We start from the raw sequence: 144179 nt of genomic DNA, 5'->3' as shown, positions 1-144179 counted from the left end.
ATTTGCATCCTGCTTGCTTTAGTTCTTCTACAGATGGTTATAGAACTCGATTGGAGTCCACCTGTGCAAACTAAGCGGAGTGGAAATCGTTTAGAAAGGCGCACATGTATAGAAGGTCCCACAATTCACAGTGCATGTCAGGATAAAAGCCAAGCCATGAAGTCCATGGAACGCGCTGTACAGTAGACCTCCACAATCAAACTATAATGAGGCAAAAAAAAGGATAGGGATAGTGGCAAAGGGATAAAACCATAAAACCAGTGGCACCAGGATAAAAGCATTTGGAAAGCTTTGAATGTTCCCAGGAGCAAGATGGTGCCAATAAATGTGAAACAGAGGAAGTTTGGAACCACCAGGACTTTTTGTAGAGTTGACTGAGTAGCCTCAATGGTCACCTTAATAGAGCTTCAGAGGTCCTCTGCTGTGATAGGAGAACACGTTGGAAGGACGACCATCTTAACAGCACTCCATCAATCAGGCGTTTATGGTAGAGTGACAAGATCGAAGCCACCCTAAAGGAAAAGGCACATGACTCTGAGATCATCAGGATGAAGATAATCATGTCTGATGAAATAAAAATTGGACTCTGTCTCTGGTGAAAACCAAACATAGCTCATCATCTTCCTACTGCCATCTTTACAGTGAAGCATGGTGGTGACAGCATCATGTTGTGTGGGTAAGGAAACTGGTCTGATTTGAGGGAAAAATGAATGCACCCAAATACAGGGAAGTCCTTGAAGAAAATCTGCTCCAGAGTGCACACCATAACTTGACAAATGCATCGAAGACCCCACTGGAGTGACTTTGGGACCTTGAGTGGCCCAGCCAAAGCCCAGGATTAAAGAAAAAGTATGGAGAGAGCTGAAGATGGCAGTTGACACAGGCACTTTCTATCCAGTCTAATGGAGCTTGAAAGGATCCGGCAAGGAGACTGGGATAAACTGGTCAAAGTGCAAAGCTTGTAGAGACTGAGTTGAAGAAGCGTTGAAGCTGGATTTGCTGCCAAAGGGGCTTCTACAAAGTACTGAATGAAGGGTCTGAAAATTTCAGTTTTTTGATTTGCATTAAATTTGCAGACCTTTCTGAAAATATGTTTTCACCTTTCCATTATGGATTACTGAGTGTAGATTGGTGGTCAGAAATAATGAAAGTTATCCATTTAAAATCAAATCTACAACACAAAAACGTGTGCAGAAAATTCTATCTATCCATTATCCAACCCACTATATCCTAACTACAGGGTCACGGGGGGGGGGGGGTCTGCTGGAGCCAATCCCAGCGAACACAGGGCAGGGCGCCAGCCCACTGCAGGGCACACACGGGACAATTTCGGATCGCCAATGCACCTAACCTGCACGTCTTTGGACTGCGGGAGGAAACCAGAGTACCCGGAGGAAACCCACGCAGACATGGGGAGAACATGCAAACTCCACGCTTGGAGGACCCGGGAAGCGAACCCAGGTCTCCTAACTGCGAGGCAGCAGTGCTACCCACTGCGCCACCGTGCCATCTATCTATCTATCTATCTATCATCTATCTATCTATCTATCGTGGCCCGCGGCTGGGAACCAAGCCCAGCTGGGACGCCCAGGAGGAGCGGACCATGAGGGTGCGACCGCCCTGGTTGCTTTGGGGGCCACGGGTACAGAGCTTGGAAGCTCAGCCCTGTAGGGATCCGTGGTCACTGCCAGGGGGCGCCCCCATGCCTGAAGTTTCCTGGACCCCAGTACTGGGATACAGCCGGCACTTCCGCCACAGATTTGGTGTGTCGGTGGGAGATTGCCGGTGCACACCAGGAGCACATCTGGGTGCAGATAAAAGGGGCCGCCTCCCTTCACAAGGAGGCTGGAGTCGGGTGGAAGATGGACAAGGTCAGTGAAGAGAGAGAGAAGGAGGCGGTCCGAAGAAAGGCATAGTGTGGTTGTTCGGGAGTTTGGGGTTTGTGGAGCACTTATAGTGTAAATATTAGTTGTAAATAAACGTGTGGTGGTGAATTTAAACATGTCTGCCTGTCTGTGTCCGGGGCTCGTTCCACACTATCTATCAATCTATCTATCTATTACATAGGCTCTTTCATTCCTGTCAGTCTTATTCTGCAATTAGTGTAGTGGCAGCCTTGAGGTTTAAAGTTCAAATCCATGGCCTCTAAGCCATATTGGAAGCTCCATTCCCATGGAGTAGACTGCAGGTGTCACTTTCTTGTGACAGAGCAGCAGATTCCCATAAGCACTCTCAAGTTTGCCCACACCAATGCCCACTGCCAGTTGTTCTCCAGTTTGAATTTCACTCAAGCAGCTGCTGGTGAATCACTGCCCAAATGAGCCTATAAAAAGAGGTGAGCCAATTTGCTGGAGGAAGCGGTCAGCCTTACCCAGCATATCACAGGTGGAGTGCGGCTGATTGGCTGCCTGCTCAGCAAAAACTCCCCGATGGATGCCTTATGGGAAAGTGGATTTTTAGAAAGAGCGGAAGTGACCACCTGCTCACACGAGATAACAAGAACTGGACTGAGTCAAAAGAAAGAGCCAATGACCTGCGTGTCAGCTGGGAAAGGCTAGAGGGAGTGGAGGGAGCCCAGGGAAACATACAAGTTTAATCTGGATAGCTGGCAGGGTGGACTTTGGAGTCATGGAGCTGTAAAAAAGAAAGCCTGTGGTTGGGGTTCTCAACAGCATTGTTCATTAAGCCATTCAGCTGTGTCCTTCTGAACAGCCCCAGGTGTATCTTCCCTCCAGTCTCGGAATCTTCCACTATTAGTCAGAAGTTCTCAAAATGCCAGGCTGACTAGTAATAAATGAAATATGTGGCACACATAGGCAGGCATGGAGCATTTTCAAATATCCCCCTCCTACGCTGTCTCATTATAGAAGATCAATGCTCCAAAATAAAGCGGAGTTTTTCCCAAATAGGGTGCTCTTTTCTGTTGTTTCTTCTCCATTGTTTCTAACGCCAGATATAAACCTTGATGAAACTTGGGGCTGTCACTTTATCACACTTTCCCTCCAGTTATCACCCATCCAGCCTGGTACCTTGAGATGACATACAACCATCATGAATGCTCTCTTGTCCTTTGCTGCTGATGTCCTCCTGCCTGTTGGAGGTTCCTTATGGGATGTCATCTTCACTGCATGGGTAGTGACTCTTGGCCCCGCCTGCTGCCCCTCCCACCATATGCTTTCTGCTGCTTAACTCCGCCTCTTATGCATCTTTCTTAATTACCTAGCTTTTTAGACATTGATCAACTGTTAACAGCACAGAATAATTGGTCACATTAGTACTCGGACATCCCAAGAATCACTTTATGTTTCCGGGGGTTCCAGTCCGCCAAGATCTCGGTCTTTCACCACCGCCCTAATCACATCGTGTCCGGCCCCTATTCCTCTTGCAGGTGGTGGGCCCAACATTGGGAGATCAATACCCATTTTCCTGAGGGAGGTCACTGAGGTAGTTAAGCAACTCTGCCATGGCAAGGACCCCAGGGGTGAGTGAGATCTTTACAATACAATACAATACAATACAATACAGTTTACAGCCCAAAATCACACAGGAAGTGCCGCAATGGGCTTTAACAGGCCCTGCCTCTTAACAGCCCCCCAGCCTGGACTCTCTAAGAAGACAGGGAAAAACTCCCAAAAAAAAAAACCTTGTAGGAAAAAATGGAAGAAACCTTGGGAAAGGCAGTTCAAAGAGAGACCCCTTTCCAGGTAGGTTGGGCGTACAGTGGGTGTCAAAAGAAGGGGGTCAATACAATACAAAACACAGAACAGAACAAATCCTCCATACAGTATAAAATAAAGTTTTTTTAGAAGTAAAAAAAAATAAAAATTTTAGAAGTACGGAGCAGAATTTAACAGTAGATGATATCATATAATAAAATTTGGATATTTTTAGAGTACTGGAGACCTCATCCATCAAGCTGCCTCCCCTATTTGGCCATTCCATGGGTGAAACAGTGCTGGGCCAGCCAATCCGATGAAAGGACCCCTCTTTCCCACGATTCCTGTGATCCTCCATCAGGGATGACTTTACCTTAGGCGGGCAAAACAACTTGGCAGGTGGGCCATGGCACCAAGTGCCACATTTGAGTACCGAGAAGAGAAACAGAAAAGGTGAGGGTTAGTATCCAATTCTAACTATCATGTTTTAGTGGTAATGACTAACAATAGAGATGCAGTCTGTACAGTTAATCAGCAGCTCTAGTCAGGATATGCTAAACTGAAGTGGTGAGTCTTCAGCCGGGATTTAAAAGCTGAGACCGAAGGGGCATCCCTTATAGTAGCAGGCAGATCATTCCACAGTTTAGGGGCATTGTAACTAAAAGCTCGACCTCCCATTGTTATTTTATTAATCCTTGGAACCATAAGCAGACCGGCATCTTGAGATCTTAATGTGCGCTCTGGTTTGTAAGTCATGATAAGTTCAGACAAGTAAGCCGGACCTCGGCCATTTAATGCTTTATATGTTAAAAGGAGGATTTTGAAATCTGCCCTAAACTTAACTGGGAGCCAGTGTAAGGATTTAAGAACTGGAGTTATGTGTTCGTATTTTCTTGTTCTTGTAATAATTCTTGCAGCCACATTTTGGATTAACTGGAGGCTGTATAGAGAACAGTTTGAACAACCAGTGAAAACCGCATTGCAGTAGTCAGTCCTACTAGAGATAAATGCATGAATTAATTTCTCAGAATCCTGTTTATTTAGAAAGTGCCTTAATTTCCTAACATTTTTTAGATGGAAGAAACATGTTTTGGACAACTTTGCAATATGCGCTTTAAATGACATGCTAGAGTCAAAGATAACTCCTAGATTGCGGGCTGATTCAGTAAAATTAATTGAGATTCCAACTGAGTTAAATGATGACAAAATATTGTCATGATCAGCATCATTCCCTCCAACAATTAACATCTGTTTTATCTGTATTTAAAGACAAGTAGTTCTCATTCATCCACTCCTTTAATTCACTAACACAACTAATTAAAGACAACATCGGAGAAACTTCATTTGATTTAAATGAAAGGTATAACTGGGTGTCATCTGCATACGAGTGAAAATTAACATTATGTTTCCTAATGATAGATCCCAGTGGAAGCATGTAAAGTGAAAACAGTAAAGGTCCCAGTACTGAGCCCTGCTGGACACCATATTGAACTTCTGTGTATAATGATGGAGTACTGTCAGCACATTTCTGTACATATTGGAATCGATTTGATAAGTAAGAACTAAACCAAGCGAGCACGGTGCCTGTGAGCCCAACATCATTTTCTAGCCTGTGTAGTAAAATAGAATGGTCAATGGTGTCAAATGCTGCACTTAAGTCCAACAACATAATTACAGTGGAGTTTCCTTCATCAGAGGATATCAGAATGTTGTTTACAACCAGCGTTAGTGCCATTTGTGTACTATGACCAATGCGAAAACCAGACTGGAATTTCTCAAATAAATTGTAATACGTAAGGTGTGACTGAAGCTGACTGGCGACTACTTTTTCTAGTATGTTAGAGAGAAACGGTAGATTTGAAATAAGCCTATAATTATTTAGTATGTGTGGGTCTAGGTCTGACTTTTTAAGTAATGGTTTAATGACTGACACTTTTAGTGCATCAGGTACTGTGCCATGCAATAATGAACTACTGATAATGTTTAGAAGAACATCCATTGCACTTTTTACTAGTTTTGTTGGCACTGGATCTTGGGAACAAGTAGTGGGCTTCATTTTAGAAATTAAAGTTAAGACTTCCTGCTCAGTTACAGGATTAAAATTACTAAAGTGCTGAGTGCAATGTGAGACAGGGTCTGCTAAGCTAGTTTTTGGTTTGTACTGTGATGCAGAGATCTGGGATCTTATATTTTTAATTTTCTCATTGAAGAAGTTCATAAAGTCTGTACTGCTAATATCTGTTGGTATTTTGCACTGTTGATCTGAATTTCCATTTGTTAATTTAGCCACTGTTCTAAACAGTACCCAAGGATTTTTATTATTGCTATCTATTAATGTAGAATAGTATTCTGAGCGAGCTTTAAAGAGGGCTTTTTTATACAGTATTTATTAACACTCTCTGTCCATGCAATTTGAAAGACATGTAGCTTTGTTGTTCTCCATCTGCGCTCCAGCTTTCGACACTCTAATTTAAGAGCTCAAGTGTTTTCATTAAACCAGGGAGAGTTTCTATGTGCTTTGATCACTTTTGTTTTAAGGGGAGCCACTGCGTCCAGAGCATCTCTCAAAGTCACATTATAATGTGATGTTAGCTGATTTAAATTGTTTTCCACGTTTACATTTGATGTTAACTGATCTAAATGGTTTTCCACAATTACACTCGACTCACTCAAAGTATCTATAAATTTTGAAGCAGAATTACAATGTAGATGTCGCACTGTCTTTGTTTTAATCTGGGAGTGTGTTGGCAAGGGCAGGACTAAATCAAATGCAATTAAGTAGTGATCGGAAATAACTTCATTTAATTGAGTAATATTTAAATTTTGAATTTCAACTTTGTAAGTTATAATTAAATCTAATGTGTGGTTATGATTATGAGTTGGACCTTTGACAATCTGACAAAATCCTACTGAATTTAACAAATAAGTAAAACATTTGCTAAAAGTGTCAGTTTCCACATCAATGTGTACATTAAAATCCCCCATCAGTACTACATGATCATAATTTATAGCCAAATCAGATAGAAGGTTGCTAAATTCAGTCATGAACAATGAATATGGCCCTGGTGGTCTGTAGACTACCACTATAATTGTGTTGGAATCTGTTGTAATATTTAAAATGAATGCCTCAAAGGATGTAAAGTTGCCTAAATTTTTAGAAGTGATTTGCATTTTGTTACCATGAATTATTCCAAGGCCTCCTCCGTGACCAAGATCTGCCCAGAAATGCTGAAGTCACAGGACATTGCTGATCTGTCATGACTGACATGCCTTTTCAATGGTCTGCTCCTCATTTTTAAATAGAGGGACTGGAGGGTGTGCTCTGTCTATTGGAGACCACTGGGAAAGCTTATGTCAGGGTAATGGAGACTCCGCCCAGTGGATCCCCAGATCCAGGAGGACCAATGTGGATTCTGTGCAGGCCATGGAATGGTGGATCAGCTCTTTATCCTCTATAGGGGAGGTCAGGACTACGCCCAATCGGTCTACATCCGTCCTGTGGACTTAGAGACAGACCATGACCTTGAGAGATTCTGTGGAGGGAGATTGTGGGTTTCTGCAGCCCCTAATAAGGGCTATTTAGTCCTTGCAATATCGCAGTGAATGTTGTGTCCACATACTCGGAAAAGCATCAGCGTTCCCAGTGAGTGTCCTCAGGACCCTTCTATGCTTTGTCTCCTTTCCTGCTTGTCCTCTTCATGGACATAATATCAGGATGCAGCCAGTTGTCCAGTTTGGTGGCTTTAGAATTGCACCACTGCTTTTGACAGACGACGTAGTCCCATTGGCTTCACCGGGCTGTGAACTCCAGCACACACGAAGATGGTTTGTACAGTGTTTAGTCGCTTGGATGACAATCAGCATCTCCAAATCTGAGGCCATGGTCCTCAGCAGGAGAAAGGTGAGAGGTGACTTACTACCTGAAGTGGAGGATTTTAAGTACCTCAGGATCTTGTTCAGGAGAGAGGAGAAAAGGGATTGGAGCAGCAAGTGCAGTTATGTGGTCACAATACTGATCTGTAGTGGTGAAGAAGGAGCCGAGCCAGAAGACAAAGCTCTCCATTTATCTCTACTCTCATCTGTGGTCATGAGCTTTGGTTAGGACTCCAAATAATTTTGTTTTTTTCTCATCAGAGCAGAGAATTTATGACTGACCAGGCACTGCTCATCACCTGCCTAATACTAACCCTGTGGTGATGCTTGATGGTGGCAGCATTATTCTATGGAGGTGCACCTCAGCCGCAGGGACATGGAGACAGGTCAGAACTGAAAGAATTAAGTGCCGCCAAACACAAAGAGGTCCTTGAAGAAAACCTGCTCCAGAGGGCACAACACCTCAGACTGAGGTGACGGTTCACCTTTCAGCATGACAATGACCCAAAGCAGACAGCCAAGACAACAGCGGACTGATTTCAAGGACAAATCTGTGAGTGCCCAGCCAAAGACTGGAATTAAACCCCAGAAAGACCCGAAGATGGAAGCTCACAGATGCTGCCCAGTCAATCTAACGGAGCTCGAGAGGACCTACCAGGAAGAATAAGATAAGCTGGCCAAGTCCAGGTGTGCCGTACTTGTAGAGATTTCCCTAAAGAGATTCAAAATTGGAATTGAGGGTGTGGACACAAACAGGCTCAGGACACAAGTTAAAAAGCAACACGTCTTTATTCGTGGGAAACTCTTCACAGTATGCGTTTCCCACCGTCACAACCACAAGTACATGCACTACAGCACAATTACATCTCTTTTCCCCTTTGTTTCTTGGGTCACTGCCTCCTACCGACTCCAGCTTGTCTTTGTGAGGCAGGCAGCTCATTTTATGTTCTGCTGTTCCGCCCACATGGTCTGTAAGCACTTCCGTGTGAGGCGGAAACCCCGTGCCATAGGGCTCCTCAATCCTTGCAGCACCCCCTGGAGGCACCCGTGGCACCCAGCAGGGCCGAGGTAAAGAACTCCAAGTACCATGATGCCCTGTGGGAATCCGGGGCACCACTGCAACCCAGGGGAGCTGCCATCTAATGTTCTGGGGGAGGCAGTGCCCTAAAGAAGCTGCCTTCCCCCATCCTTTCCTCTTCATGGGCATCCCGCCTGGGTTGGGCTGTCGGCCGTCCCTTACAAAGTACCGAATTAAGGGTCTGAATACGCATATGGAGGAGGGATTTCAGTTTTTGATTTTTTTTCTGAAAATGTATTCACTTTGTCATTATGGCTTATTAAGTGGGAATTGGTGGGCAAAAACGTCAAATGCATCAATTCTACAAAACAATAAAGCCTCCAGAGAGGATGTAGCCCTGTTACAAGGGAAGGGGGTCTGAAGACTTTCCGAGTCTATCTGATGAATCTCTTTTAAGGCAGAGGCACTGAACTGCCCTCATAATGCCCAGTTTGGTTACGGCACCTGACGTCGTAAGTGATAATGCCACACTGATAAGCACAGAATAACCAGATAACAATGCAGTCCCTATTCTGGAGTGTTACCGAAGTAACAAGTTGTGCCCGCCATTCCCTAGTAACGGGATTTGTTACATAAAACAGCTTTTCCTGAGATTTAAAATTGGCAGTGTCTCAGCACTCTGGATGCCAGTGAAATTTTCCAGGGTTCATCTACTGCCATGCAGCCTTAATCTGAGCTAAAAGAATGCTTTGTGTAAGATTTCATCTTGAAAACGGCTCTAATCGTGCCCATGCGATATAAAGCCTCACTCGACTAGAACTTCCTAATCTGTAATTCTGAACAGCTACTACAAATAGCGCATATAATTAAAAGAAAGTGCTGTTTAGGCGTCGGCTACTGGAGGAGATGGAGTTTCCACAAGAGCCTCGATATGCTGAAAACAAAAACAAGGGGGATCAGTTCCACTTTGTATTGTGTTTAAGTATTTCAGGCTTGCAGCCAACCTGTTTTTATTTGATACTGTACCTTCAGTTGTTCACAACACCTCAGGGCAGAGTCCTGGTGCAGCTCTTTACAGCTGACATGCAGGCAGATTTAAATAGCTTCCTCAGGGTCACACGTGGGGACAGTGCTGGGGACGTACAGGACTGTGCAAGAGACTTAGGGCACGTTGGAGAGGTTACAAAAAAATATGAGTCTTGGATGTGTGTGGTTGTGCAAGATATGACAACCGGACCGAAGAAATGTTGGGGCGCCAACCGGGTCACCAACTTTAATAACAATTTGTTGAAACACAAAAAAATGGTGCAATAACGGAACTTAACAACAAGGAATCTTTGTCAGATCTGGTGTGGTTTGGAGCTCCTTCTCTCACAAGTGGTGGTCCAGAATGAGGCCGACCTCCTGTGTGTGTGTCTCACTTTTATACTCCTTTGACCAGAAGGTCAGAGTCAACTGCCCTCACTGGGTGTCTTCTCCTGACTACTGCAAGAGAAAGAGATGATATCGTTAACGACAGCGCCCCCTCTCCTCTCGGGGTGGGATTGCTTACCTAAGTTGAGTCAAGGGGGTGACCCATAGACATAGAATACATGACAATGGTTATATGATGTCTTCTGGTTGAGAGGGTCCAGTCAAAAGAGCGTGCCGTACTTTAGAGTTCTAAGATGTGAAATAATACAGTAAGATATCTGAACGTCCTTAAAAAGAGAAGCTCACATAGTAATCAAGCCTTTTAACTCCAATCTAAGCACGTAAGATCTTTGTCAGCATACAGCCCAGTGCTTGATTAAGCTGCTGATGATCAATGACACCATGTTTAGGCTGAACCAAAAACTAAAATAGAAGTGGCCATGTGGAGGGATAACCTGATGAAAATAGTGAGTTTGCTGTAGACATTGCGGTTTAACCTACAAATCTTACACCACAGTGAGATACAAGGTGCTCATCTTTCAACATCAAGGTCTCTCCCAAGCAGACAGGTGTTTCAAGATGTGCCTTCCAAGCTCTTCTACAGAAGCACAAACAAACCAACAGGGTGTAATTGCAGACTGCAGTACCTGTGAGGTCAGTCATGTAATGCCCCAACATCACGAAATGCCCTCAACGTCCGTCACCAAATGCCCATTACATTAGACTGTGGTTAACGTTAGGGCCCCGTTACACTATGGTTAAGATTAGGGACTCAAAGGGCGTCTTTGTGACTGACATTATTGTGGGTATTACCTGACGTATGGCATAGATATTGCAGGCTGCGGTTAGTCCCTTCTCAAACAAACAGGCAAGGTTGAGATGGGAATAAAGACAAATGACTCACAGGGGCTGGGGTGTAAAAAGATAGCAGCTGGTGCTCTGGACTGATGAGTCCAAATTTGAACACTTTGGATCTACGAAAAAGGCAGTTTCTCCACAAAAAGACAGGAGAGTGGTACATGGATGAATGTCATCAGGCGACAGAGAAGCCTGCTGCAGATTTGATGCTGCATTTCCACAAACGGAGTTGGTGATTTGATCAGAAGTGATAGCCCCTTCACTGCTGAGAAGTACAGGCAGATTCTTATCCATTGTGCTGTACCACCTGACAATAGTGAGCCTTTAAACTTGCAATGTACTGTACATTCTTAGAACTGGAGCATGGGCCTAACAAACCTGTCACTTTATAATAGCATTTATTTATGATAGGTACTATCTGAAGGTTCTGTGCATGCCAAGTAATCACCTACTTTAGTTATTTTGAATCCAGACACATTAGGCGACCTATTGTTGAAATTCCAGTGTTTCAGGCACTAAGCCACTTCGCCGGCCATATATCTCTGTGAAAGGCAGTGAAATTCTTACCTTCTGTCTGCTCTGCATAGGGTGCTTAGCAGCTATAAACCAGTTACCATGGCACGGTCACAAAGTGCCAACTGTGCCAGTTACCAGAGCCTCACTTGCTTGCTCTGCCAGGCCACTTCAGCACAGAGGGATCAGTTTTTTTTTTTTTTTTTAAAGTGGGGCAGTGGGGTGCGCCCATCACTTTGGGGATGCCAGGCATTTAAGACGAGCCAGAGCAGCTCTTCAGGAAATGCGGGGCACAACATTCCTGTGGTGAGGAGAGATTTTGGGCTGACTTTGCCTGAGAGAGGCAGGCCAGTGACCACTCCTGTGTTTGTTCCTGTAAAAATGCAAAAAGCACACAGATTATGGAGATGATTAAAATGATTTCTTTCAACCCCTGACCTCAGAGTTTCATTTATTATTTTCATTTACAAAGCCATAAACATAAACCAGTCATAAACTTCACTATAGAATGAAGAAACGTCCCAAAACAGACCAAAAGACCCACAAGAGGGAGGGGTCACCATAAACCTTCAACTCATATAAAAACGACAAAACCAAGAATCTGTATATATAAAGGATTTAATCCCTAAAAGTGATACTAGCAAAATTCTCAAAATAGCAGAAAATAGAAAAAATCACAATCCAGAATCACAATCCAGAAGCTGTAATCCTTAAACAAAAGAAAAGAACAATATAAAGGCAACACAAACAGTAATGCTCACAAATACTCCAGACACAAGCCCAGTGATCTCCTGATCTGCGCTTACTCAGCTCTGGCCTTAAATAGCCAAGGGGCGGGCTCAGAAGTGGTGATGTCAGAGTGACCCCGCCTCCTAGGACTCCACCCACAAAAGAACAAAGATTGGAAGTGGAGTTTAAAGGGGAATACTGTATTCCATTATGCACATAACAAAAAAAAAGCATAAAAATATGAAAATCATAATTTAAAAATGGCAATGAAACATGAAATTCATATAAATACAGACCCTTAGATAACGTGCAGCACGGCTCTGTTAACATTAAATGACTTCATTGGCCTAATAATTGCATGAAACTACAGATATTGTTGATAAGATACAGCAGCCTTCCTCAATAAATGCCGTGTCATTCTGCTTTACAAGTTTTATAGAGCTCTTTCCATATTTCTATAGCGGGTAACCTCTCAGGGAGCCGTGCTGTATGGACCACACAACACGTCAATGGAGGTGCAGGTGAAGCAGCTCCGTCACATTCACAGTGGGATCGAGTGGTGGTGGATGATCCCTTTGGTTAGATAAATGTCGCCATCCCAAGATGTGCTGCACATTTCCCCATTTCTTCGATAGAAGTAATGAGATGTTAAGCGGCTCAGTCACGAACAGAGTGAGATGTGGAGTGGTGCCCTTTAGAGAAGGTCCTTCAATCCTCCCATACAGTAACAGCACCAGCTGTCTACAGTAGTGGTTGTAGCAGCAGGTGCCACAATTACGATCGGTTCTTTCAATGTAGTGTCTTCCCTTAGTGGGCCATACAGGCACAGCTGAAGTGACCAAACAATCACTGGCATTGCTACTGAGTTCATATGACACCTACCCATAATGACCACTATCTCGAGGTCACAACTCACTCAGGGTCACACAGAGAAATCCTTGCTGGGGTTTGTTATCCTTCATTTGAATGTTGCACCTGCGCTTCCTGAACTCCACCTTCAACTACTTTACAGTCACAGCGCAGTTATTTCCATATTTTTACAAGAAGAGTTGTGGCAGGTGAGGTGACACTCTTAGGGTCACAGAAATTCAGAGCTGGGGACTCAGATGGCAGCCTTTTAAATTAGAGCCTAACTAACACCTTCTCCACTAGTGGGCCACACTTCCTACTCAGAATGTAAATATAGACTTGAATGATGAAGCCAGAAGTTTACTTTCCTCACTTTTCCCTCTGTGTGCTGCTATTTTTCCTCCGCTCGTCTCTTTGTTTGGCATATTCATATTCCTCGGGGTCTAACGGTGGGCACCTTAAGTTCTGGTAATCGGCTCCATTAGGCACGCGGTGTGGGCATCAGGTGTGTAGGATGAGGGGTCTGACGGACATTAGGGGCCTCTGGTGATTATCAGTCTTAGTGGGAGACGGAGGCGTGCACTCTGCTTTTGGAGAATAATTGAGTGTGCATGTCAGAAAATCAACAAATTATGAAGGATTCTGCTGTGCCCAAGTCAGGGTTTCTCACCTGGCTTATGTTTTAAAGTGCTTCTTTGTTCATGCTTCATTATTGTTCATTGTTTTTCATTATTTTTTTTGTATAATATTGTTCTGTTTGTTAATGATTTGTCTATTTATGTTGTAACCACAAGGGGGTGCCACCGAACCCAAACCACAGACTCCACGTTACCCAACACAATTCCAGTTGAAATTAAAAGGTTGTTTTTGCCACCAACACTTTTCTAATTAAACGCCAGCCAAACGCACAAATACATGCAGATTCTCTTCCTCCTTCCATCCTCCTGAGGAGTGTCGCCCGCTGACTCCCAAGTCCTTGAGATAAGGCTGCAGGCTTCTTCTAAACTGGACCCAAAACTGCTTCTGCTATCCCGGGATTGGTCATCTGGAACACTTCCTGGTCAGACGGAAACCGGGGTAGTTCTCCCCAGGCAGCGGCACCCAAAGACTCTGACAGGGATATACTTCTGGACTTCAAGTCCCATGCCACCCAGTGGGTGTCTTAGCTGGGGTCAGCCTAGAAGAACACTGCCACCTGCCGTGTGGAGGAATGAACTGCTCCCAGCACTCACGTTCACCCAGTCCATTCATCATCCTCCTCTTCGTGCCAAGAGAAAGAATGTAAGGCGTTCTGGCCAGGTCAAGGCTAAGCTTCCACCGTTCTTCCATTATGGCCTCCCATGTAAGAAATTCATCCTCCATCTCAGTCGGGTGTCTGTCCTTCTCCTCTGGCAATTGCAATGTATTATCTGTTCATTTTATTCTATTTAATGTAGTAAGGCAAGTCTTCTTGCGTATTTTTTACTCCTGTGAACTGTTTGGTTGTATATAAAGCTCTTTGAGCAGAGGAAAGGTGCTATATAAATAAAATGTATTGTTACATTAAGAATGTATTATTGCAGGAAATGTAGTCTTGATGCTCATTTATAAAATACATAACAATATTAACTAAAGTTACAACAAAAAAAGCATAAAAATAGTAATTCAGAAACAGCAATAAAAAGGAAAATATACTTAAGCGGTATACTTTTTCCATGTGCCATGTGTTTCGTGGGTGGATCCCCAAGAGGTGGGCCCACCTGCCCATCATCGTCAAGGGACTGCCCACTGTGCTACAAAGGGTGAGGAAAGCTCACAGAACCAAGGCAGTTCATAGAATGTGCTGACATTGATGAGTTTCATTTTCATGAACAACAATAGAAATAGGAAATAAATAATAATAATAATAATAAATGGGGAAAAATCTTTGGCTGTGATGCCACAATAGTGACTGCATGTAATGAGGGCATGGGAGTGTTATGTAAGGGTCTGTGTTTATGTGTCTTTTATGACGTATCCCTTAAACTGCTCCTCCATTCCTTGTGCTTTGTGGGTGGAGCCACACAGGAGGAGGGGCCACTTTAACATCACCACCTCTGAGCCCGCCCTCTGGCTATTTAGGGCCAGAGCTTAGTGACCTCAGATCTGCAGATCATTGCACTTGTGTTTGGAGTATTTGTGAGTATTACTGTTTGTGTTGCTTTTACTGGTGTTTGTGATTTTCTTTCTTTCGTTTAAGGATTACATTTTATGGACTGTGATTTCGACTTGTTTGCTTAGGATTGCTTTTACACAGCTTTTCCCCCTATTTTCTGCTGTTTTAGGTAACACCTGTTATTTTTTTAAATAATTTCTTCATTTATGAATACTCTTTGCTTGCCCTTTTGTGTACAAGCCAGGGTTTATGGTCACTCCTCCTCTTGTGGGGCTTTTGCTATATTTATGGGATGTTTCTTTTTATTTTTCAACTATTAAGCCAGTTTTTCTCCACTTTGGGACTAGTCCGTTTGAACCCTGGAGTCAAGCAGGCCTGTAGAGAGGCTCTTCTGGGCTGGCTTGTGAAGGTCCTGGCCTGCTTTATGGTTATTTTTGGAGACTTCACCCCCTTTTTGCCATGTGAGACTCCAGTTTACATCTGGTGCTAACTTTTTTTTGAAGCCCTAGTGTTCTGCCCCACATCTTGTTAGTTGAGACTGTTATTTGTTGAACTGTGCTCCCCCTTCATCTTGTCATTTATTAACACACCAGTCAGTCAAGTCCCACACTCACAGTGGTGCTATAAAAGTCTATGAAACTCATGTAAAGCATGTAGGTCCCATAATAAGCATTTGAATACAATACACCCCATGTGTCTCACATAGGCATCCCTTTATCTCTTGTTTCGGTCACGTCCAAAACGTATCTTTAGGGTATATAAAACCCCTGGGTCTGGTTAGTTGTGGTGCGCAGCAATTTGAACCTATATCTACATGCTTCTCTTTGTCTTGATCCAACTGTGGAAATTACTCGCCTTGTAAGTGTCTTTTAAAGCTTTATTGTTTAATAGCTGACGCCCGCCATACCATATGGCGGTGTAAGAATAGGAACGGAAAACAGTGAGAAAGGAATTCAGAAATCAAGAAGAAATAAATACTTCTTGAAAGATGCAGTTGTGAATAGGTGTTTTGGTGGAGAGGACAGATGAGTCGAAAGATCTAACCCTAGAAAAAGCCACGTACAACTGACGCTTCTGAAATTCAATTACGTACATATAATCAATAACAACCCCAAAAAGATGTTGTTGTAGAATGTCTCTAAGTAATTCCTGCAGCTTAATCCAAAAGACTCGTACTACAATATCAGGCCTGTGATCTGGTCTTTGGGTATCCGACAGTGCATGTAGAATTTCCAGCCAAGCAGGATTACATGTAAAAGTGATAAATAAATCAGGCTTTCTGAATTTACGTACTATGGCCATGGCATCCTGATAGTTTTGTTGCATGTATCTTGGACTTCCTGGAAATGTGGACGGTAATATGATAATTTTGCCTACACGTACGTTGTTATTTTCAGCGTTTGCTTGCAGTGCGTCTGATAGTTCCACGCGCAGATCTTATTGATGTAATCTGAGATAGTTGAGACGTGCGCCCTCTGTTTTAACATACGCATCTATGACGTACTGTTGGAATAGTTTGCCACTGGAGTGCAAAATACTAAATGAATTCCTCATTGCTAATCTGTACACATAAAATTGGCATTGAGTAAGCCTTATTCGCTTGCCGGTTCTTTTATCGGGAACATGTTATAAATCTTTGTGATAGCCAATGTCTCCGTAAGGGAATAAAAGTGTGTAAACCATAGGATCGCAATTCATATTGAACGTGGAAATCTGTTTACAGGAGTTACCTATGGGATAGATGCAAAGGTCCCTTTCAGCAGGCGGTTCGCCATCTTCTCCGCCGAAAATTGCTGCAACATCGGTGTGACATGTCGGGGCATTGTAGCGTCGTAAATCCTGCTTAAGGGTTTTCCTGGAAAACCATTCGTACAGTTGCTGTTGGATTGGACTGAGCGATTTCATGCATGTGTTTGTATGATTTAGTGAAGGGGTTGATAGTTCTGAGCATGGAATCTAGCTGAAGAAGTAAATTTTCACTGCATGCAGAGTTTGCTTTATTTTGTAAGCGTACTTCAGTAGCTTGCACTGTGTCAAAAACATATAACTGTCCATATCCTGGAGAGGTAGAAGTGTTAGCGTATAGTGGAGAGAGTTGGTGATAAAGTTGCCTGTGTATTTTAAAACAGTGTGGTCCGTGGCCAGGAGGTTGAGTTATCTGTGCACCCATGGAAGCAAACGCTAGAGAAGAGTTGTATTCTCAAACGTGTTCACGATAATTTTTAGCTTCTGATGTTTGCTGTGTAAGAAGCTGTTGTAAAGACACAGGTGGCTCCCGCAAAGGTGGTAAAGCTACTTTACCATTGTGGCAGCACCTCGAGTACTTGTTGAATGTATTACGCAGGCAGCACGGGGAAGGGTTTGGAAGAGGATGAATAGGAATTGAGAAATGCCGTGTCGGCTGCATGTGGGCGGGACTGGTTTTGAAGTGGAAGCAGGACGAACCAGAAGAGAAATATATATGAGATGTATACTGTCTGCTATGTATTGCTTTGTAAATCATTCTTTATTGTCTTTGATTGTACACCTGTATATACCTGTATGTTTCTTTTGTATATATTTCAGTTTACAACGAGGTACGTCCAGTAAAAGCCTTCAAGAAAGCTCTCTCACCCCTTGTCGTTTTTTTATGTGGATGTGCCAAGTTGTTTAAGCTCTCTGCGGCCGCGTTACACGGACAGCGCGGAGTGAGGCAGAAAACCTAGAAAAAATTGAAAGTGTTGAGCTCAAACCACAGAATCTTGACAACAAACGCTATCTCTTATATATATTTCTCTTCTGGTTCATCCTGCTTCCACTTCAAAACCAGTCCTGCCCACACGCAGCCGACACGGCATTTCTCGATTCCTATTCGTCCTCTTCCAAACCCTTCCCCGTGCTGCCTGTGGCTCCTGTGTCTTTACAACAGCTTCTTAAACAGCAAACATCAGAAGCTAAAAATTATCGTGAACACGTTCGAGAATACAACTCTTCTCTAGCGTTTGCTTCCATGGGTGCACAGATAACTCAACCTCCTGGCCACGGATCATACTGTTTTAAAATACACGGGAAAATTTATCACCAAATCTCTCCACTACACGCTAACACTTCTACCTCTCCAGGATATGGACAGTTGTATGTTTTTGACACAGCACAAGCTACTGAAGTATGCTTACAAAATAAAGCAAACTCTGCATGCAACGAAAATGTACTTCTCCAGCTAGATTCCATGCTCAGAACCATCAACCCCTTCACTAAATCATACAGACACATGCATGAAATCGCTCAGTCCAATCCAACAGCATCTGTACGAATGGTTTTCAAGGAAAACTCTGGGCAGGATTTACAACGATACAATGCCCTGACATGTCACACCGATGTTGCAGCAATTTTCGTCGGAGAAGATGGCGAACCGCCTGCCGAAAGGGACATTTGCATCTATCCTATAGGCAACTCCTGTAAACAGATTTCCATGCTCAATATGAATTGCGATCCTGTGGTTTACACACTTTTATTCCCTTACGGAGACATTGGCTGGCACAAAGATTTACAACATGTTCCCGATAAAAGAACCGGCAAGCGAATAAGGCTTACTCAATGCCAATTTTACGTGTACAGATTAGCAATGAGGAATACACTTAGTATTTTGCACTCCAGCGGCAAACTATTCCAACAGTACGTCGTAGATGCGTATGTTAAAACAGGGGGCGCACGTCTCAACTATCTCAGATTACATCAACAAGATCTGTGCGTGGAACAATACAAAGGACTATCAGACGCACTGCAAGCAAACGCTGAAAATAACAACATACGTGTAGGCAAAATGATCATATTACCGTCCACATTTCCAGGAAGTCCAAGATACATGCAACAAAACCATCAGGATGCCATGGCCATAGTACATAAATTCAGAAAGCCTGATTTATTTATTACTTTCACATGTAATCCTGCTTGGCCGGAAATTCTACATGCACTGTCAGATACCCAAAGACCAGATCACAGGCCTGATACCAGTCTTCAGCCATGGTCAGTTGTACGTGGCTTTTTCTAGAATTAGATCTTTCGACTCATTATCTGTGTTCTCCACCAAAACACCTATGCACAACTGCGTCTTTCAAGAAGTATTTATTTCTTCTTGATTTCTGAATTCCTTTCTCACCGTTTTCCATTCCTATTCTTATACCGCCGTATGCTACGGCGAGCGTCGGCTAGTATGTGTTATTACTAATCGAAGGGTGGGATTGGTGGGTTTTTCCATTTTGGGTTTCACATGACAAATGTGAGATCGATCTAAGAGTGCTGGAGATCCACACATGTCAGATCTAAGAGCAATGGGGGAGTCCTACTTAGATATCAGAGTGGGGAGGTCAAGATCACCCTAAGCCCCCCACCACGACGCCAAAGACTACACCTTTGACAATTAACAAAAAAACCATCCCCCACAAAAACTGTGCCTCCTTATGATTTGTGTGTACTTTTATAATTTACCGAATTTTCGACCCCTGTGCTCTGTTTTCCGACTATTTTTTAGATGTGTGTTTTTGGACGTTGTTTGTCTCACTTTGTTGTTTCCTTCGGACTCTTGTACTCCTCAAAGTTTATTTTTATGCCACAGAGGACTTTTGAAAACTGAATCTTTTCATTTTTAAAGATTATATGTTTGCCCTTTTTGTGACTAGCTAGGGTTTAAGGGTTTTCTCTCTCTAGTGATCATTCTGTGTCATTTTCAGGACTTATTGTTCATGGCAGTAATAATCAGGGCACTAATATAATAGAGCACTAATAAAAGCTGAGGAATCGCTTTGAGTGTTGTTTCCACCTCCCTGCAGCTTTATACCCTCAGATGGCATAACCCGGTTGTGTATTTTGGATGCTGGGATTTGCTGTACAAGCAGCAGGTCTTGCAGTGTATTGAAGTTTTGACTTCTCTCTGGTATTTTGACCCCTTTTGTTTGCCCCCAGTTTAGTTTGGCCCTGCAATCTTCTGTGTTTGGCCACCTGCCACTCCCAAGACGTCTTTAGCGCGAGGCTCCTTTTCTTCTTTAATTCAGTATGACTTCAGTTTGTGCTTCTGGAGAGTCAGCGTGTGTTCTCCTGCCTTCACCCCTGCCAGCCCCTTTGACTGTGATTATTGCATCTCCCATTTGGTGCCATCTCACCACCTCTCGGCCTCCTTCAGTCTTGCGGAGATGGTAACGCTGTCCATTGTGCACCCCATCACAGAAACACAGACAGTGTTATGATATGGGGACAGCTTAGCTATTAGTTAAACAAACGGGCTTGATGGACTAAATGGTCTCCTCTCATTTGTCGAATTTCCTATGTTCTTATATATTTATGGAGGCATAAAAGTCAGATTTACACCTTGTCACTCATGCACGTCTGAGGATCCCCCTCCAGACTCTTCCCGGATGTGTGATACCATCCCTGGCCGAGAGGGGGCACTGCTGCTAACTGTCTTGTCATTTTCTTCCTCCACAGTGCCAAGAAACCACCCAGTGAGGGCAACTGACTCCGCCCCCTTCCAGTTCCTAGGTTATAAAAGGGCAACCGCCTGGAAGGAGGCATCTCTTCTGCAAGAGTCAAGCAGAGCCAAGTACAGTAGCTCCATGAACTTGCTGAAGCGAATTAAAGTGCCTAATTAATGGCTGCCACACACTTTATGTGGCCAATATTTTGTTTCTCTTTCTTACACCATTGTGCATTTTGTTTTTTGTTGATACTGATGGTAAACGGGGTCATCTGGATTGGTTTCCCAAAAATGCATGTGTTGCAAGACTGTGATTACCTCGGATGACCATAACCCACATTACAAGAATCCTCATACTGAGCCGCTGCTTGCTGAAATGTGAGTGGAGAACGTCTGCCTCGTCTGTGTTGTCACTGTGGGTGAGAAGTTTTTATTCGATAATATTATGGAGAGCCAGCTTTGCTCAGTGTAGTTATTTGACTGCATGCAGGTTGCCACTTTTTCAATACCATTTATTTTCACCAGCACTCACACTCACAGGGGAATGGACCACCAATGTTGTCTGATCTGCAGAGCGCAGCTGTCAGTAAACCATTTGCATACCCGCTGCCTGTTCAGAATTCATTGTGAATAATTAATTAGCAAACTTTTTTTCTTTCTGTCAGCAAGAAGGTTTTGCTGATGTACGTTGTGGTAGAATATCACGCTTCACAATAGGAGTGGACGTTTTCAACAGTTTGAACTGGCAGCCTAAAGGAGGTGGCCGTGAGCCCACCTGGAAAGTCTCCTCAGCGTGCTAACCTTGGTGACATCAACAGAGCATTTAATGGATAGTTTTAAAATATATTCATTTACACACTGTCACACAGGCGTGCCTGGGGTGGGGGTGGGGGATTCCCTGACAAGATGGACTGAGGTAAGAACTGCCACTCCAGGGCGAGAGGGGGGCGCTCTTGATAATGAGTTTCTTTCATTTTTCCAAAACCCGTAGAAGACACCCAGTGAGGACATGTGCAACAGGCTGTGATGTCCTGAACAAGTCTCACCCCTTCTGGCCATCTCACCATAAAAAGCGCATATTCCCACAGATCAGGAGCCTGGCACAGTGCAGCAAAGAAAGCAAGAAAAGACGAAGAACCGATACCCAGCGGACATGCTTTCAGCATCTTTCATGATGCCTTATGCATGTTCGTTTATGTTATTTTGGGTTTATTTGTGCTTTACATTTCAATTAAATGAGGTTACTTGGGTGGTCCCCCAACATTTTTCTTTGGACTTTTTTGAGCTTCCATAGGGGTAAAATCAGCGATTCTGAAAGACGCCGTTTTATTGGACAGAGACCCCTATTTGCTCACAAGAGTTGTTATTTTGATAGCCTGAGACCCTGATTTATGTTCTAATTTTGTGCCGATGGGCACCTGTTTTGTTATTTCTGGTCACAGATTAAAAGGAACGGCCTGGCTGGCACCCCAACACAATTATGAGGGTTCCTGTACTCTATCTATCTATCTATCTATCTATCTATCTATCTATCTATCTATCTATCTATCTATCTATCTATCTATCTATCTATCTATCAGTCCCTTTCATATTATCTATCTATCTATCTGAATGGATTAAGGAGGTTAAGAAATGGTTGGATGTCCGTCGTGATAATAATTTGATTTGGTAGAAGGACAGACAGATAGACAAGCCAGGAGTGCATTTGTCTAAGTCATATTAAACACACACACCGTGCTCAGAGAAGATGGCAGTCACCCTGCTCACCTGTGACATCTTCCCGTGCCAAGGCCAAGCCTGTCTGCTGAATGGATGCTTCTGCACGGCGCCTCTTGGTTTCGACTGAAATAATGAAGCTCCTTCTCATGCAAATCCGTTTAAAGTGTGCCTTGCTTCTCTAAACTGTTTCCGTACCGTGAAAGGTCTCAATAACACATTTGCACTTCCATTTTACAAACTCAGCTCACAAAGACCTTTTCCAAATGGCGCCACTTTGCATTCTGTGCCACATTTCAAGGTCTGGTATAACAAGCCCAGTGCACGCTACTCACAGCTCTTCCAGTTTTACTGTTAGCCATCCATTCAATCACTCACACCTGATCAGAATGGGTAAACGCTCTGGAAGTCATATGCAAATGCCTCCTCATTGTCAGCGGGCGCCGCTCAGGCTGCCATGCCATACGTTTCGTTTTGCACCGGGTGGGGGAAAACATGGCTGAGTTGATGATGCCGGTTATCTCTTTCATATTAAAACGTGACTTACCAGTTAGTGAGGGCACTCCATCAGTTAAATTGGCATGTGCAGTCATTCCGCTTGGCCCACAGCTCTGTTGTGGGGAGCGTGATATGGGTCCTTGGGGGGGTGTCAAAGTGTGCACCTGCATGTGGGGTCACGCTCAGCTTCTACAGACACCGTATATTACATTGATAAGCTGAGTACAAAGGTCTTCCACAAATGATGCACTAGCATCCCAAAGTTGATAGATAGTGGCTGGCCAGGTGTGGGACGAACAGACCGCGACAGCTGAAGAATAGTTGGGACACCAACTTGGTTGTCCATTTTCATTTCTTTTTTCTTCTTTTTTGTTTTTCTTTTAACTGAAAGTTTAATGTCCTCTGGCAATAAAATCAAGTGGCTTCAATAACAAGACTCTATATAGTTGATTCTTTAACAGTCTCTCGGAGAGCTCTGTTTCAGTCAGATCTTGAGACCTTGCCCCAGATGTGTGAGCTTCTTATCTCGGGAGGACTGGAAGGGGAGGAGCTAATTGCTCTCACTGCGAACAAGGAGAAAACACAGCAACAGCGCCCCCTGTGACCATCAGCGAGTGAACCAGCAAGGAGATCCTCCGACATGCATGCGTGACAATATAAATTTATATATATATATATATATATATATATATATATATATATATATAATATATAAAACATCTGCAATCCAGTTTCAATGAGTGGGGGATGAGGGTGGCAATGTGCCATAATGAGAGGAAACAAGCAAGACGCACAAAGAAAGATGGAAGTAAGGGTTAGCAAATCTGGTGAACAGAGGTTCATAAATGAATGATGCAATGTATGTATATTTTATTAATCAATATTTTATTTCATCTATTGATTTACTAAATGTGGTACACATCTAAGACAAGTTGAAATCTAAATAATCAACATAGACCTCAGCATTAACATTTGCAGTTCACTATGCAATATATATTTTTCTTTTATTTGCCATTTGGTATGGGATTCATAAAAAAAGTGTTAATGTTTGTGATGTGCCATCTGTTGGAAGGACACATGAAATGCATCTTATTACTACAAATGTTTGTGATGCGCCATCTGTTGGAATGACAAATGCAATGTGTATGTCTCTGTCATATGCCATTTGTTATGGGATTCGTAAAAGCAGTGTTAATGCTTGTGATGCACCATCTGTTGGAATGTTGAATGCAATGTGTATGTCTCTGTCATATGCTATTTGGCATGGGATTTGTAAGAGAAGTGTTAATGGTTGTGATGTGCCATCTGTTGGAGTGACAAATGAAATGCATCTTATAGCTACAAATATTTGTGATGCACCAACTGTTGGAATGACACACAAAATGCATCTTATAGCTACAAATGTTTGTGATGCACCTTCTGTTGGAATGACAAATGAAATGCATTTTACTACTAATCATGTTTGTAATGCGCCATCTGTTGGAATAACACATGAAATGCATCTTATTACTACAAATGTTTGTGATGCACCATCTGTTGGAATGACAAGTGAAATGCATCTGATTACTACAGGTGTTTATGATGCACCAGAGACACACATACACAGATACATTACACAGACACTGATCCTTTTATTAAGGTGGATACCCAGGCAAGGATGGGTGCCTCCAGTAGCATCTAATTTCTCAAGAGTAAAAAAGAATATGTGAATTGGCTCAGTGTTCTGTGTATACATTTCAAGCTCAAGTCCATTGTCACCTGGTTGCCGGTTTGAGCAGCCTACACCACATCAGGTCTCTCCAACACCATTACCGGCAGGTGTCACTTGCCAAACAAGAGAAGAGCCCACATCACAAGATGGCATTGTAACAGCAGGCAAGAGAGACACTCTAGCAGCCATCACTAGGGGGCGCATTTCTCTATAGGTATGTCATAAATTTGGCAAGGGCATCGTCTCAGGTTTCTGCCCAGACGGAGGGGCCTCTAGATGCACATCTCTGTATTTCATTTGTGGGGAGAACAGTAGTTCTAGATGACCAGAGGACTTGGGGGCAAACATTTTAAAGGTAACTCAGATGATGTCAGGAGTCCTCAGGAAATGAGGCCACCAGTCTGAGATGTGAGGTCCGCCGTGTTCTTCTGGGGCTCTGCACATGACCAGCATTTACCCCAGACTGGGTCTTTATTGTCCAACATTGCGGAAGAGCAGAATCCTCCATTTTATATTCTGGGGTGGACGGGAGACACATGGGAGGAAGGGGGGTCGGTTGGTAGTGGGGCCCATGGGGGCTTATTTGAAATAAATGACACACTGCAGAGACATCAGCGCCAGAGGTGCTGCCTGGTTTTTAGACATCCTAGGAATAAGCGATGAGCCCAGTACTCCACATTAATAATAATACAGTACACGGAGCCAACTTGTATTAGTGTATGCAGTCAGATGGTGCAGCTGTGATTTATGAGCCTAAATAAATACAATCTGTAAATGTCGTAAAATTAATTTGCCTTCTTCATTACTTAAAAAAATTGTGAAAGATTTTTTTTTTCTATTTGCAGTACATCAGTTGAAAATATCAAACTATCACAGGGTCCTCATGCCCTCTGCTTCATGAGACTTTCGACACGAGGGAAAAGAGATTTTAACACTCTTCACAATGGCGCCCCCTGCTGGATCAATACACGACTAATATCTAAAATGCACTCTAGTGGATGGTGCACTGCAAACATTAACACTGAGTACGTCCAATGAAGAGTAACTGTTGGACGAGCAGAAGTTAACTTACCCCCCCTTAATAAAAGGATGACTGTGTGTATCTGTGTGCCTGTCTGGTTGCAATGTCTCTGTTTTCTGCCATTTGGTATGGGATTCATAAAAGCAGTGCTAATGTTTGTGATGCGCCATCTGTTGGAATGAAAAAATAATGCATTACAAAACACAAAAATATGTGCACTGCACATGTTAATGGCAAGTTCGTGCAACAGGAGTAACTGCCAGATGGGCAGAAATCAGCTTATCCACCTTAATGGAAGGACAAGTGCCTGTGTATATTTTCTGAATCGCCTCGTATGACATGAATGTTAATCGGTCATTGTGAACTAGGTAGGGGACATTGGATTAGATTCGAATCCGACGTACAATGATTTGCCTGACTGCCTTGTAATTGTGACTCTTAAAAGATGGTCAGTTTGCGGGTGGGCTCTGTGATGGACTGGCATTCCGTCCACAGTGGGTTCTCACCTTCGGCTCCGTTTGTGACACTGGGTTGAATACGTGGTGGGTTAGAAACGGGATGGATGAATTCAACAAAGTGACTGCACCAGAAAGCGGTTCTGCATGGACCTTAAAACACAATCCTGCCATTCTTTCGCTCTACAATGTTTGGTATAAATATTTCTTCTTTTTTTCAATGCTTGTTATTGTTATAAATGTTTTTTTTTTAAATCGCATGACGATCTACACCTGTGTTTTTTTTTTTTTAATATTGTATCTGCCGTGTTTTTAAGTAACAAAAATAACATGATCCTTAAAATTTCAGCAGACTCTCTATTAATATTTCAATATCCAGGCTGCTATGCACAGATAAGACACTTCAGCTAGCAGTCGGCTTTGGAGCTTGACGGCCTTGGCCGCGGCTCCAAGGCTCAGGAATGACAGTGGCAGCATACCAACACTCGAGAAGGAGGCTGAAGGGAAGTGTTCCATTATTCAGTGTTGGAGGACATCGTGGCTGGCCTGACGAGGGGCCGCGCTCCTCAGTGTTCTACTTACGTGTGGGGTGAGGCAGAGGATCTGCTGCCCTAGCAGCTTTTTCACAAAGTAGAAAATGTGGAGGACCGGAGATTACAATGAAATGAGGTCCTCAGGGAGCCACTCTATATGAAAAGGAACACATTGTAAAGCTGACATCCAGTCCTAACTACTGTGGATATCTAACAAAAACGAGCTGCCGGCCAGTTCTGCTCACCGGGCCCCGTCCACCTTGATAAAAGGACAAGTGTCTACGTTTGTGTGTGTGTGTGTGTCTGTCTGTCCGCTTGCTCTGTTATCTGCCATTTGAATTGGGATTCGTAAAAGCAGTGCTAATGATGCGCCATCTGTGGGAATGAAAAATGTAATTCATTATACTACTACATGCATTACAAAATACTTTCAAGTAGATGGTGCTCTGCAAATGTTAATGGTGACTATGTCCAAGAGAACAACTGTCCGATGGGCAGAAATTGGATTATCCACCATAATAAAAGGCAAATGTCTGTGTCTGTCCTGTTGCTAAGTCTCTGCTATCTGCCATTTGAAATGGGATTTTTAAAAACAGTGGTAATGTGTGTGATGCACCGTCTGTTGGAACGAAAAATGTAATGCATTTTACTACTACATGCATTACAAAATACCTTCAAATAGATGGTGCACTGCAAATGTTAACGGTCCAACAGAAAGTAACTGTCAGATGGGCAGAAACCTTAATAAACAGGCAAGTGTTTGTGTGTTGTGCGTGTGTCTGTCCAATTGCTATGTCCCTGTTATCTGCCATTTGACATGGGATTTGTAAAAGCATTGCTAATGTTTGCTGATATCCAAGTATACATTTTTTTGTTGTTCTTGTGATTTCTTAACACCTTCCTTGGACCACTTTTGGTTGGTACTCAACACTTCAAACCAGGAGGACCCCTCAAGACCTGCACTTTTGCAGATGCTCTGTTCCAGTCATCCCAGTTGGGCCCTCGTCAGAGTTGCCCAGATCCTTGCGCTTGCCCACTGTTTCCTGCTTCCTCCACATCACCTTCAAGAAGTGACGGTTCACTTGCCGCCTAACGATCAATGTTATTCACGTCACCTGGCTGTGGTTTGAATGGAGCATCTGTACAGTACTGTCAGAGTCGAATCCTGGGGGGCCCGCAGTCACCACCGGTGGTTGTCCCAGCCACTTTCTTAATTACAAACCGGTTACTGCATGCTGACAGTGGGCACAGCCTTCATTTGTCTTAATTTGAAATGACTCCAGAGCCCCCCCAAATTGTCCCCCCCCCCCACTAATGAGTGAGGGTGTGAGTCTGACGTCCCAGTCTAGTGATCTCGAAGCCACAAGGTAGGCACCCCCCCTGAGCTCTGACTGCGGTGCTGGTGTGAATTTTTATAAGCCACTACCTTCCAGGGAAGGCAAGATGGACATTCAGAAGGAAACAATATGGAGAAAGGAGTAAGTTAAGTGGGCTTGGATGCCTGTGGATGGGTGGCTTTCCCTAGGGTGGTGCCCTCTGGTGAGCCTTGTGTGGCACCATGGTGGAATCACAAACTCTCATCTTGGGATCTCTGGTGGAATCCACAATCCTCACACCGTGGGACAGAACCGATTTGAAGATGGGTGGAGAGACGGATGGTGGGTTAATAAAAAGCCTGATGGTCCGTCTCATCAGTTGTCATGAAACTCGTCAAGTCTGGGCCCTCGGTCAGATTTCCTTTTTCTTTTTTATTATTAATCAGTGTGTCATGTCTGCATGTCTCTTCGCTTATCTGACATCCGTAAGAGAGCAGATCAATAGCTCCTGTCGACATTGACGAGACAAAGCAAAATCAAACCAAACAAGGCCTCCCTGACATTTCGGCATGTGTGAAGGGTTTTTCCGCTCCTTTGCAGTCGTCTCCCTGAGAACTTGCAGGGTCCGTGGAAGCGGAGGAGCGGTGCTTAGCAGTGGTCCTTGAACACCCTGCGTCCAGGCCGTTAAGACACCGCTGAGGTTCAAGTACCCCGGGGAGCATGACGGCTCTGAGATGCTATCGGAGTTTCCGGCTCTTCCTGGTGAGGCTCGTGCTAGTGATCCACTAAATATTCTGTGTCCTTCAGAATATTAACCTTGACCATTGTCGAGTGCCCAATGAGTCTAGCAGGAGAAACCAGAGTATCGTGTCTTGTCAGCAAAACAGGTGGGCAGGCCATGGTGGGCGTCCTTCATGACGAAGCAGAACTGAATGGAATCAAACTACAGCACTGGAGGAGATTGCAGGCGCTGCCAACTAAGATGGGATGGACCACTCTGTAGTGCCACCATGGACAGCCTGTCATTTATCACAACCTTCATGGCCCCCTGCCCATGGTGAAGATCCACCCATCTAGGTGACCCTCTTGAACTAAAGCTTTCCGATTCCATTCTTAGCTACATAAACACAGTTTTATATACTGTAGTTCCATTTTGTTGGGGGACAACTTCACGACCCCGAGTCGAGGGTTGGTGCTGTCATTTAACTTCTTTCTTTCCAGAAGATCGTCAACAGGAAGACCACTGATGTCACTTCCGGCTCTGAACACCACAAATCCGCCTCTTCCTGCCAGAACTCCTCGAACAGGATGTCACCTCCAGTCACAACTTGGATTCCCGTCAGCAAAGATGTCACTTGACAGCCCGGCTGTTTATTTTTCCAAAGTGGCAAATTCAATGGAGTTCACCACATGGCGCCCCTCCCTTTAATCCTGTCTGCCTCTTTTGGTTGTTCTTAAATGGATTCCATGCAGTTCGCAATGAAATGTAACTTACGGGTGCTCTGGTGGCAAAGCTCTGACATGACAGAGAGTAGACAGAAGAGCATGTGGGGACAGAAATTTACACAAGCTGTCAAGTCAGTGCAGAAGGAAGGGTACCACTAGGGGGCAGTATGATATGTGCTCAGGGTGACCAAGAACGGCAGGAAGAGGGCACCCAGGAAGGTGAGAGAAAGAAGATCTGAGCTGTCGAGAATGTGCTGTCCAACTGCACTCACCATACAGCTGCTTCACCATGTGATTATTAAATCAGCCAATCATGTGGCAGCAGTGCAGTGTGTAAATGCCTGCAGATTCAGGTCAGGAGCTTCAGTGCAAGTTCACTTCAAACACCAGAATGGGGGGAAATGTGATCTCAGTGATTTTGACGCGACTGTGGCCTGATTGTTGGTGCCAGTCGGGATGGTTTAAGGATTTCTGGAACTGCTGATCTCTAGTGAGACCACATCTAGAGTCCTGTGAACAGTTCTGGTCACCGCACTACAAGACAGACAGAGAAGCACTGAGCGTTGTTGCTGATGGTGTGCATCCCATCATGGCCACTCTTCTGATGGTAACTTCCAGCAATGATAACGCACCATTTTACAAAGCGAAATGGTTTCAAGAACATGAAAATGAGGTCAAAGTGTTCCTCAGGGGCGTTTCCAGTCACCAGACCCGAGTTGAACAGAACACCTTTGGGATGTGGTGAGAATGGGGGGGGTTCCCAGCATGACTGTGATGCAATGGATCAGAATCTCAAAGGAAGGTTTGCATTGAATCCATGCCATGAAGAATTGAGGCCGTTTATGAGAGTAAAAGGAGGTCCTACCATGCATTAACATGGTGGTCCTAAGAATTCGCGCAGTGTGGATGTGTGAAAACCTGAAGCTAGAGTCTAAAAGTGTTGTGGTGCCAACTGGGGTCGCCTCCAATTAAAACAACTCAAATGTAGTCCTTGAGGGCACAACACAGAAACAAAATAAGCAGCCCTACAGACTTGGCTCTTGAGAGCAGGTGTGCCGTAGGAAACTCCATCCTTTCATCGGGTCTGGGTCCAAATGAGACACTGACGTCAATAGGCTGAAAGGGGCGGGGTTATTTTCCTTTAAAGGGCGTGTCCTCAATGCTGCACATGAGGCTATTAGCAACAACGCCCTCTCTCGCCCCAGTGGGGTATTGCATGCCTGTGATGAGGGTGTTTCTCTGAAGCACATGTGTGACAGCAGTGACTTTACATCACAAATGTGCTGCTGTTATCACTGTAATCCATTTATCTACTGCAAGGCTGAAGTGAACAGGAGGCTAACTTAGGCCTCTAGGGGGCGCCACTCCACCCTCAGTGCACAGTTGCCCTGACTGAACTAGTGAGTAATGGGAGGGATTGTTTGTCTGCTCAGCAACGGACTGGTGCCCCCTACAGGGCACGGCCCACTGTAACCGCTCTCTCCGAACCAACACTGGAAAAACAGGCTTAAAAAGAGGAAGACTGCGTGGAGCTTTGAAAGACGTGTCATGGAAGCCTTCTGAACCTGCCTTTTAAGATGATGCTCTTTAGTTTGTTTTTGAATCTCATGAAAGAATCCAATTTATGATGAAAAGAAGAAGGTGAGGGTGACGCCGATTCAGATGCTCCCCTGCAGGAGATCCTGCCGTTGTAATCGTTGTTAATTACCAACTTTAAAAGCAATTTGGAAACAATTATTGTGGCCCATTGTAGTCTCGGGTGCCTTCTGAAGATATGAATCACAGAAATTGCATGTTTTAAACTGGTAAAGTCATCTATGACAAAGAAAGTTGGGGGGCAGGTAAAGAATCCCAGAATCCCACCCAGCTGGGACTACAGGTGAGGGACACAAGGCTGGCATTGCGTAGTGCGCCTCTCCACACACTCCACACTCCTGACTGGTGCTACAAGGGCCTGCGGTCTGCTCAGGTACCAATTAGGCTTTATTTTACTTTCAGCCTTTTAAAGTTGACCACCGTGACAAGGCATGGGATGACTGCTATGACATGCAACCTGAACTTTGTTGGTGACACTCCGTAGAGGTACTGGCCCATGTGGACTTGAAATCTTCACACAGTTCCTGGCGATTTTCTCATGCCGTGAACCTCACATTCCAACTCACCCCAAAAGCGCTCAAGTGGTTTGAGATCTGGCGACTGTGAAGACCCCTGGAGTAAACTGATGTGACAGTCACGTTTGTGGGACCAGCCTGAGAAGATGTGTGTTTTGTGACACTGAAAAAACAACAAGTAGGGGTCATAGGGATGGAATCGGTTAGCAACGGCATTGTGACAAAGCTCTCTTGGTATTCCACAATTACCCCACCCAAAAATGATATTTTTCTATCCGTTACGTACCCTATGGAGTTTGTACTGATGACTGTGAAGAAAATTTTAACCTAATGTTTTCATAAAAAGCGGAGATAGCAAAGTATGGAATAACCGTCTATGGCGGCCAATGCTGCACAACTGCAAACAATGATGTTCAAAAGTCTATGAGAAGTTTTCATGTTATACTTATGTTGCTTAATCCACATGTCAAGGTGTCACGTCGCATGTTCACAATGTCCCAAACACAAGCAGTTTTACCAAAATATCACTAAATGAAAACGGTCTCATAAAACAAAAATGGCACACACTCAGACGTGCTCGGGCATTTGAACTGAAAAACTGTCTTCCCGCCTTGTTCATTGGTCAGCCCAGTAACAGCTCATTCATTGGCTAATACCGCACATCACGTGATGCCAACAGTGCACTAACAGACGAGTACGATTGACTAGTGAAAGTTAAAGAAAAAGTGAATCCTTATGTGGAAGACGATACGCCTTACACTTTTGTATATCTGCGGGGCTTCAACAAAGAGATGGTCAATTCACTCTGCAGTTTCACAGCCTGCTGATAAATAATCCACCTTAATAAAAGGATAAGTGCCATCCAGTAGCTATGTCTCTGTCATTCCAACAGATGGTGCATCACAAACATTAGCAGTGCTTTTACAAATCCCATCCGGAATGGCATATAACAGACACATCTGACATTCCAACAGATGGTGCATTGCAAATATTAACATTACTTTTAAGAATCCACACCAAATGAGATATAACAGATACATACCTGTACACATTGCATTTGTCAGTCCAAACAATGGCACATTGCACACATTAACACTGCCTTTATGCATCTCATACCAAATGGGATATAACAGAGACATAACGCATTGCATTTGTGATTCCAACAGATGGCGCATCACAAACATTAACAGTGCTTTTATGAATCCCATAGTAAATGGTATATAACAGGGATACATGCATTGCATTTGTCATTCCAACAGAGGGCACAATGTAAATATTAACATTGCTTTTACAACTCTCATACCAAATGGCATAGAACAGATAAATATGCATTGCAACATTCTAACAGGTGGTGTATCACAAACATTAGCACTGCTTTTACACATCCCATACCAAATGGCATATAACAGAGACATACGTATTGCATAGTGCACTGCAAACATTAAGTCTGAGATGTACGTTGATTATTTAGGTTTCAAACCATCTTAGATGGGTAGCACAGTTAGTCCCAAATATATGGATACAAATATAATATTATATAAAAATAATAATGACGGGAAGTGGGTCTGCAATTCAAATACTCATTTGCTTTTATGTGTGTTCCACTTACGAGAGTGTCTTCATTTAGTAAAAATACATGTGTTTGGGACATTTTGAGAAGTGGATTATGCCAATATGAATAATGTGAAATTTTCGAGGCTCAGTCAAAATAAGCGATATCACTATCTATCACAAGAAGGGATACCGCAACTAACGGTTTCTTCTCTTCCATCCACAGCTCTGTGATGGCAACCCCTGAGTGCCCACGATAAACAGAGATGGCCCACCCCTTTTACTCAGAGTCCTGAAGGAGTTGTCGCATTTTGGACCCGAGCCTGGTGCAGGCTACCTGACCCACAGAGAAACAGAAAGAAGGAAAGAAAGAATCCAGGGATTTAGCAATCATTGGGTGAGTGTAGCCAGTTTTCAGTTGTGCCCTTGCCCACAATCTTTCTTTCATTTTTTAAGTTACAATTAAATGGGGTTGCCTGGTTGATGACACAGCTATTTTCCATGGACTCCTCCAGTTTTTCTGATGCTTCCACACTATACTTCGCGATATATAAAGCACTAAACATAAGACATACTGATGAGGTGGGTATGAAAATGGCATGGTTTCATTATTTTGTTGGCAATTTGTGTTAACCTGAATGGTACAATATTGAAACAACAACAAAACTCTGTAAAATAAATATTACTAATATTACTGTTGCAATGCTACTACTACTGCAATCCCATACTTCATGAGACATTGAGTCTCATAAATTATAACCAGCTTGCTACCTCATGTGAACCCTCTCAAAACTGATGAAAGATTCCTCACACAATATTAATATCTAAGTATTAAATAAGGATCTTTATTAGGTATTAAAGATAATAATCAGGTAGGCCTATCAGTTTGTAAAGACAGAGCTGTGTTTTTGCAGTACATGAGATGGAGGATATCAAAGTCTAGCTCCAACGTAGTCTCTAATTAAAAACGAAACGCATAAACTACAAAATGATCACAGATCAACGGAAACAAAACCGTGTTGTATGCCGGGATTTGTATTTTTCCTTCACAACGAACGCGATTAGTCTACATGAAAAAAGGTAATTTCCCTTCTTTATTATTCCGAAAACTGAGAGTAACAGACCGCGGTGTCAATGTGATCTCAACTCATAAAAGAAACCCCGAGCAAAAACGACTACGTATCGACGGACACTAAATCCTGATGCATGTCGGTATTTGTAGTTTTTTCATCTCCACTGAAAGGCGCCTCCACTCACGTATAAACTACATCTCCCAGACGGCTGTTGGAGTAACACCTTGCTGTCGGGGTTCACGTCCTGGTAAGTTGCTGTCACATTGGTCGTGTTAACCTATTGAGTGTGGATACTGGGATTGAGGAAAGTGCAATAAGTTTTGGAAATTGTCGATTTATTTTCGTAAATGTTTCGCTTTTAATGATGCATTTATTAATCCCTTTCGGTGACATACAGAGTGCAGTTTGTTTCTGCCATGTGCTTTTCAGGTGTTGAAAGATGACGGCTTTCTTTGTTTAAATCGCCTTGCGTGACGTCGGCTGTGTCACTCGATTTATTTATTTACACGTGGGAGGGCTTCTTTGTAATTGAACTTGACGAGTTTGTATATCAGTTGGGGGCTGTCATGTGAGACGTCCGTGTGTGTGTGTTTCTAAAGCTTAGCTTGTGTTTTTAAAGTCCTTTGGACCATTTAAACCTTGCGATATCTGCCATTTCTGAATTTGTTTTACTTTTAAGGTTTTATTCAGGGAAAATGTGGCTTAATGTACCTAATTTGAAATACGGGCTTGCGTCAAGGTTATTAGTATAAGTAAATCTGATAACTACGTTGTGTTCAGTCCTCGCGTATCACTCTGGGGGTGTGAAACATGTTTGTGGGCATCATTGGGGTAAATCATATCAAGAATATGAACGAAAAGTAGTAACGACAGTAAAAAGTAAGCTGATTTGCTAGTAGGATTCCCGCATGTATAAAAATTAAAATACTTGCTGATAAGTAGAAGTAAATAAATTAAGAACCCTAAGTGGTACAAATAAAGTTCTACCTATTGTATAGTGCTGATCATATCTGTCTATCTATTCTAGAGTGCCTTTCACATCTGTGTATCCGTGTGTAATGCAGTGCATTTCATATCATTATTATAACACTTTAATATCATGTAGCTCTTAAAAAATGTGACCTCTCTCTATATCGGGTGTCAAACTCCAGGCCTGGAGGGCTGCAGTGGCTGCAGGTTTTCATTCTAACCGTCTTCTTCTTTAGTGACCAATTTTCACTGCTAATTAACTGCTTTTCCCTTAATTTTAATAGCCCTGTTTTTAAGGATTCAGTCCTCTGAATTGATTTGTTTCTCCATGAAATGGCAGCCAAATAGAAATGAGATGTGAAATGAGCCAACAGATGAGCACTGGGATTTCAAACTCCAACCAATCCATTAATGAGAAGCTGATTCTTGCTGTTAATTAAGCCCATTATTTAATTCCGTGGCCTGTTGCTGCTCTCATTCTGCCACAGCAGACATTTCCAAAACTGTTGATTTTCTGTTCATCAAAATGTTTTGGTGACCTGAGAGATCAACCTTACAGAGACCTTCACTTTTCTTTATTTTCAGATATTGTGTGATGGGCACAGGTGAGCTGGTCATGTGGCAGCTCATTTTGATTCTCGTTATTGTTTGGCTGCTAATTATAATAAGAGACAACTAAGGGGCCTGAGTCAAGTTAATTAAAACTAAAGCAAAAGAAGTTAATTAGCAACAAACACTGGTCAATAATGAAGAAGATGGTCAGAATGAAAACCTGCAGCCACTGCGGCCCCCCAGGCTTGGAGTTCGACAACTATGCTCTAGATTATAGTGCCACCTTTTTTACATGAGACAATTCTACTGCTATTTATCTGTGCTATAATTCATTTTATATCTAACTTTCTGTGTAGTCTGTCTTTATTCTCACAAAGTATAAATCTGTCTTTTGGTTGTATAGTTCCTTTCACATCTGTCAATCTGTCATGCAGGTCATTTTATGTCTGTCGTTCGTTCAGTTATAATACTGCATTTTATCTTTCTATTCATATTACAATGCCTTACAGTCATGGCCGAAATTATCGGCACCCCTGGAATTTTCCCAGAAAATGATTGCAATTACAAATGTTTTGGTATCCACATGTTTATTTCCTTTATGTGCATTGGAACAACACAAAAAAACAGAAATAAGCCAAATCTGACATCATGTCACACAGAGCTCCAAAAATGGGACGGACAAAATTATTGGCACCCTTTCAAAACTGTGGGTAAATTGTTTTATTTCAAGCATATGATGCTGGTTTGAACTCACCTGTGGCAAGAAACGGGTGCTGGCAATACAGCAATCACACCTGAAGCCAGTTAAAACGGAGAAAAGTTGACTCAAGCTTTCTGTTGTGTGTCTGAATGTGCCACACTAAGCATGGAGAACAGAAAGAAGAGCAGAGAATTGTCTGAGGACTTGAGAACAAAAATTGTGGAAAAATATCAACAATCTCAAGGCTACAAGTCCATCTCCAGAGATCTTCATGTTCCTTTGTCCACTGTGCGCAACATAATCAAGAAGTTCACAACACATGGCACTGTAGCTAATCTCCCTGGACGTGGACGGAAGAGAAAAATTGATAAAAGACTGCAACGAAGGATAGTCCGAATGGTGGATCAACAACCCCAATCAACTTCAAAACATATTCAAGCTGTTCTGCATACTCAGGGTGCAACAGTGTCAGCTCAAACTATCCGTCGACATCTGAACAAAATGAAACGCTATGGCAGGAGAGCCAGGAGGACCCCACCGCTGACACAGAAACATAAAAAAGCCAGACTGGAGGTTGGCCAAAATGTACTTGAGGAAGCCAAAATCCTTCTGGGTGAACATCTTGTGGACAGATGAGACCAAGGTAGAGCTTTTTGGTAAAGCTCATCATTCTACTGTTTACAGAAAATGGAATGAGGCCTACGAAGAAAAGAACACAGTAACCTACAGTCAAACATGGTGGAGGTTGTAAGATGTTTTGGGGATGTTTTGCTGCCTCTGGCACTGGATGCCTTGACTGTGTGCAAGGCATCATGAAATCTGAAGACTACCAAAAGATATTGGGGCGCAATGTAGGGCCCAGTGTCAGAAAGCTGGGTCTGCGTCGGAGGTCACGGGTGTTCCAGCAGGACAATGACCCCAAACATACCTCTAAAAGCACCCAGAAATGGTTGAAGACAAAGCGCTGGAGAGTTCTGAAGTGGCCAGCAATGAGTCCGGATCTAAATCCGACTGAACACTTATGGAGAGATCTCAAAATTGCTGTTGGGAGAAGGCGCCCTTCAAATCTGAGAAACCTTAAGCAGTTTGCAGAAGAAGAGTGGTCGGAAATTCAAGTTGAGAGGCGTAACAAGCTTGTTGATGGTTGTAGGAAGCGCTGGATTTCAGTTATTTTTTCCAAAGGGCGTGCAACCAAATATTAAGTTGAGGGTGCCAATAATTTTGTCCAGCCCAGTTTTTGAGTTTTGTGTGAAATGATGTCAGATTTGGCTTTTTCTCTGTTTTTTTGTGTTGTTGCAATGCACATAAAGGAAATAAACATGTGGATACCAAAACATTTGGAATTACAACAATTTTCTGGAGGAAATGGTGCATTTTCAAGGAAAATTCCAGGGGTGCCGATAATTTCGGCCATGACTGTACATATGTTAGGTATACAAATAGACATGAAAGGCACTACATATTTGTCTGTCTACAATGCAGTACCTTATCTAGTTGTTATATAGTGCCTTTCATTTTCTGTCTATCTATTGTAAAAGACAAAAGAAGGAAGAAAAGTAGTTGCAGAATCCACCCCGTATATTGGACACACTGCCAGGCAAACAAAACAACAGCACCAGAGAACTGTCTGGCTCAGCGTCCAAACAGAGACAAACAAAGAAGATGGGAAGGTGCTAGGCTTTTATAGGCAGGGGGCAGGAAGAGGCGGGTCCATAGATGCTCAAGGCGGAAGTGAGGTCAACAGAAGGCGTGGCCAGGAGGGGGTGCAGGAACTTGGAGGAGTTTTAGGCAGGTTTCTGTTCAGGTGATCTGCAGAAGAGGTAGAAGACAAGTTAGTGCACTTCGTTTTCCACCCTTGATAAAGCTCCTAGCCTGCCTCCCAAGTGCACATTTGTGACACTATCTATCTATCTATCTATCTATCTATCTATCTATCTATCTATCTATCTATCTATCTATCTATCTATCTATCTATCTATCATAGATATTATTCATATATTTTTTCTAATGCACTCCTGTAAATCTTTGCTATCCGTGGATTTGTTTAGCTGCTATTCTAAAGTGTAACCCGTTTTGTGATGCCAGTTTGTCCATAAAGAACAAAACAAAACAAAACAAAAAAAAGTTTGTCTTCTTCTAGTGAAAACGGTTTATTTGGACTTTGGAACTGTATTGTTATAGCATAAGAGTTCACATTCCAATACTGAATGGATAAATATGTGTGCAGATCATTTGTCATGCAGAAAATCATGATGGCATTCACGGGGCTTGAATACTTTTGCACGCCACTGTAAATAAATCAATGCCTCCAATAACAACAGTGTTTGCTTGTGACGTGCCATCTGTTGGAGTGACAAATGCAGTGCATTTATTTCTACATGTGTTACAAGAAGCAGTCCTATGGGTGGTGCGCCGATTTTGATTACTTGGACTTCAGCCTGTCTTAGACGGGCAGCACAGCTGGTGACACATATAATTCTTATTATTTATTTATTGTCACATTTGACGATGCGTTGGTTTATTTGCCTATTCATTTCAGTTTGTCTGAAAGATAACGCATGCACCGATGAAGCAGACATCCAGATGGACCGCGCAGACGCCTGAATGAGTGCGCTTTGAGGCTTCTGCAGGGTCTGCCGAGTAGTGACAGACATCTTCCTGGTTAGCACCCCCTGCCATTTTACAAATGGGCACCCGACACGATGGCGGATTGGTCGCAGCTGTCCGATGCTGTTGGCTTGGGACCCGCGCACTTTTGTGGAAGTGTCTACAAGTCATTCTGACAGAAAAGTCGGATAATTTGGCAGGAACCCACATAAGGTCATAATTAGATTCTCACAGCTAAAAACTGGCAAACGTTTGCATTTGGTAGAGCGCAGCCTCCTCCTCCTCGTCGCACAGATTTATGTTCAGAAGAAGCTCACAGCGGTAGGCGCCCTGACCTGATGGGCACACATGCTGACTTGGAGGCACACACAGGACTCACTTTTGCTTAATGCAGCATCATTTTCTTGTTCATTTGGATCGTGTACACTTTGATCCTAATTTTAATTTTTATTTTGTATTTCAGCAGCTCCACATCCCCGGCCCACAGCCCCCCATGTGGAGTTTGCGCATTCTCCCTGTGCCTGAGAGTCCGTGTTTCATTTAAGGAATATCCCACCAAATGATGATTATTTTTTTATATGTTACTTACCCTGCATTGTTTGTGGTCGTGTCTGAGAAAATTTTTAATCTCATGTTTTAATGGAGAATGAGGAGGAGAAAGTGCAAGATACCGTAGGCGTCAATGGGGACCACCGCTGTATAAACTGCAAACAACTTCAAAATGTCCTCGAATAGACTCTCAGTTTACTCGTGTGTGTCGGATATCCACCCCACACCCCAAACACGTGCATTTCAAATAAAATGTTTAAAGGGTGAGTTTGCTGTTTTCCAGGTTGAGGGTATTTCATATCTCATATGGCCCTCGTGCAGGTTAAGCGTTTTCTGTACATTTTTAAAAATATCCTCCCTGCACTGGTGCTTTACAATGTCAGCTAATGGGGCCCTTTAATTCACAGGCCAGGAACAGTTGGGGTGTCAACCCGGACACCCCTTTTAACACCACACAATTTCACAAAATAAACTTTAAAGAAACAGGCACTCGATGGCGCAGAAGTAGCAGCCAGGCTTGATAGAATGCAGGGGTCTGTCAGCGGGAGCACCGTCCTGTAGCAGACTGAGACACCTCAACCTGGGTACGCCTGCCATTATATGGTTGGTACTGGAAGGGGGTGTGGCTTCTCAGAGCCAAGGGGGTGTGGTTACTCAACCTCATGGGGTGTCTTGTCAGAGCTGCAGAGGAAAGAGATAAGACTGTTAGCCACAGCGCCCCCTGTCGTCCCAGAGTCTTATTGTTAGCCACAGTGCCCCCTGTCATCCTGGAGTGGTATTAGCCATAGCGCCCCCTCTCGTCCTGGAGTGGCATCGTTAGCCACAGCACCCCCTGTCATTCTGGAGTGACATCGTTAGCCACAGCACCCCCTGTCATTCTGGAGTGGTGTCGTTAGCCAGAGTGCCCCCTGTCATCCTGGAGTGGTGTCGTTAGTCACGAAAAGGGCAAACAAATAATCTTTATAAATAAAAAGATTTCATTTTTCAAAAATCCTCTGTGGCATAGCATTAAGCTCTGAGAAGCACAAGGGGCCGAAGGAAACAACAATGTAAGGCAAACAACATCCCAAAACAGAAATCCAAAGAATATTTGGAAAGCAGAGCACAGGGGTCGAAAATTCAGACTCTTTATTCGTCCATCCATCCATCCATCCTCTTCCGCGTATCCAAGATCGGGTCGCAGGGTCAGCAGCTTGAGCAGAGATGCCCAGACTTCCCTCTCCCTGGCCACTTCTACTAACTCTTTCGGGGGAATTCCGAGGCGTTCCCAGGCCAGCCGAGAGAGACATAGTCCCTCCAGCGTCCACTTCATCAAATTCACGGAACTCCTTCGCTCTGATCGACCCTCGCAGAAGTGACGCCTCCTTCCAGGCGGTTGCCATTTTATAGCCCAGGGACTGGAAGGGGGTGGAGTCAGTTGCCCTCACTGGGCAGTTGGAGTGGAGGAAGAAAATGACAAGGCGGTTAGCAGCAGCGCCCCCTCTCGGCCCGGGGTGGTCTGACATACCTAGGATGGGCTTGGAGGGGGATGCGTGACAGGGCTTTGGAGCTCCAAGTTCACAGCTGTCGCAGAGCACAACTCATAATGCTTTGAGATCAGTCATGGCGGCTCATCGTCAAGCAAACCGGAATGTTAAGAGGTTTGCTACGTATTTCACTTTTACTAATCTATTATTCCAGAGTTCTCTTCAACGATTCAAGTATGAATTTTTAAATAAATGTGCAATGTGTACTTTCAAAAAAATAAAGTATTCAATGTTGACGGGGATAATGGATAGCAATCAGCCGCTCAGCGGGCTTCCAGTGATAAACTCACTTGGCTTTATGTTGCACCGGAGGATTTTACCTGCCTGTTAAAAACAGGAACTATAGAATTTGTCTGTATATATTTGAGCGGTAAAATCACATGTTCCATAATGTGTGCCTGCACTCAGTGGATTTGTTTTATGGCGGCAAACCCTCAGAGTACCGGGGTGTCTTCATGAATAGCCTGCCGCAGTGAAGCACACAACAGGGGGCTCAGGATTTGTGTTGCTTTAGTGCCGTAGTTAAGTCGGTGGAGTTTACACGGATGGAATATAACGGGAGCGCAGAGCGTTTGGAAAGTGTGCGTCGTCCCGCTGCGTCTGTGTTGTTTGCCTGCTGAGGAGGGCCGCGCACTTAGCCGTGACCACGTCAGTTCCATGAATTCAGAAGCTGCTCACCAGCGTCTGTCACTTGGAGGAGATAAGAAAAAAAGATGCAAATAGCTGCACCTCGCGAGATACGCTCACGGAAAATAAAACGCTTTACAAAAATAAGCATTGGAATAATTGGTGGCCCAACTGCTTTTCATTCTGGTCTCCTGCCGATTTAAATTCTTTGAATGCACTGTCCGAGACCATCCTTAATGTTATTTTCTCTTCCGCAGGATGTTTGAGACATCATGCAGACAGACAGTAAGATGGGACCCTTGCAAATTTGTGAAAAAGACGATTTTTTGAAAACCGATGAGAAAACTTTAAACTGACTTGAGGGTTTGTTATGAAATATTTTTCTGGAGTGGCAGACATAGTGAAAAGGGAATGGTGGGGGGGGGGGGGGGGGGGGGGGGGGGGGGGTGCCGTTCTCAAAAAAAAAGAAAAAACAAAGAACCCCAGTGTAGGCCAGGATCTTCATGAGTCTCTCCAGGAAGAAGCTCACAACCAGCCAGCCAGTCCCCTACTACTATCTGCAGGCTCTGTCTGGCCTGTGCAGGCCCAAACACAGGCAACTGGCCATAAGTGCAAAGTGCAGCGAAAAACCCACAAATAAGGCAGAGGGTCTCCTGTCTCAGCCCAGGGCGCCTCTCTGCCTGGGGTTTAACAATCTCATTAATGTCGATTTTGTACTTTTTTTACGTATCACTGATTAGTGGTTTCTAAGTGTCAGGGTATCTTTGTGTTTTGTTCCCTGTCCTTTGTGGGTGAAACACCTCCCCCCCCCCCCCCCCACCTGCACATCACTGCCAGTAACTGCCCTCAGTCCCTTGCAGTTCATTGTGATTGCGCTTGTAGTGGTGGTGGTGTTGAGCTATCCAGTGTTTGTTGCTCTTTTTGATTTTTGTGAATTGCTGTATTTTTTGTGAAGTCTCGCTCTGCCTTTTGTGTTTTGGGACGGTGTTTGTCTTTGGAGTTGCCTAATCTGAAGGTGTCGCCCTCTGTGCTGTTCACGTTCTGCTCCCCGGAGCTTATTTGTATGCCGCGGATCATTTTTTGTATTAGTAATTCTTTTTATACACAAAGATTCTGTGTTTGCCCTTTTCGTAATTAGTGGGAGTTTTGACAGTATTTCCCCCTCTAGTGGGTGTTTTTGGGATTTGTGGGGCTTTCATGCTTGGAAATTCTCTAGTTCATAACAGAGTGTAATCACATTAACCACAAACTCCTGGTTTGTGTTGAAATTGAAAGTACGTCCCAGACTACGCTAACTAATCCTAAAGTGCTCCATTTGTGGATTTAAATAAAAATATAACAATGGGGTGCAGGTCTCCATACCAAACGCTCAATTACGTTTGATCGTGTTTCATTTTTATTCACAAAAGTGTTTTCCCAGAGGTAGTTGTCCACCTTAATAAAAGGATTAGTGTCTGTGTGTCTATCTGTGTGTCCGTGCTGTGTCTCTGTCATTCCAACAGATGGCACATCACAACATTAACACTGCTTTTGCGAATCCATAACAAATGGCATATGACAGAGACATACACATTGCATTTGTCATTCCAACAGATGGCGCATCACAAACATTAACACTTCTTTTATGAATCCCATACCAAATGGCAAATAAAAGAAAAATATGCATTGCATAGTTCACTGCAAATGTTAATGCTGAGGTCTATGTTGATTATTTAGATTTCAACTTGTCTTAGATGTGTACCACATTTAGTAAATCAATAAATGAAATAAAATATTTATTAATCCCTTGGGATTAATAAAGTATATATCTATCTATCTATATATATATTGTCATGCACTGGAGGATCTCCTTGCTGGTTCACTCGCTCGCTGTTTTCTCCTTCTCTCCCTGCAGTTCACAGTGAGAGCAGTTAGCTCCGCCCCTTCCAGATCTCCCAAGATAAGAAGCTCAAACGTCTTTTTACTAATTCCATACTTAAGATCATATAACAGAGATGTATGCATTGCATTTTACATTCCAGCAAATGGTGCCTAACAAACAATGACAGTGCTTTTACAATTCCCATACCAAAGGGCATATCACTGAGATACATACATTACATTTGTTATTCTAACAGATGGTGCATTACAAACATTAAAACGAATTGCAATACCAAATGGCATATGGTGTATCACAAATATTTTAGTAATAAAATGCATTGCATTTGTCATGACGCATCATACACATTAATAATGCTTTTATGAATCCCATACCAAGTGGCGTATAACAGAAACAAATACATTGCATTTGTCATTGCACCAGATGGCACATCACATGCATTTTTATTAATAAAATGCATTACATTAGTCATTTCAACAGATGGTGCATCAGAAACATTAACCCTAGTTTTACAAGTAACATACCAAAGGGTAGATAGATAGATAGATAGATAGATAGATAGATAGATAGATAGATAGATAGATAGATAGATAGATACTTTATTAATCCCAAGGGGAAATTCACATATAACAGAGACACAAGCATTGCATTTGTCATTCCGACAAATGGTACAGCCTAAACATTTTAGTAAAAAAAGTATTGCATTTTTCATTCCAAGAGATGCCGCATCACACACATTAACACTGCTTTTATGAATCCCATACCAAATGGTATATAACAGAAACAAATACATTGTGTTTGTCATTCCAACAGATGGTGCATCACTACCATTAACAGTTTTTACTAATCCCATGCCAAATGGTGTATAACGGAGACATATGCTTTTCATGGTGTGCTATAAACGTTAATGCTGAGGTCAGCATTAATCCCTTAGATTTTAACCCGTCTTAGACGGGTAGCACAGCTAGTTTAGCAATATGTTAGTAAAACTGCCTGCATTTGGGACGTTGTGAGCATACAACTGGATGATACGACATGTGGATTATGCAATACAAATAACGTGAGATTTTTTTCATGTATTTTTTGATATTGTTTGCTGATGTCCAATGGTGGTCTCCATAGACCCCTATTCTATCAGTAACGGTTATCTCCATTCTCCATGGAAACACAAGGTTACATTTTTGTCTTTGCCTATTAAAGTCAGAAACTGGCTGGGTTGAATCTGCAGAAGTGACCTTGATCACTACTGCCCTAAAGAGCCCTCTGAAGTGCCCCTGGTGGCTCATGGTCTCCCTGAAATCCTGGACCTCAACTCTTCTTTTTAAGGCCCCATTGACTGAAGTGTACAAGGCCCAATGTGAAGCTGGTCCTCGGAGAAAAGGCCCATAAAGAGAACTGGCTAAAATTGCACAAGTGTCAGGCACATTGACTCTCTTTGATAACAGCCTGTAACAAATGACCAAGCTTTGGCCCAGCAATGTGCACCCCCTACATCCCGGATGCTTTGTTCCCTGGCATATTGTCTGTGAAAAGGCCGCATGGCACCGGAGAGAGAGGAATTCTTGGAGTGGCTTGTGTCGGCTGGTAAGGTAACTGTCTTCTCTGATTTATTGAAGGTACGCTCCGCACGTAACTGGGGTCTGTCATCAGCTGAGATGATTTCCAGCTTCTTCATCATGGCCCTCTGGCATATCAGCACCAATAATTTCGGCTCCCTGTCTGGTAACCTGTTAGGGCTTTTTTAGATTTTGATTTGTTAGGCCGCTAAACCAAGGAATTGAAGTGAAAGCAATTAGACGTTGATAAAAGGTCAGCCGGAAAACTCTGTCTACTTTGACTGTACTGGGGGGGGGGCTTCTGTATCACTACTGACAGTCCCCCAGTGTCCTTCCAATGCATTGTCAGTTTAGCTACAATAAGATGTCCAGACAGACATCCACCATCAGTGTTGTGTTCACCTGTGCATTTTGTAGTCTGGGCACCTGCAATTCCAGGCATTTTATAGGTGGGCAGCACCGTCACCTGCAGCACCAACTGTGACTTCGCCAAGAGCCAGACCTCACTTAGATAAACCGTAACCCTGGGGTCTGAGACAGGTGGACGCAGTTTTGCTTCCCCTTACACCTGATGAGCCCCAATTAGGGTGAAACGTGTCGTGTGCTCTTTGTATTATTTGACAGGTTCTGTATCACACATCTATGATCTGCTTCTCACAAGGGAGAGGACACGGCAGATGTGTGCCAACTGGCTGACCAGCCACAAGTGTTTAGCTAATAGGTAACCACTCAATTAATCAGATTGCGATTCACACCTGTGAATATACAGTATACACACCTAGGAGTCTACAGATGAAACACAATAACAACCAACAGAAAATCTTAAATTACAAAAGCGTCGTGGAGATGTTGCTCTCCTTTAGAAAAGTGCGCCTAACTTATGAATTGTGATCTTTCACTCTGTGTGCTTCTTTATCGAGTTCTGAAGCTCCTATTGGTTGCGCTGTGCCACTCAATCCTTCACAGCTGGTCACCGCGCGGGCTCTCCTCGCCCTCTGTGTGTGCCGCCTGGGTGTGCGTTTCTGCTCTGTTCTTTCTGACTGGATTTAGCTGGATGTGATCCTCCACAAAGATCTTTCAGTTACAGTTACACCGATACTACAATACATTAGCTGGCTCTGTTCTAACAGTCTTAACAGTTCTTGCAATCAAAGTGGTTGTAATTACAGTTCTGGTATAAGCGATTCCTTGTTCCTTTCCTGGCTGGGGGTCTTGGAGGCATCTCTTAGTGTCGGACAGTTAGCTCTTGGGCTGAATTTGCTGGGCCAGCCAGTCCTGGACACATTGGCAGTCTGTCAAGATTTACTTGTCGGAAGTGATTGATTTCAAATCATTTGCCAATCTTTTCAAATCCGTTGCCAGGCCCCCAGATATCCACCACCTTCTTTCTGAGAGCTGATCCGGTCATGACGCCACCGCACACGTCAATAGCAGAGAGGACACCAGACCCTCGATATCTGCCGTTGAAATAAGGCAGTCGGGTCCATCTGCATATTCTCTGTGGAGGTTGTGATCATTGGCATCTCATCAAGGAGATCTACGATTCTAGTCTGATGGATGTGAAGTGGTGATGAAAGCCGGGGTGCATTTCCTTTTTCTGCATGACAGGTCCACAGTTTTTCTCATTTAGATTACAAACGTGAATGCGCCATGTCAGTTTGACGTGTCCTCACCTTTATCTATTGGCACAAAGATCTAATGTTTGCCTGTTCAGATAACAACAACGACAGCATTTATTTCTAGAGCACTGGCAGAGTGGTGGCTCTGAGGCTAGGGATTTGCACTGGTAATCGGAAGGTTGCCGGTTCGAATCCCGTAAAATGCCTCTACTTCGTTGGGCCATTGAGCAAGGCCCTTAACCTGCAATTGCTCCGTCCTGGGTATGACGTTAAACTGCATCCAGCCCTGCAGGGAAAAACCTGCACTCCAGTCACCATAACAAAACCTCACACTGTACCACTCCATCTGAACTGGTGTGGCGCTGAGGTGTCACCCGTTGCCTGGCTGCACTCGGGTCCTGCATTGGTTTGTCATGTGGTGGGTGCGGTGACACGCTGTATCAGCGCCTGCTCCTAACCTCCTCCTCCTTTTCATACAAATGATGGAGCTCATCTTGGAGTGCTTTACAAGATGAAGAAAGAGAAAAGAAAAATATAAAAATAAAATTAGGCAATACTAAGTAACAAAGAATAAAGTAAGGTCCATTGGCCAGGGGGGCAGAAAAAAAACAACAAAAAAAAAGAAAAAAACTTCAGAGGGCTGGAGAAAAAAAAATCTGCAGGGGTGCTGAGGCAAAAAGACCACCCAGACCCCCCCTCCCCCCCTAAAATTAATGATCTCAATCAGTCCTCATGGTTTTTAGGCTTTAGATGGAACAATTTGATGATGCTGGTCATGTGGACCTCTGGCCTCCTATGCATCAATGGAGGGACTGCACGGTGCCCTGATCAGGGGGTGGGGGCGCAGATCGTCACCACAGAAAACTGAAAAAAGTACAACAGAGAAAGTCGGGGTTAGTACGGATTGTGGAGCCATGACAAAAAAAAGATAATTCAATGTATATGTAGAGTATCAGGGTCACACTAAAATGTAGTTCTGAGAAAGCCATGTTACATCCATCCATTATCCAACCCACTATATCCTAACTACAGGGCAATCGCAGCCCACACAGGGCACAAGGCAGGAAGCAAACCCCGGGCAGGGCGCCAGCCCACCGCAGGGTGCACACACACACCAAGCACACACCGGGGATTGCCAACGCACCTAACCTGCATGTCTTTGGACTGTGGGAAGAAACCCACGCAGACACGGGGAGAACATGCAAACTCCCGGGGCTCCTAACTGCGAGGTAGCAGCGCTACCACTGCGCCACCGTGCCACCCCCATGTTACAGTAGCGGGTCTTTAGCAGTTTTTTAAAGTGCTCCACCATATTAGCCTGGTGAATTTCTTTCGGTAAACTCGTATTCCTGATTTGAGGTGCATCACAGCAGAAGGCCGCCCGCCTCACCACGTCTTTTAAGTTTTGCTCTTGGAATTCTAAGCAGGCACTCATTTGAAGGATCTAAGGCTACGATTTGGAGTGGTAAGGTGAGAGGCTTTCTGGAATATAGGACGGGATCAGATTATTGAAGGCTTTGTAAACTATAAGCAGTATTTTAAAGTCAACAGTTTCCATGGGGGTGCACTTACTTTTTCACATGACTGTGTAGACTGCTATGACCACTCAAGAGCTGAGTGATGTTGGACTTGCTGGCCTCTTTTTTCTTTTTGTTTTTGTCCAGCTGTGCTCAACGCCGTCCTTCCGAAAACGCACGCATATCACAAGCAATTAAGGCATAAAAATATCTTGGCAAAAAGCACACTGCATGTGAAATGCGGGAGAAGAAGGATGGGTGTCGGAAATTTCTTCACGAAAGCTGTTATGCCATGAATTAAAGTCAAGACTCGTTCCTCCGCCATCTGCTTCTTGAAGTTTTCAGGGTGATTGCCTATTGAGATTTTGGTAACGCATCAAATTAGCTAAGCAGATTTAATTCCACCCGTACAGCTGAAACAATTTATTTTCCCTCATGTTTCAGTTACACCTGGCAATCTGATGGGGCCTCCTAGAAGGAGCTCACAAATATCCAAATTTCCAGACTCTAATTTGAGACTTCAAATCTATTTTCCCAAGGCAGTGACAGTTATTATCTTCACAGATGCTGCCATTTTTTTTTATTCTGATAAGGAGCACACTGTGCCTGACAGCCAGAAGGTGTCGCCCTCTAGTGGCTGCCGGCTTTGCCTTTACAGTTAAATGCTATGCATTGTGGACCACCAAGGTCCAAACTGCCCCTGGAAGCAACATCAGAACCAAAAGTGTGGACTGGGAGCTTCCTGAAGTGGGTGTCCATGGCTGAGGAGCTGCACACAAGCCTGAGATCAACATGTGTAATGCCAGGCCTCAGCTGGAGTGGCGTGAAGCACTCTGGAGCAGTGGGCACGTGGAGTGGTGAGTGATGAGTCACACTTGACTATCTGGAAGGCTGTGCCTACCAGCCAGCCTTCATATCAGAAGGTGTCGCCCTCTAGTGGCTGCCGGCTTGGCCTTTACAGTTAAATGCTATGCGTTGTGGACCACCAAGGGGGCGTACCGGCTACCTTACCTGACACAGACAGGCAGACACAAGTTCAAGTCCAGCACAAGTCCAGCACACACGGTTATTCCCGTGGGGAAGTCCTTTCCCTTTGCTCCCCACTACACAAGTAGCACAGCACAGCACGCACGTTCGTTCGTTCTCTGCTGCCTCCATTCCTCCCGACTCCAATGGAGTGAGGTGGCGGCTCCTCTTATTCAACTCCTGGGATTGCACCAGGCGGCTTATTAGAATTAACTGGAATTACTCCCAGCTGTGGTGGAAGTACATTATAGGGCTCCGCAGCTCCCTCTGGAGGCCCTAACGGAATCCAACAGGACTGTACCAAACTCCAAGTCCCAGCATGCCCTTCAGAAATCTGTGGTGCCACAGCCGCCCAGGAGGGCTGCCCTCTAGCTTCCCGGGGAAGGTATTGCCTTGCTGATGCTCTATCACCTGGTCCTTCCATACAGTTGGCGTCCCGGCCAGGTAATGGCACTTACCGACCGTCACAGTGTTTAATTCCTGCCTGGTGTGACCCCCAACTGAACTGGCCCATCTGCTTGTGCTGCACATTTTGAAATCCCAACACGATCCTAATGTGCTGCGTGGGGTGGAGGTCAGTAGGAAATGTGTCTCGTGAATTTCCTTACCAGTGCCTTGTTGTGCTCCTCTGTGGCCCTGTCCCTGCTTGAAGTTCTTTTAGAAAGTCAAAAGGTGTGGTGTATGATGGTGTATGTGGAATTCAATTCAAATGATTCATCTGAGGCACCTGTTTACAAAAAAGCTGAAACACACTGCCATGCAGACTCCAGGGACAAACAGAATGGGTCACAATGAAGAGCGCAGTGGTCTGTAAGTGGATTTTTCGTTACAGTCGTTTTTACGAAGGGTCAGAAACCAAAGTGTTCGGTGATGCGGAGTGAATGTACTTACAGTTCCACCAAACACCGGGGAGCAGTCGACACAAACCACCCGGACTTCATTTCCCAACATCCTTTGCAGTCTAGGGCTGGGGCGGTCCTTTAACTGTGATGGATGGGTGGTGGCACCGCCTCTTGGAGGATTCACTCACATGATCACAAGATCCTATCCTCACATAAAGAAAGCAAATAAACCAAAAAAAAGAAGTAAAACTGATATAAAATAAATGACTGCACAAGTACAGTATAACAAACGATGAACGATAATAAAAAGACAAAAGAAAGCCCTTTAAACAGGAGAGGAGTGTAACAAAGTGCAGCTCGACAGCAAGCGAGTACAGGATTAGAATGCAGGGTGGCGAATCCTTGAGGCAGCAACACTACCCGCTGTGCCACCATGCCACCCGTGATTGAGAAGCATTCTGTGGCATCTGCTTATGCCCATTGGGCCTGAAGTCACAAAACATTTTTTATTATTTCACAGAATTTTATCAATATTTACAGAATAGTGTGAGTTGTTGGATGGGCTTGGCATGCTCTGGTTTCGTAATGTAACTCACAGATATTTTTTACATCTTTGGCGTCGCGTCGAATTATAAGGGGTTGGGCACGGCGGCACATTGGCTATGGCTGTCATCTCACAGTCAGGGTTTGAATTCTGACCCGGTTGCTGTGTGTGTACAGTTTAATGTGCTTTGCTTTATGTCTTTGAAACGGACTTTCTTCCAAAACTGCAGCAGTGCGGGTGGAGTGGGTGAGAGATTCGGAGGAAAGCTGGCCTTTACTTCCAGTACCGAAGATCCTGACATGCCAGTGCCATACCATTGCTTTTTCAGTACTGGTACAGCACACATCCCTCATACCAGCCTCTGCGTGTCACACACACGCTGCATCCCCACAGTGCTTGGACTTCACTGAAGGCTGTGTGAAGTTGTATTGCGCTCAGCTCGGACTCCTTTGCATTGTTCGGTGTGAGAAAATGAGCCCATGGAGAGGCGGGCGAGTTTGGCTTATTTCTTTATGAAAAGGCGGATTCTTGCACATCTCTCTTATGCACCGCGTGGCCACCGTGAACAGAGGCAGTCAATCCAGCTTCCCTTTCGCCCCATGCAAGGTTAACCCCATTGTGGCCCATTGCTTAAATTGAAAGGAAAAAAAAAATGTGCCGTGCCGTTAACGGAGGCAGGTGGAAATGAATTTAATTAAAATGTTTTTGAATTAGACCTAATGCATTTCTTGTGTGTATGGAGCCCTCAGGCATGATACACAGTGAGCGCAGGAACAGGAGAATAGTCTCTTCCTTCAGCGGGGAAAAATTCAATTTGAAATGAAGGTGATAATAAATGAAAAAAAATCCTCTCCCTATGTATCAAAGTAGCTGTCTGCCATTCACTGGCTTTCCAGATACTTTCTGGCTCCCCTGCATTGAATTTAAAATCTCAGCACGAAGACATCCGTCCATTTTCTAAACCCTTGTTTCCCTTTAAAGGCCCATGAGGGCAGCATTGGCCATCTCAGGCTGGACGCCGGTCAGCTCAGACAAAGACAAACCGCTACTGGGACAAGTTGAGAGTCCCAGGTCAGCCTTTAAGGGGTGTTGATTGGTGTCGGAATACGTCTGTTATGCCACTTCAGAGCCCCAAACAGTTCCAAAAATGCCCACTAGAGGGGGAAACGCCTTTAAAAGCTCTGGCTCATAACACATTGGGCCACCTGGAATGTTTATAAATATTAAGATTTATTAATAGACAGAAAATAATTTGAAGCTCAGTGGAGCACAAAAGGCAAAAAGGAAATGTTAGAAAAGACCAAGGAAATCTGAGGAGAACAGACAGCCATCATGAAGTTCAAGGTGAAGTAAAATAGAGAGCACAGGAAAATCACAAAAGTACAGAAAATCACAGCAGTGACTCAAGCGGACTCACCACACCACGAGCGCATTCAGATGAACCTGCATGGAACTCTGGGTTAGCTCCGCCTTTATGGGGCTGAGGGCAGGCCCTTCTGGTGATGGGCAGGTGGCCCCAGCTCTTGGTGAACCACCCCTAAATAACACAAGGACATAAACACTTTGACAAATGAGAGGAGACCAATCATCCGAATCGAGCCTGTTTGTTTAGCTAATAGCTAAGCTGTCTGGAAAAAACAAACAAACATTATGGCCTGTAGGGGGCACCACTGAGCTACAAACCCCAGACACAATTGCACAGGGAATGTTTTTGATGTAACAAAAGTACCTCTCCAACCACCCAGGACAAACAAATCCTGTCCCTTTTCTTTTCATTGTCCTTTTCTCTTTACTCCTCCAGTGCTGTTCTGCTCCTCTCCTGACTCAGACTTTCAGATGCAGGTGAGGCGGCTTTTTTTATGGAGGACCTGGGAGCACTTCTGATGCCACTGCACTGTATAGTGGATGCACTTCCAGCCCCCCCAAAGTAGGTACAGTGTCTCCTTACAGCATCCAAGTGTCCCAGTCAGGAATACATGTCCCAAAATGTCAAGCTGGTGTACCGCTGGGAGTTCTACCACAGCAATGCTGCTATCCTGTGTTAAGGTGGGATACACGGCCCTCTGTTGTTATGGCCTCCCAGCTGGGAAAGGTACCAGCAACCAACTTGGCCAATATGCCTGTTCAACCACGTCCTTCCACGATAATGGTTTCCCAGCTGGGCAAGGAACCATCCATTCTGGAACATAACACAGGCACTGATATATAGACAAAGATACAATGTATCTATTTATTTAAAGAACTTCTGTAAAATGACAAATTTACCCCAGGGGACAAATAAAGATCGATCTATCTATCTATCTATCTATCTATCTATCTATCTATCTATCTATCTATCTATCTATCTATCTATCTATCTATCTATCTATCTATCTATCTATCTATCTATCTATCTGAATGGATTAAGGAGGTTAAGAAATGGTTGGATGGCCATCGTGATAATAATTTGATTTGGTAGAAGGACAGACAGATAGACAAGCTAGGAGTGTATTTGTCATATTAAACGCACACACCGTGCTTTGAGAAGATGGCAGTCACCCTGCTCACCTGTGACATCTTCCCGTGCCAAGGCCAAGCCTGTATGCTAAATGGATGCTTCTGCACGGCGCCTCTTGGTTTCGACTGAAATAATGAAGCTCCTTGTCATGCAAATCCGTTTAAAGTGTGCCTTGCTTCTCTAAACTGTTTCCATATCTCTCTTATCCTGCCGACTACACTAAAATCTATCTATGTATTTTATATCTCTGCCTGTCTGTCTGTCTGTCTATAACAATCCAAAATGAACAAAAATCTATAACAAGGGTTTAAACATCACTTAGAGGAGGAATCCCAAGTGAAATATCAGAATGTGAAGTAAACCTGCAGGTACAGACAAGAACCTGAAAGTCCTCCTAGGATCAGCTTGTACAGATCAATAAGCTGTTTGGGTTCCCATCTTGCTCAGACTTCACGATACTCCACTTTACGGTGCCTGCAGACCCCTAGCCGATATCCAAATGTGCAGCAACAGCGAACAACAGAATCTGTCGATGTGTGCCTTTGTTTGGTGATGTCGATGGTCGAGCTGATCGAGCTTTGTTTGTTCCACTCGTTCTTCCCTTGTTAGACCTTTCTACCCCTTCATAAACTTTTCATTGAGACTTCCGTACCGAACCGACATCCTTTGGTGAACCTCAGCAGATTTCACTCCCTCTGCGCAAGGAAATCTCACTACGGCATATCGTTCTCCAGTGCCATGAACCCGTCCGTGTTCGTTTGATCTTGGCTTCAACTAGACTAACGGCAGAGCGCTGCTCTGTGTGTGTTTCAACTACCCATAAGCCATCGCAAACGCCTTGTATTGCGTCAGCTTCTATCCGTTGCAGTTACCTTGTCATTTTCAACTTGCCTTTAGGTTTTCACTTCCCGTCATACAGATCTGTTCCCATCATGTTCTAGAAACATCTCCAGGAGAATTAAAGCAAACGGGATGCACCTGAGCACAATCTGGAGTGGTGCAGCAAAGGATCTGAGTACTCCTGTGAGGGGGAGATTTCCCAGTAGAGTCCAGCTGCAGACCACCAGAGCTCTGCTCCGTTGAGGAGACTGTTGCTTTGCGTTACACCTCAGTGACACTACGTGATACGCCTGCTTCCATTATGGTTAAGATTATGGTAGTGGAAGGAGTTATCTGACTCACGTCAAGCAAATCAAATGACAAAAATGTCTTATTGGCTGCCTAATCATGGAGCTGTGAAGGTCTGCAGCTGGACCCTTCTCAAGATTTCCTGATTTTTAAGAAACTTGCAAACCTTACATATCAGTAAAAATGAAATTCTACAATGTGGCAACAATTTACCTTGGAAGCCATAGAATTAAATCCCAAGTTTTACGATCTGCTAGACTTGGCTTCCAATTACCAAACTGGTTGGAATGAAAACCTGCAGGTGCTGTGGACCACCAGGACCGGAGTCAAGTGCCCCCTGCTCTGCATTGTTTTACAGTGTTGCCAAATCTTCGACTGAGTGATTTCCTGCGGTATCACCAACGTGTGCTGCATGGACCTTTCCTTACGGAATGTTTACAATGATGTTGTTCTTTTTAAACTTGAATTCTTCGGTACTTGTGTTTCTGTCTTTACGACTTGGCAGGTGAGGTGATTTGCTCAAGGCCACCTCGTGAATCCGCGCCAGTAATTGAGTCAGTGGCCTTGTGCTTTTCGGTCCTAAGTCGCGCCAGCTTGGCCACATGTGTGCACTCTTGTAATGTCCTAAAAGTGAATGGCGGGGCCTTTTATGCTGCTATGCATTTTGAATTCATGACTTAAAAAGTGAATTGGCCATCAGAACGCGAGAATCTTGGCCCATGTGGTGCCTCCAGTCCTTGTTATTGTGTGACAGAGCAATCCGAATGACTGACGGATTCGAAGATGCAGGATTTATTAGCTTGTTGTGTAAAAGACCGGGCTGCAGAACTGAAATACTATTGTGGCCTTCATTAACTTTGACTCGGTCGGTCCAGGGAAGCCGAGCGCAGAGAATTAGGATGTAAATCTGCTTTAGCGGAAACAGCTTTTGATGGCTGGAATTGAAAGGCGGCAGTACGTTTCAAGAATGCTTGTGTGTCGTGTGCAGCCAAATCTAGGACGTTGCCATCCTGCGACCCTCCGTTATTGTAGCGCCTGTCTGTCCAGGTGGTTCGGTGAGATTTTCAGGGCCTGTGATTCCAAGGGGCTCAGGTAGGACTCCAATATGTTGTTCTTTATTTTAATATCCCCTCCCCATTTCGAGGAATTGCCCCCAGGGGACAACTCTTCCCCGAACTCTTTACCTGCTGCTTAGTCTCGTGGGGAGCCAGACGTGATTCTGAAACAATGAAAACATGTGTGGGAGACAAAAGGGAGTTGAGAATAGCGGCGAAATCCTGTGGGGCTTCTCCCTGAAACTCCAGCCCCCAGTTCCTCCAGTCTGTGCATTTTAACCTCCTTAGCGTGTGACCCGAGCTGTAAAAACAGCTAAAAGCTTTAGTCCTGTCCTGAGCGTTACTCGGGCAATTGGATAGACGCGTCTCACGTAAGCATTAGACCCCAGGATCACTTGGCCTGTAAAAGTGCCAACAGCGTTAGTGCCGAGTGTTGCTCATGAAACGTTGTAGGCGTGTCTTGTGTAAGCGATAGGCCCGAGTGTTACCTGGGCAAGGGTGTGAACTCTGATTCTTAGCGTAATGAGAGAAGTCGCAAAATCAACCAGAATGTTCAGGCAAATTATAGAAAAAAAAGATTTAAATCCGTTAAGTCGTTCTCTCATTTACTTTCTAAGCAGATGTAAGATACGCCCTGAGGCTGGCGTGTGAGTGTGGAGGGCCCTGCCTCTCCCGCCCCTCGGCCCGCAGCATCTCTCTCGGATTTGTGCAAATAAATCGGTAACACAAGCAAACTCTGATTGTTGGTGCAATGGGAGAAGTCGCAAACTCAACTGGAATGTTCACGCAAATTATAGAAAAAAACCCGATCTAAATCCGTTAAGTAGTTCTCTCGTGAAAAGCAGACAGACAGACAGACGTTGGATTTTATAGATTGTGGCGAGTGGCTGGGGGCGGTACCCAGCCGGGATGCCCGGAAGGACCAGAAGAGGGACTACGTTAAACGTTAACATTACACAAAGTTATTGTCTGTCTGTTATACCTGCATTGTTATCACTCTTTAATTTAATATTGGTCTTTATCAGTATGCTGCTGCTGGAGTATGGGAATTGGGATTAATAAAGTATCTATCTATCTATCTATCTATCTATCTATCTATCTATCTATCTATCTATCTATCTATCTATCTATCTATCTATCTATCTATCTATCTATCTATCTATCTATCTATCTATCTATCTATGCCTCCTCCGAACCATGAGAGGCCAGCCACCCTGGTTGGTATGGGGACCATGGGAACAGAGCAGGGAAGCTCAACCCGATAGGGGCCCACCGCCAGGGGGCGCCCAAATGCCTGAAGAACCCTGACCCTCAGCACTTCCGCCACACCCGGAAGTGCTGGGGGTAAGAAGACCAGGGACACCCGGAGTGCTTCCAGGTGCCCAGCTGGCACTTCCGCCACACCAGGGAGTGCCGGCAGGAGGTCGTTGGGAGGCACCTGGAGCATGTCCATGTAGATATAAAAGGGGCCGCCTCCCTCCATTTGATAGCTGGAGTCGGGTGGAAGAGGATGAAGCCTGGAGGAGAGGAGAGGAGGCGGTCAGAAGGAGAGGCATTGAGGAAAGAGTCCTGAACTAAAGGGTGATTGGTGCGGGGCACTGGGTTGTGTACGGTTTACCTTGTTGTAAATCAGCGTTTCTCAACCTTTAAGTATTTGCGACCCGAGTTTTCATAACAGTTTTAATCGCGCCCCCCTAACGTTTTTTTGAAACCCTAATAAAATTTATTCGTATATTTTTTGCTGCTGATACACCGCTTCTAGTTTAAAATTTTCCTACAAATAGTGAAATTACGCCACATATGGCAACATTCGCACCCCCTTTTTTTGGGGACGCGCCCCACAGTTTGAGAACTGCTGTTGTAAATAATATTGTAAATAAACGTGTGTGGTGATTTAAACAATGTCTGCCTGTCTGTGTCCGGGCTGTTCCCCCACAAGATATATATACTAGCTCTCCCCCATGACTCCGGCCACGTAGTAGTGACACAGGACAAACTTTAAAAATCAATAAACAAACAGGTATCTAGCTAGCTAAGTGGAGGCGAGGTGCGCTCCAACATGTGGCGACAGGTCGAGTGACTCAGAAGGAGGCTGGCGTGTGAGTGTGGACTGCCCCGCCCGGCTCCCCACTCCTGACGTCACGCTTCCCCCCACCCTCGGCCTGCAGATTCTCTCTCAGATTAGCGTGAGTATATCGCTCCTGCAAGTGAACTCTGATTCTTAGCGTGATGAGAGAAGTTGCAAAATCAACCGGAATGTTCAAGCAAATTATAGAAAAAAAAACCTGATCTAAATCGGTTAAGTAGTTCTCTCATAAAAAGTGGACTGACAGACGAGACGCTGGATTTTATAGATATAGAGATGTCATTTTTCAAGCCAAAAAAATGCAACACTTTTTACGTGTTTTTCTCGAGAAAAAATGTTAACGCTAAGGAGGTCAAACTCCATGCTGCCGTTTCAGAATCAAATCCAATAAAATGTGCGGCAAGCTGCGGTGCCAAAGTGCTCTACCAAGTTCTTTTTGTTGTTTTTTTTTTTTTAAGGAGAGCCTGAACTCCCGCAGTTTTAAAGCTGGATGGGACCAAACCTGACACTTAACATCAAATTGTTTATTTCAGGGAGAGAGCAGAAGATTCGACGGCGAGAGGAAATCGAAAGCTAACGCTGCTGTCATCCATCCGGGAGCTCAGTAGCACAAGGTACGTGAAGCTTAAGTGTGACAGTGGAGACAGACGGAGACCACCACAGCTAGTGGGCTCCACGTGTGTTTGCCTCCGTCTGCTCCAATATTTTTCTGCCATATTAGTTTTTTTGACGTAACAACAGCAAATCGAGTTGAGATGAGTATTGTGGTCTGTGGGTGTCTTACGTGTTAAAACGCCACGGCTCTTTTGTCACAGCGCATTTGCATTTCCAATAACACAGTAAAGTTATTTGTTTAGACGTGCAGTCAGAAGGTGGGTGTCGTCAGGCAAATTTGTTGATTCCGGTGTGTAGAGCCCTGAAATCGTCCTCTCCCGTGGTTCTTCGTTATCCGCTCTCTTCTGACGGGGTGTGACACTCCGTTCACTTCATATTTTCATGAACATGGCTGCTTGTTCTTTCAAGCTCACCCTCGACTCCTGTTCTGTCGTCGTAGCGCTGAACAAGCAGCGAATGCACACGGCACCTGTGACACAACTTAATCGTCAGTGGTTACCACTCGTCCATCGATGCCATCGAATTCCATTGTTTCATCTGATGCTACCCTCGCATCAGGTTATGTTTCCTTTTAACACGTACTGAGTGCTTTCTGCACACTTGGAGGGTTTTTTTAGGGAACTTTTCAACTGTTTATCATAAATGGAAGCAAGCTGTCTGTTGGACTGGGTTAACGGGAGTCTATCCAGCAGAGGGCGCCAGCTCCCTGGTTGGAATAAGTTCTTTTGTAATTGGGGCGTGTTACATAACCTGAAACTATTGTGGAACGAGCCCCGGACACAGACAGGCAGACATGTTAATTTGCACCACCACACGTTTATTTACACTACTATTTACAAAGTATTGTGCCACACAAACCCCACTCTCCCCCAAAGTCCAGGCCAACCACACTTTGCCTTCTTCGGACCGCCTCCTTCTCTCTTTCTCTGACCTCGTCCTGCTTCCACCTGACTCCAGCCTCGAATGAAGGGAGGCGGCCCCTTTTATTCATACCCGGATGTGCTCCAGGTGTGCACCGGCAATCTTCCACCCGACACGCCCCAGTGTGTCAAAAGTGCTGGCTGTCTCCCCAGAAGCACTCCGGGTGTTCCCTCTCTTCTTCACCCCAACACTTCCTGGTGTGGCGGAAGTGCTGGGGTCCAGGGTACATCAGGCACGGCCACGGGCTCCTACAGGGTTGAGCTTCTAAGCCCTGTACCCATGGCCCTCAATACAACCAGGGTGGTCGCCCCCTCGTGGTCTGGAGGAGGCATGAGCCCTCCTCCTGTCTCCCCGGGCATCCCGGCCAGACAGGAACCCCAGCCAGGTGCCACACTGTATAGATGTAATATAAAAAGGCGATACTCCTCCCTTAGTGATACAACGGTAAGAAATCACATAGGAGAAATAACTTAGCTTTCTTTAATGACGTTTTACGCAGCATAACAGACGAGGAAGCCATGACAAGACTATTACTGAAGTGGGAACTCGATGTATGCAGTCTGCCATTTTCGTCGCTGTGCTGGAAGGATTTTCAGGATCGGATGACGTTATCTCCCATCCGTCAGTTGGCTTCAAAGGTGTACCGGGCAATGTGCCAAGACTTTATACTCTTTCTCCATGTGCAGACCCCCACTTAGGTGAATCATGCCATTCCAAACAAGGAAAAGAAGATCCAATGTCATGCTGACTCTGACACACAGAAATAGTGCATGTTGCCCAATTGCAGTTGTTCTTAACTTGTCTTGTCCTAAAATGCTTGCCTAGTAGTTGTAAATGATGAGTCCCTGTGTGTTAAACCTGGCTTTGTGTTAGCTGTACATGTGAGAAGAAAAGAAAAGCAGATTTCAAATATTTGCACAGAGCACAGTGACATATTAAACTTATATTCTGATTACAGGGAGCACCTCTGGTCTTTCTCGTTCAGAATCCCCGCCCCTACTCTGAGAGCCGCCCTCACGAGGCACTGGATTGGCTTAGAAATGTGAGCCGTCTAATTGTTCCCACCCACTTTTAAGAAACTTCACTCATAGTTGTCTCCAGATGTGTTCTATTATACGTCATCTGAATGCCCGGTCCAGCGTTGGCTCTCGACGCTCCTGGTGCTGTTACCTGTTCCTGCAGCCATGGCTCTAAGGCCTAAGCCATCCCTGCATGGGCTGCAGTGGCGATGTGCCTACCCAGGCATTGGCAAAAAAAGGAAAAAAAAAAACTTTTTTTAAGTGCCTGCATTTTCAAATAAAGGAGAAGAGGAAAGGAAAGTACGGCTTCTGCTTTCCTTGTTCTGCAGATGAGAAGAGAAGATGGCGCTCCCGCTAGTGTTTTATCTCTTGGAATGTTATGACATGTCATGACATCCCCAGACTTATTTCAGTTTGCTTGATATAAATTATTTAAACACCCCTTGTACTTCTGGGTCAGTCGGAAGTGACTGAGTGCAGAGAGCGGTAACTCCCTGTAGTGCCCTCTGGTGGCATCCATGAACCCCAGCAGGGTTGTCTTATGGCACTACAAATCCCATGATGCCTTGCAGTTATGGGAATGGGTTCCTGAAGCCCAGGGATGCTGCCATCTAGTGGTTTGGGGAAGTATATCGTTTGGAGACTGGGCCTCCTTCCATTGTTGTTATATTGGCCTCCCGGCCAGTTCAGGGAGTGGTGCCAATCCCAGGCGGGACGCCTGGCTGTATGTGTGTTCCTTCACAAAGGTTAATGTTTTGAAGATTGTGTTTATCATTTCTAAGGATTTTTTGATCACCTCTTGTCTTAACCTCACATGAACGAGAGGGCAAGTCGATACTTTTTGCATTTATTCAAAGCATTTTGTTTCTATTTATAATCCTGCTTCTCTTGCTAAGCACACAAGGCAGACGGCAGGAATGATATTCCTTGTATTATATTTGCATTCGCTAATGTGACTTAAGCTCACTTTTATTGGCACTTGGCTTCATTTCCTCTACTGCACAGGCAGCGGGAACACTGAAGTGACACTTCTGACATCCCGGGAGGTGCAGCTACCTGGTACATCTTGACTGTAAACTCACTGTCTCCGTGAAGGGAAAGAAACGGCGTAAACTGACGGACCCCGCCGACTCGTGAGGGTCACATTTGTTCTGTTTTAGGCGCAACCAAATCTGAGAAGAGGTAAAGGAAGCGTCTCTGTCGGCCACGTTGCGCTCGTTTCTGCGGATGCCTGTTGGGTTTCAGCACATGGCGTATTCTCTCAACCGGACGAGAACTGAAGAGGAGCTGACTGGGAGCTCAGCTGTCGTGAAGCTTTGCGCTCACATTTATTTATTTATTTTCAGCAGCACCTCGCTTTTGTGAACTGTTGTTTCTGGGCAATTTAAAGTGTGCACATATAGGAGGGGAGCGAGGCACAGAGAGGCTGATGTTTTATTGGCAGACAACGGGGTCCTTTAACTCGATAATGTCGGCTTTTATTCAAGTGACTATTGCTATTTATCAAACGGGGTTTCCTCTGCCATCTGTTTTATTCCTTCCTATGATTTCCTTTAATGGATTTACTCCTCTTATTTTTTTTAAACAACTGCAACTGGGTTGTTTTTTTTTTTTTTGCCCCCTTGGTGATTACGCCGCTCCCTAAGTAATTCATGGCTGCTCATGACAAGAGGACTGAAGTTATTAGGATATTTGAACGCCACTCTGTACTTTATTCATCTTTTCTTTTTGTCACTTTTTTGGATTTTAGTAAGGCATGTTACACAGCGCCTTCCGAAAGTACTCGGACCCCTTCACCTATGGATTTGTACCTGTCTTTGGATTACTGTATTTATTTACTAGCTGTACCCCATGGCTGTGAAACAGGACAAACTTTAAAAATCAATAGACATTGGCACTGTATCTGATCGTGTTCAGCTCTGGCGGGAGAGCGTTCCCCACGTGGGAGAAAAGCACACAGCCGTGATATCTCTGCCTTTGAGCAGCTACCCTCTAAAACACACGTGGCTCTGATCTCTCTTTCAAAAACGTCAAACGTTACTCCTTAACAATCTGTAGATGATGATGTCTATTGAACAAACGGGTATCTCTAGCTAAGCGGAGGCGAGGTGCGCTCCAACATGTGGCGACAGGTAGAGCGACTCGAATGGAGGCTGGCGAGTGAATAAGGAAGGCCCCGCCCCCCTGCTCTCGGCCCATAGCCCCTCTGTTGGATTAGCATAAATACATCGGTAACACAAGTGAAATGAGAGAAGTTGCAAAATCAGCCGGAAAGTTTGAGCAAATTATAGAAAATAACCCGATCTAAGTCCGTTAAGTGATTCTCTCGTGAAAAGCGGACAGACATATAGACAGAATGTGCTTTGACCACAAAATTTTTAAAACCGTTTCTTAGTGAGCACCGATAGGCCAAGGGTAACCTACATTCTAAGTGTCAAGTCCCAAGTCCCCATGGTTCGGGAGATTTCGTGATGAGTGAGTCAGTGGGATTTGGCTTTTATATATAGAGATTTATTTGCATGTTAACAGTTTTTATTGGATTACTCATTCATTCATTCATTCATTCACCCTAGCTCTTATCTCAGACCGGGTTGAAGCAGTGAGACCCATAGTGCCTTTCCATAGCCACACTTGCCAACACCCAAGGCATTCATAGGCCATCTGGAAGATATGCTCCCCTCAGTGGGCCCAGGGTCTTCCCTGGTGGTCTCCTCCCAGCTGGTCACATCTAAGAGATATGCATATCAAATGCTTGAACCACCTCAATTGGCTCCTCTCCATGTGGAGGGTCAGCGGCCCCACTCCGAGCCCTTCCTGGATGTCTGCACTTCTCACCTCTTCTCTAAAGGAGGATCCAGCCATGCTGCGGTGAAAGCTCATTTCGGCTGCCTGTACCCATAAACTCGTCCTTTCGCTCGTTACCCAAAACCCATGTCTGTAGATGAGTGTGGCGACATAGGTGGACTGGTAAATCGTGAGCTTCACCTTCTGGCGGAGCTCCTTCTTCACCACTCACTATATTGTGGCTTTAGTTATTAATCAATGAAGCACAGCACTTTTGTTTGGCACACTTGGTCTGAAATTAAAGCACTAAGCACCCTTGCTGTCTTTTGTGTCCTCATTGATGTCCATCTTGGTTTACGACTATCACTGTCACAGGTTGAAGGAGGTCATGCCAGCTGCGGGCAACCTGGGCATCACAGTGCTGTCTCACAGCATCTTAGGGTCTCGTTCACAAGCAGATTTGTCTCTTTTTCCAGTGCACTCCATGATGTTTGGGACAAGGACGCATTTCTTCTTGATGTCCCCCTCTGTTCCACAGTTTGAAATGACAAATCAAACAATTCAGACATTGTGCTTAAAGTGCACCCACTGCAGACTTTCATTTAAGGGGATTTGCAGACATTTTGGTCACACAACATCTTTTCTGCATGGTCCCCCCAATTTTAGGGCACTATATGTTTGGGACACTTGGCCTCACAGGAGTCTGTGATCACTCAGGTGGGTTTCATGGCTTCACAAGAGACCTCGGCCTGCTTCTACCCTTTGGAGTCTGTAGGTGCCATTCTTTGACATGATGACAAGAGCTGTGCCAGTGAAGTCAAAGAAGCCATTAGGAGGATGAAACTCGAGAATCAAACCATAAGAGACTTCAGTGAGACCTTAGGATGACTGAAATCAAAGTCCTGGAATATCATGAAGAAGAAAGAACACACTGGTGGGCTCAGTAATCACAAAGGGACTGGCAGGCCAAGGAAGACCTCCACTGCTGACGACAGAAGAATCCTCACTGTGGTCAAGAAAAAGCCCCCCACACCCATGTGACAGTCTTCAGGGGGCCGATGTGTGTGTGTCAGAGACGACTACCAGCAGAGGACTTCATGAGCAGAAACACAGAGAAGGTCACACTGCAAGATGAACACTACTAAAACAGGACGGGCAGATTACAGTTTGTGAAAAGGGACATCAGAGAGCCTTCAGAATTCTGGGTAAAGGTCTTTTGGAGAGACGAGACAAAGATGGACCTCATCAGAGTGACGGTGAGAGCAAAGTGAGGAGACAACAAGGAACTGGTAAAGCAGACCACCTCAGCTGTTAAACATGGCGGTGCTGGGGGTGTCATGGTTTGGGCGTGTACGGCTGGCACAGGTTCTGGCACACTTCTGTTCATTAGTGACATAACTGCTGATGGCACAGTGAATTCTGAGGGGTGCAGAAGCCTCTGATCTGCTTGAGTTGCAGTCAACGCCTCCAAACTCACTGGACGGCACTTCATCCTACCACAAGACAAACACACTGCTGAGGACACACAGCAAAGCTAAGAGATGGAAAATTCTGGAATGGCCAAGCCAGTCACCTGATTTCAATCCAATGGAGCAGGCCTTCCATATGCTGAAAAGAAAACTTAAGGGGACAAGCCCCCCGAAACAAGCAGGAGCTGAAGATGGTGGCATTGGAAGCTGATGTCTGTGATTCTGAGACTTGAGGCAGTCATTGGACATGAGGGATACGTGACAAAGTCCTAAATGTGACAACGACTTTAATAGACCTACCATTGCTGAGTCCCAATGGTGCAACCCCTGAAATGGGGGGACGGTGCAGAAACAAATGTCTGCAAATCCCCTTCAATGAAAGTCTGCAGTGTGCACATTAATCATGAGGTCTGAATTGTTCGGTTTGTCATTTTAAACTGTGGAGCAGAGCAGGGAATCGAGGAAAAGTGGGTCTTTGTCCCAAACATCACGAAGGGCACCGTATTGGTCATTAACTTTTCAGAGTTCAGAATGTGACACAGCAGCGCGTCTGTGAAGTGGCCGGATTTCTTCAGTGTCACCAAGTCTTCATGATAAACAACACCTCCGGGACGAATATTGCTATGCAAGGAGGCCCTCAAAAAAAAAAAAACGCTTTGCACCTCGAAAAAGAGCTAAGTGATGGAGTAGCAGCTTGTTTGTGCCAGGACGTCTTTAGAATGGCTGACTGTACGCCTGTGAAGCCGAGTTGAAGAGGAGCATGCGAGCGTTATACATACGTGCCAAGAAATCAACACAAATTGGCACGGTAAACCTATGAAAAACGAGGGAAAAAAAAAAAGCCAAGTAGCAGCACGCCAATTAGCTTGTGGCATGTGGATTGCCAGTTAACAAAAAAAAAAAAAATCCAAATACTTCTGAAAGAACATTTCTCTTTGAAAGCAAGTGTGGTGCCAAAGAAACAAAGAGGAAAGGTAACTATCACAATTTGTCTGTGCGGAGACGTCCCGTGGGCGGCAGCGAGGGGTTTATGCTGCTGCTTCTGAAGGCCAGTTTGGTTTCTGTCTGTGTGGCTTTTGCAGGTTCGTCCCGTGTCTGTGTGGTGTTAGCCCTCGCATCCCCAAAAATGTGTGTATTTGATCAATCAGTGCCTCCAAATTGACTCTGAATGCTGGTGTGCGGTGGAGTGTGGCCTTCGATGGACCGGTGAGAGCTGCTGTGTAGAAAAAGGAACATGGAGGACTAGACGGCCATATCTGCTGCTGTCTAAGGGCCCTGGCACATTAGGTGATCTTTCTCCAGCAGTCATAGACTTCATCCTTTCCACTTTACAACAACAACATTTATTTCTACAACACATTTTCATACAAGTGGTGCAGCTCAAAGTGCTTTACAAGATAAAGAAAGAAAAATTTATATAAAACAAAAATAAGATTAGGCAATACTAATTAACAAAGAGTAAAGTAAGGTCTGATGGCCAGGAGGACAGAAAAAACAAAAACAAAAAAAAAATCTGCAGGGGTTCCGAGGCCATGAGACCACCCAGCCCCCCAATATAAATGATCTCAATCAGTCTTCAGGGTTTTCAGGCTTCACGTGGAAGAATTTGACGATGATGATGGTCATGTGGACCTCTGGCCTTCAATCCATCAACAGAAGGACAGCACGGTGCCCTGATCAGGTGGTGGGCACGCAGATCACCAGCACAGAAAACTGGAAAAGATCAGCAGAGAAAGTGGGGATTAGTATGGATTGTGGAGCCATGAATAAATGACAGGTTAATGCATATACAGAATATCAGGGTTACATTAAAATGAAGCTATGAGAGAGCCGTGTTAAATTAATGAGTTTTTAGCAGTTTTGTAAAGTGCTCCACCTTATTAGCCTGGCAAATGTCTATTGGTCAGCCATTCCAGATTTGAGGTGCATAACAGCAGAAGGCCGCCCGCCTCAGCACTTCTTTTAAGTTTAGCTCTTGGAATTCTAAGCAGACCCTCATTTGAAGATCTAAGATTACGATTTGGAGTCGAAGGTGAGAGGCGTTCTGAAATATAGGATGGAGCAGATTATTGAAGGCTTTGTAAACCATTAGCAGGAAATTAAAGTCAATTCTAAACAGCACTGGTAACCAATGTAGCGATGCTAAGACTGGCGTGATGTGCTCAGACGTTTATCGTTGCTCCATATTCTTTCCGTCTTTGGCTTCAGCTGTCAGCGGTGAGCCACCAACCGAGTTGGGGAACATTTAATATTTCCTACTTTACATACTCGCTGTTTCCTACAGTACATTCTTTGATGTTATAGATGTAGGTAGCCATCAGATTCTTCTGAAACTCTTGTTTGTTCACTCTGTGATATCTTTCAAGTTCTCAGTTTGTCCAAAAAGTATAGAAAAAATACGGGCTGACCGCGTGGGGTCTGCGTCTGCGATGACAGCAGCATATCTTCAATGCAAAAATTCATTTAAGATTAACAGTAACAAGCCAGAATCCATATCTTGACATTATCATTAATAATAATTAAATAAATGGTTTAATAAGGAGACAGAAATAAAAAGAAAGTTGTCCCAAAAAAGAAGACAGAGAGAGTGTGAGAGAGAGGGAAAAAGAGAGAGACTGCAACAGAGAGAGACAGAAAGAGCTAGAGAGAGTGAGAGACAGAGAAAGAGTGAGAGAGAGTGAGAGTGAGAGAAAGAGAGTGATAGAGTGAGCGCTCCTGTATAAGGCTGCCATTTGTGCGGCGCCCAGTACATCAACATTCTAGCGTCAATGGCTGGCGAGTAATTGTGTGACAGTCACAACTCTTATGCGTTTATATAAATATGAATATTGATAATCTTAGAGCTGAAGTCTGGGGTTTGTCTGGGTCCCCCAAGGACACTCAGAGACTTGTCTCGAAGCCACTCCAGCGTTGTTTTGGCAAACTGAGCCATCGCCCCGGTCTGAGGTGACGTGCACTCTGGAGCAGCAGGTTTTCTGTTAAATGGCAGTCCACTCGTCTCGTCATTTTTCAGGAGGCTGAACATCAGTGGGTCATCAACGACCTCTTTAGACAGCAGCTGCTGTTTCCAACATGAAGGATAATTATCGGCAATTTGAATGTTCTTATCTGCACACGGTTGTTTTAATTTGTTGAGCATTCAGAGAGTGTTTGGCATGATAAGGCTGGGAGGACTGGGAGCAGAATCAGGAGAGCTGTGTTTTGGATGCAATGCAGCCAGTTAAAAAACATGAGGCACAGCCCAGCAATCTGCACAGAGTCTTAAGTTCCTAAACAGACGGACCCCAGCGCGCAGCTCATGTCGTTTTGGTAGTTTATAACAGATGACAGCTCAGACATCCGGACTTACTATCTCAGGCAATCCATTTATTACAGACGCACCTGAACTTGTGTGGAATTAAATAACCCTTCGTTTCTCTTGTCATGGCATCTGTAGCCTGAGGTGTATTTACGAGGCCATGCGTTATCTTGTGATTATCAGCATTTTTGGTCATAAAATTCAAGGGTGGGAAACCTGTCTTGTGCCAGAAACCTTGTCCATTTAAACCGTGCACTGATTAAAAAACGAAAAAAAGAAAAAAAAGCAAACCTCCATGCTCCGATGTGATTTCACGCACCCGGTGGCCACATATTAGCCACGGCAAATAAAAATTCTTAATCGGATATCTGATCAGAATCAGGGTGTCCATTGGAGTCCACGGCGACTCCCAGATCCTTCTCAGATGCGTACTTTCGATTTTTAGACCTTCCATTGCGTGTTCCGACACTCACATTTCTATTTCCTATGTGTAATTCTTTACGTTTATGGACAATAAATTTCATCATCCACAAATCTGCCCAAGCCTGTGTGCTGTCCAAGCCCCTCTGTGATGACTCAAAGGATTCTCAATGATCTGCCAGTCCACCTAACTTGGTATTATCTGCAAACTTGACCAGCTTGTTATTCATCTTCCTATCTAAATCATTTATATATATTTATTAAAAAACTAGTCATTTAGCCCGTTACAATAACGGGCGCTAGAACAGTAGTGCATAAACATTAGTAGGAACAAACAGTCTATATTAAATGGCAAGGGACTTTGACCTCATTCTTTTTGTTGGTCGTATTTTTCTTTCTTTCAGCCTTTCTTTTGTTGATGTTTACTTGCTGAGCTGACCGTTCTTCATGGGCAGCCGGCGTGTATTGTGTGTCTTTAATTTTCTGTGACAGTAATACTGTCTTGTATATCCGCTGGCTTGTATGTCCGTAATATACCTTTAATTTTCTCTGGCGGTAATACAGGCGTGCGCATCGGTAATATGCCTTTAATCTCCTCTGACAGTAATACTGGCTTGTATGTGGCTGTAATATGCGTCACTGTATTGCGTACTTTTAATTTCCTCTCGCAGTAATACCGGTTTGTATTTCCGAAAAAAACCTCTAACTTTCTCTGACAGTAATATTGCGCATCGCACCGTGCCCCACGCATGTGCACTTCACCAGAAGACACACACACATGGACACCTGGACGCACACAGGGATTTTATTAAAGAGGATAGCAACAGGCCCATCACTGCTCCCTGCTGGACTCCACTCTGAACATCACCCAGTTCTTATCGGGTTCCTCGCACCGTCAGCCTCTGCTTCCTGTGTCTGAGCCAATTCTGCACCCACCTACCCACCGCTCCCTGAACTGCCACTTCTTTTAGTCTGATGCCCAACTTCTCATGTGGCATCTTATCAAATGCTTTCTCAAAGTCAAGGTCAATAATATCAGATGCACCCCTCTGGTTGTGTCCTTTTATTCCGTCCCAGTAGAATTCCAGCATGTTAGTAAAACAGTAAAACACAACCTCCCTTTCTGAACCCATGTTGACTGTCCAGTAATTCTTGCCACGTGTTGCTCAATCTTCTCCTTAATAATTCCTTCCATTAATTTACCTGTAATGCAGATCAAGCTTACTGGCCTATACCGTATGTAGCCTCGCAGATAAGTCCTCCCGCGGATATGTCAGGACTTGATTTTACCGTATAATTTCTGGTATTTTATAATGTCGGTCATATAAGTCAAATGCGGAAAACTCCCGCTATTGGTCCAAGAGATTACGATATGCTAACGCCCACCTCAGAGAGTCACCACGGAGCACACAGCCTTTTTTTCTGTGTGGGCGCAGCAATGCGCTGTATCAGCGGGTGCTCCTAACCTCTCTCTCTCTCTATTGTGCCTACGTGACCACACGGTGATACCCAAACTATTCCGAAGTGACGTTTGCACCGTTTTGTGTTTTTGTATCTCACACCCTCATACACCTTTACTGTAAGAGCATCCCTTATCTACGATGGAGCATTCGATCAGAAGAAAATATGAAGCTGGTTTTAAATTAAATGTTGTTGAATTGGCTAAAGAAATTGGTAACTGCGCTGCTGCAACAAAATTCGATGTGTCTGAGAAACTGGAGTGAGATTGGAGGAGGTAAAAAGATGTAAAAATAAATTTAAGTGTCGCATTTTTGAACGGGCGTATAAGTCAGGGTGTGATTTTATGATCGATTTTTCATGTTTCAAGACCCGACTTATACGTGAGTATATACAGTAGCTGCTTGGATCTGCCCTTTCTATATAACACTATAATATTTGTCGTTCAGAATTTCCTCGGGGCAAAGTGACTTCCTAAAAGTATGCGTCAAGAATTTATATCTGTACAGTGAACCCTTGTTTATCACGGTTAATCCGTCCCAGACTTTACTGCGATAAATGAATTTTCGCGAAGTAGGATTCTTTATTTATAAATCGAATATTTTCACAGTTTGAGTATAGAAAACCTGTTTACGACCTTCTAAATACGTTTTTTTAACATTATTAGAGCCCTCTAGACATGAAATAACACCCTTTAGTCACCATTACACTCGTATTACCCAATATATTAGACAAAATAAGAGAAAATAAGACATATTAGACGTTACAAATATCATATTATTATTATTATACCGTACATTTAATTACACACACACAGTTCTTACACACAACCACTAACCTATGAAGGCACGAGCTCAGTAGGAGAGTCTTCAGGTGGTGCAGTATCTTCAGCAGGCGCGTCGTTGTCTTCTTCCACTGAAGGAGTACTAGGAGTAGGCAGTGGGTGTCTGGTTGCGCGGCTGAAGAACATCTTGTTAGGCAGTTGCTGGCGCTGTCTTTTCATATGCGTGAGGAGGCTTTTGTAGGGTATTGCCATCTTTGATCATATCCAAGAGTTTCACCTTCTCCTGGATGGTAAGCATCTTCCTCCGGCGCTTAGTTTCATTGTCAGAAGGCTTAGAAAAAGCAGCACGTTTAGGAGCCATTGTGGGGCTTAGATAAAAGATCTCAGAAAGCGCATGCGTAGTGACGAGAAAAAATCACGATAGAGTGAAGCCGCGAAAGTGATATAGTGAGGGATCACTGTACTTGCTAACCTCCTTAAGCACTCTGTGATTAATAATATCTTGTCCTGGTGATTTTTTGTGATTTTAGCCTGTTTAATCTGAGCAGCTCTTCACCCTCTACAATTTCCAAATCCCTCAGTTCCTCCTTAGCAGTCCCTTTTTCCACTGGCAGGTTATCCACTTCCTCACATATTGTATGAAGACCTCAGAAAAATGCAAGTTTAGAGCTATTTTACTGTCTGAATTTTTTATTTCCACTTTTCTATTCTCCCCCTTCACATGTCTTTGCTTAACACATAAACTTCCAATAGCCATGGGCAGAGGTGTCTACTAAGGTACATTTCCAGAGGCCGATGAACATTATTCCCTCTCCTGGTTAAAATAGTAATCCGTCTCAATATCTCAGAAATTGCTACAGTTATGTTATGCTAAGCTCAGCAATGCAATTTTGAGAGCAGTGGGGTAACATGTTAAAAGTAACGTCCGTTATGTACGTTTTTTTTTTGTATATTGCTTCAGTTGCTTTTTGACATCGGTGTTTGGGGTGACGGATAACTGTGCTCTCTAGAATAACGGAAGTAATAGTTCTCTAATTTTGTGTTTTGTCTAAAGGTCTGCAGTTCATTGTGTAACATAAGCAAACACAGAGGATGGTGAGAAGGGGGCCATTACTTTTTCACAGCACCAGAATGTATTGTATAGCACACTCGGCTCCCAAGAGGAATTGTACTTAATTAGAGCTGTTCTAACATTTTTACTGTAACGCTTCTCACACACGCCTCCCCTCTGCTACTCGGCTCCGTCCTCAGACATCCCGGATCACACTTGGGCTGTCTTACCTCCTGTGCTCCTTCTGCTGTGTGTCACTTGCTCTTTGGAGTGTTCTCTTATCGTCTGTCCCTTATTTAAATCTTCATATCCGAGCTGGTGACCTCACACTTTTCCATTTCATTCAGAAGCTGACATTTTCTTTGTACCGTATGACTAGTGATTAATTTTCTTCTTGCTTCGGCCGCCTCTCTTATTATATACCTGTGCTTGTCTGTTGGCCCTTCTTTTCACTCTGTGGTTTATTCTTTCCTGTGTGATATTCACTGCTTCGTCCCTTTGAATTTTAATAGCTTTTTCTTTATACTTGTGATTAAAGGATAAACAAATATGACTGATGTTGCTTAAGTTTATTTTCTGGTATTTTATTTCATTTCCTGCAATTCTGAAGAATATATTTTTTGTGACTGTAACCTGCTACTCACAATGGACAGAGTTAACTCTGGTTGTTTATTTTTCATACAGGGTCAATGGCGATTCACTAAAACCTTCTACTTAGGTTGTGTTAACTTGAATTTGACTAAATGCTGCCAGCTTCACAGGCTGTGTTCTGAGATTAATAACACCCACAATATCAGCTGAGCTTCAGATGTTGTGCTGGCATCATGGCCTTGTCTATCTATCTATCTATCTATGAAACACTATATATATTTATCTTTATATATATATATGTGTGTGTGTGTGTGCATATGTGTATATATATCTCACACGTGCGATTAGGAGGCAGCTAAAGGGCTTGAGTAATTGTAATACTACATCAGACCAGGGTGTGGCGGAGTGTGCTGTCTGTCTCTCTCAGTTCCTTGCAGACCATTCCCGGGAAATCCTTGTCAGGTCTCAGCGCCTCTGATGACATCACTTCCGGTCCCAAAGACATCACTTCTGGTTCTGGCATAGATGACATCATTTCCTCCACCAGCACTTAAAACCACCGTCTTACCTCCACATATTCAGTTCTGTTTTGGACTCAGTTGTGTAAACTACTTAACCATTTTCAACCTTTTGCAGCCAGGATCATAATATATGGGTGGCAGCCCCATACCTTTTTTGACAGTCTGGAGTCTTTTTGTGACTATATATATATATATATATATATTATATACAGTACTGTGCAAAAGTTTTAGGCAGGTGTGAAAAAATGCTGTAAACAAAGAAAGCTTTCAGAAATATAAATAATGATTGTTTATTGTTATCAATTTACAAAATGCAAAGTGAGCGAACAAAAGACAAATCTAAATCAAATCAATATTTGGTGTTCCTACCCTTTGCCTTCAAACCAGCATCAATTCTTACAGGTCCACTTGCACAAAGTCAGGGATTTTGTAGGATTCTAGTCAGGTGTCTGATCAACCAATTCTACCAAACAGGTGCTAATGATCATCAATGTCACACGTAGGTTGAAACACAGTCATTAACTGAAACAGAAACAGCTGTGTAGGAGGCTTCAGACTGGGTGAGGAACAGCCAGACTCTGCTACCAAGGTGAGGTTGTGGAAGACAGTTTCATGTCATGGGAAGACTGAGCACAGCAACAAGACACAAGGTAGTTCTACTGCATCAGCAAGGTCTCTCCCAGACAAAGATTTCAAAGCTGACTGGGGTTTCAAGATGTGCTGTTAAAGCTCTTTTGAAGAAGCACAAAGAAGAACGGGCAACGTTGAGGATCGTAGACGCAGTGGTCGGCCAAGGAAACTTAGTGCAGCAGATGAAAGACACATCAAGCTTATTACCCTTCAAAACTGGAAGATGTCCAGCAGTGCCATCAGCTCAGAACTGGCAGAAACCAGTGGGACCCAGGTACACCCATCTACTGTCCAGAGAAGTCTGGCCAGAAGTGGTCTTCATGGAAGAGTTGCAGCCAAAAAGCCATACCTCCAACATGGAAACAAGGCCAAGCGACTCAAGTATGCACGAAAACATAGGAACTGGTATGCAGAAAAATGACAGCAGGTGCTCTGGACTGATGAGTCAAAATTTGAAATATTTGGCTGTAGCAGAAGGCAGTTTGTTCGTCGAAGGGCTGGAGAGCGGTACAATAATGAGTGTCTGCAGGCAACAGTGAAGCATGGTAGAGGTTCCTTGAACGTTTGGGGCTGCATCTCTGCAAATGGAGTTGGAGATTTGGTCAGGATTAATGGTGTTCTCAAGGCTGAGAAATACAGTCAGATACTTATCCATCATGCAATACCATCAGGGAGGTGTATGATTGGCCCCAAATTTATTCTACAGCAGGACGACGACCCCAAACATACAGCCAAAGTTATTAAGAACTATCTTCAGCGTAAAGAAGAACAAGAAGTCCTGGTATGAAGTGATGGTATGGCCCCCACAGAGCCCTGATCTCAACATCATCGAGTGTGTCTGGGATTACATGAAGAGACAGAAGGATGTGAGGAAGCCTACATCCACAGAAAATCTATGGTTAGTTCTCCAAGATGTTTGGAACAACCTACCAGCCGAGTTCCTTCAAAAAATGTGTGCAAGTGTACCTAGAAGAACAGAAGAAATGACGTACTTCTGGGATGAAAAAGAAGAGTTTTGATCTGACCCAGAAGTGCTAGGAAGTCACATGGACTGAGGGTTCAGAAGCACTTCCGGGTCAAGGACTATAAAGGACTCTGGGAAATCCCAGACAGGGTGCTGAGTCGGGAGGAAGGGTGGCAACGCGTCTGGGAGTGGAGGATTGATTATTGATTGTGTATTGTGGAGTGGAGGGTGCTTGGTGCACATTATTATTATAAAATAAATAATAATTGGACTTTTATCTGGTGTCTGACATGGTGTCTGAGGGTTCAAGGGGACGACAGCGCCCCCTATCTGTCACAATATATTCTAAGAAGGGAGAAAAAACAGAAAAAGATTTGAGGATCCACCCTGTACATTATGACACAGGCAATCCGTTTCAATAGCACGAGAGTAATCATAAAGGACTGAGTTCAAACGTGACTAAATGGGAAGGAGAGGTGGTGGGGTCTTTATAGGTGGTGGGCAGGAAGAGGCGGGTCCTTAGGGGAAGTGATGTCAGTAGGAGGGCATGGCCTGGATGCTGAAGCAGGATGAGCTCTAGCTGGATTTCCTTTCTGATGGTCTGTGGAAGAGGGAGAAAAGACATGAATCCGCATCTTACCCTTAATTAAGCCCTTAGACTGCCTCCCATGCACGAGTGTGTTATTATATATGTATATATTTGTGCGTGTATGGGTATACATACTTATATATTTATAATATTTATATGTATGGCAATATGTAGATATATAGATTTATATATCCTCACAGGTGGTACAGTGGTAGTGTTGCTGCTTTGCAGTAAGGAGACTGTGGAAGATTGTGGGTTCGCTTCCTGGTTCCTCCCTGTGTGGATAGCACTTTGAGTACTGAGAAAAGCGCTATATGAATGTAATGAATTATTATTATTTATTATTATTATTATTATATAGATATATAGTGACCACAAGGGGTGCCACTGAGCCCCAAACCTCAGGCACGATGCTACCCAACACAATTCCAGCTTCAAATTAAATATTTTTCAATTTTCATTATCATTTTTATGCACAAATGCCAGGCACAGCACTCTAAAACAAGTACATTTCTTCCTCCTTCCACCTCCAGCTGAGCGTTGCCTGCTACCTGCCAACTCTGACTCAACTGGAGAAGGCTGGATGGCTTCCTCTTATGTTGGATCCAGAAGGACTTCTGGTGCCATAGTACTGAATGGCGGAAGCACTTCCAGGATATGTGGATGCCGGATGTAACAGGTGGTCCCTTTCTCTGCAGCACCTTCCAGACCCCGACAGGGCTTTCCTTCAGGACTTTGATGCCTATGAATCCCTGTGGGCGTCCGCACTGGGTCTGCGCCAGAGGAGCACCACCATTCAGTGTACAAACAACCTCCCTCAATCCCTTCACCATAACTGGGATAATAATCAGATCTCATCCCAGCCAGGTTTTGCCTCCTTCCATGTTGTCCTTCCGTCATGGCCTCTCAGCTGGGAAAAGATCTACTTGCCATCCCAGTCGTGCTGCCAGTCCATCCAGTTTGGCACTTACCATATATAAAATGCCAAAGGTTGTGTCTGTCTGTCACATGATTACCTGTGTACCACTGGGAATAGAAACTCAATCTTAGTCTTAATCAAAAGTGTACAACGTGATTTGTCCTTGAAAAGCAAATAATTTGAATAACAGCAGCTTCTACAAAGTTATAGGGGTTCACATTTTCTTACTGGGGAAACTTTGAGATGTTGACATGGCAGAAAGAGGGAGAACAACAGTGACATCTGCTAAGTGTGAGGCGCGTTGTTGAGGCTGCTCATATGAAACAAAAGAACAGCAGCGCCATCTGCTGAGCGTCAAGTACAGGATACAGAATACATGCGCGACAAAGACGGACAAATGTCAACACACAGTAAACTGTGCTACTGTCCCCACAACAAAGTGGTCCTTAGAATTGCAAAATATCGGGCCGCACACTATAATGGTGTGAAAAAGAGCTCCAGAGCATCAAGCCAAACTGCATACTGCCACATAAACTTTTTGAACACAACTAGAAGATGCGTGTGGGAAAATGGGAAGGGTTTGAGAGCAAAAGGAAACCGAAGTCAAAATGAGAGATGAGTTCTGAGGTCGAGAGAACAAGCAAGAGGTCAAAACCAAAAGTAAGATGCGAGAAGTTCTGCACACGGCTTTTGTGAGAGCTCCGAGATCGGATAAGGAGATGACTTCCCACTCGTCATTTTACCCTGTCGTGACCAAGCCCCTAGAAACTCTGGAAGCGGTCCTAATGGGATTACAAAATGGCAGCGATTGAGGACCTGAAATGGCATCCAAGATTTTGTGAAACAAAAACAACATCTGGATCATTGCAGAGCTTAAGAAATAATAAAATGAACAGAATAACCCCGATACTACATAATTAGCATAAAACCCAATCACGACACAAACGCAGGACTGAGCAGCTGGTAACACCATAGCAGACATACTTCATGTGCAAGATGGACCACGACAGAGGACTGGCTGCTAACAAACGAGGAGATCGTTAGATCCTTGCGACTTACGCTTATATGCGCACATTTCATTGCCCGCTGTGTGCCAGGGTGACCTTTGTCACCGATTCTGTGCAGAATTTTCGTTCAGAATTTCTAGGTGCAACCAAGGAGTGGAGGGTGTCCAGTTTGGTGACCGCAGGATGGCATCCTTGCTTTTTATCGATGATACTGTCCTGTTGGCTTTAACAAGCTGTGACCTCAAGACGCGCACTTGGGCCAGTGTGGAGCAGGAAGCGGCCGGGATCAGGATCAGCACCTCCATGTCCGAGGTCATGGTCCTCAGCTAGCCGGAGAAGGGAGGCATGACCCCTCCAGGTTGAGTGGAGGAATGAAGTATCATGGGGTTCTTGTTCACAAGTGAGACAAGAAGTGGATAGGAGCCACGTCCATAGTCATGTGGACATTGTACCGGTTGTTCCTGATGAAGAGAGAGCTTAGCCAAAAGGCAAAGCTCTCAAATTACCGGTTGTAGGTGCTCTTTATCCGGCCGGGAAGCCTCCTTAAAGTAAGGACGTGTGGTGGGTGCGCATGCAACCCAATCTGACCTGACCTGAGTAACTTTCTAGGATTGGCTCTTACACCCATCAGTCTACGTTCCTGTCCTCACCTATGGTCATGAGCTTTAGATTGTGACCACAAGGATTCAAATTCAGATACAAGTGACAGACGTGACATTACAGCATAGGGTGTCTTAGCCTTAGAGATAAAGGTGAAGAGGGCAGATGTCCAAGGGGTGCTCAAAGTGGAGCTGCTCATCCTCCACTCTGAAAGGAGTCCACTGATGTGGCTGGGACATCTCATTGAAATGCCACCTTGGACACCTCTCTCTGGACCAAAAAAAGGAGGAGACCTCTGGACACACTGGAGGGATTAAATCTTTCAGCTGGCCTGGAAACGCCTTGGTATCCCCCTTGAGGAGTTGGACGAGGTGGTGGGAGGAAAAAGGGATGTCTGGGTGTCTTTGCTTTGACTCTTGCCTTCACAATCTGGACTCATCTTAGCATCAGCACGTGGATGGATGGACTTTTCTTCACATTAACGCCTGGTATGGGGTGGTAGTAGAGGTAACATGGAGCTGATGAAGTTCAAACGGGACACCTTTCATTTTAATAATTGCAAGCCGAGGTGTCATTCCTGTAGAAGTAGCACTTCCTTTGGCTCCAGTTTGCTTTTGCATTCCAGCTCAACGCAAACCCCTGGCACGTTTACACTCCTGGCAGGTGTTCATGAAACCCTTTTTTTTTTTTGTTCTGGTCAAATAAAAGCCTTTGCTTTAGCATTAGACAGAAGGGGCTTTGCTGCATGGCGTCACTAGAAGCGATGTCTCCAAGTGACACAAAGAGGGACAATTACGAGTGACAGCAGCAAGCTCATTCATCTGTTTCTCGCCGTGCACATCCTCTCCACATTTAATCGTGAAGTTTCTCCTCAGGTTGGTGTCAAGTGCTCTTGGTCTAACATTTAAAATAGTGCATGCTGTTTCGTGCTGCTGGGTACTAAATGTTGGCACGGGTTCTTAGGGCCATTTTCAGTCTGCCTAAACCTGTGCTGCTCAAGTTCTGAAGTAGATTTCCGAAGCGCACAACCTCAGTTCTGGCTGCCTTTCAAATAGCGTATTGATTTTCCAAGTCCTGACGCTGACATGAAAGCCTCTGAATGGACTCGCTGCGATGTTCTTGACGGACGTGCGTCAGGTGCGCTCTTCTCTTGGGCGTCTTTAATCTTGGCATCGGTGCTTAGCTTTGCATCAGAATATGACGCCTGCAGGCGCTCTAATGGATTCAGGGAGATGTATGCTTAATGCGTGGCTCTTGTTAGGTAAAGCTGCCATTATTCGCACTTTAACCCTTTGCTGATAATGTTTTGGGCTATGGTTTGTATTTTTTAAGCAACTTTGGGCTTTACCCCCTACTTGCTTTGTTCGCCAACCCGTTTCCCCCCCCGGCAGCTGCTGCCTGATACAATGGGAAACAAATACATTTTTTAACTCCTCTTTGCTCGAGCAGCTGTTGGTGTGATGCTGCTGCCCTCACGCGTCTTCTGCAGTTTGCTCGCCTACCCCCCCCACTCCCTTCTGCCAGCGGTAGGCGCCGGTCTGAAGAAGTGGGGCTGAGTGCACCCCAAGGAGATACAGCCACTCCTCCGAAACCCCTCTTAAACGGTGATACATTAGGAAACAAGTAACGGGTATTTTTTTCACCTCCTCTTTGCTGGAGAAGCTGTTGGCTTGCTGCTGTGTGCCGCGTGATCTCCATTTCGTGCCGAGCTGCGAACGTTTTAAAAGCCTGTACAGCAGCTGAATATTCCATCTCTTTTCGTTGTTCCATTATTTCCCTGAGTAATATGTTCAGATTGTTTGCGCTAATGCGATCTTTACTCTCATTTTTGGAGACTTTCGAATTTTCCTACTTCCATTATCTCTAACCTGCTCATCATGTGTGTCACGGGACTTGCTTCCGAAGGTTATAAGTATGACATGACTTGTCTGTCTCACGGGAAGTGAAAGTGTCTCTGACTCTCTGTCTCGTCCCCTGGAAGAAGTCTTGTCTCGTTGCAATTCTTTTTTTTTATATTATAGAGAGATATTCATACAGTATGTGTGCTGTGTGCTGCCCTCTAGCAGGGTCGAGTCATATGGCGGATTCTGAAAGTCCTCAGACCCCTTCATTGCTTTCACATTTTGTTCTGTCACAGCCTGGTGTCGAAAATCATTCCAGTTCTGTGACACTCCACACCCCAGAATGACAAAGCGACAACAAGATTTATAAATTCTTATATTAAAAGTAAGAAACTGAACTTTTGCAATGACACAAGTATTCAGACCCTCTACTCAATGAAGCCCCTGCAATAACAGCGCCAGCGTTGAGTCTTTTGAAGCGGCCGGGATGAGGATCACCACCTCCATGTCTGAATGTCACGGCTGTCAGCCGGAAAAGGGTGGTGGGTGCAGTCCAGGATGGGGAGAGGGAGCTGATGTGACAAGATGCATGTCAAGGATTTGGGGATTTTCTGCTACTCTTCTCTGCAAATCCTCTCCAGCTCGGTCAGGTTGAATGGAGACCATCAGTGGACGGCTATGTTCAGGTCTCCCCAGACATGTTCATTTGGGTTCAAGTCCAGGCTCTCGCCGAGCCACTCAGGGACATTCCCAGAGTTGTCCTTAATCACCCCTGTGTTGTCTTTACTTTGTGAATCTTTGGCTCAGTCAGATGTCCTAAGCAGCCATTTGGGCTATTGGAGTCTTCATGTGTTTGATGTGACAAGCTTCACCCACCTGGATTTGGGAATTTTCTGCCATTCTACTCTGCAGATCCTCTCAGGCTCTGTCAGGTTGGATGGAGACCACCAGTGGGCAGCTATGTTCAGGTCTCTCTGAAAATGTTCAGTTGAGTTCAGGCTCTGGTTGGGTAACTCAAGGACATTGACAGAGTTGCCCCTAAGCCACCCCTGCATTGTGTTTGCTTTATGACCCTTTGGCCCAGTCAGAGGTCCAAAACAGCCATTCCAGACCTGAGTCTTCTTGAGTTTTTCGCCCACCTGGATTTGGGGATTTTCTGCCATTCTTCTCTGCAGATCCTCTCTAGCTCTGTCAGCTTGGATGGAGACCACCAGTGGATGGCTTTTTTCAGGCCTGTCTGGAGTTGTTTGATTGGGTTCAGGTCTGGGCTTTGACTGGGCCACTTCAGAACATTCCCAGAGTTGTCCCTGAGCTGCTCCCGTGTTGTCTTTGCTTTGTCCTATTCTGTTGTAAACCCTCGGCCCAGCCTGAGGTCCAGTGCACTAATGAGCAGGTTTTCATTAAGGATATCTTGGGACTTTGTTCCGTTCAGCTTTCCCTCATTTTTGGTGTCTTCCAGTTCCTGACACTGCTACCATCAGGCTTCCCAGTCGCAGTGGTACTGCACACCTGGTGAGCGGTGCCTCCTTTTCTCCAGACATGGTAATAATTTTGGTTCTATCAGACCAGACTGTCTTGTTTCTCGCAGTCTGAGAGTCCTTTAGGTGCCTATTTTAGCCTTCTAGGTGTCTTTTACTGAGTGGAGGTCAGTGGAGTGTTATGGTGGTAGTTGTCCTTATAGATGTTTCTCCAAACTCATCTCAGGTTCTCTGGGGCTCAGCCAGAGTCACCATTTGGGTGTTTGGTCACCTGTCTTACTAAGGTCTTTCTCCTCTGATTGCTCAGTGTGACCAGTAGGCCGTCTCTAGGAGGAGTTGTGGTTGTTCCAAACGTCTTCCATATAAGAATTCCGACGACCACCATGCTCTTGGGAACGTTCAGTGTCCAGTGTCTCGACTCAACGCTCTCTCTAAGCTCCCCTGGCATTTCTTGTGGGAGCTTCTATAGTCAGATGTGTGCCTTTCCTACTCCGTATCATCAGTTGATCTGACCACAGGTTTTTAAGCTTTTATTTTCCGGTGGTGTCCCATTAGCCTCCATTGTAAGCCGCCAATGCGGGCAAGATATTTTTTTTTTTACAATTTATCGAAAACTCTGATCTTTCCAACTCAAGTTTGCATTGCAGATGCACATACGGTATACCATGTCTGAGTAGAAATAACTAAGACTTGAAAATTACCAAATGTATCCTTTAAGGATGCTGACCGTGAGTGAGGCCCATCGTGAGCACGAGTGACCCAGGAAATTGTCTATCAGTAATGAGATCAGCTGTTTTGTGTTTTATAAATGGAGTCACTTTGCAGAGATCCGTTTTCACTTTTGACATCAGAGAGTCTTTCTCTATTGATCGCTGTCAAAAAATAAAATCAAATGAAACCCACTGTGGTTCAGCGTTGTCTCAGTTGGGCCCTTGAGCAAAGCCCTTAACCTGAAAACCGCTTGCTGTACAATGGCTGACCCTGCGCTTTGACCCCCAGAGGTCATGTAAAAAGTCAATTTCCAATCAGGGATTAATAAAGTATATATCTTCTTATAGGCGTTGACGTTCGCCTCAAAACGGATCAAATACTCGGAATTTGTTACAGACCACAGCAGCGCCAGATCAAGAGTCCCAAGTGCCAGGGCTGCTGGTAATTCCGTCAAGGGCAGCGGGCACATTAACAAATACATCACCTCTCGGTGCCAATCAAGCAAGTGTCACATGTCCGCTTGTTGTGAGTGATGGTGAATATCTCTGGTGATGGTTTATTAATGCACTCATTTATCTCGCTAACAGCCTACGGTGGTATCCGTTTCATTTGTGGCTAAAGCGGCCAACAAAAATACGGGCAGTTTCTGGGCTCCGGTAGTGTATTCAGCGTAGGATTTATAAGGAATGATGTTATCATGGATGGCCTGATTTGTCTTAACATGATGTAACCACAAGGGGGTTTGCCACTGAGCCCCAAAGCAGAGACCCAGTAATACCCAACACAATTCCAGGTTCAACTAAATGATTTTTATATGACAGAACACACCAGCAAAATACACCAATGCACAGTTCTCTCCTTCCTCCTCCAAGAGTGTTGGCTGCTGCTTCCCAACTCTGACTCGATTTAAGTGAGGTCGATGGCTTTCTCTTTTAAATTATACCCGGGAATGGCTTCCAGGTCTCATGTCCTGTTTGTCCGGAAGCATTTCTGGGTCATGTGCAAACCAGGGCAGTCCTCACCTGGCAGCGCCCTCTGGTGGTATCCAGGGCTGCGTTTCTGGATTCCAACTCCCATGCCACCCTGCGGGTGTCTTATTCTGGTCCAACCTTGAGGAGCACTGCCACCTGTCATGTGGGGGAATGAACTGCTCCCGGTAAGCCAGCTCACCCAGTCCATCCATTATGGCCTCTTGGCTGGTGAATATCAGAATGTTTTAATTTACACAAGCTCTAAATCTGCATTCACTATGAATGCGTTTTTCTGCTTTTGTGAGATTTGTTTGCACGGTATATGAAAGAAACGTTAGCTAGCTACTGGGGAGTCCTGTTTATAGGAGAGCTCAACCCAAAAATTATACTTTATATATATATATTGTGGTGCCCGGATGGGGGTGGTACCCAGCTGGGACGCCCAGGAGGACCGGAGGAGGGCTTGTGCCTCCTCCAGATCACGAGGGGGCGACCACCTTGGTTGCTTTGGGGGCCACGAGTACAGAGCTTGGAAACTCTACCCTGTAGGGGCTCGTGGTCACAGCCAGGGGGCGGTCCAGTCTCTTGGGGACCCAGGACCCCAGCGCTTCCGCCACACCCGGAGGTGCTGGGGGGGAAGAAAAGAGGGGACACCCGGAGTGCTTCCGGGGTGCGCAGCCGGCACTTCCACCACACTGGGGACTGCCAGTGGAAGATTGCCGGGGAGAACCTGGAGCACATCCGGGTGCGTATAAAAGGGGCCGCCTCCCTTCAGACAGAGACAAGAGTCGGGTGGAAGTAGGACGACGTCAGAGGAGGACAAGGAGGTGGAGAGAAAGGCATTGTGTTGTGTGGCCAGGACTTTGGGGACTGTGGGGTTTGTGAGCACTATAAAAATGGAAAATAAACGTGTGTTGGGTGACATGAACGTGTCTGCCTGTCTGTGTCCAGGCCAACTTCCACACTATATATATATATATATATATATATATATATATATATATATATATATATATATATATATATATATATATATATATATATATACTGTATGTCACCTTAAACAGTTTGCAGTGATGGCAGAGTTACATATTTAATGTCAGGTTTTCATGTGCAAGGAAGATCACAACGTATTTATGGTGACCAATTCTGGACAACAATAATAAATGTATTAAAGGACACATTTGTAACCCACTACCATTACGAAGAATTCGGGTTAGAAAAATTGCAAAATATCTGGTATCACATGCCCGGCGTGGACCTTCAGCCTGTTTCCTCTGCTGTTGCATGTGCCTGAATGTCTCTTGACCGGCACTCCGTCTGTCAAGCGCATTGCCGTAAGCTCTACTTCTCAGACTCTAATTAGTCTAACCCTGTAGAACAAAACAACTTAATAGATATGAACAAATGTATTCAAAACAACTTAATATAGCGTATATACTCCCGTATAAGTCAGGTCTTGAAACCCGAAAAATCGATCATAAAATCAGACCCCGACTTATATGCCCATTCAAAAATACGCCACTTATTTATTTTTTTCACATCTTCTTGTCTCCTCCAATCTCGCACCAGTTTCTCAGACAGTTCAAATTATGTTGCAGCAGTGTAGTTACCAATTTCTTTTACCACTTCAATGACTTTTAATTTAAAACCAGGTTCATATTTCCTTCTGATCGAACGCTCCATTGTAGATAAGGGATGCTCCTACGATAAAGGTGCACAATCACACAAATCAGTGCAAACGATGCTTTGGAAGAGTGTGATCATGTAGGCACAATACATAGAAAAGAAAGGCCGTGTGCTCCGTGGTGACTCTTTCCGGTGGATGTTAGCATATCATAATCTCTTGGACCAATAGTGGGAGTTTTCTGCATTCGACTTATACGACCGACATTTTAAAATACCGGAAATTATACAGTAAAATCAAGCCCCGACTGATCCGCTGGAGAACTTAAACGTGAGTATATACCATCAATACAGTCAGAAGAATTCCAAACAGAGAAAGATAACATACATTGGACTTGGACACAGCCGAAAAAATTCGGACACATTGGACTAAAATCATTTTTAGATTTAACCTAAAGGTGCAGAATAGGGAGAGGAAAAGAGCAGAAAGAAACTGGATAAAACTACTCAAGATACACTTCCCAACAGGTTTGAACACAAGGGGGGACCTCGGTGACAGCCCAAAAAAAATTGGTGTTGATGGCCCGTGCCTTCTGGGCACCCATAGGACTGGAAACGAACAGCTCATCTTGGCAGCATTGTGGATGGAGCCTATGGGGACCTTGTATTTTCCCTAACCTAACCCTAATCTTAGAGTCACAATAATACAGCCCTAATCTTAAGAATTATTTATGGTACCCTGATGTTAAAAAATTGTTTTCAGGGCCCTAATCGTAACCTTCCTATTTACCTTCTTTCAAACTTCTTTTTTAAAAGTGCCTTATTTAAAAATCATTTTAAATTCTATACTCATTTATTATTAGTATTCAGGTTTTTAGGTCTAATTTTAGTGTCATTTTAGATGTATTTTTATTTGTTTTTAAGGCAATTTTAAATTGGGTCATTATGGGTCAGTCCTGACTGTATACCTGAATTTTTATTACAGAAAAACTTAATTTTTTTCCATGAGTTTTCCACATTCAACTCATACGACCGACATTATCAAATACCAGAAATTATGCAGTAAAATCGAGCCCCGATTATCCGTGGGAGAACTTATCTGCAAGTATATACAGTAATTCTGGCCAAGCGGAAGGTAGATACGTTCCATCGTCAAACGTTGTCACTGTATCTGATCGTGTTCAGCTCTGATGGGAGAACATCCTCCACGTGGCCGTGATATCCCTGCCTATCAGCAGCTACCCTCTAAAACACATGTAGCTCTGATCTCTCTCTCAAAAACGTCAAACGTTATTCCTTAAGAATCTCGAGATGATAATGTCTGCTGAACAAGCAGGTGTCGCTAGCTAAGCGGAGGCGAGTTGCGCTTCAACAGGTGGTGAGAAATAGAGCAGCTTGAACGGAGGCTGGTGCGTGAGTGAGGAGGGACCAGTCTGGCTCCCCACTTCTGAGGTCCCACCTCCCCACTCCCTCGGCCCGTAGCCTCTTTCTTGGATTCATACAAATAAATCGGTAACACAATTGAACTCTGATACTTTACATGATGAGAGAAGTCGCAAAATCAACCGGAATGTTTAAGCAAATTATAGAAAAAAACCCGATCTAAATCCGTTAAGTAGTTCTCTCGTGAAAGCGAACAGACAGACAGACAGACAGACGTTGGATTTTTTATATATACCAGCCATCCCCTGCAGCTCTGCCCACGTAGTAGGCAGATATAAAAATCAATAAACAAATGGATATCGCTAGCTAAGTGGAGGCGAGGTGCGCTACAACACAAAGAGATAGAGTGACTCGAACGGAGGCTGGCATGTGAGTGAGGAGGGCACTGCCTGGCTCCCCACTCCTGACATCACGCTTCCCCTTCTCCTCGGCCTGCAGACTCTCTGTCAGATTAGCGTTAATATATCGCTCCTGCAAGTGAACTCTGATTCTTAGCGCGATGAGAGACGTCACAAAATCAACCGGAATGTTCAAGCAAATTACAGAAAAAAACTCAATCTAAATGCGTTAAGTAGTTCTCTCGTGAAAAGCGGGCAGACAGACAGACAGATGTTGAATTTAATATATATGAATAGAGAGATATAGATGGCAACTTGCGGCCCACCGGTGGTGGCTGAGAAGCATTGGCCTGAACTACCAGAACCTACGGCAAGTAGAAGAGGACCTTTACTTTTTTATGCCTCCGCTGTTCAAGATGTTAATAACTTTTCTCATTCAATAAATGACATACATTTGAAAAATACATGTTATTTGTTCACCACATGCCCTTTATCTAATGTTAGGTTTTGGCTGAAGACCTGAAAACCATTCATTGTCAAAAAATGATAATAACAGAGGAAATCACAAAGACGCCGAGTCTTCTTTTTATGGCACTGCAAGTCTTTTTTGAGACTAGTGGGAGCTCGAGATTGTAGAAATCACCATTTATTTTATTTTTTTTTTCCTTGAGCTGTAAGTATTAGATTAGCACTTCACAAATCTCTTTGATAATTTTCCGACCCTGTGTCATGTATCATTATTTAAATAATTGCTCATGGTTTCATTTTTTTGGTGTGTTATTTCTCTCCGTTCATCTTTTGACGTTGTCTCATTGAGTTGCTGCTTCTTTCTTACTGTGACATTCAGGAGGACGGCGAGTCAAAACATTTCTTCTTCTCGAAAGGAGTGGTTAGATATTAACGAAATTCGGGACCTGCACGACTTGCCATAATTTAAGGGGCCGCGTGTCGCACTGTGAAGCAGCCATCGTGGCATTGTGTGTGTGTTTTATCGATTCAAGGAGTTTAATCTGACATGAATTCTCCAAGTCACTTCCTGTAAAGCGTCCTGTTCTTTCACTGGAACTTGGCGTCTGTTTTCAGATATCGTGACGTGTAAACACGATAGCTCGAAAATGGAGCGGAACTTATCTCGCAAATGTATTTGAGAAACCTTACATTGTGTCGTAGACTAACCAAATTACCCCGCGTGACGCCTTGTTGTGAAACGGAGACCCAAATGTGGCCCCCAAACTTGCCATAAAGCAGATTCAAGTGAGGTGGAGTGGCAGGGGTGCCAGGATGGGTGGCGCTAGCCATGTCTTCAGCACGCAGTCTCATGAATTGTTTTCGGTGTGTCCAGCTCTTTTGCTTTAATTACTTGCATTGTTGGTTTCTTTGATTTATGCATTTATTGATCGTCCTAATGTTTTCAGCTATTAGCTTTGCTGGTTTCACGATATGTTTATTTAATTGGACCATTTAACCGTGGATGTTCTTTTTCGCTTAAGCCCATAAATCGTGCTGCTTGTTTGTAAACAGGTGAGTTGGCGTTTAGCAGCCTGTCCTGTGATGTGCGGTGAGGTGCCCTTGGGTCCTGAAGACAACAAACGTGTCTGGTTTTACCTTTCCATCTTATATTTTTACCATATTTGTATTCAGGAGCAGATTGGGTCTCAAAACTGGCGCAGGCATCCTTCAATGAGTGAGGTGACGAGGTCGTCCCACCCGGCCCATTATTCATTGTAATTTTGTTAAAATTTGTGATGAGTGCGCGCTCGCTACATGCTATGAGCCTATGATATGAACTCTATCTAAACTGTTGCCAAACTTAGTCTGAACACTGTTGTTTAGACACAACTTAAAATGTGACGAGAAATAAAATTGAATGAAAAATAAAAGTTTAGTAAGACGGCTTACACGTTATTAGAGTACATGTCAAAGGTCAATGTCAAGTGCCAGTGCCCTAGTAGGCTAGTAGCTTACGCAGTTTGCCGCTTTTAGCAGCCACATCATCAATAATGCTATTAGTGTCAAGTATGGCTAGGATACTTTTTTCCACCGACGTCAATATGAACGCCTCAAGATGTTCTTGCGTCTTTGTGCTTCTCAGGCGGCTTTTGATTCTTGATCTTTCACACTGCGCTTGCGACACAGGCAGCGTTAGCAGGAGCTTGTAGGCGAGCCCAATGCTCTTGTAAGCATCAGTTAAGAGGTCCAACCGGAGTAGCACCTTGGAGCAGCGGAGAGAACCATCTTTTCAAGACTTGCAAGTTGACACAGTTGTCCCATCTTGTTCACGGTCACTGTCATTGTCATCCTCCACAATGTAAGCGTCTGCTACTGATTGTTTAAGTGTTGACTACTGCTGTCCAAAGCTTTGCAGTTCTGTTCGTAGTTGTTCAGCAGTGACGCCATCATCAAATCTGAGCAAATTTCTATGCAGCTCTTTCAAAGCTCCTAATGGAACTTCACCAAAGTTCCTCGTATGAAGAAGCGACAGTTCGGCATGAACTCAGATGTTGTTGATGTGTCAAATCATCACTCAGTACTGCTCACAATAGTGTCCACTATCTGATAGTACACTTGACTTTGATATTTGTCCAGTGGATCAGAAGCTGATGTACCCTCATCTGTGCACTGTTTGCCATCCATGGCTATTCGCCGTATTTGCCGTTTCACAGGAAGGTCCTCACCCAGGTCCAGATCATTCAGCTGGTCATTAGCCCATTGAACAAACTTCATTGCTGCATCATGACGAGATTGGAAGTCTTCCTGCAGCACGCACATGCTCTTCATCAATTCATCGACCACCCGGAGCACAGTCAGCAGATCTAGCTGCACAGTTTGTAGATACTTGGACAGCGCTGTAGTGCATGACTGAAATGTTCCATTAACTTAACAATAAACTTTAAATGTTCCGTCCTAATATGAAAAAACGTTATTTCATCATACTAATAATCACAGCTGAAAACCACTATTTATCGCTCACGCCGATGACCAGAGAACAATAAAATGCATAATACATTAACCTAAACTAATTATTAGTACCGAAGAATTGCAATTCTAGATATGAGATCAAATAAACTGCAATGTGCTAACCGAGATGTAATGGTATCGAAACAGAAATCGGCAGCTTTGACCAATTTTTTTGCTGCAACATTGTGTACTGACAGCTAAAACAACTTGATGAGGTAATACGGTGTATTAGATAGGACTACTGTATACTGTATACAACTCAGTACCGGACAGATAATGTTTACTAGTTTAGAAAAGTCATTTTAATGTCAAACAGTAACCAGTACATTACATTTATTTCATGAAACGACCAGCCCATGACCAGACCAGAGTCCGCGGCCCACCGGGCATTACCCAAATGCCCTCATGGCCAGTCTGCCCCTGTTTGTATCATAATTCCACTTACACTTGTGTTTTTATGGATTATTTATTGAAGCACTTTGTTAAATAAAGGCACTGTGCACTATTTTGCACCTGCTCTTCCCTGTTTGTGATCTCAATGCCCAGCTGATCCTCAGACATGGCTATCAGTGGTCCAGGGTTCAAGGTGGGCACCCAGGTCATGATATGGCTCCCACCATTAGCCAGATTAACTAATGCAAATATGTATTGAGTTTTCCTTTAAACCCTGAAATAACACGGAGCAAATCTGTTATAACATTTGTCTTATTAGAGAAAATAAATCTCTGGGGTCCGGGGATTCCTGTAAAAAAATTGAGATGAATTCTAATGAAATTGCTTGGCTTCTAGTAATCGTTTCTGCCATCTCCTGTAATGAAGAGGTCGAAACTGCCTGCTAGCTGTGAAGTAGGCATCGGCGGGCCTAAAAATGGGCTCTTTTTTTATTTTACATTTAAGCCTATGATGCGTATTAGCAGGTAAAATCAAATCGAGCTCACGCTGGCTCATCCCATTACGTCCACTTTCTTTCTGCTTTTTGTTTCCTTTGGAAGAATTTTGCCGAGTTTCAATCCGTCACTCGCTCCTAAACAAAAAGATATTGTTTTACGTGGCCCAGCGCAATTTGTTTTTTCATTCGCAACCTGGCTAACCTCATCAAGCCAAATCTGATTACATTTCTTCAAAGTGGGCTTTATGCTTTCGATTCTGAGAAACCGCCATTGACATGCTACAGTGGGCTGCCTTTCATGTCCGCTAATGCCGGCTTGCTAGAGCTGTTATTGTCATGTCAAAGCTGTTCTGCAGAGAGACCTTAAGGTGAGCAATTGGAGCTCGAAACCTGCGCCGAGAATTAAAATGATTTTTGTGTGGCGAGGTTTGCACTTAGGGGACCGAACAAAGTAGTGGGGGCCTCACTGTTTGTCTGTGTGTTCGGTGGCATTTTGTGGCAGTCGTTCTCTTTGTGACTGCGTAAACAGTGCATGTAGTTCACTCGTTAATCCAGAGCTGCCCTCAAATAACCAGTAATAACCAGTATTAACCAGTATTAACCAGTGCTTAGTGTTTTTTATTTCCATTTATCTTCAGTACTTGAACTGTTGGAGTGTCCCGTGGCGAGTGTTTGGATGGGAAGATCCTGTGGCGTTGCGCTTAAGCCGATATCACATTATGCAACTTTCTGTCGAGGAGCATGTCAGATTTACTGATCGCGGTCGCTGATCTCATTGCTGCACCATGTCGGGTTACACAACAGAAAATCGCAGTTCATGTAATGTTAACCAACTGAGCGCCGATCTTCACCAGTCCTAGCCACTTAATTACTCTAAAATAGCATCAAGTCACGTTCTGAAGGTCCCGAAAGTCCTCCTGTCTACCACCTTACTTGATCACTTATTCCAAGTGTCTTTGGTTCTCTGTGTGAAGAAAACTTCTTAACGTTTGTGCAAAATTTACCTTTAGCAAGTCTCCAGCTATGTCCCTGTGGTCTTGAAGAACTCATTTTAACGTCACCATCTCGATCCACTGGACTAATTCACAGGTCAGTCAGGTCTCCTCATCATCTCCTTTTGCTTAAACTGTAAAGCTCAGCTCTTTTCAATCTTTCCTCATAACTTATCCCCTGTACCACTGTAACCAGCCTAGTTGCTCTTCTCTGGACTTTCTCCAGTGCTGTTATGTCCTTTTAGTGGCCTGGAGAGCAAAACTGCACACAGGACTCCAGATGAGGCCTCACCAGTGTGTTATAAAACCTCCTTGGCCATTTAGTTTCCTATAAGTCTGATAAGGCAACACACCAATGAAGAGGTGGGGCACCAGCCGGTGATCCCCGTTGTAGAAAACGTGCGCACCACAAGATTAAAGCAATCAAGTGAGGAACGTCTTTCCAGATGAAAGTCCATAACAATAGGCGCTGATACAACCCACCACATGACAAACCAACTCAGGATCCCAGATTAGGACCCAAGTGCAGCCATATGACAGGTGACACCTCAGCACCACACTAGTTCAGATGGAATGGAACCAGTATGAGTTTTTTTTATGGTGGCTGAAGTGCCAATTCTGCCACCAACCCCCAAAGTTTTTCCTTGCAGGTTGGAGGGCCTACGTGCTGGGCTGGAGGCAGATTGACGTCATACCCCAGGACAGAGCAATTGCTGGTTAAGGACCTTTGCTCAAGGGCCCAACGAAGTAAAGTTTACGGGATTTGAACCAGCAACCTTCCGATTGCCAGTACAGATCCCTAGCCTCAGAGCCACTTTATGGCCATTGAATGGGTTATGTATTATTAGTCAGTCAGTCATTATCCAACCCGCTATATCCTAACTACAGGGTCACGGGGGTCTGCTGGAGCCAATCCCAGCTGACACAGGCAGGAAACAAACCAGGGGCAGGGCGCCAGCCTACTGCAGGGCACACACACCCACACACACCAAGCACACACTAGGGACAATTTAAGATCGCCAATGCACCTAACCTGCACTTCTTTGGACTGTGGGAGGAAACCCACGCAGACACGGGGAGAACATGCAGGACCCGGGAAGCGAACCCAGGCAGCAGCGCTACCACTGCGCCACCGTGCCACCCATTATGTATTTATTATTATTATTATTATGCAATGCAGTAACTACAGGGGAATAAAATTGATGAGCCACAGCATTAAAAGTTATGGGAAAGAGTAGTGGAAGCTCAGTTGTGAAGTGAGGTGATGGTTAGTGAGCGACAGTGTGGTTTCATGTCAGGTAAAGAGCACCACAGATGTGTTGGTTGCTCTGAGGATGTTGATGGAGAAGTTTAGAGAAGGCCAGAAGGAATTGCATTGTGTCTTTGTGGACCTGAAGAGAGCAGAGGACAGGGTGAGTGAGAGGAGCTGTGGTATTGTATGAGGAAGTCAGGAGTGGCAGAGAAGTATGTAAGAGTGGTACAGGATATGCACGAGGGAAGTGTGACCATGGTGAGGTCTGCGGTAGGAGTGACGAAGTGGGGATTACATCAGGGATCGGCTCTGAGCCCTTTCTTATTAGCGTGTGAATGAGAGGGAGGTCAGTGAAATGGTGAGGATGCAGGGAGTAGAGTTGGCGCTAGCAGTTCGCTAGATGGACACTCGTCAGCCGAGACACTCCATTTGCATCTTGCTGCTTTAACCGGTTTGATAAAGGCGCTATATTGGCACCCGCCCCGACACAGATAGACACGGAGGCACACGTAAAACTAAAAGAAAGGTTTCATTTTCTTGAGCTGGGGATCACATCTTCCCTGTGTTCCTCAGCCCTAACACAGTCCCGCCAAAGCACAAACCCAAACACCAAGACAAAAAGCACACTTCTCTCTTCTTCTCCACCACTCCTCCCTGGCAAGTGTTGTCCTCCTCCTCCTCCCGACTCTCGCCCCGAGTAGCCCACCTGGAAGTGCTCCAGGTGATAATTGACCGAATTCAGGCTGCACTCCATTCCAGCCCAGACGGGCTCAGGAAGCCGTGCAGCTCCCCCAGGCGGTGCCCACGGAGCCCAACAGGGATGAGCTCCTGTGTTCCACGATTGTGGTCCCGATGCAACCCAGGGGGGCTGCCATGGCCGTTCTCCCGGATTCAGTGCCAGAGGGGAATCCTGGCCGGGCCATCCGCCACAGCGTATTACAAACTATGGGCCCAACTGTTTTCCTGACAATATTTGTGCGTTTTTACGAAACCCAAGTGGTCTAAATGGAGAGGGTGATTCGGAGAGGGCATCTTGAGGAGCATCTTCAAGTACCTGTCTTGCCTGATTTGCTTTCTATCCTTCTGAAATCACTAGCCTGCTGTCCTAGTCCCCCCGTCCATTTGCAATTTATTGAGGGCACTGGAAATATTCGGATATTTATGTGTTTGTCTATAGCAGCTGGTGAATGCGTGGCGTAGGCCGCACACAGTGATATTAAATATTAGCCTTCATAAATGCCACATTCCTTTATATCACAGAAAGATACCGTTACTCCAGGCAATAAAAAAAAGAAATGAAGCCTATCTAATTTTATTTCCTAGCATGTAAGTATTGCTTACTTGAAGGTGATTTTTTTTTTTTTTGGTTTATTTGAAATTCGAGGCAGGCTTATTGGTGACACAGCAAGTCTCAGGAAAGTAGACTCTCTGAAACTGCATCAAAGCCCCCGAAATACCCTCACCTTCTGTCTCCGTATGAGTGGCAGCAAAAAAAAAAAGGGGGGGCTGCTGAACATTCTGAATTTCTTATGACAATGAAAAGAGGATTTGTTTAGTTTCTTTTAAAAGAGATTCTGTACGCCCAGGGCCTTATTGTGTGTGTTTTGCTTGTTTTTTTTGTTTTTTTCTGCATCCTGCCACTTTTCATTAATCCCCCTTAACTGGCAGCATAGTTGGCATTAACAAAATCTACAGTGGATTCAGAACAAGATTCAGAGCCCTTCACCTTATGCCCACTTTATTGTGTGGTGGATTTTGTTTTAAACGGACACGTTTGCTATTTTTGGCCTTCAGTCTACGCTCACTGACCTGGAATGACGAAGTGAAAGTGCCTTCACAGAAAGGTTTGCAGTTGTACTGAAGACCAAAAACTGATTCATGTAAGCATTCAGACCCTTAATTCAGGACTTGGCAGAAGCAGCAATCCCAACTTTGACTCTTTTTGGGGTGAGTCTGTACAATCTTTGCTGACCCTTCCTGGCCCCTCTTTTTGAGTGGCTACTTCCAGCAGTGTAATGCACCATGTCACAAAGCAAACTGGTCTCACGAACCTGACAGTGAGTTCAGGGTTCTTCCCAGTCACCGTATCTAAATCCAGTAGAACCGCTTTGGGATGTGGTGGAGCAGGAGATTTGCATCATGGATGTGCAGCCAACAAATCTGCAGCAAATCTGTGTGATGCTATCGTGTTAATATGAGCCAAACTCCCTGAGGAATGCTTCCAGCACCTTGCTGAATCTACGCCATGAAGAATTATGGCAGTTCTGAAGGCAAAAGGGGGTCCAATCCGGGACTAGTAAGGGGTACCTAATAAAGTGGCCTGTGATTACATATATATGCATATTGTAGACTGGCAGAGAAGTACGTAAGAGTTGTGCAGGATATGTACGAGGGAAGTGTGACCATGGTGAGGTCTTTGGTTTGAGTGACGGAGGTGGGATAACATCAGGGATCAGCTCTGAGCCCTTTCTTATTGTCAATGGCAATGGACAGGTGGACAGCCGAGATTAGACAGACTGTGATGTTTGTTGATGACATTGTGATCTGCAGGTTGAGGAGACCCTGGAGAGGTGGAGATCTGCTCTAGAGAGGAGAGGAATGAAGGTCAGTAGGACCACCAAGACAGAATACATGTGTGTGAATGAGAGGGAGGTAAGTGGAATGGTGAGGATACAGGGAGTAGAGTTGGCGAAGGTTGATGAGTTTTAAATACTTGGGATCAACAGTACAGAGTAACAGGGATTGTGGAAGAGAAGTGAAGAAGAGAGTGCAGGCAGGGTGGAATGGGTGGAGAAGAGTGTCAGGAGTGATTTGTGACAGACTGGTATCAGCAAGAGTGAAAGGGAAGGTCTACAGGGCAGTAGTGAGACCAGCCATGTTATATTGGCTGGAGACGGTGGCACTGACCAGAAAGCAGGAGACAGAGCTGGGGGTGGCAGAGTTAAAGATACGAAGATTTGCACCGGGGGTGATGAGGATGGACAGGACTAGAAATGAGGACATTAGCGGGTCAGCTCAATTTGGACGGTTTGGAGACAAAGTCAGAGAGGTGAGATTGTGTTGGTTTGGACATGTGCAGAGGAGAGATGCTGAGTATAATGGGAGAAGGGTACTAAGGATAGAGCTGTTAGACGAGAGGAGAAGAGGAAGCCCTAAGAGAAGGTTTATGGATGTGGTGAGAGAGGACATGCAGGTGGTGGGTGTGACAGAACAAGATGACAAGGACAGAAAGATATGGAAGAAGATGATCTGCTGTGGCAACACCTAACGGGAGCAGCCAAAAGAAGAAGAAGATATGTAGACTTGTAGATAATATCTGTCATGGGTGCAAATCTGCAGAAGATTGGACTGCATGGACCGGAATGTCCCCGACATCATGTGGAATCCATGCCACGGAGACCGGAGGCTGTTTGAAGAGCAAGAGGAAGCCGTGCCCAGTATTAGTAGAGCGGTCCGAAGAATTTGCTCAGTGGTGTAGCTGTAAAGTTCAGAGCAGATTGTGATCCTGTGACATTGTGACAAAGTGGCACTGTGTTTGTAGCTGGGGACTGAGTGGTGGCCTGGCATACAGTAGTAAGATATTTAAACCCCTTTCAGGGCTACATGACATTGGAGTTCTCAGTCACACCTGTTTTGTGATATCTTTTGTTTATTCTTGTCATTTGTTAAGTGGTGTCGCCATGCTATTGTTGGCGTTGAGTGCCGATGGCTGTGCCCCCTCTTCCCTCCTCACTAAAACCTGCATTCCCTCATGGCAGACGCAGGGACTTTCCGTTCCTCTCCTCTCTGCTTTGTTCCCCCCTTTTCTCACCCCTTTTCAGATATTTCCGCACTGATGTGGAGGGCGATGCTATTTCGAGTGCCTTTTTTTCTTTTTTCCTTTTCCTCCGCCGAGGGTCTCACGGCTCCTTCCAGTAATTATTAAATCCGTTGATGCCCAGCCATCTCTGGGGAGGATTGCTGTCGCACATTTACTGCTCATCAGCTCCCATTGTTCTCGTGCCTCATGATGCCCCTGAATTTTGGAATGGATATGCTTGGCTTTTTTTTTTTTTTTCCCACAATGCCCTTTTAAGCTGTTGTTTTGAAGAGAGAGCAGGGACACTTCTGTTACTGTCCGTCAACCTTATCCCGGAGAGTTTATCTCACTTTAAGCTTTGGATCTGAGGCAGCCAGGTCAAAAAAACGGAAAAGTGAATCATCTACCAGGAGAGCTGAGTTTCACGATGGTGCGGGCCGCACACCTGGCAGCTGGCATCTGGCATCCAAGTAGGAACATAAAGACAGCTGCAAACTCTTGTGAGCCGCACCTGTAGGTTATTATCTTAAAACCGGGCCTTTTATTCTAAGATATTGTCAGGTTTTTATTCACTGCCTTGTAAGGCTGTCATCGAGCCAAGTGGCTCCCATTAACTTGATGTTTTAGCTTTCAATTGGGCTTCAGAATGCTAAATGTGTGCCCATACAGTCGTGTGAAAATGTAAGTGCACCCCCCCATTAATGTGGCATCGCAGTTAAGAGTTGAGGGCTTTCAACTTTGAGGTTGTTGGTTCAAATCCCACTGCTAACACCATTTGATCACCCATAAGTCTCTTCTCCTTCCTGTGCTCTCATTGGAAAAAGCCAAAGAAATGTACCCAGTTGTACCTCAGATGTTGTAAGTCTCCTTGGATGAAGGCGTCAGTCAAATATATTCACGTCAGTGAAGTGTTTTTGATTTTTTTAACATACACTATATTGCCAAAAGTATTGGGACCAACCCCCTTTCCAAACCATTGAATTCCGGTGTTCCAGTCTCTTCCATGGCCACAGGTGTATAAACTCGAGCACATCGGCATGCAGACGGCCTCTACAAACATTTGTAAAAGAATGGGTCGCTCTCAGGAGCTCAGTGAATTCAAGTGTGGTACCGTGATAGGATGCCACCTGTGCCATTCATTAAATTTCCTTGCTACTAAATATGCCACAGTCAGCTGTTGGTGGTATTATAACAATGTGGAAGCAACTGGGAACAACAGCAAATCTGCCACGAAGTGGTAGGCCATGTCAAATCACAGAGCAGGGAGAGCGCATGCTGAGGTGGGCAGAAGTCACCAACTTTCTGCAGTAGACACAGACCCCCAAAAAACTGAAGAACAGTGTAGCGTAGAGAGAGAGCGCTTCATGAAATGATTGGGTCTCCATGCAGCCAAGCCCGACATCACCAAGTACAATGCAAAGAGTCGGATGCAGTGGTGTAAAGCCCACCAGACGCCACTGGACTCGAGAGCAGTGTAGACGTGTCCTCTGGAGGGACGAATCACGCAATCCGATGGACGAGTCTGGCCAGGAGAACGGTACTCGCCTGACTGCATTGTGCCAAGTGTGCCAAGAAGGTTGGATTATGGTGTGGGGTTGTTTCTCAGGGGTTTGTCTTGGCCCCTTAGCTCCAGTGAAAGGAACTCTTAATGCTTCAGCATACGAGGCCATTTTGGACAATTTCATGCTCCCAACTTTGTGAGAACAGTTTGGGGATGACCCCTTCCTGTGGCCCCAACATGACTGCGCACACACCAGTGCACAAAGCGAGGTCTACACAGAAATGGAGGAGCGACTTTGGTGTGGCTGCATAGTGAGAGCCCTGACCTCAACCTGAGAGAACACCTTTGGGATGAATTGGAGCGGAGACTGCGAGTGAGCCAGGCCTTCTCTTCCAACATCAGGGCCTGACCTCACAAATGCTCTCCTGGTCACAAATTCCCATAAACACACTCCTACTACGCCTCGTGGAAAGAGAGATGAAGCTGTTAGAGCTGCACAGGGTTGACCAACTCCATTTTAAAGCTAAGAATGGGATGGCATTAAAGTTCATGTGTGTAAAGGCAGGCGTCCCAATACTTTTGGCTGTAGAGTGTATGTTTGATCATCATTTAAACAGCGACTATAGATAAACATGATGCAGTGTGACAAGCGTCATGCCACATTTACAGTTTGTAGTCCAGCGTGTAATTTAAATAAACATATACAGTGGAACCTCGGGTTCACAAAATTAATCTGTTCCAGAAAGTGACTCGTGAACAGAAATGCTCGTATTCCGAATCAAATTTTTCCATAAGAAATCATGCAAATTTAATGAATCCGTTCCACAACCTGGAACTGTTGATAAACATACGTTGGTACCCCTCACTCTCCACGAGCCCCTGGAACTCCTTGATGTGTCTCTCGGCGGCTGCTTTATCTGAGCTCGCGGCTTTGCCATGCCTTATTCATGACACTGTGAATCCCACTTCTTTTTTCAAAGTTCTCAAACCATCCCCTGCTCGCTTTAAACGACTCTGCTTCTGAATCACTCATTCCGGGGGGTTTCTTAACGAGATCTGCATGCAACTGCCTTGCTTTATCATCGCCTCGGATACGCTTCTTCTTCTTCTTCTTTCGGCTGCTCCCATTAGAGGTCACCACAGCAGATCATCTTCTTCAATCTCTTCCTGTTCTTGTCATCTTGCTCTGTCACACCCGTCACCTGCATGTCCTCTCTCACCACATCCATAAACCTTCTCTTAGGCCTTCCTCTGCTCCTCTTGCCTGGCAGCTGTATCCTTAGTACCCTTCTCTCAATATACCCCTCAACTCTCCTCTGCACATGTCCAAACCAACGCTGTCACCCGCTAACTGTTTCTGGTTTATCCACACTAGCGACAACTTTTCAACATCGTTGATTGCTTTAGGGCGTTGTTTCGTTTACGCTTGAACACCTTTTGCCACATCAGCACTCTTGAGTCCATCTTTCTATTTCAGAATGGTGCGTATCGTTGATGTTGCTTTGCCGTATTGGCAAGCCAGATCAGCCACACGAACACTGTCTTCGTATTTTTTGATGCTCTATGGTTATTTTCACTTATTTCTTCATGGGTGCATGGATCCCCATGCTGGTTGTACACTTTTGTAAGTCAACAGTAAAATACACAAAAAACTGCTGTTGTGTTCGCAATAAAATAACTTGCGTATTAATTCTGCGAAGGACGGGCTCAGACTGACTCGAGATTCCATTGTCTAACCGACGCCACTCAAACAATACATAGATAGATAGATAGATAGATAGATAGATAGATAGATAGATAGATAGATAGATAGATAGATAGATAGATAGATAGATAGATAGATAGATAGATAGATAGATAGATAGATAGATAGATAGATACTTTATTAATCCCAAGGGGAAATTCACATACTCCAGCAGCAGTATACTGATAATAAACAATATTAAATTAAAGAGTAATAACAATGCAGGTATACAGACAATAACTTTATATAATGTTAACGTTTACCCCCCCGGGTGGCATTGAAGAGTCGCATAGTGTGGAGGAGGAACGATCTCCTCAGTCTGTCAGTGGAGCAGGACGGTGACAGCAGTCTGATGCTGAAGCTGCTCCTCTGTCTGGAGATGATCCTGTTCAGTGGATTCTCCATAATTGACAGGAGTCTGCTCAGCGCCCGTCGCTCTGCCACAGATGTCAAACTGTTCAGCTCCGTGCCAACAATAGAGCCTGCCTTCCTCACCAGTTTGTCCAGGCGTGAGGCGTCCTTTTTCTTTGTGCTGTCTCCCCAGCACACCACCGCGTAGAAGATGGCGCTCGCCACAACCGTCTGATAGAACATCTGCAGCATCTTATTGCAGATGTTGAAGGACGCCAGCCTTCTAAGGAATTTTTAATTACATGTGTGATCACATTCAAAAATCAGGTTGCGACGAACTACTCGTGTGTGGAGACAAATTTCATGACGGAAAACTGCTCATATACTAGATTACTCGTGAACAGAGGTCTCGCTGTCTACACATTTTTGAGTTGGGAAAAAGTAAAACCACCCCTCCGTTTATCGCCACTTCCAATTAGAATCAGGAGTAAATAATGAGAACCTCATTAGAGAAGATACAATACAATAAAATACAATTTATTTTTGTGTAGCCCAAAATCACACAAGAAGTGCCGCAATGGGCTTTAACAGGCCCTGCCTCTTGACAGCCCCCCAGCCTTGACTCTCTAAGAAGACAAGGAAAAACTCCCAATATGCCTTTTTCCTTGTAGGGGAAAAAAAATGGAAGAAACCTCCGGAAAGGCAGTTCAAAAAGAGACCCCTTTCCAGGTAGGATGGGCATGAAGTGGGTGTCAAAAAGGGAAGGGGGGGTCAACACAATACAATACAACAGAACAAATCCTCAATTCAGTACAAAAATAAAAATTTTACAAGTACGGACCAGAATTTAACAGTAGATGATATCACATAATATGATTTGGATTTGTTTGACGCTCAGACATTTAGTTTGACTTGCTCTCTGTTGTTGAAATGTTGAAGTAATCAGCACATTTAGATTGATGGAGTTCTCTGAGACCTTCAAAAAGAAGGTTCTAGGTGGTGTAATAAGGACAGATGGAGTCACCCCCCCCATATACTGGAAAAACTGGCAGAAAAATAAACACATCTTTACAGACTGGAGCCCAAAACAGAACTGACTAACAGGCTGAAAAGTTGTTGAACGGAGGAAGAGGTGGAGTCAGGGAGGCCAGAACAGGAAGTGATGTGGCAGGAAGAGGGGTTCTGGGTACAGGATATGACGTCATCAAAGAGTGCCGGATGTGACGTCAGCAGGGTCTGGGCTGGTGGTGATGTCATTGGAGGGGGGGCAGCTTCTTCGGCTGGTCTGCAGTGGGAACGAAGGAGAAAGGATCAGGTGACAGCACCAACCCCTGGTCCGACTGAGAAATAGCACTGTTTGAGCCTGTAAGCCGTGTCCTCTGCACACGTGTGTGACCATGGCTAGGAGTCTGAGAGGGGATTTCAAAAGATCTCCAACACAATCGGAAATCTACCATCACACTGTCCTGAAGATCATCTATGAGTGGACAAGATTTCAGACATCTGCCCACTTGGCCAGGCCTCCAAAACAAGTACAGTCCAAGAGCAGACCCCAAGATACTGAAAGAAGTCTCTAAGAAGCCCAGAAATTAATCAGTGGACTCCCAGGTCAATGGCAAAATACATGAATCTGCCATTAGGAAGAGGCTGCTGGAATAAGATGTGCATGAAGAAAACCAGAAAGAACATCTGGGCAGGAATAAAGTATGTCCATAAACACCACAACATGGGGTTGGAAAAGGGCCGTGTACAGAAGACTCCCCCCCCCCCCAAACATCCCTCGTTTGCATGGAGATCAGACCAGATCAGCTATTGGTGCCCTTGTGGGGGCCCTTGTGGTTGTGGGGGGCTACTTACTTTTTCCACAGACAGAAATTGCATTATCTGTTCAGTCTTACTTTCTCATATATGAAGTGTAAAGGGAAAGTATTGGAATCGTCTGAACGTTCGATGTCGAGATTTTCATGAATCTCAACGTTTTAGACCTCCCTGAGTCTGAAAATACCTTTTTTAGAATTACAGTATCTCACAAAATGTGAATTTCCCATTGGGATTAATAAAGTATCTATCTATCTATCTATCTATCTATCTATCTATCTATCTATCTATCTATCTATCTATCTATCTATCTATCTATCTATCTATCTATCTATCTATCTAAAAGTGAGTACACCCCTCACATGTTTGTAAATATTTTATTCTGTCTTTTCATGGGACAACACTGTAGATATGACCCTTTGACACAATGTCAAGTAGTCCGTGTCCAGCTTGTATCACAGTGTGAATTTGCTGTCCCCTCAAAATAACTCAACACACAGCCATTAATGTCTAAACCGCTGGCAACAAAAGTGAGTACACCCCTAAGTGACAAATGTCCAGATTGTGCCCAAAGTGTCGATATTTTGTGTGGCCGGCCACCATTATTTTCCAGCACTGCCTTAACTCTCTTGGGTATGGAGTTCACACGAGCTTCACAGGTCGCCACTGGAATCCTCTTCCACTCCACCATGACGACATCATGGAGCTGGTGGATGTTAGAGACCTTATGAGATACTGTATGTCTGTGTGAGTGTAAACACGATAACTTTTGAGTACGTTTTCACTTCAGTCAACCAAATTTTGCATACGAGTATTGGGTAGAAAACCTCGATTTCTATCAACTTTTGGGCTATTCCCGTTAACCAGAAGTGGTACTTTACCTTTTATTCACGCAGCTGCAGAGTCCGATTTATTCAACTTTACTTTTTATAATAATCGTTCCATATATTATTAATTTGAATTGTTGTTGATGGTACTTTAATGTATGTAATATAAAAATATAATCATTGTCTTGCGGTTTACTTCTCAAATATCCATCCCCATATCTGAGTATACGAGAAAGTCTCTGGGAGATCACTCCCGATTTTTTGTTGAATAAACGATTGCGCTCATGGCTTTCCTTTTCCAGTTCCGTGTCCCCTTTCTGTATATCCGTTTATTAAGGGGGATTCGTTTTTGACCTTTCACAACTAAAAACCAAAACTAAAGAGATATGGCAGGCTTCTGTGGCTTCGGACGATGGCGGCGGCAGCTTTCAGGGATGTTGTGCTCGCCCATACAAGAGTTTGCTTTTATCGTTCCGCTAGCCCCACATTACGCTCTCTCCACATGTCTACCCCCAGCTCTCCCACCCAGCTTAGTGTGTTTTTAAAATGTCAAGGCAGCTGAAGTGAGCCGCACTGCCGGGGGAGTCGAAGGTCACGGTGCTTGCGAGGTGTCACACTCTCAGCTAAGGTTCAAAGTAGCGAGAGGCAGCCATGCAGCACAATGCCAGCGTCTTCCCGGGTTTCTTCCAGACGGAATATGCTGTTAATCTTTGAACTTTCAAGTAAAAAAAAGGTATTAATTATAAATATATATAGGTGCTTGTGCAGCGATTTATTTAGGTCTTCCACAAATAGGAGAAGCGGTGCTCGCGACCTCACACTGGGGATGCCATGCCACTGTCAGGCGCCAAAATCCGAATCCAAGTCCCTTATAGGGGCCACGCGCAGCAGAACCGCATTTGATGGCACAATGGAGGTCTGCAGAGACTTTAATTATTTGGGGCAAAAAGTCGTTGTACCATTCCAGGATTTCAGATGTGCCAGCTTATTTAGAAGCAGATGACGAAATGCATCATTCTGTCTGTGTGCTGTGGAGGATCTGAGTGAACTTCTTGTGCTTTCATCGTTGCCATATGCACAGTGCGTGTTTGGACTCGAAGCCAAACGATTTAAGTCCCCCCATCCATCCGGTGAGAGGTCGATTTTGACATTTTTATTTTTTTTTATGATTGTTTGTGTTGTTTCTTGGTGCCAATAGAATTATTTGGAACTTGACGTCTGTTGCTAGGAGGTCGCCTGACAAGGCATCATCCCTGTGATGCTGTAATGGTTGACATCTAACTAAGTGCAACGTCCAAGATTGTGGATTTCGTTAAAGAAACTTTTGCTTTGTCACTTCTTGGCCTTTGATCATTTGCTTCATTTGGATATGAATTTCTGATTAGCGTTTTTTGGTCTTTTTAACTCTCCACTTTGGACCCCTGCTTTCCTTATGACTATGTGTTATGAAGTCGTCATATTTTAAGTTTTTCAGCGGTTCCTGTTATGTTACTTCTTCTGGTTTGAGTTTTGAAACACGGATAACCCAAATTTTGTAAGTTCTTTTTTTTGATGAGTATTTAATGGTGGTGTTCTGTCCTGGGCAGTCGCTCACACACACACACACACACACACACACACACACACACCATGAACCTTCTCAGTTCGCAGATTTGCACTGTGGTAAGTGCCGGTGGCCAGCCGCAAACCCGCGACCTCTGAATTCTGGATTCTCCTCGGAATGGGCTTCCTTGTCAGCTTGACCTGAAGGAGTAACTCCGTTATCTCTTAGTGCAAGAAGAGAGCAGAGTGCAGCCCTTCCTGGGGATCTGAGGTGGGCTCTGAGTCTCTCACTCATCACCTGTTGTACCGACATCTCAGGTGTTAAAATAATTTTGTCGTTTCTGATGCCATCTTATTTTTTTTTTTCTTGGGCGCCACCATTCTGGGGAGTTGTAGTTTTACCAAGATAGCGAACCGAATGTGCGCAACACGTGTTGTCTTTGTAACGACGGGATAAAGGGTCAATATTGACATCTCATTGAGATTGTTAATCTTCTTCTTTCTGCTGCTCCCATTAGGGGTTTCTACAATGGATCATCTTCTTCCATATCTTCCTGTCCTCGTCATCTTGCTCTGTCACACCCATCACCTGCATGTCCTCTCTCACCACCTTTTCTTAGGCCTTCCTCTTCTCCTCTTGCCTGGCAGCTCTATCCTTAGCACCCTTCTCTCATTATACCCCTCATCTCTCCTCTGCACATGTCCAAACCAACGCCATCTCGCCTCTCTGACTTTGTCTCCCAACCTGAGTGGACCCTCTAACGTCCTCATTTCTAATCCTGTCCATCCTCGTCACATCCAATGCAAATCTTAGCATCTTTAACTCTGCCACCTCTGGCTCTGTCTCCTGGTTTTTGGTCAGTGCCACCTTCTCCAACCCATAAAACTCCCAAGCTACATTCTTTGTTAAAAGCTTTCCTGTTACCGTATTTTAGGCAGTGGTCATTGAATTTGATATTTGACTTGCATTTGGAGTTCAACGATAGCATCTCTAACTTCCTGGTACCCTGACAGGAAAAAATTTTGGAAAAAAATGGGAGGTGCACATACGGAAAGAAAAAAAAAATATAAGTCAAAGCCGAGAGATCAAAAATAACAACCAAATCCAAACAGACAAAAATCGCACAATTCTACAAAAGCCAAACAATTCTTCCTCCTCTCTACATCCGGTGAGTATTGCCCAGACAGCATTCCTGGGTCCAGCTTAAAAGGGTGCCCGCTACCTTACATCAGTGAGTCAGAGTAAGCTGGGCCTGGGAATGCTGTCCGGTGCTATGCTGTGTGTCCCTGGAAGCACTGCCGGGCCATAAAGAAAGTAGGGAACTCCCTCCTCTGACAGCACCCTCTATGGACACCCAGGGACCCCGACAGGGCTACATTTCCGGACTCCAACTCCCAAGCGCCCCTACGGGTATCCTGACTGGGCTGCCACACGAGGTCCATTGCCTCCTGCCTTATGGGGGAATGGAACTGCTCCCCAGTTCTGACTTCTTCTAGTCTATCCATTATTTTATAACACAATGTTTTTTTTGTTGTCCAGCCGGGTAATCCATCTGTCGTTCCATCAGGGTAAGAAATTCTCCTCCTTCCCGGCCGGGATGCCCGTTCTCCTCCTACATCGTATATGTGACATAGGAGAGAAAAATCACAAACATAGGCCTTTACAATAAAGCAGTACGTCAGGGGTCCCCAACTCTGGTCCTGGATGGCCGCAGTGGCTGTAGGTTTTCATTCTAACCCTTTTCTTAATTGGTGACCTGTTTTTGCTGTTAATTAACTTCTTTTGAATTCATTTTAATGGGCTTGTTTTTTTAAGATTTGTTCCTCTGAATTTCCCTTAAATGGCACCCAAACAGAAATGAAAGGTGAGGTGAGGGAGCCAACAGAAGAGCAACTAAGTCAGGGCCTCAAACTCCAACCAGTTGCTTAATTAGGCGTCGAGTCTCGTCGTTAATTAAACCCGTTCTTTAATTCCATGGCTTGTTGTTGCTTTCATTGTGCAATAGCAGACATTTCTGAAATTATCGATTTTTCTCGTGTCTAAGAGCACCGTTAAAATGTTTTGGGGACCTGAGCAGATCTAACGTTCCTGAGACCCTCATCTTTCTTTATTTTCAGATATTGGATGGCTGTCACAGTTTGCTGGTCTTGTTTTGGCTCGTTTTGTGTCTCATTGTTGCCTTGCAGCTAATTAAGGAGATTAAGGAAACCATTAAGGGGTCCGAGTCTTCAAGAGCAAGTCAGTTAAAATAAATTCAAAAGTCGTTAATTAGCAGAAAAAAACGGACACTCGTTAAGAAAAGGGTTAGAATGAAAACCTGCAACCACGGCGGCCCTCCAGGACCGGAAGTGGGGACCCCTGCAGTACGTGTCTAGGAGGGTGTAAAGGTGATCTTTGGGATCAGCAGACCAAAATCCATAAGGTACGCCCCAAAAGTGTTCAGGATGCAAACCCCTCGTCGTCCGGTATATGAAAAGATGAACAGAAGCCCACCGGCTCTGCGTCTGCTTTTTCAAGCCCTTCCAGTTTTGTGATTTTTTATTTTTTTTTATTTCATATAATGTAGGTCACTGTGACAGCCATTTCCAGGCACTTGACAAGGCCCACAGAAATACAATGCAGTCCAATTGAAGTGCGGATCTCTGTTTTAGTCTATTACACCACGTGAAGAGGGTCTCGGCAGCAGTTCATCTTGATATAATACAGATGTCTCGGAGTGGATGCTGTCAGGGTCAGCCTGTTTTACTCGGGTGCTAACTGGTCTTTCAGGAAAGAAGATGAGAAATCACTGAAACGGCAAAACCCTCTTGTGTTTGTTAGTGTGTTTCAAGGACAGCGGAGGAAAATGGGAACAATCGGAAGCTGAGGGCCGCGTGTGCTGAGACGACTGGCGCAATGGGATTAACTCCCGGGAGGGGGATGCAAGAGAGGGACCCCGTGCTGACCCACCGTGCAGGTGTAACTCTCCGTTTAAACACAGCATGCAGTCACACTGTAATGTGGGGTCTTATTAGGGTGGGATGCATAAAAAAATGAATATACAGTACAGAGCCCTCCGTGATGTTTGGCACAAAGACCCCTTTCTCCTTGATTTGCACCTCTGCTCCACAGGGCAAATCAAACAGTTCAGACCTTGTGCAGACTTTCATTGAAGGGGATTTGCAGACAACACTTTTTTTCTGCAATGGTCCCCCCATTTCAGGGGGTGCACCACTGGGACACAGCAATGGCAGGTCTATGAAAGCTGTTGTCACATTTAGGACTTTGTCACGTATCCCACACGTGCCATTCACAGACATCAACATCAGCAGGAGCTGAGGGTCTTCTCTGCCAAGCCTCTAATGCCGCCATCTTCAGCTCCTGCTGTTTTGGGGGGATTGTCCCCTCAAGTTTTCTCTTCATCCATCCATCCATCCATCCATTTTCCAACCCGCTGAATCCGAACACAGGGCCGTGGGGGTCTGCTGGAGCCAATCCCAGCCAACACGGGGCACAAGGCAGGGAACCTTCAGTTAGATTAAAATCAGGTGACTGGCTTGGCCATTCCAGAATTTTCCATTCCTTAGCTTTGCTGTGTGTCCTCATCAGTGTGTTTAGCTCATCGTCTTGTGGTAGGATGAAGTGCCGTCCAGTGAGTTTGGAGGCATTGACTGCAACTTGAGCAGATCAGATGTTTCTGCACCCCTCACAATTCACTGTGCCATCAACAGTTACGTCATTAATGAAGAGAAGTGTGCCAGGACCTGTGCCAGCCATACATGCCCAAGCCATGGCAGCCCCAGCACCGCCGTGTTTAACAGCTGAGGTGGTCTGCTTTACCAGTTCCTTGTCGTCTCCTCACTTTGCTCTCACTGTCCCTCAGATGAGGTCCATCTTTGTCTCATCTCTCCACAAGACCTTTACCCAGAATTCTGCAGGCTCTTTGACGTCCTTTTGCCCAAACTGTAATCTGCCTGTCCTGTTTTTGTGGTCGCCATCTTGCTGTGTGACCTCCTCTGTGTTTGTGTTCATGAAGTCCTCTGCTGGTAGTCGTCTCTGACACACACACACATCGGCCCCCTGAAGACTGTCACACAGGTGTGTGGGGCTTTTTCTTGACCACAGTGAGGATTCATCTGTCGTCAGCAGTGGTGGTCTTCCTTGGTGTACCAGTTCCTTTGTGATTACTCAGCCCACCAGTGTGTTCTTTCTTCATCATGATATTCCAGACGGTTGATTTTGGTCACCTTAAGGTGTCACTGAAGTCTCTTATGGTTTGATTCTCGAGTTTCATCCTCATGATGGCTTCTTTGACTTCCATTGTCACAGCTGTTGTTCTCATGTTGAACAACTTCAGACTCCAAAGGGTAGAAGAAGGCTGAGGTCTCTTATGAAGCCATCAAACCCACCTGAGTGATCACAGACTCCTGTGACGCCAAGTGTCCCAAACATTGTGGTACCCCGAAGTGGGGGGAACCCGTGTAGACAAAGTGTTGTGTGAATGAAATATGTGCAAATCCCCTTACATGAAAGTTGGAATAGTTTGATTTGTCATTTGAAACTGTGGTGCAGAGGGGGCAATCAAGGAAAAAGGGGTCTTTGTCCCAAACATTATGGAGGGCACTGGAATTTTAGAAATATTGTTCACTGTAACACCATTCATCTGTTCTGAAACACAACACCTAATTCACTTCAGACTCCTGGGGTCCTGGGCTGTCGGCGCTAGACAGGAACCAGTGCTGCCAGTATGAGTGCATTTTATTGAGAAATATAGAAATAAGTTTAAAAGTAAATGGAGGGACGGTGACCCCTAAGCTTGGGCTCCTCTTTGATATGCCACGTTTGAAGATATTTTCATGACTCAGTCGTACGATTTGCACACCAGGCTCACCTGTTCGTTGTCTCCGAGTCAGCAGGTGAATTCCTCTCACTGTCTGACCCAAGACCCCCATATCATACAAATGAGGAAGCAGGTGTGTCAGAACCCCCTGGTGGAGCTCCCACTCGTACACCCACAGGGTGAATGAAATTGGAAAGCCATTGTTCTGTCTGCGCAATGGTGGGTCTGATCATTGAGCGCGGCAGGAAAACCAAAAAGGGGGCCGAGAAGAAAAAGGAAACCGAAGCCCAAAGATTCGAAAGTCGAGAGAACACACAAGGGGTCAAAAGTCAAAGTAACCCCCGAGAAGTTATTTTGTGGGGGATTTGCAATCCAGAGATCGGATAAGGAAGTGACATCCCAGCCATCTGTTGAGTAAGCACAGGTCACGACCTCAGTGGCCACACCCCCTTAGCTACCCTTGACGCGGAACTAACAAGGGGATTACAAAATGGCAGCAATCGAGGACCTAAAATGGCGCCCCGGAGGTTGCAAAACAAAACACGACATCTGAGTCCTTATGGAGTACCAGCCGATAACGAAAGGAAGCGAATCGTCGACCTTAAAAGAAAGCCCCCGTCCTGCCTCGGTGGGAACTTTCTATAGATGAGGGGCCTGTGAACCTGAAAAGCCCTGTGTTCCTGCTGTTTACCCTGAAGATATTAAATTCTAACGAGTTCCTGCCAGCGTCAGATGCGGTGGCCTACCAGCCTGGGCCGTGCCCGCCGTCGGGCTCTCGTCGTGGCAGCCTCGCCGGACTGCCCTGTGGTAAAATGCAGTTCCGGAAGACCTCAGTGTGTTGGGGCCTCCTTCGAGCCGTGGCTTTGTTGCTCTTCGTTATGTAATTCTCATCATATCATCAGCTTTTTTAAAATAATAAAAAAAGAAACAAAAAACAATTACTGCACTACTTATTATTTCTGTTTTATTATCAGCCTACGGCAGTAATATATAATGGCTCATGATAAGCCCTAAAGAGCTGCTCATTAAACTACCATCAGCGGTTTGATGAATATTAATTTCAGAGATCAAAGTACATCACGATAATCAAAGCAAGACAAGTCCGAAAGGGAAGTTGTCACTGCCGAGTGGTTCAAAAGAAAGAAAAAAGAAAGAAATAACAAAACACAAGTTAAAGTAAAAAAGAGAGAGAGAGAGCCGGGACTGTGTCTCTGAGACCCTTACTGACATCCTAGCCTTCGGGGTCCTGTGGATGAGGATGAGACACACAGGAGGGGAGGCCAGTGGAGAACTTGGTGCAGGAACTGCTTATGGAGATTCACCCCCTCACCCCTCACCATTCAGGGAGTGGATGTGCAGGTGGTGCACCGCGACAAATACTTGGGGGTCCACATGCGTGACTGGTCTCAGAACACAGAGGAACTAGAGAAGACATGACAAAGGCCAGCACAGCAGACAGACTCTTCTATTTTAAGAGACGGCACTCCTTCAATGTGGGTGCTGACGTCCTTCAACATCTTCTACAAGTCCTGCGATGGCCAGCGTGGTGCGTCAGGCCGGTAACATCACTTCAAGGCAGGCCCACCGAATCAACAAGCTGTTTAAGAAGGTAGGCTTTAGTTATGGGGTGCCCTGTGGACCCGCTGGTGGTGGGAGCAAATCATGAAGAAATCTGCACATCCTCTCTGTGAAGGCGCTGACACTGAAGACTTTCAGCCAGCGAGTTACACTGCCAAGCGGGTCAAGAAACGCTAATGGGGGTCCCGCGTATCAACGGCAATAGGCCTGCATACAGTAATGCCTCCCTGGGACTGCCAAGTCAGCAGTTTTGGTTCTTTTTAATTTTCCTCCTTTTAGTCATTCTGGAGTGTTTTTAGACCATAGTGTACACGGTACACGCGGTTTTTGATATATATAATTAGCTGCCCCCCCCCCATGACTCCCCTTGCGTAGTAGTGAAACAGGACAAACTTTAAAAAGCAATAAACAAACAAGTATCGCTAACTAAGCAGAGGAAAGGAGCGCTCCAAAACACAGAGGTAGACCAGCTAGAACGGAGGCTGACGTGTGAGTGAGGAGGGTCCTGCCCGGCTCCCCACTCCTGACGTCACGCTTCCCCCTCCCCTCGACCTGCAGCCTCTGTCTCAGATTAGCGCGATTATATATCGCTCCTGCTAGCGATCTGCGACTCTTAGCGCGATGTGAGAAGTCGCAAAATCAACTGGAATGTTCAAGCAAATTATAGAAAAGACCCGATCTAAATCCGTTAAGTAGTTCTCTCGTGAAAGGCGGACGGACAAACAGACAGACAGACAGATGTTGGATTTTATATACGGTATATAGAAATACACACACACACACAATAAAATTTATTATATATATGTATATATATACACAATGTATATGTATTGTAAGAAATCACAAAACACAAAGAAAAACGACTGATACTGCAATTGTCTGTCTGGACAGGGCGAATAGGTGGGCTGAATGGTTTTATAGCAGGAGAGCAGGGAGGGCGTGTTGTAGGACAGGAAGTAGCATGAGCTCCTCTGTAGGGGCTGGAAGTGACGTCAGGGACAGGCAGAAGTGAGATCTTTGGTTATTAGGTCTGTGTGAAGGGAAGGAGAGGTATTCATACTCAGCGCCAACCCCTGGTCTGGTGTGTCAACACCTTGATTCGGACCCTTCGACTGCCTCCCGAGCGCACGTGTGTGACAGTGCATACTGTATATCGTGTCACACATGTGCAGGCACCTCCAGGGCTTATCCAAGGTCTGCAGTGCCCCACGTGGGCAAGATGGGGACCTACTACTAACAGTTTAGTCTCTATCTATCTATCTATCTATCTATCTATCTATCTATCTATCTATCTATCTATCTATCTATCTATCTATCTATCTATCTATCTATCTATCTATCTATCTATCTATCTATCTAATCCTGCCAACTACTCTATCTATCTATCTATCTATCTATCTATCTATCTATCTATCTATCTATCTATCTATCTATCTATCTATCTATCTATCTATCTATCTATCTATTATATAGTGCCTTTCACTCTCTCTGTCTAATTAAATGTACAACACCATGAAGTGTGGTGAAAGTGTGCGAGGGTCTCTCTTCATGTTCTGCTCCATTTCTTATCTTGAACTCAAAGAGAAGTCTGCAAGTGAAGGACATTGAAAACTCCCAAAACACATTTTGCTATTTTAAGAAAACTTCCTTGTTTGTCACACGAAGGCTGTAGTTCTATGAAAGAAGCTGTTGAGGTGTCTCTAAATTTTCGTTTGAATCAACCTAACGCATTTTAGCAGAGGGGAGTTTTTGGAACAAGCGCTGACCTGGGTGGCCTGAGTCTGTGGTGGTCCGTTTGACGTGGTCCTGTGACAAAGAGGTCCATGCAGGTCTGCAGCAGATTGGACGAGCGCAGCCTGTTTTTTTCTCAGCTGACCTCCCATCACGCGGTCATTTATTTATATTTTTTTGAGTGGACCGCTCACTGCTGAACCAAGCCAGACAACGATGGAGAATGTGTTCACACTTTCAACGATGACGTTGTAGAATTATACTAGGATGGGCTCAATAAATATTTATTTCTTTATTTTTTTAGTGATGGAAGTTGTATTCATTTTCCAGCTGAGAGTGTTCAGAATCGTTCATTTCCACAGTGGTGGTGCTGCCACCTCACATTAAGGAGACAAGGGTTCACATCCTTGGTCCTCCCAGCGTGGGGTTTGCATGTTCTCCCTGTGTCTCTGTGTGGGTTCCCCCCCAGGTGCTGCAGTTTCTTCTCACAGTCCAAAGACTCTGTTAGGGTTAGACTCTGTTCAGGGTTAAGCACGTTTGAAAATGGCTGAGTGGCATTCCCATTAGTAACCGGTCTAATAATGGTGGTGTCTTTTGAGTCACACTGGTTTGTATTCAGACCACTGTGTGTGAGGGTGTGTTCCTTCGAAATTCAAGCTTTCACTTATTTATGTGTCACAGTGGAGTGGAGTGTTGCAGCGCTATGTGTCCTTCTGGAAGTTTCTCCCGTCTCCACAGCTTCGTCTCTCCGAGTGACCCTTGTGCTCCTTGTTGGTCACTTCTCTCACCTGATTGCTCAGTTTGGCCGGACCGCCAGCTCTAGGCAGAGTCACTGTTGTTCCAAACTTTTGGGGGCCACTTTGCTGCAGTAATTTTGTTTTTGCGTCTCTCAGATCTGCACCTCACACAGTCAGGTCTCTGAGCTCAGCTGGCAATTCCTGGCCCCTCACGATTGGCACCTTCTATGGCTTACTAAGTCCAATCCAGTGAATTGACCACAGGTGGGCTCCAAACGAGGTGCAGAAACATCTTGACGGTGATCAACAGAATGGGGTACACCTGAGAGGATCAAGAAGGGGGTCTGACCTGAGTACTCGCGTCAATGTAATATTTCAGCTCTTCAGATCCCCTTTTCGTTTGGTCTTTCTGGAGTTTTGAGTGTTTTGCTTGACGAGGGGTAAAAAAGACCAAAACGTGTGAGGAGTGAAGTCTGAGCGCTCTGTAAAGGCGCCGTATCTGGTGACTGCATAGCCGTAACTAAAGAGCCCGTACCGAGTTTAATTTATTCATACATTTCAATCCAGTCCCCAGCAGCAGACGTGGAGGCTTTGCTTTTCATTCAACCCGCGTCCATTGGTGTGATTAATTATAAAATTGCTTGTTTAATGTTTTCTAATTTTTCCTGCCTTGCATTTCATCCTGAAATGATATCCCGTTATTTTGTCTTGCATGTGAATGCAGAGAGAGGGAGAAAAAAAAAACGAAGAAGAAGATGTGATTAAGAAGGCTGTATTAAAATATTCATAGCTAACTGCACGACGAGGCTTCATTTTAAAGTGAGGAAGAAAGGGTGACAGCGCTGGAAAAGTGCAGTGAATGAGTGATGAGCCCGTTTAGGCCCGCTTGTGTCTCGGCTATGGGGTCTCCGGGTCCCACCGCACCCCTCATGATGTTTGGGACTGAAAGGCCCGCTGCCACAGACGCCCACCTCAACCTCAGATTATGAGACCGATGGGCAGCAGGAGACGGGATGTGCATTGAGCCCCCATGTTTGCCATTCCCGGAAAAGCATTGCAGAGTGGGCCGGGGGGGGGGGGGGGGGGGTGTGTATGGAAGGTTTCAGTGACACTGTGACGGCTCTTCTTTTATCTAGCAACCTGTGCGAATCGGTTTGGTATTATGATCCACATGTAGAAAAAAAACAGTTACAGGGACGCACTAATAGACGGGACATACGATAAATGAGCTCAGGTCAAAACCGGAACGTCGCTCCTCTCTTTCGTTAGTTGTACCAGTTGTGCTTTATCATCGTGAGATTTGTGAGACTCGCCAGCTCTGTCCACTGGGTTGGTCTGCTCCTGCGCACCTTAAGATTAAAACTGTGGTGAGAAATAATTGAGCCTTGACTCAAAAAAGAGGTTTGGGGCAGCCTCCCGTATACCTGAGGATGGCTGCTGAATCGAAAAGGTTCTGGATAAAATGGTCTTTACGGACAAGAGCCCAAAACAGAAGTGAGGTTTGGTGCAGACATGGCGGGTTTTAAATATGGAGGGAGGAAGGGACGGTGGTGGGAGGAACAGGAAGTGACATCTTTGGGGTAGAACAGGAAGTGACATCTTTGGGGGTGGAACGGGAAGTGACATCTTCAGGGGTGGAACGGGAAGTGACATCTTTGGGGGTGGAACAGGAAGGGACGTCTTCAGGGGTCGGAAAGTGACGTCTTCAGGGGTGGAGCCAGAAGTGATGCTCAAAAGCCCAGGTGGAAGTTCCCGCATTTGGTCTGTGGGGGCAAAAAGAGAAAGGGTCAGTGCAGAATTCTGAACGACCCAAAAGCGAACAACCAACCGTAGTGTAAAGAATCGCAAATAGTAAAAGATATCGTAAAAAGAAATGGGATAGCAAAGTCTGGATATATATTGTCATAGTTTGTAAAACAAGTAAAGTCCGGAGCGGGTGTTGTCCCTGGCAGCGTTTTCATTCATCATTTGATGTTATTCATGGGTCACGTTCTCCAATGTCCGGCAGTGATGGGCGTTTCAATTCACTTTAGGGATTCGATTCTTTCGGACTGCCTGTTTAAGTAAATCGATTCTTTTAAATTCATTTGACTCGTTTGATTCATGGCGTGTATTGGAAATCCCCTCCGATCGCATCACAAATATATTATTTAATTTTTCATACGTTATTTTGCTACACAGTATATGTGTATATAAATAATATATAACTGTTGTACAGAATATAATTATATGTATTTACTTACATATTTAACAAGATAATTCATTTGCCATTGCCCTGCATTCATTCCCAAAGCGCTGATAACACGTTTAAGACGCATAACTAAAATATGGCGTTTCGTTACAGAATCACAAGTTCCACTCCTAAAGGCTCATTTGTGAACCAAATGAATGTGACTCGTTCGGCTCATTCTCGGGTAATGATTTTGTTTTCGAGTCAGAGGAGTCGGGACTCTCCGTTACGCTTAAACACCTGCCAGTGAAACGAAAGTGGCTGATGACATCATGTTGGGCACACATGCGCTTGTGGCACTCGCGCTCAACTCCACGGAATCAAGTATTTTTCGTTCATAGGATTCACTGAAAAGAGTCATTCAAGAAGAACAAATCGTTGGTGAATCGCCCATCATTACTATCCAAAATGGCCTTATGAGACGGCGCCAGGATGCTGACCACAATACTCTTTTCCAGTTCACTGCCACCCAGAGTCGCTGTTCTTTTGCCCATTTTGGCCTTTTCCTTTTATTTGCCAGTTTCACTCTGGGCACTATCTTAGAAACTCTACCTCTAAGGCCAGCATCTCAGAATGGCCTGTTCATCTTTTGCAGGGATTTGGCGTGAACTTAAAGAAGAAGTCAAATGGGGAACGTAAGGCGTTACTTTCTGACGCTTCATATGCACTTGTCCATCTTGTTCTTTCCATTCTTCTTCTGTTGGCCTTCAACTCTCAAGACATCTTTGCAGGAAATCTTCAGTTTCATGGCCATCTGTCACATGGAATAACCTTCATTCTGTTGAAAACAACAGATGGCCCTGTTTCTTTGTGGCAGCAGTTTGTTTCATTTTGGCCGTTTTTGAACACAGAAGTGAACTTTAGGACCTGGCGACTCAAGTGAACAGAACATCAGATTTCAGGTGTGCTAATGCAATGAGGGAGGTTTCTCTAATAACCAATTAGCGTGTAAGCAGGACTAGTTAAAGGTAAGCTACGGGAGTCGACCGTTAGGACACCATTAAGAAATGGCTGCTGAAAATGGGGCCTGTGTGAATAATTAATGAAAAATCAGCCATTTCAAGCAGTAATAGCCATTACAGTATATACACCCCCGGTAATGAATGCCTTGACTATATTCAGAAATCAGTTGAATGGTTTCTTGATAATATAACTTATTCATTTCTATCAAAAGCATGAACATTTCTAGGTGACCCTTAACTTATTTTTAATATGCACATTTAAACCTTTGTTTTCAGCTGGTGTGACGGCCCTGTTATCGTTGTCTGTGCTGAACATCACAGGATGCGACTTCTCCAATGATAATAAATGCTGGGGGTTCTCTGCCAGATGTAAAAGCCCCCCCTGCAGAGATGCTGCTTGAAATCCACTGCTTACAGCAGCCATTTATATCTTCAATCTGTAAATGAAAGGCACTATATAAAGTTACTGTTAGTTTTTTTAATTGTTAGGTACATTCTTTCCATCTGTCCCATGTCTTGATTTAAAGCATCCACCGATAAGCTGAACAAAGGCCCCCCGACATCATACCTGAGGCACAAAGGACTGCCGTGTCGTATCATTTTCTATCAAACCTTTTAATTTCAGAACCAATTAAGCCATACTCTGAAATCGTTAAACATCGGCCTCTATTACTGGGTTATCTGCCCTGTGGCACTTCAAGGCCTGTAGAACGTGAGGGGAGATCAGTGAAGAAGACACAAATTAGAAAAGATAGAAACGCGTGAGCGGAGCGGGCCGGCAGATCCCCACTGCCTTCACTGAGCGGCCCCTGTGTGCTTCATGTAGCGCCTTTCGTGTTGCTGTGTATATGGTGTCAAAGATGAGACAGTAGAGTCACACAAAGGTTTGGGGCAGCCACCCATATAATAGTTCCTGGCTGCAAAACAGTTAAATTGGGAGCACACTGTGTACAAATACGAGTCCGAAACAGAACTGACGGTTTTAAGGGAGAGTAGAGGAAGTGATGTTCATCAGGAGCCGGAAACTGGAAGTGAGATCATCGGTGTCGAAAACAGAAAGTGACGTCATCAGGGCCAGAGCCGTTGGTGAGATCATCAAGGCCAGAAACCGGACGTGAGGTCATCAGGGCCAGAAACTGGACGTGAGGTCATCGGGGCCGGACACAGAAAGTGAGGTCATCAGGCCTGGAAACAGATAAAGTGACATCATCAGGGCCGAAGCTGGAAGTGAGATCATCGGGACTAGGTGGAATTTCCCGTAATCGGTCTCCAGTGGAAAGAAAGGCTCAGTAGACTCTGCCACCCACTGGTCTGGCGTGGAATTACCCCTCACTCAGGCCCTGTAGCTGCCGCTCATGCGCACGTGTGTGACAATGGTTAGTAATTATTTTCTACAAATCCCTGTCATTCTGAATTTTGTAAAACCTGAGAAAGCCGTCACTTTTATGCTGATTACCTCTGACACATTGTGACTCTTAGTATACATCCATAAATGAAAATCCACGCTAGGGCTGACAAGACTTGGCATTTAAATGAATCAAAGTTTGCAAACATCAGTTTGAAAATAAAATAAACAAAAAAAAAATCCTCGATGGCACACTCACCTGTCAAGAGTGTTTTCTCTTCTCCTGGGGTCTCATTTATAAAACTTTGCGCGAATCTGAGCGTGAAAATATGCGCATGACTAAAAAAACAGGAAATGCGTACGGCAAAAAAAAATAAAATAAATAAATAGATTAATCAGACTTGCATATGCACATTTCTATGCGATTTACCATTTAAAATGTCACGATCACCTTGCAAATATGCGTACGTGAACACACTTTGAATACGTCCATAAATGGCGCATGCTAATCAGCCTCATGCATATGCAGTCTCAGTGCTGCAGAACTCCATTGGCTGGTGGAGCAGCTCCCACCTGATGCACTGAGACTCCGCCCCCTGCATTCAAGAAGATCTGGCTGTGCTCTACAACTAAGCGCACAAGAACCTGTGAGGCATTATAGCGCCTCTCCTCTGCTCTCCGGGGGGTCCGGAAAAGGCATAAGGTGCCAGCGTCTGAGTGGGCACCTGCAATGACGTGATTATTGCTACAGTGAATTGTACAGGCCATATGAAAAGCTGAGAGTTCAGCCAACTAAATGACCAACATGCCATATACAGCACTGTCACCTCTGCCAAAGCTACTTTGTCTCAGAATAAATGAATCGTGGCTTGACCCCAGGCCACCAAACTGTGACGTCTGTTAACATAACAGATGACTTGTGCGTTAGTGAAATGTCACTGCCTGCTCCCAACCTCTCCTCTCCTCTCCTCTCTCCTCGTAATTAACCAAAGCAGCTTCATTCTTCCTGGGCGCTCTTATTGCAATTTGAGTGCAGTCAATCGCTCCGATTGCGTTAGGACAAAGGTCTCCAACTCTGGTCCTGGAGGGCCGCAGTGGCTGCAGGTTTTCATTCTAACCCTTTTCTTAATGAGTGACCTGTTTTTGCTGCTAATTAACGTCTTTTGCATTCATTTTAATTTACTTGCTCTTGAAGACTCGGACCCCTTACTTGTTTCTTTTTCCTTAATTAGCAGTCAAACAATAATGAGATACAAAATGAGCCAAAACATCTGGTGTCCATCATACAATCTCTGAAAATAAAGAACGGTGAAGGTCTCACAAAACATTTTAACAGAGCTCTTAGACAAGAGAAAATCAGTAATTTTGGATATGTCTGCTATTACACAATAAGAATGGCAGCAAGCCATGGAATTAAAGAACGAGTTTAATTAACGACAAGACTCAGTGCCTAATGGTTGGAGTTTGAGGCCCTGACTTGGTTGGTCTTCTGTTGGCTCAATCACTTCACATTTCATTTCTGTTTGGGTGCCACTTAAGGAAAGAAACGAACCAACTTAGAGCAACGAGGAAGAATTTCAGGGGAACAAATCTTAAACGAACAAGTCCATTAAAATGAATGGAAAAGGAGTTAATTAGCAACAAAAACAGGTCACTAATTAAGAAAAGGGTTAGAATGAAAATCTGCGGCCACTGCGGCCATCCAGGACTGGAGTTGGGGACCCCTGTGTTAGGAGAACTGGACACGGCTCTAAAATGCCTTTTTATGTTGGCAGAAACATGTTATGTTATTTGTATTGTGGAATCCTGGGGCGCATACAGCCACCCTAACCCAACACAGACAGGCAGAGACACACATTTATTTACAGCCGGGGAAGCGTTGCCTCTTTGCTCCCCCAAAGTACAGCACAGTCCATACGGCACCACAACACAGTCCTTCCTTCAGCTGCCTATTCACAGCCCTTCGCCTCCACTCCTCCCTCAGAAGCTTCGTCCTCTTCCTCCCGACTCTTGTTCGCCCAGTGAAGTGAGGCGGCTCCTTTTACGAGGGCCCAGGGAGTGTTCCAGGTGGCTCATTAATAAGACCTGGAATCATCCGCCCAAAGTAGGGCTCTGCAGCTCCCCCTGGTGGCCCCAATGGAACCTAACAGGGCTGTCCCAAACTCCAAGTCCCAACATACCCTGCAGAAATCCATGGTGCCACAGCCACCCAGTAGAGCTGCCCTTTAGTGCCCTTCTGATGCTTTCTACCCCCAGTCCTTCCATACAGGTAATGGCTGTGGCCACCCATCACAGTATGTACACCCACGTGGCATATGAAAACTGGATGAGGCACCTTACCGGTCCGATAGTGGCTTCTGGCACAGCGTGCCTGATGGAGTGGAGCTTGGCTGAGATATTCCTGATTCTGGCCAGTACCCTCAGAAGTGACAATAGGTGTCTTATGTAAAGTGACAAAAAACCAAAAAAGTTCATCAGTGCAAAAATGCAGCATTGGCCCTCTTTAAGCCTGTGCATCATCTTCGTCACTTGTTTGTCACGTCAATGCACATTCTAATAACGGCTTGGCGTTGTGGATTATTATACGCGTTTGTCGTCGTTCATCTGGTTTGGCTGCATTTCACTGCTTTACCAGGGGTGTCATCATTTCCCGGTTTCTTCAGAATGTTACGTACGGATTGGCTGGAGTTGCCGTTGTATTTGCCCTATTGAATGGGCTGACGTCCTGACTTCCCTTACCCAGCTGGGTAGATGATGGGTGCATATCCCAGCCAGGACTGGTCCTACTCCCTTTCCCAGTCGCGAATGGCAAACAGAAGATGGACTGGGGCGGGGAGGCTACTGGACAGGAAGGATTGTTCCCCCAGTGCCAGAGATGGCAGTGCTCTTCTAGTGGGGCTCCTGTTTGGAAAACCCACAGGTGCCGTCATTTCCCAGTTTGTCCAAAATGTTAGGTAGGGATGGATCAGCGTTGCCGTAAGTATCCACAACGTTCCCCCGGCAAGTTTTCTTTTATAAATCCTGACGTTTGCGTGGAAAGATGCGTACGCACATTTCGAGGCTCGTTTTATAAATGAGGCCCCTGACCTGAAATTTCTTATCACTCATCTCGGTTATGAAATGCCAGAGGCAGAGAGGAATTCAAAGATAAATTCAGCATTTTTCAAGTCAAAGTTATTTCCTCACGAAAGTTTAAAATTTTAAAAATATCTTCACCGCACTGATGTTTTATAATGGAGGCCATGGGGCACGAGGCACCACCAGAAAGTGATGGGAACTTTCTAGATTTATATTCCTACTAGCAAAATACCCGCGCTTCGCAGCGGAGAAGTAGTGTGTTAAAGAGGTTATGAAAAAAAAAGGAAACATTTTAAAAATAACGTAACATGATTGTCAATGTAATTGTGTTGTCATTGTTATGAGTGTTGCTGTGTTTTATATATATAAAATACACACACACACATATAAACATATATATACATATACATATACACATATATGTATACACATCCACATATCAACATATATATATACACATATATACACACACACACGCTTTATGGGTGATGATTGTTTTACTCTTTTTATCTTTATTTTATTTTATTGTAGAATCAACTCCTATCTGTGCACAGCAGGGCAGCCGTGGGCGGATGCGTATGGTGTATTCACTCCATGTTATCGTGCATTGCGCTGTCAGTGGTATTTTGATAAAAGAATTTGAACAACATATAAGAAGCGTATAAATTATGAAACAGTAAAACATTAACATTTAAGAAGTAAAGTTACATGAAGTACTACTGCAGTGCCTTCGGGTATACCTCATTTTTTGTTTGCCCATTACATGCTTAAATGTATACATTTTTTGGTGCAACTACCCGAGAACACGCGACATATAACCGAGCGTGGGAGAAGCATGGATTTTAAACACGCGTTGAGTTCATCTGCTGGTCTCCCTCGTGGAATAACTGGTAATGTTTGACTAAAATCTACAGCGAGTAAAACGACATTACCTCCTATTTTTTTTTTTACGATCTCTGAGATCTTGCTTTTTTCAGTTCAAGGCTTCATAAGCTCTTTTATGTTGTATGGTGTACTTATCCCAAACCATCATCTTTGAATGTTGCAAGACTTTCGCCTTGTATGTAGATCGGGGTAATTACATTCATTGCATTCCTAGTCTGAATCACAATCTCATTGTATGGGTGGTTACCTGGCACTGTAGGGTTGCCACCCGTCCTTTAAAATACGGAATCGTGCCGCGTTTGAGAATGAAATTGCGCGTCCCGTTTTGAATCAATACTGGATGGGATTTATCCCGTATTTTTTTTTATCATTTTTTTTTTAAAGCAGCGTCTCATGCAAATCATCCCACACGCATTTTATGAAGATGCCTCCTTTCCTACTTTGGATTGGGTAATACTTGATGTCATCGTTAGTTTGATTGGTGTTTTTAACTGTCCAGTGAGGAGGGCGTGTCTTTTAAGTACAGTCTGCAAAGTGTTGGCACTGAGATGTGGCGTCAGCGCCATAGTTGAAGTCCCTAACGTTGCGGTCAGCAAGTCGGCTAACATCCGCCATGTGCCGTCTTTCAGTTGCGAGAAGCAGATCATAGAATGGTTGAAACTGTTGCCTCTAACGTTGCGCCACGGCGTGTGGTTCGTTTATACGTCGTGTCTTCTCATTAAACTTTTATCTCGCGAATATGTTATTGCAATCCGCAGCGGGAGCGTTTGTATAAACTTAATTGAAACTTACGTTTTACACCGTGCTTTGTTTCCCTTATGAACATGCTTGTATGCTTAACTCGCTCCGTTCTCAATTGTTTAATTAATTTTTTGCTCTTCGCTGTTTGCGGCTGTTCCTCCATTTCCCCCTACTTCGTTCTTTTATCTCGCGAATATGTTATTGCAATCCTTAACGGGAGCGTTTCAATAAACTGATTGAAAATAGTTTTGCATTTACCTTTTTAGTAAAAGGCGAGCTTTTAAGCCTGAGAAATCACCCCGTAAATGCACACGTTTAATTGGACATGTGTTAATATGTATGGTTACACAGTATTAAAAGACAGTGAACAACGTCAGTTACCTTTCTTCCCGCGTTTGATAAAAGGTGAGCTTTTAAGCCTGAGAAATCACCCCGTAAATGCACACGTTTAATTGCACATGTGTTAATATGTATGCTTACACAGTATTAAAAGACAGTCAAAAATTAACGTCATTTACCTTCGTTCCTGCGTGTGACTCGTGCTGTAAATGTCTTCCTTGTTTTTAGTTCACGTGATTACGTAGGAGGCGTGATGACGTGATACGTGACTCCGCCTCCTCCATTACAGTGTATGGACAAAAAATATGTTCCAGTTATGACCATTACGCTTTGAATTTCGAAATGAAACCTGCCTAACTTTTGTAAGTAAGCTGTAAGGAATGAGCCTGCCAAATTTCAGCCTTCCACCTACACGGGAAGTTGGAGAATTAGTGATGAGTGAGTCAGTGAGTCAGTCAGTCAGTCAGTCAGTCAGTGAGGGCTTTGCCTTTTATTATTATAGATATACAGTATGGTGAGTGTGGACTGATTTGACTGTCGCCCGTTTTTCATTGTAACTTTCCTCCTGCTGTTAGTTTGGTTTGACATGTCTTTCTTTGCCCACTGGGCAATTTTTGTTCTTATGTAAAAATTGTTCTTCCTTTATTATGAATTGTACACATACAGGGGAATGACATACTGTGATAAATGGCTTCTTCTGTTTTCACTCATTTGTTGATACTTTATCATTTGAATTGCTCAGTATATTGAATGTTGTTAGGTTTCTGCTTACTAAGAGCCTCAGCTTGGCGTTACCACTTTCTATGCTGGCCTGATTTTGGGTAAGGGGGGACCTTTCTTTTTTATAGACCCCCGTATCAAGTAGTATTTGTGCTGGTTGCCGTTTGTGTACTGGGCTAATTTAAGAGCCTCATACTGGTATTATGACTTTCTGTGCCAGGCCAATTTTCATTTGGGGGGGGCATTCTTTTTATATACCCCCATATAAAGTGGTATTTGTGCTGGTTGCAATTTCTGCACCAGGCTTATCTAAGAGCCACACGTCAGTGTTATGGCTTTCTATGCTGGTCTGATTTTGGGGGGGGGGGGGGGACCTTTCTTCTTATAGATCCCTTCATAAACAACAACAACAACATTTATTTATATAGCACATTTTCATACAAAAAGTAGCTCAAAGTGCTTTACATAGTGAAGAAAAGAAAAATAAAGGACAAAATAAGAAATTAAAATAAGGCAACATTAGTAAAGTGGTTTTTATGCTGGTTGGCATAGGCGGCATGGTGGCGCAGTGGTAGCGCTGCTGCCTCGCAGTTAGGAGACCTGGGTTCGCTCCTCCCTGCATGGAGTTTGCATGTTCTCCCCGTGTCTGCGTGGGTTTCCTCCCACAGTCCAAAGACATGCAGGTTAGGTGGATTGGCAATTCTATATTGGCCCTAGTGTGTGCTTGGTGTGTGGGTGTGCGTGTGTGTGTGTGTTTCCTGCGGTGGGTTGGCGCCCTGCCTGGGATTGGTTCCTGCCTTGTGCCCTGTGTTGGCTGCAGCAGACCCCCGTGACCCTGTGTTCGGATTCAGCGGGTTGGAAAATGGATGGATGCTGGCTGGCATTTGCATGCTGGGCTAATCTAAGAGCCTCATACTGACTTCCTATGCTGGACCAGTTTTTGAATTGGCAGGGTGTGGGGGCTTTCTCGTTTGAGACCCCGCATAGAGTGGTATTTGTGCTGGCTAATCTAAGAGCCACACGTCAGTGTTATGACTTTCTGTGCCAGATTGATGTACGTTTAGGGGGGCATTCTTCTTATAGACCCCTGTATAAAGTGGTATTTGTGCTGGTTGGCATTTGTATGTCAGAGGACTGGGGCTTTGTGAAGTGTGGTGTAGCCTCACATGGAGAGGCAAAAATGTGGGTGCAGGGGGGACATGGAGGGGAGAGAAAGAGAGCAAGCTATTTCTAATCTATCCTTGTAATCCTTCTAATTGTAAGAGCCAACATAACAATAGGCTTCATGACAATAACTCCTGGAAAAATTGGAAATTAAGGTCAAAGTGGTCTTATGTAATAATGTACTATCTTAAGTTAAGATAAGATTATAAAATGTCAACAAAAGTTCAGAAGCAGTGTCTCCGTGACCAAACAGTGAACTTTGTCACCTGGAATGTTAAAGGTCTCAATCATGAATGAAAGAGAAAGAAAGTATTGTCTCACCTAACAGGTCTAAACTCTAAAATAGTATTTTTACAGGAGACCCACTTATTAACACTAGAATTACCAGAGCCTACGAAAAAACTCGTAAATCCGTCCCACCTTAAATCGCGTCTTAAATGCGTTTGCACCTCTCCGCCAGAGTCTTTTGTCATCTAAATGTGCTGATAAACACAAGCTACTAGCAGCCAGCTATTCCATCCCCCCACCGACTTAGAACAAACTTCTCCTAGCTCATGCCTTGCCTTGATTTGATTATCTGGGATTGAAGTGGAGTTTTAGAGTGGAAATAATATAGCGTAATTTGGAATACACGCATTTCATGTGTGTTCCATTTCTATAGTAGTCTGTGCAAACACATTTTTAAAACAGAAACGTTTTTCATATTCTAATAGTAAATGACAAAATGTAGGCATAAACTATATAACGTATGAAGCCTGAAGTCCATATATCAAAGAAACACTTTCACAAAAGGTACAAATAAGAGAACACGTGCGCTTTTATTCAAAAATATAACTGCACAAAAAAAAAAAAGCAGCGTTAGCATGCCACATTGACACTCTTACTACAACCGCTGCGGTGGCGTAATGGTATCAGCTCCTGACTGGGAATCAGAGGGTGGCGACTTCGATCCCGCACGGCTCCACTTCGAGAAGTGAACTGCTCTTATTCTTACAATTTTAGAATAACAACATAAATTGATTTCAGTCTGTAACAGCCGGTGTAACTTATGATACTGGTAAAGGTTAGCTTTTTTTTTTTTTTTATTTTAATTCACTTTTCATTCTCGCAGTCGCATTCAGAATCAATCCATACAACCCCATCTGACATAAAGACGCGCTATAGGTCTACAGTGTACCACGATGCATACTACCGCCCCCCCCCCCCCAAAAGGGTTCTGACACACAAACGCTGGCGAAGCTGCCTTCTTCGTATCTCACCGTCACTTGAAATCAGCAGTTCTTAGCACTGCACCACGCAAGCTGTCGTATCAACCACCAACTGTAACTTGCTTTCTTTATTCTTCGGTTATAGTCTTGAATAAAAGTGCACTTTTATTTATGTGAAAACAGCTGTGTCAGATGGGGTTGTATGGATTGATTCTGAATGCGACTGCGAGAATGAAAAGTGAATTAAAAAAAAAAAAAAAAAAAGCTAACCTTTACCAGTATCATAAGTTACACCGGCTGTTACAGACTGAAATCAAATTTATGTTGTTATTCTAAAATTGTAAGAATAAGAGCAGTTCACTTCTCAAAGTGGAGCCGTGCGGGATCGAAGTCACCACCCTCTGATTCCCAGTCAGGAGCTGATACCATTACGCCACCGCAGCGGTTGTAGTAAGAGTGTCAATGTGGCATGCTAACGCGGCTTTTTTTTTTTTGTGCAGTTATATTTTTGAATAAAAGCGCACGTGTTCTCTTATTTGTACCTTTTGTGAAAGTGTTTCTTTGATATATGGACTTCAGGCTTCATACGTTATATAGTTTATGCCTACATTTTGTCATTTACTATTAGAATATGAAAAACGTTTCTGTTTTAAAAATGTGTTTGCACAGACTACTATAGAAACGGAACACACATGAAATGCGTGTATTCCAAATAACGCTATATTATTTCCACTCTAAAACTCCACTTCAATCCCAGATACTGTAATCAAATCAAAGCAAGGCATGAGCTAGGAGAAGTTCGTTCTAAGTCGGTGGGGGGATGGAATAGCTGGCTGCTAGTAGCTTGTGTTTATCAGCACATTTAGATGACAAAAGACTCTGGCGGAGAGGTGCAAACGGATTTAAGACGCGATTTAAGGTGGGACGGATTTACGAGTTTTTTCGTAGGCTCTGGTAATTCTAGTGTTAAGCACGGATCAGTTTCGGCTTCACAGAGACTGGACGGGTGAAATATTCCATTCCAGCTTTACAAAGAAAACTAGAGGTGTGGGAATTCTTATACATAGAAGAGTCTCGTTTGTAGTATGTGATCTTGAAGGGCAATACGTGATCATCATGGGTAATTTATTTAATTGTAAAGTGATTTTAATAAATGTCTATGCACCCAATGTGGATGATAGGGACTTCATCCAAAACATATTTGAATTCATTCCCAATGTGAACACTCAGAAAATTATAATGGCTGGGGACTCTAATTGTGTTTTAAATCCAGACCTACTGTAGATAGGTCTCCTACCAAAGGAGCAAAGACATCTAACACTGCAAAGACAATTATACAGTTTGGCATTTATATGTTGGGCTAATCTAAGACCCTCACACTGGTATTATGACTTTCTGTGCTGGACCGGTTTTCATTTAGGGGGGTCATTCTTCTTATAGACCCCCATATAAAGTGGTATTTGTGCTGGTTGGCTTCTCTACACTGGCTAATCTAAGAGCCGCACGTCAGTGTTATGACTTTCTATGCCGGACTGATTTTTGATGTGGCGGGGGCTTTCTTCTTATAGACCCCCGTATAAAGTGGTATTTGTGCTGATTGTCATTCCTGCACCAGGCTAACCTAAGAGCCACACGTCAGGCCCTATTTTTGTGTTGGGGGTCTTTCTTTTGATTGACCCCCATATAAAGTGTTGTTTGCAGAGGTGGGCATTGATACGCTGGGCTACTCTCAGAGCCTCAGGTCGGCGTTACGACTTTGCGTGTCTTCCCTGTTATTGTAGGCGCAGGGTGAGCAGTAAGCGGCACTCAGGCGCATTCTTAATGGGTCACAAAATCCTTCGCTCAGAAATATGAATGATTTACTCCAGAAAGTGAGCTTCACTTTCTATTAACTGTTTAAACTCGAGAGCAATAATGCATGCGAAAAAATGATAAGTTTCCAGATTAAAGCCTTAATCTCACCCAGTTGGAAACAAACGCTAAAAACCAAATTAGCTGGAAAAGAGACTTCTGCGCTGACATGTGTAATTTATAACCATTGATAAAAAGCTTGGAGTGAGCGACGTGATTTTCTTTATTTGAAATTTGCTCAGCTGCTGTGAGCCGTTTTAGCAAAGGCAACAGTTCTTTCTTTTTTTTTTTTTTCCTTTATGACTTACTGGGCTGCAAGAAATGTAAATTGAATTTCTGCCCCCGTCTCTCGTGGACCTACTTAAGCATGCGTTTTGCATTGGAAATCTCGGCTATGCTAGTCACCTCCAGTCATTTATTTGTGATGGGATGAGCCCGACCTTCTCATTTGCAACTTAAATGTCAATATTGTAAATAGCTGCAGAATTCCTAAAAACCCGATCAATTTAATTTGTTCTTTGTGATCACAGCACGGGGCCATCATTTTTCATACAGAGTTACAAAGGAAACGGGGAAATAATTTTTCTGCATCTTTGACTCTTTACAAGTACCCGTCCTGTGGAGTGGAGGTCACTTTCAGTAATCCTCAACTTCGGGATAAGCGCGGTGAACGTCCAAGTTCATTCATTAATTACTGAAAGGCCAGCAGTTAAAGAGTCTTTCCTATAAATCTCCACATATTCTAGAACTTTCTCTGTGGATCAGCGGCCTCACTTGTGTCACCTTTCTGCCCACATTGCGCCCCTAATTCCCTCTTTCTGTCTCTTATGTGTGTTATTCCTTGTGTTTATTTGATTACGTCCTGTGGGTTTTGTGGGTGGTTCCCTAAGGGGTGGGGCTTGCTGCCAATCACCGCCAGGCACCGCCCTCCACCCTGTTTATTGGTGGGCCTTCCATACTCACTAAGGAATTGGAGGGTCTTTTGGGGTTTTGCTGTCCTTTGTTGCTTTTCGTGATTTCTGGATTTTTGAACCTGCGCTCCGTTTTTGACTTCGCCCTTGGAATCCGTGTTGGGACTTTGTTTGTAGCGGATTGCCTTGCCTTCTCAGGCTTTGTGCTCTTAGGAGCTTCTTGGATTTTTTAAAATAAACCTTTTATTTAAAGCAGATTTTCCTGGGCACATTAGTTTCGAGTTGGGGTTTGGACGGTAATTCTGCCCCCCCAGAGGACAACTTTGAAAGTGCTTTTGGGACTCCTTGCGTCACGACAACTTGCAGGTGATCAATAAACTCAGAGCTTAGAGACGTGAGATATTTAATATGCCATGGCAAGAAAAAGTCGCAGCATTTGTGTGTAAATGTGTCGTAAAATGTGGTCAGGTCTTCGTCGAACGAGCCAGCAGAGTCCAGTTTGAGGAACAACGCTCTGATTAGCGTGTTGTTCTCGCGCGTACTGACATCACATGCTGTGTTTGGTTTACTACTCTTGTATATCCTTTCATTTCTGTGTGTTTTTGCCGGTTCTGTTCTGTTCTGTTCCTCGTGTTTTCTGGGTGGTTCCCCAAGAGGCAGGGAACCATCGGTCTTCTCTGCTGAAGGCATTCGCCACGTCGATGTGGGCTCGTGTTGCACGATGAGGCAGAGGAATTATAAGATAAGTTCAGCATTTTTCAAGTCAAAGTTATTTCCTCACAGAAATGGTGTGAATGCATTTGCTGGGCAAAATTATATCCTGAAGTTAAGTGTATTTGTTTAATTTTTAAAAAGGTATTGGCCGCACTAATGTTTTGTAATGGAGGCAATGGGGCACGAGGCACCACCAGAAAGTGATTTCTAGATTTCTATACATATTCCTATATACAGTATGATGAGTGTGGACTGATTTGACTGTCACCCGTTTTTCATTGTAACTTTACTCCTGCTGTTAGTTTGGTTTGACATGTGTTCCTTTGCCCTCTGGGTAATTTTTGTTCTAATGTAAAAACTGTTGTTCCGTTATTATGAATCATACACATTCTCCTGGGCCTGTTAGTTTCTAGTTGGGGTTTGGATGGTAATTCCGCCCCCCAGAGGACAATTTTGAAAGTGCTTTTGGGAGTCCCGCGTCACGACAACTTGTAGGTGAGCTTAGAGACGCGAGATATTTAATACGCAGAGGCAAGAAAAAGTCGCAGCATTTGTGTGTAAATGTGTCGTAAAATGTGGTCAGCTCTTCGTCGAATGAGCCAGCAGAGTTGTTCTCACGCGTACTGACATCACATGCTGCGTTTGGTTTATTACTCTTGTATATCCTTTCATTTCTGTGTGTCTTAGATAGATAGATAGATAGATAGATAGATAGATAGATAGATAGATAGATAGATAGATAGATAGATAGATAGATAGATAGATAGATAGATAGATAGATAGATAGATAGATAGATAGATAGATAGATAGATAGATAGATACTTTATTTATCCCAAGGGGAAATTCACAGTCTTTGCCGGTTCTGTTCTGTTCCTCGTATTTTCTGGGTGGTTCCCCAAGAGGCAGGGAACCGTCGGTCTTCACTGCTGAAGGCGTTCGCCATGTCGATGTGGGCTCGTGTTGCGTGATGGTCACGGCAGACCAGATCGGGCTTCGTCGTTTCCACTTGTTCTTCCCACTTTTAACGTTTTGTTGAGTCCTGCTGCTGTTTTCATTTCCGTACAGAGCCAACGTCCCTCAGTGAAGTTCAGCAGGTTTCACTCCCTCTGCCCAAAGAAATCTCACTATGGCGCATTGCCCAACAGCGGTGCCATCCCGTCCATTTTCGTTTGACCACTGGCTTCAAGTAGGCCAGCAGCAGAACGCTGCTCATGTTTGAAGTACCCATAAGCCATCGGGAAACGTGTTGTATTGCGTCAGCTTCTGCCCGATGTGGTCATCGTGTCATTTTGGCATTGCCTTTACTTTCTGATTATTTTCCTCTTGTATGTTAAGTATGAGAAGGAATGAACAAGTCGCCTGTAAAAGCAGGTTTTTCCTTTTCTGTGTCACTGTGGTGGGTTTAGGCTTTTAAATTATTTGTGAGTAAACACTTCCTCTAAGGCCGGGGTGACAAATAAGCCTCGACACGCGCTCAGACAGATTAAAGCGTCTCCAATCACTTAATGGGGGAGAGGAAACGGGAGCCCAAAAAAAAAGTGGCAGACGGCTGAATCCGATTTACATGGCAGATGTAATAGAACGGGCGATGTTCTTTCATTTTGTATTATTAGACGAGGAAGGAAGCAAACAGCCGGCACAGCGGAGCTCCAATTGATTCTCGCATGACGCAGTAAGGAATGTTTGAATTTCATGAAGCTTACTGTTACACGCACTCTTTATCTTATTACAGTCGTGCTTGTCATTGCTGTTCATTTGATGAAGACGAGTGCACGGCAGCCTCGACTGTTTAGCTCAGCAGGATAAGGCAGCGGCTCGGAGCGTTTGGGCCTAAAAATGGCCTAAAGTCAGGCCGGACCACCACTGTCAAGAGAATCCAGAAAAAGCCTACTTAATAAAAGGTGATTGTCCGGCATCATGTATCTGGACACGGTGCTTCTCTCTTTCAGCTGCAGGTCACCGGTGTGGTGAGCAGAGTGGGTCGCTCCCTCGATTTCTTGTCCAGTTTTGGCATCCCAACGCGTTCTTAAAAAAATCCTGTCTGACCCTCTGTGAGGAAACTTCCCATGAATGGACTTCTTTCATTTTCCAGAGTTATTTACTGTCTAAAATGAGATAAAGAACACAGATGAAGATTTGGAGTACCACCTTGGTGACCCCGTATAATTTGAGTGTTTGAGAAGATTAAACACACAATGAGTTCTGGTGGTGCGTTTATGGACACAAGTCCAAACAGAACCCAAGGAGGTAACTGGTTTGCCGGTTTATGAAGGAAGAGGGTAGGAAGGGGCGGGTCCAGGAGATCGGAGATGACATCAGAGATGGTAGAGCCGTCAATCACCCGGAGATGACATCAGAGATGGTAGAGCCGTCAATCACCCGGAGATGACATCAGTGATGGTAGAGCCGTCAATCACCCGGAGATGACATCAGTGATGGTAGAGCCGTCAATCGCCCGGAGATGTCTTCAAAGATGGTAGAGCCGTCAATCACCCGGAGATGACATCAGTGATGGTAGAGCTGTCAATCACCCGGTCTGCAGACAGAGAGAGAGAGAGAGGGAGGATCAGAGAAGAGTGGCAACCCCGGGCTCGGCGGGTAGTTAGATTCACTAAAGCCCCTAAGCCGTCAGGTTGACCTGATTTTCATAGTTCAAAAATCAAAGAGCGAGTTTCCCCTTGGAGTTTCGTGAGCCTTGAAATAAATGTACACCGTGGACCACCAGGAGGTGCACCAGCCACCCAAACACCTGACACAACAGACACAGACACAAGTGTCCTAAAACAAAAGACTTTTACTCTGTGGGAAACGTTTTCTAGTTGTTTCCCATTAGCACCAATTGCTTCCAGCTGCAGGGTCTCCAGTATGGTGAGCAGAGTGGGACGCTCCCTTATTTCTTGTCCAATTTTGGCATCCCAATGCATTCTTAAAAAAAAAAAATCCTCATTTGAGGATACAGGATAACAAAAAATCCTCATAGGTCCCATATTTAAGTCATTTCTCGGGTCAGTAATTTCTGCTGATGGGGCAGTATGGCTGACATTTCAGAACAAGCGTATTGCTAGACGCCTCCTTCAGTGTATTAAAATCGACCAATCATCATCAGTTCTATTCAACGGCACACCAATCAGATACGGCATTCTGTGTTTACAAGGTACCTGCGACCCTCACAAGTGCAACGTCAAGGTGTGCAGAATCGGCCAGCATGAGTCGGCGTTTGTGTTCGTTCACCAGAGAGAAATGACATTTCTGATAAAAAGATCTTTCTGCTTCAGAGAAGAACGAGCCCACGTGCTAGGCCTAACAGGATGTTGTGGGGGAGCGCACAGGGGCTGTGACGACAAGGGGCCGTTTCATCAATACTCGCTTCCTCCACCAATGAAACAATGGTGCAATGACCCCACACGATGATAAAAGGATCTGTGAGTCAAAATGACCAAGGGTGACAACCCTCCCTCATAGCCCCCCGACATTCGATGGAACAATGGAGTATCCTTGCGCTTAAATGATCAAATGGACCACAAGTGTGGAAGAAGGTGAGACCAGCAATGATATTTGTAGCTGAGATGTTGACAGTAAAGGGCAGCAAAGGGAAGACGGACGTGGCAGAAATGAGAACGTGGAGATGGAAGTGTGGAGTTCTAAAAAGGACAGAATAAGAAATGAGACAATCAGAGGAACAACAAAAGAGGGAGAGACAACTAAAAAAGGACAGGAAAGGAAGCTCAAGTGGTGAGGACCTGTCATTAGAAGAGACAAGGAATATATGGGCAAAAGAATGATGGGAGTGGAAGTCCATGTGGAAGAGAAAGTGACTGGGTAAAGTAAAAGAAGAGCTGAAGGAAAAGGGGAGAAGGTGCAGGGCTGGGCTGCGGGGAAGAGATGGATCAGGAACATCAACCTCATGTAGAAGTGGAGAAGGAGAAGAAGAAGTTGTATTAGTAGTAAACGAACGCCCTCCCAGTTAGGAACCCTGTACCTGTAACGACACCATGTTGAGTAGAGCTTACTGTATGTAGTTGCCACACTGCGGCTTTGGATTGTAGGGCAGCATTATTTTTTCAAACCCGGCCAGTGCGTTTTTATTTTTCACTTCGCTCGCCCACCCCCTTCACACAACACCCTCCCTCGGTCGCGTTGTGAAAGGGGGGCTGAACACACGCTAAGGAGATTCGGACGGATCAGCTTGTCGCGCTGCGCGCCGATCATTTAAAAGCCCGTACAGCAGCTCTCCTTCTGGGTCACTGCCTTGTCTCGCGGGACGTCAAAGTGTCTTCCGAGAAGATCACGTATCGACCCAAGATTTTTTTATTATAATAGAGAGACATATTTGGTGAGGTGCGCCGTACAAGTGAGAGATGTTGACTTGCGCTGTTTACTCAGTTTTTACTCAGACCTTTAACAATTTCATCAGCCTTTATTTTATTAAATTGTATTTTATTTTATTGTGTTTTGATCGCCACTTGTTTTGCATCCACAAAAGCCGGCTTCTTTCCTTGGGGGATTGAGTATAATGCCGTCGAAGGTTTCAAACATAGCCATACACGCACGCTGGAGATTATTATCCGGCACAAAAGCTGCCTTATTTCCTCTGTGGTGCAAATACAATTATCACTTTCGTAAATGAGTATATAAGAAATTCTGTTTATACAGAAACAGAATAGTAATTACCCAGAATGGCCTGTCCCATTTTTCTAGTGCTTATTCAAAAGCAGGTTAGCGTGTACATTGATGAAAACCTTTTATTATGTCGGTTATTTATTTGAAGCAGGCAAGCGTGCGGCTGCATTAGAAAAGACCAGACCCCTCAGTCACTCTCATTAATTTCATTTGCTTTTTTAAACTATTGGAATAGATTTTTGAGGTATGTGTTTTTACAGAACACCAACGATTTTGATTTCACGTTGTAAAAACTATTATGTTAAGTTGTATTAAATAATGGGCGGCATAGCGCTGCTGAATCGCGCTAAGAAGACTGCAGTTTGGGACCCCCCCTGTGTGGAGTGGGCATGTGCTCCCCATGTCTGTGGGCTTACTGCGCCGGTCGACAGACATGCAGGTCAGGTGACTTGGCCCTAGCGTGTTTGTGTGTGTGTGTGTGTGTGTGTGCGTGTGTGTGTGTGTGTGCTCACCCAGCAGCCATACCATCATCATCATTATCATCATAATACATCACATGCACTTCAGAACACTGCTGACTCTGTTCAGACCCAGCCAGGACTTGGATGGGAGACCACCCAGGAGAAGCTTGGGTTGCTGCTGGAAGAGGTGTTGGTGAGGCCACCTACCCTGTGGTCTGAATGTGGATCCCAATGCCCCCCAGTGCAGTGACAGGGGACCCCGTCCCTCAGATGAGACATAAACCCGAGGTCCTGAGTCACTGTGGTCATTAAAGATCCCTGGGCATCCTTCATAAAGAGTAGGACGAATGCAGTCAAACCTTCTGACTTGCGTCCCAGCCACCTCCATCGGTAAGAGATGTCACGCATGTGTGTCAGAGGGTCACCTTCTGGGCGTATCTTGATGTCCAGGCTAAATTGCCCATCACGGCAAGCCCCCTAGTTATTATTAATGAACAGACACCCTGTGCCTTGGGCATGTTCTGTCTCCCAGGACATTGATAGTCCTGAACCAAAAAGGACCAAAACAGTGAGGCGACACAACAACAAGCCTGGTGCAGAAAGATTTTATTGAAACGACGTCAGTGTTCAAAAAGGTGCCGTGCAATCAAAAAGTCTTCTTCAGTAAATAATCAGTTGAAACAGCGAAACCAATAAACGTGTTCAATGAAGAGTTCAAAACCAGGAATAAAACCTCAGTCGGGACAACCGTCTTTGGCGCTCCACTCTTCTGTCCCCACTGCTGATCATTTTACCGGATGGCAGAAAATAACATATTAAAAAGCTCGATCCTCGTAAGCCCTCCAGGACACGTTACATATGTTCTCCAAATTCATAGTCAAGTGTAAGCGTTGTGTTTATTGGTCATGGACCGTGACAAAGAACTCCATAATAGGAAGAAAGGAATAAATGCATTCAATAAAGAGTTCAAAACCAGGGGTAAAACCACCGTCAGGATCAAGTGCCCTCAGTACGTCTCCAGTGTTCCACTCTTCCGTCCCCCCACTCACCCACAAGGGTCTACTGAGCAGGGCCGAGACTCCGACGAATGCAGTCAAACCTTCTGATTCGCGTCCCAGCCACCTCCATCGGTAAGGGATGTCATGCATGTGTGTCAGAGGGTCACCTTCTGGGCGCTCGTCAGAGTTTGATTTTGATTATTTACTGCGCCCATCGAGTGTTTGTTAATTTTCAGCCAATTTATCGTTTTGAGTAAAGAGGGTGGCCCGGTTTGGCACCCCAGCATTTCATCTTACCCTCGACTAACAACAGGGCCATATTCAAGGGTCCGACAGAGTAGGATCTCTTCAGGCAGTAACGAGATTTGAACCGTTAGCCTTGCCGATGCCAGCGCCGATCCTTAGCCTCAGATCCACCACTTACTCTGCCCATTGGCGGGACCCTGATTTGTGCAAAGAGTGGAAAAACAAAATGAGGGAAGAAAACTCCAGCTAGGAAAAGTAAATAAAACCTGTGAATTCCTCGGCTCCAGCCAATAAATCGATGACCGGTTAAGCTGTGTGGCCGCTTTCTCCGTGTGTACCATCCTAGTACAAACACAAAGTCGTGCAGGATCTCAGCAGAGATTACAAGATCATTCATGTTCGGGATCAGTCACAAGAAATGCTGACCTCCTGTGAAGGGCCTACACGGGCCTAGCATGAAATCAAGGAGAGTCCGGAATGAAGCCGACGCACAGTTTGAACGAATAAATGGCGCCGCAGCATCCACGGGGTGGAAAACAAAACCTCAGTGATGAAGCGAGGCAGGGCTAGTGTGTCTGAAACACGATGGAGGAAACGTACAGGAGCTTCAGAGAAGAGCTGAATCTTCTGATCATCAGATCCTCACGGACGCCGCTCGGCTAGCAGACGTCCATAACTGTGACTAGAAGAATTCCGAGGGGGGCTTCTGGATTTGTGATTCTGTACTCTGTCATTTGACCAATGTTACTCCTTACTAGGAAATACTCTGACCTCTTCTGGTCCTCAAGTAATGGTGGATCACCCACGACGTGTGAAAAAGTAAGTGCACCCTATAGAAACTGTTGACTTTTTCAGCATATTTGAACAGGCATACGGCGCCCCCAACGGTCTTAAAGGGGAGATACTTAAAGAGGTTTATTTTTCTCCTAGTGAACCAGTCGTCAGAGTTTTTTGTTTTCCTATCTTCCATGTCAGCTGGTCAACTAATCACGTTCTGGAATCAAGAACTCCGTCCACCTCCTAAATGTACCAAAGCTACCATGGTCTTGTTTAATTTGCTTTTGTACAGGGAGTCAGAGTTAGGAAGTGGTGGAGACAGGAAGAATAGAGGAGGAGACGGAAGAGCGATGGATTGCAGCTGGGACTGTGATTGGTTTTGGTAACAGAAGACCCCGTAAAAGCTATTTTATACAATATTTGAACCCGTGACTATGTGGCTTAGTTGCGTCTGGTTATTTGGAGTGCTGATACGCCCCCTACGGGTCACGCAGTAAATATACGTAAGCGTTCCCAATCAAGTTTTCTTTTAGAAATCCCGACTTTTGCGTGAAAAGCTGCGTACACTCCTTTCGAGCCTCTTGTTGTGCGTACACATGATTTATAAATGAGACCCGATCTGATATTTCTTATCTCTGATCTCTGTTATGTAACACCAGAGGCAGAGGAATTCACAATTTCTAAAGTTTTATCTGCCTGACCCCTTAGGCAGTCCGTTCAACTTGGTGGCATCCCAGCGCTACCTTAACACCCACCATTTAAACTTGATGTAATTGCTGTTGTCAGGAAACCGCGTCTGCAGATGTAAACCAGAGAGCCCTCCATTCCCTGTTGCAACACCCCCCCCCCCCCATTAGAGCCTTCACAAGTGGAGGTCTGGTATTCCTGAGTGCTCTCTGTATTCTGTGGCCCCCTTAGACGGGACCCTCGCCTGCTAGTCTCGTGTTGTCCGGACCTGAAGAATCAAACTGTTTTGGTGTTCTGTCATTCAAGTCAGTGTGGCCCATGTTAGGCCTCAGAGCCCACCGAAGCGCAGGGTCTCCGGGATCTGCTGGATGTGAGCCAATGCTGTTCGACTGTTGGGGGTTTTTTTTTTGGGTCCCTAAAGCTTCTGTAATTAGAAAAGCAACATTTGTGTAAATGCTTTTCTCAAGTAACAGGAGGTGGCAGTATAAATTACACATTTTATTTAGCAGTAGGCAATTAAGCCTTTAATAATTATTATTAGCTTTATAGCAGGCACTGTCTTTATTTTTATCTTAATGTTGTTAAATTGAAGCTGAACATCTGTGATTTGCATTGAGAGTTTACAAACGCTCCTGCCTGGCAGATGTGGGGCTCCTCAATGAGAAGCGGACCACCAGTAATTTTCTTGTCCTCCCATCTCTTATTCTTTTGCATTTTAAAAATTTGATGGTTTTCAAACTTCATGACTTTTTTTTTGTACATAAGCAAACACATATGTGGCGTGTGTGTGTGTGGGGGGGGTTCACAGTTTGCTGGGAGGCTCAGCACATTCGCCGTTTTCACAAAATCTGCAGACCCCTTCACCGTTTCCACATTTTGTGATGCTGCAGCCTTTATTATTATTATTTTTTTTTTTACCTTCATTAAGCAGCACTCAATACCCTGAATGTCCAAGTTGAAAAATAAATTATTTTAGACATTTTTGAAAATTTATTAAAAATAAAAAACTGAAAAATCACCCTGACCCCGAGCCAGCCAATCCATTAGGCGACTTAGGTGACCACCAGGGGCGCCGTTTGTGAAAGTTCAAGGGTCGTGCTGTTTGGGTAGTGAGGGGCACCGTCTATGTAACTCAAGCAGCGTGCACTCCGTGCCTTTCTGTTATGTCCACACTATGGACAGCAAGGGGCGCTGTTTCTGAATATTAAGGGGTGTGCTCTTTGGGTAGTGATGGGCACCATTTTGGTAACTCAAGCAGCATGCGCTCTGTGCCTTTCTGTTATTTGCACACTATGGCCAGCGAGGGGCGCTGTTTCTGAATATTAAGGGGTGCGCTCTTCGGGTAGTGATGGGCACTGTCTATGTATTCAAGTGGTGTGCTCTCAGTGCCTTTCCATTATTTGAATGCTATGGCCAGCACGGGACACCATTTTGGTAAGTCAAGTAGTGTGCTCTCTGTGCCTTTCTGTTACATCTGTGCTCTGGACTGTGAGGGGCGGCGTTTCTAGATATTAAGGGGTGCGCTCTTTGGGTAGTGAGGGGCACCATTTTGGTAAGTCAAGTAGTTTGTGCTTTGTTCCTTTGTGTTATTTGCACATTATAGACAGCAAGGGGCGCTGTTTTCTGAAAGTCTTCGGGATTTGGGGGGCACCGTCTATGTAACTTGAGCAGTGTGCGTATTCGGTGCCTTTCAGTTATTTGCACACTAAAGACAGCGAGGGGCAGCGTTTCTGAAGATTAAGGGGTCTATTCTTCGGGAATTGGGGGGGGGGGGGGGCACCGTCTATGTAACTCGTGTAGTGCACACTCCTTGCCTGCCTTTGTTATATCCACACTATGGCCAGTGAGGGGCGCCCTTTCTGAAAGTCTTTGGGAATTGGGGGGCACCATCTAAGTAACTTGAGTTGTGCGCACTCGGTGCCTTTCTGTTATTTGCACACTATGGCCAGCGAGGGGCGCTGTTTTGGTAAGTTGGGCACTGTGCAGTGTGTGCCTTTTTGTTATGTCTGCACTGTGGCCAGCGAGGGGTGCCATTTGCTCCAGAACTTTCTGCCTCCCCTCCTTTCCATCCATATAATGGACACCTAGGGGGCACTCTTTTGGTAACTAATAGACCCCCCAAGGGCTACAGATGGGGGGCTTCTTGACCTTGCAGATGCATGTGGAGTTATTCCAGGAAATGGCTTCCGGACAGCAGCTGAACGCCGTCCCTCTTGTATCAACGGCGCGGATTTCACAGAAGCAAAGCATAAGCTCTTGGTTTTATGCACCTGTTAACAGCGAGTGTGGATGAAGCACCAGAACTCGGCCATTCGGGGGGACATCCACATATGCTGGGCCATATAGTGTGTAACACAGCAGTGAGACCCCATCTGGAGTGCCGTGTGCAGTTCTGGTCTCCATGCTACCTAAAAGGACAGAGCTGTGCAGAGGAGAACGTCCAGGTGCATCATGGGACTTAAGGACATGTCCTACTGTGGGAGGCTTGGGGAGTTAGAGCTGTTTAGTCTGAGTGGAGGAGACAGTGTGGGGTCCTCATCCAGGTCTTCAGACTCCTTCAGAGGCCTTGAGGAAGGAGATCCAGCAGAATCATTTAAACTAAATGGTGAGTCGCACACTGAGGTGGAGATTAAGGGGGAAGCACATTTAGGACTGAAGCTTGGAAGCCCACCTTCTGTGGGAATCAGGAACAAACCGCCAAGTCTTGGAGCTGAAGAAGAAACCTGGACCACCTTCAAGATGAATCTGCAGCTTAGCAGTCAGCTTACCAGAGGTGCTTGATGGGCTGAGTGGTCTCCTCTCGTTTCTCAGACGTCTTATGTTCTTCTTCATGACCTGAGGGTCCATGCGACTGCCTTCAAACTGTGTGTCTAGTCGAATGTCTCGGATTGCGTGGGGACACAGTGATGGTGTAAGGATATAAGATGTAGCCCCTTTGATGGAGCAGAGACGATATTAACTGAAGGGGGCGCCATTGAGTCTCTACTATGTCCTTTAAAGCAGGATGTGGAGCCCCCTTCTAGTTTACACATTCCTTGGGAGATAAAACCCACCGGGGGCTCATGGGGGTCAAGTGTCATCCATCACACACTCAAAAACCGTGAAGAGTAAACCCAGGGGCTCCTCTTTGGGCTGAAGCCGAATGTATTCTGCTGCTGAGTGCTACGATGTTAAACCCAAAAAAGTGAGCGGCAAAGCAGGTACGGGGGTCTCTGTGTGTGTGTGTGTGTGTGTGAAGTGGAGAGACACCACGATCACAAAATGAGCCAAGGGCCTTCAATAAATTCAAAGCAGAGGCAAAAATCATCTTTTCATCATTTCCCAGCGTTACTCCGATATTAAATTTATGCAAATCCTCGGAGAGCGCACTGCTTTGCAACATTAATCAGCCTGTGGTGTTAACAGCTTTTGAACAGCACCAAGTTATAGGGGCTTACATGAAGCGGCCACCGCCAAACGCAAACGCTTCACATCTGCCTTTGAAACGCCAGGAGTGCTGAGACCGGAAGTCGGCGCCGGATCTCCTAACGTTAAGCTTCAGACCCCCTCACCTTCTGCACGCCACAGGATTTATCTGAAATGCAGAAGGGGGCCACTTCCACCCCTCGGCCTGTCACGGCGTTGGCTCCAGTTTTATGTTTACAGTGGAGTCACCAGGTCCTCACTTCACAGACACTTTATTGAGTTGGAGATTTAACTTTAAAAATGGATAACTGTGCGTGTGCGGGTATGTGTGTGTGTGTGTGTGTGTGTGTGTGTGTGTGTGCGTGTGTGTGTGTGTGTGTGTGTGTGTGTGTGCGTGTGTGTGTGTGTGTGTGCGTGTGCATGTGTGTGTCTGTGTGTGTGTATGTGTGCGTGTGTGCGTGTGTGTGCGGGTATGTGTGTGTGTGCATATGTGTGTGTGTGCATGTGCGTATGTGTGTGTGTGTGTCTGTGTGTGTGTATGTGTGCGCGTGTGTGTGTGTGTGCATATGTATGTGTGTGTGTGTGTGCATGTGTGTGTGTGTGTCTGTGTGTATATGTGTGTGCGTGTGTGTGTGTGCATGTGTGTGTGTGCGTGTGTGGAAGTGTATGCGTGCGTGTGCGGGTATGTGTGTGTGTGTGCATATGTATGTGTGTGTGTGTATGTGTGCGTGTGTGTGTGTCTATGTGTGTATATGTGTGCGCGTGTGTACGTGTGTGTGTGTGGGGTGCCAGTTGTGTGTGTATATTATTATTATTATTGTTGTTATTACACCAGCAGGGGGCGCCAGGTTGTTCCCTCACAATGTTTCAATGGCATTGCGACATCTCGGTGACGGTGCGGCTCCTAAAACACGCACAGTAGCAACTCGCACTCCCACCCCTACTGATTTCCGCATTCGGATACGACTCTGCCGTCAATGGATGAGTAAAATAATAAGGCGTTTAGAGGCGCGGGTTAATGTGAAAAGCCAGCAAACAACGAAGCGTGGAATGTGTCTGAACCCCGTAATAGTAACGGGAGGGCAGGAGAGAAGGGCGCGGGCGGCGCTTGATTGAAAATGATTACGGGCGCCGCTCTGAAGGCCTAATGCCGCTCTGTTATTATCGTCAAATGAAGTTTCACCAAATAAACCCTTTGATTTGTCACGTAATGGAGCAGCTCCTCTGCTGCTTTGTTTTCACTGCCTGCTTATCTTTTTTTTGATCTGTTTATTAATTAATTGTTCTGATTTATTATTTATTTATTTATTTTTTTTATTTCTTCACAGCCGTATTCAGCTGGGAGCACTCTGTAAAGGTAAGTGTATTTATTGCATCACTTTGACGATAAAATTGGTCTACAGCATTGATTTTTCTTTTCCCGGGATGTAAGCATAGGGATTAAAGATAGAGCTGACAGAACAATTTGTGTTGCTACCTGCGTGTCCCGTCACACAGAATGCTGAGCAGCAGATTGAGGCAAATGAGAAGAGCAATACTGCTGAGGGACACTGAAAGCGCGCCGTGCGATTATCGACTATTGCTTTGTTTGCCGCCGCTCATTTGGCAACGGAGAATTTGAGGCGGTATGGTTGGAGGTAAAGAGTTGATATCCCCCCCCCATGAGGCCACTGAGGGCTGGGAATTGGACATCTGGAATGGTGTGGAGGTGGTGGACGGTGAAAGGCCGCTCCCGTTCTTTAACGTCCGGAGATTTTGCTGCCTATGCAGGGCTGTGCGGGTCTCGTGATTTGGTTTCCTCAAAGGCCCACCGGCGTGTTTGTTGTCCGTCGTTAGGTTCTGCTCCCTGCGTTGCTAGGGGTGGGGCCTCTGAGGTCGGGTCTCACACGCAATGGACGTGACGGGACACGGGGGTCTTTAAGATTGTTGTTGAGGCTGAGGATTCGTTCCCTTTTATTATTTGCTTGTATTCTGTAAGTTTTGTATTTGCATCCTCTTGGACGCCATTTTAAGTCCTCAATCGCCGCCATTTTGTAATCACTTTGTTAGTTCCACTCCCCCCCTCCCCCGGGTCTTTAAGGGTGTGGCCACTGAGGTGAGTAATCGACACGACCAGATAAACTCTCACTGGATTGGTTCGCAGTCAAGTGTGAAGCGGCTGGGATGGAAACCAGCACCTCCAAATCCGAGACCATGGTCCTCAGCCGGAAAAAGGTGGAGTGCCCTCTCAGGGTTGGAGGCGAGATCCTGCCCCAAGTGGAGGAGTTCAAGTATCTCGGGGTCTTGTTCACGAGTGAGGGAAGAATGGAGAGTGAGATGGACAAGCGGATCGGTGCGGCGTCCTCAGTGATGTGGGCTCTGCATCGGTCTGTCGTGGTGAAAAAGGAGCTGAGCCGAAAGGCAAAACTCTCAATTTACCGGTCGATCTACGCTCCTACCCTCACCTATGGTCATGAGCTGAAAAAACGAGATCGCGAATACAAGCGGCTGTAATGAGTTTCCTCCGCAGGGTGTCTGGGCTCTCCCTTAAAGACAGGGTGAGAAGCTCAGAGTAGAGCTGCTGCTCCGCATCGAGAGGAGTCAGATGAGGTGGCTCGGGCATCTGATCAGGATACCTCCTGGATGCCTCCCTGGTGAGGTGTTCTGGGCACATCCAACCGGGAGGAGGCCCCGGGGAAGACCCAGGACACGCTGGAGGGTCTATGTCTCTCGGCTGGCCTGGGAACGCCTCGGGATTCTCCCAGAAGAGCCAGAAGAAGTGGCCGGGGAGAGGGAAGTCTGGGCATCTCTGCTTAAGCTGCTGCCCCCGCGACCCGACCTCGGATGAGCAGAAGAGGATGGATGGACACCAGGCCCAGGCACTGGCTTTAAACTTAAGTAAGGTTATGTAGATTATAGGTGGGCATGGGTGGGCAGAAAGCAGTGCAGGTTAGAGACAGCTGAGACCCCCCCAGACTGCCTGTAGGTAATCAATACACCATACATTACATAGAAACAGTTAATATGGACAGGGACATACGAGTTAGTGACGTCTCCCCCTGCCCCATCATTACACTGGCCTCCCAATGTGATGGTGGGGGTCTTCGGTCTATCCCTGCTGGGATGCCAGTGTACCCACTTCTGGGATGGCATCTGCCAATCTTGTGGCTGAGACAGGATATACACCTGTCATTCTTGGTGGACATTCAGTCTGGTGGTCCCGCGGCCTGGTAAGGTATCCATCCTGACTGAGACCTCCATCACAACTGTGACTACAAAAGAAAAAAAGAGGCACATAGTGAAAGAGAAGTTTAAAAGCATAAATTACGGTAGGCTAGCAGACCAGCTTAATGCACTGCATGGTTACAGAGGGGTCCGCGCTCGCTGCGAGTAGCAGGGGCTCTTCAGATTGGAAGGGACGGCAATTAAAAACAAGCAGAGAACAGGTGGCTCTTCAGTGTGCGTCTGAATGGCGAGGCGGGCAGAGGCGTAGGAAGAGGAGAAGCGCAAACAGCGCCATGGCGCGAGCAAACGCTTCAGTGTTTCAGTCGGCCCATCTGCATTCCCAGGGGAGACGCATTACATTACCAGTTAGCCGGGCGTCGAGGAAGAAAGACTCATTTTAAATACTCCACAGAAAACCAGCAAGCTCAGGTCCGAAAAAACACGTGGACCTCCGAATGCAAATTAAACAACGCCAATCGTCGACAAGCCGAAAATAAAGACTGTCATTTATAAAGAATAAAGAATGAAGGTCTTCTGCCAGTCATCACTACTTCTACTTTTACCGGAGTTAACATTTAAGGAAGATTGGAAAGGGGAAATAAATAAATAAAACCACAGATTGGAAAAAGAGGACCAGTGCTTGCATCGCAGGGCATTATAAGGAAAGCTGGAGTGCCAACTTGTCAGGAGCATTACAGGGGGGCAAAATGACAGAATGCAACCTAAATAACAATCGAGCAATAATAACAACATTATAATCGTTAACCTGGAGACACGAACGCAGCAACGGGAAATGAAACAACAGCACCATTTATTTCTGTCACACGTCCTCCGGAGTCAAGTGCCGCGTCCCTCTCCCCTTCTTTATTTATCCAGTGCCCCAGGAGTCTCCGCCTGCCTTCTTGAACCTTCCCATGCTTGTAAGGTGACAGGTGAATGTTCCGGAAGGGGGTCAGGGAATGCCGAGCACAGCGTGCCTGGGTGACGTTTTGCTGTCAACCGTCTGACCCTCCTTGTGGAGTCAATTGTTTTTAGGTATTGTATTTCAAATTAATGTAGACCACTTTGCAGAGGTGGTGCTGTCACTTTGCCACTGAGGAGTCGTTTTCTGTTGATCGATGTCAAAAAAGTCAAATTAGGTCCATGGATATTGCATGTTGCATGGTAATAAAATGGGAAATCATTTTATAGACTCTGTATGTTATACAATACAATACAATACCATTTATTTTTGTAGAGCCCACAATCACACAAGGAGTGCTGCAGTGGGCTTTAACAAGCCCTGACTCTTGACAGCCCCCCAGCCTTGACTCTCTAAGAAGACAAGGAAAAACTCCCCAGGGGATAAAAAAATGGAAGTTCAAAGAGAGAATCCTTTCCAGGTAGGGTGGGCGTGCAGTGGGTATCAAAAAAAAACAACACAGTAATACACAGAGCAGAACACAAGTAATCCTCAATGCAATAGAAATATTACAAGTACGGAGCAGAACTCAACGGGAGATGACATCCCATAATAGGATTTGGGTTTGAGTCCTGGAGACCTCGGCCATCAAGCTGCCTCCCTCTGTTGGCTATTCGGCATCTGAGCCAGCCGACCCCTCTACCCGACGATTCCTGAGATGACTTTACCTTAGGCAGGCAGAACAATTTGGCAGGTGGGCAGTGTGCACCAAGTGCCACATTTGAGTACCATGAAGAGAAACAGAATAGGTGAGGGTTAGTAATAAAATTCTAACTGTCATATTACTGATATTTTAGTGCTAATGACTAAGAACAGAGATGTGGTCTGCACAATTAATCAGCAGCTCTAGTCAGGGTGTGCTGAACTGAAGTGGTGAGTCAT

General features: G+C 44.7%; 1 long non-coding RNA gene across 1 annotated transcript; it reads left to right on the top strand.

Annotated features, from left to right (window-relative positions):
- The first annotated feature begins 33806 nt into the window (after positions 1-33806).
- Positions 33807-140499, top strand: LOC127526215 (uncharacterized). Its single transcript, XR_007933853.1, has 3 exons — positions 33807-34170; positions 57736-57816; positions 140461-140499. It is a non-coding gene; the product is annotated as an uncharacterized LOC127526215 (long non-coding RNA).
- Positions 140500-144179: the final 3680 nt, after the last annotated feature.

The sequence above is a fragment of the Erpetoichthys calabaricus genome, chromosome 18 (assembly GCF_900747795.2).
Source record: "Erpetoichthys calabaricus chromosome 18, fErpCal1.3, whole genome shotgun sequence".
Taxonomy (NCBI): Eukaryota; Metazoa; Chordata; class Cladistia; order Polypteriformes; family Polypteridae; genus Erpetoichthys; species Erpetoichthys calabaricus.
The sequence above is the reverse complement of the archived record's forward strand: the minus strand, read 5'-3'. Positions and strand labels throughout refer to the sequence as shown.